Consider the following 121744-nt stretch of genomic DNA (forward strand, 5'->3'; position numbering starts at 1 on the left):
TCAGGCCCGGTAAGCTCCTTGTGATCACGTGGGCTATGCTTTTCTACTTCGCAAATTCTGTTCGGTAATTTTTTTGGTTCCATAAAAAGAATTCAGTGTTCCCAAATAATGTTTCTGAGACATCTGCCGTATTGAGGTATGCAGTGGGGGAAATGTTTTGTAGTAACTTTCCCTTTTTGCGTCAGTTGGATTAGCGCTAGTCCCCTGCTGTTTAAACGTATTCCTTATGGTGTGTTTCCTTCCCAGGGTACTGAAACGGCAAGCTCAGGCACGGCAAGCGTTTAACGGTTGTGAAGGCTGTCCTTCTCCGCACTGAAAACTCTTATCCGTTCCTTTGAAGCCTCTGTGGAGTCAATGCTTGTTTCAAACATTCTATGTCTAATATAATTGACGCTTACGGCTTTGACGATATATTTATGAAAAATATTTTAGCCACTTCTATTGTTCATACATTTTACATTGGAGACTAACATTTACTGATGGCCCTTTCTTATAGGTAACACAAATTTAGTTTAAGCACGGAAGTCTCTCCTGTTCGTAGAGGCTATATTTCGGGATTCCATTCGACGTTTTCTTTCATTACTTCTGAGATCTAAATCTTAGTTTACAATTAGTTTCAACATCAAGCCAACTGTACACTCTCGATACATAATAAATATATTTATTTTTATTTTTTTTCTTTTGGAAATAACGGAAAAGGAAATAAGGAAATAACAAAAGGAAAACGGAAAAGGAAGTAACAAGAAGAATAAGATTAGGATGGAGCGCATTTGGCAAGCACTCGCAGATTATGACTAGCAGGTTACCGGTATCCCTCAAGAGGAAAGTATACAAGTTGCATCTTACCTGTACTCACCTATGGGGCTGAAACGTGGAGGCTAACCAAGAGAGTTCTACTTAAGTTGAGAACAACCCAGAGGGCTATGGAACGAAAAATGGTAGGGGTAACATTAAGAGATAGAAAGCGTGCAGAGTGGGTCAGAGAAATAACTCAAGTTACCGACATTCTAGTAGAAATTAAGAAGAAGAAATGGACATGGGCAGGACATGTAGTGCGAAGAGAGGATAACCGATGGTCGCTGAGGGTAACAAACTGGATTCCAAGGGAAGGAAAGCGTAGCAGGGGGCGGCAGAAAGTTAGGTGGGCGGATGAGATTAAGAAGTTCGCAGGGGTCAAGTGGATGCAGCTTGCACAGAACCGGGTTAAGTGGAGAAATATGGGAGAGGCTTGCGCCCTGCAGTGGGTACAATCAGGCTGATGATGATGATTTATTTTTTACGCATTCTTCCTCGGGCTGCTATGATACTTCAGTTTTCATTTGTTTGTTCTCTACTATACCTCATAGGCAACTGGAACGACAAGCTCAGGCCCGGTAAGATCTTTGTGTAAGCTTCTCTCGCTTACAGACAATATTCAATTACTTCTTAGTTGCTTACAGTGAAGCTATGGTTTGCTTTGATATTGTGGGATTTATCGTCCAAAGCGACTCAGGTTATGAGAGACGCCGTAGTGCAGGGCTCCGGAAGTTTCGACCACCTGTGGTTCTTTAACGTGCACTGACATCGCACAGCACACGGGCGCCTTGCTTTTCGCCTTCATTGTAAAGCGGCCTCCGCGGCCGGGATTCGATCCTGCGTCTTTGGGAACAGTAGCCGTGCGCCGTAACCACTACACCACAACGACGGGCCGCTTACAGTTAAGGCTCTATTAAGAAATTCCAGTTCAAACCAACTTATCCTAGTCGACTGCGAAGAATAAAGTTTCGGAAATGATTTGTTGGCATTTGAATACAGCATTTTTGTCTTCGGTATCTTACTCTGAGATTATTTTGGGGGGCTGTTGATCATAGGACATACTGAAATGACAAGATCAGGGATGGTGATAGTTTTTAGAAGCTGTCGGCTATAATTATCAAGCTTGGGACCTTTTTTTTTTTTGTTTTCTCTCAACCACCCCTCTTAAAAATTCTTCGCAAATTATCTTTCGAAAAACTATTTTACTACTAACGTGCAGGCATTTGCGTTTTCCATGCAGTTTTCAACGGACACTTTGATTTAAATCTCTTTCTGTAGCTTTTATTGAGAGTAACAGTGACGCAATAGCTATGCATTGAAAGCTGCTTGTGTTGGTGGAGACTGTATCTTAGTGGAAGAGATATGTTCATAATCTTTTGCCTGTTCAGCTTCGAGGTTGAACGTGTATAAATTACTTGTCGGCTCTTTCTTTTCCATGCCTTTTTTGGTGTAACTACTGTTCGCATCGTCAATTCACTGCTAGCTTTCCTTTTATAAAATACTGGTACAACAACCTCAGGCTCTTCGTGTTCTTATAATGACACAGGCTATGCTTCACCATTACGGAACTTCCATTCGTTTCTTTTCTTGGTGCAATAAAAGAATGCAGTATTCAAAAAATATTTATCAGCCATTCGTCATTATGTGTGGAATGATAATGTAATGGAGCGAAATGTAATGTGGGAACTTACCTTTTTGCGCCTATTCCCATGGCGTCTCCTCTACTTTTCAAACATATTCCTCGTTTTCGATTTTAGTCATAGGGCACTGAAACACTGAGCTCAGGCACGGCAAGCTTTTTGTGATTGGGTAGGCCGTGCTTCTACAGCTTTCATACCCCCTTCACTTAATTTGAAGATTCTCTACAGAAATTCCTTGATTCGCAAAAATATATTGGTCACCTTTATTCGGCTACGAGAAATGTTTTTTAAGCATTTCTAATTTTTATGTACTTTTGAATAAACCTTTTTGGATCGTTATATTTCCAATATCTATTTGCCGCTTTCTTTACGGAGAACTGAAATATGTCAGGCACGGTAAGCTCTTGTTAGTGTAGAAAGTTTTTGCTTCTATTTGGCATTTTTCTTCTTTGCTTCAGTGGTTTAATTGAAATCCCCACAAACGAATTCTAAGATATATTGCCTACACTGCATTCACGATTAAAAAGGAAGTATATTTCTTGGCAGTCGTCTTTACACCTTTTCCTCGGTGTTACTATGGTACTTTCTTTTTCGTTCGCTTGCTTTCCACTATTCTTCAAAGGCAACTGGAACGACACGCTCAGGACCGGTAAAGTCTTAGCGATGATGTAGGATATATTTCTCCTGCTTGCTAACATTATTCATCTCCTTTTTTGGCTGCGCGCATTGAAACCTGTGTTCAGAATTGATATTTACACGGAAACAGTCCCGTCCAGCTGTTAAAGTGGAGATCGGCAATGATTTTTACACACTGGTTTCCATAATGTCATTTTTTGGGGGAGCTTTTCCGGCATTTTTTGTTGAAAATTCCTTTTATTGGTTGTTCTTCATAGGGCACTGAAACAGCAAGCTCAGGCACGGTAAGCTTTTAGCAAAATTGTTGGCTTTCCTTATCCAGCTTGGACATCCTTGATTTTCCGCTGAATCGATTTGTTTTCACACGTCTTCCCGCGGTGGTACTATGCTACCTTCTCTTCCATTTTCTTGCTCTCCGCTATTTTTCATAGGCTACTGGAACGACAAGCTCAGGCCCGGTAAGCTCTATGTGACAGTGTAGGATAAGGTTCTCCATCTTGCTATAACTATTCCCGTCATTTATTGGTTGCGCAGAGTGAATGTTGTGTTGTATTCAGAAATAACATTTGAAAGGCAATTCTACACTCGGTTGTTAAGGTGCAGCTTGTTGATATGAGTTTGAGGCAATGGTCTTTATAATTTCTTTTTTTTTTCTGTGGTATTCTGCTGCATTTTCTGCTCAATATTCCTTTTTGGGCTTTTTTTCATAGGGTACTGAGACAGCAAGCTCAGGCACGGTAAGCGTTTTGCGAGATGTTGGGTTTTCTAACCTAGATTCAGTCTCTATTAAATTGCACTGAACCGCATTTGAAGAAATTGCTTTGGCGAAAATTATAGTTCAAAGGCATTTGTCATTTTTCAACTACAGAGACCAATTTATGATCAATATGTTGTAGACACCAGCGTTTATGTTATAATTTTCAGTCCTGCTGCGGGACTAAAACTTCATTTAAAACTATTTCTCGCGCTTTTATTCATTGGAGAACTGATAACGAAAGCTCACTCATTATATGCGTTTGGCGATGGTTTAGGCTGCACCTGGATTACAATGGCTCTCTTGATATTTGTCTACTTGGCAGGGATGGTGACAGTACAATAATTACTCGTGGGCATCTTATTTATTCGCTTTTTCATGGTGCATCTTTCCTACTTTCTGTATTACATCATGACTTGCTCTTCTCTCGGTAGGCTACTGGTACGGCAAGCTCAGGCCCGGTAAGCTCCTTGCGATCACGTGGGCTAAGCTTTTCTACTTCGCAAATTCTGTTCGGTAAATTTTTTGGTTCCATAAAAAAGAATTCAGTGTTCCGAAATAATGCTTCTGAGACATCTGCCATATTGAGGTATGCAGTGGGGGAAATGTTTTGTAGTAACTTTCCTTTTTTGCGTCAGTTGGCTCAGCGCTAGTCCTCTGCTGCTTAAACATATTCGTTACTGTGGACTTCCTTCCCAGGGTACTGAAACGGCAAGCTCAGGCACGGTAAGCGTTTAACGGTTGTGAAGGCTGTCCTTCTTCACACTAAAACCTCCTCTCCTTTTCTTTGAATCCTCTGTGGAGTCAATGTTTGATTTAAAAATTGTGTGTCTAATATAATTGACGCTTACGGCTCTGACGATATAATTATGAGAAATATTTTAGGCACTTCTATTGTTCATTCATTTTACATTGGAGCTAGGCGCTTCGTTGCGACTAACATTTTCTGCTGGCTCTTTCTTATAAGTAACAAAAATATTTAGGTTAAGCATGGAACTCTCTCCTGTTCATAGAGGCAATATTTCGGGATTCCATTCGACAGTTTCTTTCTTTTTTTCTGAGATCTAAATTTTAGTTTTCAATTTGTTTCAACATCAAGCCAACTGTACACCCTCGATAAATCCTAAACATATTTGTTTCTATTTATTTTGTTTTTCGCGCATCCTTCCTCGGGGCTAATGTTTTACTTCAGTTTTCATTTGTTTGTTCTGTACTATACTTCATAGGCAACTGGAACAACAAGCTCAGGCCCGGTAAGATATTTGAATAAGGTTCTCTCGCTTACAGACAACATTCGATTTCCTTTTCAGTTGCTTACAGTGAAGGTTTGGTTGGCTTTGTTTTTGTGGCGTTTAGCGCCCAAAGCAACTAAGGCTATGAGAGACGCCGTAGTGGAGGACTCCGGAAATTTGACCACCTGTGGTTCTTTAACATGCACTGACATCGCACAGCAACCGGGCGCCTTGCTTTTCGTCTCCACCGAAAAGCGGCCTCCGCGGCCGGTATTCGGTCCGCGTCCTTGGGAACAGTAATCGAGCGCACTAACCACTACACCACAACGACGGCCCGCTTACAGTGAAATCTCTATTCAGAAATTCCAGTTCAAGCCAACTTATCCTAGTCGACTGCGAAGAATAAAGTTTCGGAAGTGATTTGTTGGCATTTGAATACAGCATTTTTGCCTTCGGTATCTTACTCTGAGATTCTTTTTGGGGGCTGTTGATCATAGGACATACTGAAATGACAAGATCAGGGATGGTGATAGTTTTTAGAAGCTGTCGGCTGTAATTATCAAGTTTGGGACCTTTTTTTTTTTTTTTTTTCTCTCAACCACCCTTCTTAAAAATTCTTCTGCGCAAATCATCTTTCGAAAAACTATTTTACTACTAACATGCAGGCATTTGCGTTTTCCTTGCAGTTTTCAATGGACACTTTGATTTCAATGTCTTTCTGTAGCTTTTATTGAGAGTAACAGTGACGCAATATCTAGGCATTGAAAGCTGCTTGTGTTGGTGGAGACTGTATCTTAGTGGAAGAGATATGTTCATAATCTTTTGCCTGTTCAGCTGCGAGGTTGAAAGTGTATAAATTACTTGTCGGCTCTTTCTTTTTCATGCCTCTTTTGGTGTAACTACGGTCGCATCGTCGTTTCACTGCTAGCAATTCCTTTTATAAAATACTGGTACAACAACCTCAGGCTCTTGGTGTTCTTATAATGACACAGGCTATGCTTCACCATTACGGAACTTCCATTCGTTTCCTTTCTTGGTGCAATGAAAAGAATGCAGTATTCAAAAATTATTTATTAGTCATTCGTCATTATGAGTGGAATGATAACGTAATGGAGCGAAATGTAATGTGGGAACTTACATTTTTGCCCCTCTTGCCATGGCGCCTCCTCTACTTTTCAAACATAATCCTCGTTTTGGATTTTAGTCATAAGGCACAGAAACACTGAGCTCAGGCACGGTATGCTTTTTGTGATTAGGTAGGCCGTGCTTCTGCAGCTTTCATACCCCCTTCACTTAATTTGAAGATTCTGTACAGAAATTCCTTGATTCGCAAAAACATACTGGTCACCTTTATTCGGCTACGAGAAATGTTTGTTAAGCATTTCTAATTTTTATGTACTTTTGAATAAACCTTTTTAGATCGTTATATCTCCAATATCCATTTGCCGCTTTCTTTACGGAGAACTGAAATATGGTAAGGCACGGTAAGCTCTTGTTGGTGTAGAAAGTTTTTGCTTCTATTTGGCATTTTTCTTCTTTGCTTCAGTGGCTTAATTGAAATCCCCACAAACGAATTCTAGGATATATTGCCTACTCTGCATTCACGATTAAAAAGGAAATATATTTCTTCGAAGTCGTTTACACACCTTTTCCTCGGTGTTACTGTGGTACTTTCCTTTTCGTTCGCTTGCTTTCCACTATTCTTCAAAGGCAACTGGAACGACAAGCTCAGGACTGGTAAAGTCCTAACGATGATGTAGGATATATTTCTCCTGCTTGCTAACATTATTCATCTCCTTTTTTGGCTGCGCGCAATAAAACCTGTGTTCAGAATTGATATTTCAACGGAAACAGTCCCGTCGAGCTGTTAAAGTGGAGATCTGCAATGATTTTTACACACTGGTTTCCATAATGTCATTATTTGGGGGGAGCTTTTCCGGCATTTTTTGTTGAAAATTCCTTTCATTGGTTGTTCTTCATAGGGCACTGAAACAGCAAGCTCAGGCACGGTAAGCTTTTAGCAAATTTATTGGTTTTCCTTATCCAGCTTGGACATCCTTGATTTTCCGCTTTATCGATTTGTTTTCGCACGTCTTTCCGCGGTGGTACTATGCTACCTTCTCTTCCATTTTCTTGCTCTCCACTATTTTTCATAGGCTACTGGAACGACAAGCTCAGGCCCGGTAAGCTCTTTGCGACAGTGTAGGATAAGGTTTTCCAGCTTGCTATAACTATTCCCGTCATTTATTGGTTGCGCGGAGTGAATGTTGTATTCAGAAATAACATTTTAAAGGCAACTCTTACACTCGGTTGTTAACGTGCACCGTGTGGAAATGAGTTTGAGGCAATCGTCTTTATAATGTCTTTTTTTTTCTTGGGTATTCTGCGCCATTTTCTGCTCAATATTCCTTTTTGGGCTTTTGTTCATAGGGTACTGAGACAGCAAGCTCAGGCACGGTAAGCGTTTTGCGAGATGTTGGGTTTTCTAACCTAGATTCAGCCTCTATTAAATTGCACTGAACCGCATTTGAAGAAATTGCTTTGGCGAAAATTATAGTTCAAAGGCATTTGTCATTTTTCGACTACAGAGACCAATTTATGATAAATATGTTGTAGACACCAGCGTTTATGTTACACTTTTCAGTCCTGCTGCGGGACTAAAACTTCATTTAAATCCATTTCTCGCGCTTTTATTCATTGGAGAACTGATAACGAAAGCTCACTCATTATATGCGCTTGGCGATGGTTGACGCTGCACCTCGATTACAATGGCTCTCTTGATATTTGTCTACTTGGCAGGGATGGTGACAGTACAATAATTACTCGTGGGCATCTTATTTATTCGTTTTTTCATGGTGCATCTTTCCTACTTTCTGTATTACATCATCGCTTGCTCTTCTCTCGGTAGCCTACTGGTACGACAAGCTCAGGCCCGGTAAGCTCCTTGTGATCACGTGGGCTATGCTTTTCTACTTCGCAAATTCTGTTCGGTAATTTTTTTTGGTTCCATAAAAAGAATTCAGTGTTCCGAAATAATGTTTCGGAGATATCTGCCATATTGAGGTATGCAGTGGGGAAATGTTTTGTAGTACTTTCCTTTTTTGCGTCAGTTGGCTTAGTAGCTCTAGTCCTCTGCTGTTTAAACATATTCCTTACTGTGGGTTTCCTTACCAGGGTACTGAAACGGCAAGCTCAGGCACGGTAAGCGTTTAACGGTTGTGAAGGCTGCTCTTCTCCCCATCGAAAACTCCTATCCTTTCCTTAGAAGCCTCTGTGGAGTCAATGCCTGATTTAAAAATTCTGTCTAATATAATTGACGCTTACGTCTTGGACGATATATTTAGGAGAAATATTTTAGCCCCTTCTAGTATTCATCCATTTTACATCGGAGCTAGGCGCTTCGTTGCGAATAACATTTTCTGCTGGCCCTTTCTTAAAGGTAACACAAATATTTCGTTTAAGCATGGAACTCTCCTGTTCGTAGAGGCAATATTTCGGGATTCCATTCGACATTTTCCTTCTTTATGCCTGAGATCTAAATCTCAGTTTACAGTTAGTTTCAACATCAAGCCAACTGTACACTCTCGATAAATCTTAAATATATTTGTTTTTTCACGCATCCTTCCTCGGGCTGCTATGATAGTTCAGTTTTCATTTGTTTGTTCTCTACTATACCTCATAGGCAACTGGAACGACAAGCTCAGGCCCGGTAAGATCTTTGTGTAAGCTTCTCTCGCTTACAGACATAATTCAATTCCTTTTTAGTTGCTTACAGTGAAGCTATGGTTTGCTTTGATTTTGTGGGATTTAGCGTCCAAAGCGACTCAGGTTATGAGAGACGCCGTAGTGGAGTACTCCGGAAATTGCGACAACCGGGGTTCCTTAACGTGCACTGACATCGCACAGCACACGAGCGCCTTGCTTTTCGCCTCCATCGAAAAGCGGCCGCTGTTACCGGGATTCGATCCGCGTCCATAGATTGACTAGTGGAGCGCTTTAACCGCCACGACGGGCAGCTTACAGCGAAGGCTCTATTCAGAGATTACAATTCCAACCAACTTATCTCAGTCGATTGCCAAGGATAAAGTTTCGGAAATGATTTGTAGGCACTTGAATACCGCATTCGTGTCTTCGATATTTTACGCTGAGATATTAAATTCGGGCTATTGATCATAGGGCATACTGAATGGCAAGATCAGGCACGGTGATAGTTTTGAGAAGCTGTCGACTATAATTATCAAGCTTGGGACCTTTTTTTTCATTTTCTCTGAACCACCTCTCTTACTAATGCTCCGGCATAAACTATCATCCGAACAACTATTTTACTGCTAACGGGCAGGCATGTGCGTTTTCGTTGAGATTTTCAATGTATTTCTATAGTTTTTATTGATAGTCAACGATGACGCAATATCAGACTTCGAAAGCTCCTTGTGTTGGCGGAGACTATCTCAGTGCAAGAAAGATTTTCTTAACATTTTGCCTATTCAGCAGCGAGGTTGAAAGCGTAGAAATTACTTGTCGGATCTTACTTTTCATGCTTTTTTTGGTGCAGCTACTATCGTATGGTCCTTTTGCTTCACTGCTAGCTTTCCTTTTATAAAATACTGGTACAACAGCCTCAGGCTTGTTGATGTTCATATGGTGACACAGGCTATGCTTCACCATTACGGAAGTTCTAGTCGTTTCCTTTCTTGGTTCAATAAAAAGAAAGTATTCAAAATTTATTTATCAGCCATCCGTCATAATGAGTAGAATGATAATGTAATGAAGCGAAATGTAATGTGAGAACTTACATTTTTGTGCCTGTTGCCATGCGGCCTCTTTTACTTTTCGAAAATATTCCTCGCTTTGGGTTTTACTTATAGGGCACTGAAACACCGAGCTCGGGCACGGTAAGCTTTTTGTGATTGTGTAGGCCGTGCATCTCCAACTTCCATATCCCTTTCGTTTAATTTGAAGACTCTGTGCAGTAATTCCTTGATTCAAAAAAAAATATACTTGTCACCTTTTCTCGGCTACGTGAATTGTTTTGTAAGCATTTCTACAGTTTATGGATCTTTGAATGAACCTATGTACATCGTTATATTTCAAACATCCATTTGCCGCTTTATTTACGAAGAACTGAAATATGGTCAGGAGCTGTAAGATATTTTTCTTAGTGTAATACGTTTTGCTTCTATTTTTCCTTGCTTCAGTGGCTTAAATGAAATCCCCAGAAACAAATTCTAAGACATATTGCCTACTCTGCATTCACGATTAAAAAGGAAATATATTTCTTAGCAGTCGTTTACACACCTTTTCCTCGGTGTTACTATGGTACTTTGCTTTTCATTTGCTTGCTCTCCACTATTCTTCAGAGGCAACTGGAACGACACACTCAGGACCGGTAAGGTCCTTGTGATGATGTAGGATATATTTCTCCTGCTTGCGAACATTATTCATCTCCTTTTTTGGCTGCGCGCATTGAAACCTGTGTTCAGAATTGATATTTCAACGGAAACATTCCCGTCCAGCTGTTAAAGTGGAGATCTGCAATGATTTTTACACACTGGTTTCCATAATGTCATTTTTCATTGGGCTTCATCGGCATTTTTCGTTGATAATTCCTTTCATTGGTTGTTCTTCATAGGGCACTGAAACAGCAAGCTCAGGCACGGTAAGCTTTTAGCAAAATTGTTGGTTTTCCTTATCCAGGTTGGACATCCTTGATTTTCCGCTGAATCGATTTGTTTTCGCACCTCTTTCCGCGGTGGTACTATGCTACCTTCTCTTCCATTTCCTTGCTCTCCACTATTTTTCATAGGCTACTGGAACGACAAGCTCAGGCCCGGTAAGCTCTTTGTGACAGTGTAGGATAAGGTTTTCCAGCTTGCTATAACTATTCCCCTCATTTCTTGGTTGCGCGGAGTGAATGTTGTATTCAGAAATAACATTTGAAAGGCAACTCTTACACTCGGTTGTTAAGGTGCAGCGTGTTGAAATAAGTTTGAGCAAATGGTCTTTATAATTTCGTTTTTTCTGTGGTATTCTGTGGCATTTTCTGTTCAATATTCCTTTGTGGGCTTTTCTTCATAGGGTACTGAGACAGTAAGCTCAGGCACGGTAAGCGTCTCGCGAGATTTTGGGTTTTCGAACCTAGATTCAGCCTCTTTTAAATTGCACTTAACCGCATTTGAAGGAATTGCTTTGGCGAAAATTTTAGTTCAAAGGCATTTGTCATTTTTCGACTACAGAGACCAATTTATGATAAATATGTTGTAGACACCAGCGTTTATGTTATAATTTTCAGTCCTGCTGCGGGACTAAAACTTCATTTAAATCTATTTCTCGTGCTTTTGTTCATTGGAGAACTGATAACGAAAGCTCAGTCATTATATGCGTTTGGCGATGGTTTACGCTGCACCTAGATTACAATGGCTCTCTTGATATTTGTCTACTTGGCAGGGATGGTGACAGTACAATAATTACTCGTGGGCATCTTATTTATTCACTTTTTCATGGTGCGTCTTTCCTACTTTCTGTATTGCATCATCGCTTGCTCTTCTCTCGATAGGCTACTGGTACGACAAGCTCAGGCCCGGTAAGCTTCTTGTGATCACGTGGGCTTTGATTTCTGCTTCGCAAATCCTGTTCGGTACTTTTTTTGGTTCCATTAAAAGGACTGTGTTTCCAAATGATGTTTTCGAGACATTTGCCATATTGAGATATGCAGTGTAGGAAATGTTTGGAAGTAACTTTCCTTTCTGCATCAGTTGGCTTAGCGCTAGTCCTCTGCTGTTTAAACATATTGCTTACTGTGGGCTTCCTTCCCAGGGTACTGAAACGGCAAGCTCAGGCACGGTAAGCGTTTAATAGAAGTTTTCATAGGAGTTTTCAGTGAAGGCTGTCTTTCTCCACACTGAAAACTCGTATCCTTTCCTTTGAAGCCTCTGTAAAGTCAATGCTTAATTTAAACATCGTATGTCTGATATAATTGATGCATACGGCTTTGACGATGTATTTATGAGAATATTTTAGGCACTTTTATTGCTCATCAATTTTACATTGGAGCTAGGCGCTTCGTTGCGACTAACATTTTCTGCTGGCCCTTTCTTATAGGTAACACAAATATCTAGTTTAAGCACAAAACTCTCTCCTGTTCGTGATTCCATTCGACATTTTGCTTCTTTATTTCTGAGATCTAAATCTTAGTTTAGAATTAGTTTCAACATCAAGCCAACTGTACACTATCGATAAATCCTAAATATATTTGTTTTTATTTATTTTTTTTCACGCATCCTTCCTCGGGCTGCCATGATATTTCAGTTTTCATTTGTTTGTTCTCTACTATACCTCATAGGCAACTGGAACGACAAGCTCAGGCCCGGTAAGATCTTTGTGTAAGCTTCTCTCGCTTACAGACAATATTCAATTCCTTTTTAGTTGCTTACAGTGAAGCTTTGGTTTGCTTTGATTTTGTGGGATTTAGCGTCCAAAGCGACTCAGGCTATGAGAGACGCCGTAGTGGAGGACTCCGGAAATTTCGACCACCTGGGGTTCCTTAACGTGCACTGACATCGCACAGCACGCGAGCGCCTTGCTTTTCGCCTCCATCGAAAAGCGGCCGCTGTTACCGGGATTCGATCCGCGTCCATAGATTGACTAGTGGAGCGCTTTAACCGCCACGACGGGCAGCTTACAGCGAAGGCTCTATTCAGAGATTACAATTCCAACCAACTTATCTCAGTCGATTGCCAAGGATAAAGTTTCGGAAATGATTTGTAGGCACTTGAATACCGCATTCGTGTCTTCGATATTTTACGCTGAGATATTAAATTCGGGCTATTGATCATAGGGCATACTGAAATGGCAAGATAAGGCACGGTGATAGTTTTGAGAGGCTGTCTGCTATAATTATCAAGCTTGGGACCATTTTTTCATTTTCTCTTAACCATCCCTCTTAATAATGCTCCTTCACAAATTATCTTCCGTAAAACTATTTTACTACTAACACGCAGGCATTTGCGTTTTCGTTGAGGTTTTCAATGTATTTCTATCGTTTTTATTGATATTCAACAGTGACGCAATATCAGACTTCGAAAGCTCCTTGTGTTGGTGGAGACTGTATCTCATTGGAAGAAAGATTTTCTTAACCTTTTGCCTATTCAGCAGCGAGGTTGAAAGCGTAGAAATTACTTGTCAGCTTTTACTTTTTCATGCCTTTTTTGGTGCAGCTGCTATCGTATCGTCCTTTTCCTTCACTGCTAGCTTTCCTTTTATAAAATACTGGTACAACAACCTCAGGCTTATTGAGGTTCATATGGTGACACCAGGCTATGCTTCACCATTATTGATGTTCTATTCGTTTCCTGTCTTGGTTCAATAAAAAGAAAGTATTCAAAATTTATTTATCAGCGATTCGTCATAATGTGTGGAATGATAATGTAATGGAGCGAATTGTAACGTGCGAACTAACATTTTTGCGGCTGTTGCCATGAGGCCTCCTCTACTTTTCAAAAATATTCCTCGCTTTGGGTTTGACTTATAGGGCACTGAAACACCGAGCTCAGGCACGGTAAGCTTTTTGTGATTGGGTAGGCCGTGCTTCTCGAACTTCCGTACCCCTTTCGTTTAATTTGAAGATTCTGTGTAGTAATTTCTGTATTCACAAAAATATACTTGTCACCTTTCCTCAGCTACGAAAATTGTTTTGTAAGCATTTCTACTGGTTATGAATTTTTGAATGAACCTATGTGCATCGTTATATTTCAAATATCCTATTACCGCTTTCTTTACGGAGAACTGAAATATGGTCAGGAGCGGTAAGCTCTTGTTGTTAGTGTAGAAAGTTTTGCTTCTATTTTTCTTTGCTTCAGTAGCTTAAATGAAATTCGCACAAACGAATTCTAAGACATATTCTCAAACTCTGCATTCACGTATAAAAAGCAAACATATTTCTCGGCAGTTGTTTACACACCTTTTCCTCCGTATTACTATGGTACTTTCCATTTCATTTGCTTGCTCTCCACCATTCTTCACAGGCAACTGGAACGACACGCTCAGGACCGGTAAGGTCCTAGCGATGATGTAGGATATATTTCTCCTACTTGCTAACATTATTCATCTCCTTTTTTGGCAGCGCGCAATGAAACCTGTGTTCAGAATTGACATTTCAACAGCAACAGTCACGCCCAGCTGTTACAGTGGAAGTTTGAAATAATTTTTACACACTGGTTTCCATCATGGCTTTTTTCATTGAGCTTCTTCGGCATATTTCGTTGAAAATTCCTTTCATTGGTTGTTCTTCATAGGGCACTGAAACAGCAAGCTCAGGAACGGTAAGCTTTTAGCGCAATTGTTGGTTTTCCTTATCCAGCTTCGACATCCTTAATTTTCCGCTGAATCGCCTATGAGGCGAATGAACTGGCACAAATTTGTAATTGAGAAACATTTGCGATTTTGGAATACGATGGTCAATTTGTGGTAAATTATCTGGACACCTGCGTTTTTGTTAAACTTTTCATCCATGCCACTGCACTACAACTCGCTTTAAATTTCTGTCTACCAACGTTTATTCATAGAAGTGAAACGCCAAGCTCATGCACTGGAAGCTCATTGTGTTTTTGTGCACTGTATATCTATAAAAAAAGGCTCCTTGACATTTGCCTAGATGGTAGTGAGGAACAGAGCATACAATTTACTTGAAGGCGCTTTCTCTTTGTATTCCATTTTTCTCGGAACAACTGTACTACTTCCTTTATTACTCTATGGATTGATCTTCTCTTTTTAGGCTACTGGTACAACAAGCTCACTTCCGGTAAGCTTCACGTGATGACGTAAGCTATGCTTCTACAACTGGAAACTTGGACTGGTTTTCTTTATTGGTCCTAAGCAAAACATACCCTAGTTATAAATCATCTTTCTGGGATATTCGCGTCATTAGGAAATGATAATATAGTGGCGAGAAGTATTTTGTAGTACTTTGCTTTTTTGTGCCGTTTGGCTTAATGCAACTAGGATCCTGTTTAAGAAAATTCCTTGCTTTGGGTTTCAACATAGGGTACTGAAACAGCAAGCTTAGGAACGGTAAGCGTTTTGTCGTTGTCCACCTTGCAACTTACTTTCGTTTAAAGGTTCTGTCTACTTTCTTATTGCTGGGTTACCAAATTATATTTCTGAGGAAACTTCATGCCCAGCTATGGCAATATGTTTACGTGAAAAATTTTGTAAGCGCTTCTATTTCTCGTGTATTTTAGATTGGAGTTGAGCGTTTCTTGTCTTTAGAATTTCCCGCTCCTGCTTTCCTTCATAGGCAACCTATAGTACATGTTTAGGCGTTGTAATTTCCTCCTGTTTGATGAGAACAGTTTGGAAGCGTCCATTTGATGGTTTTCTTTGATTCTGTTGTCTAAACTGTCTAGTCTGCAATGAGCTTGTAATACTTTTTACAAACAGTAAAGTCACGATAAAGTATTAAATATATATTCAGGGCCACATTTTTCACTCATGTTTCCTCTGCCGCTACTATGCTACATATCGTGTCGTTTACATGCTCTACACTATTCTTCTTAGGCTACTGGAACGACAAGCTCAGGCCCGGTAAGAACTTTGAGATGGTGTAGGATGAGCTTCATTTCGTTACTACCAATAATCATTTCCTTTTTAGATTCTCATAGTGAATGCACCATCAATAAATTACGTTTCAAAGACAAATTTCATACTCGGTCGCTACTTATCGTGTTTGTTATTGAATTTGTCATTCTTCTCTCGAATGATCTCAAGAGCGTTCGCTCTCACTACTTTCTATTTCTTAAGTCGTGTGCAGGATGTCAAGGTCGCCCTGACACCAAATGCAATAAAATACATTTCATGTGATCATAGATAAGTGAATCGCAACTAACAGCGCACAGTGCTTCAACTCATAAGCATACCTTCTAATTCTTATATATGTAACCCCGTACATTGGGTATCGATGCGCGACCGTCTCGACCCAAAATATGGATATAATTTGGACGTCGCCCGTTGCACACAGAATATCGAAGTTGGTGTCAAATTATTCTGCAACTTCCGAGGAATATAAAAACTATAATGTAAACAATTAAGTATGTGTTACAGTTGCACCGACGACATTTTTCATGAAACTGTGAACATGACGAATTGTTTTGCGGCCATTATAGCAGATGTTTGCCATTCAGAGTCTCGGATGTTGTTAAACATTTTTTCTCGTTGAGATGTGCATGTTTATGTGATGTAATACCTGACGGGAGTACATTTTCTGTTACTGATATTATAAGTGACCTAACCACATATTGATGTTCTGTATTGAGAAAGGACGTTTCCCGTTTGACGCATAATGATCGGAGTAATGTCAAATTCCCTGGCATGTTGCCCTGTAAAAGATTACCAATTAAGATTAGGGGGATAAAATTTGTGAGATTCGCACAGACGGTCTTTTGGCTCCGAAACCTTGTATTCATAGAGATTCGGAAGTACATTACAACTGAACCGATTGTTGCAGGGGCTTGCCGTTTGTGTCCAACGATTCGTATTTTTATGGTGGACATGTTTTTGAAATTTTATATCTGGTATAGCAAAGACATATAGTGGACATGGTGAGAATGGCTGTAATCGCTTAAGTAGTGCGAAACCTGGGCGTTGGATGGCGCTGCTTAAATTCCCCCGTGTGTGAACCGCTCTTAAGTTGAACACTGCAGTAGTGTTGGCGGAATGTTTCTATTTCTGGCTTGACCAGAATGTACTGCTGACAATTCCATTCTTGGGATTCTCGTCATAGGGCACTGAAACAGCAAGCTCAGGCACGGTAAGCTTTTTTCGTACGAGTTGGCTATACGTTCTGGTTTGGAGATCCTTGAAATTCAGCAAAACCCCCTAATAGAGAGTTATCTGGCTCAAATTATAGTTCAAAGACAATTGTCGCATTGAACCACGGCGATCAATTTGTGCCGCCGTTACTTTGGGAATCGCATTCTTGTTAAGATTGTCAATGGTGCGGCTGCCCAATACCTCAATAAAATTTGTTTCTGGCGCGTTTATTTATAAGAGAACTGAAACGGCAAGATCAGGTATTCCAACCTCATTATTTATTTATAGACTGCATCTCTGTGGAAGAAAGGCTTTCTTGAATATTTGTCTGCCCTGCAGTCAGGATGACCACATACCAATTATTTGCTGGCACCTTCTTTTTGCATCACTTCTTCGATGGTGCTACTGTGCTGCTATCTATATACTTCAGAGCTTGCTCTCCGCTTTATATACTACTGATACTTCAAGCTCACACCCTTTAACCTTCTTGTTATGACGTAGGCTATGCTTCTCGTGTCCATAACATCTGTTTGTTTCCTTAGCTTTTTCTATTAAACGAACACGGTTTTAAGAAATCATGTTCCTAAGAACTGTGCCGTAATCGGGTATAATAGTGTGGACGTAGGAAATATTTTGGAGTAAGTTGCTTTAGGCCAGTTCATTAACGCTACACATCTATTGTTTAAAATAATCCTTTATTTGGGATCCTTTCTTAAATACTGAAACGGCGAGCTGAGGCACGGTAAACTTTTTGTGGTTATGCAGGCATTTCTTTTCCACCATGCAAAATTCTTTCCATTTCATTGAAGCTTGTGTAGAGTTAATATTTGATTCCTGAATTATATTTCTGAAAAATCTGTCGTCCCCGGTTATGAAGATATTGTTTCGGCCATTGGGAAATCAACGTTCTTGCCACTTAGTGAATGCTGCTGGCGTTCGGCCTGATCCCGATAGGATTCGCGCCAATCGTACTTTTCCCACGCCACGTTCATCTAGTGATGTTCGAAGTTTTCTCGGCTTGTGTTCGTATTTCCGTCGTTTCGTCCAGAACTTCGCAGCCCTCGCTCGCTCTCTCACCGCCCTACTGAAAAAAGATGCACCTTTCTCTTGGGGCCCTGAACAAGCTGCAGCTTTCTCCGAACTTATCTCTGCTCTCACCAATCCACCCGTCTTGGCTTATTTCAACCCTTCGGTCTCTATCCAACTCCGCACTGACGCAAGTGGTCACGGCATTTGAGCTATTCTCGCTCAGTGACACCACGGCCGCACTAGAGGAATTACGTATGCCAATCGCCTACTATCCAGGGCAGAACAAAATTGCTCTATCACAGAGAGGGAGTGCCTAGCTCTTTTTTGGGCTATTGCGAAATTCCGCCCTTATTTGTTTGGGCGACCATTTACTGTTACCATGGACCACCATACCTTGTGCTGGCTTTCTTCACTTAAAGACCCTCCTGGACGCTTAGGACGCTCTGCATAAGGGTTGCGAGAATACACCTTTTCCGTGGTTTATAATTATGGTCGGCTTCACTAAGATGCAGGCTGTTTGTCCCGCCACCCTGTCGATCCTCCCAGCTCTGCGGCCTGCAACATTGATGCATGCGTCCTGTCTTTATCGGCATTTCGCCACATATCCGACGACATAGCCATTGTATATTGAGTTTGCTCCCCCCTTATGTAATGCCCTCGGGCCTTTAAGGGAAAAATAAATGAAATGAAACAGCGCTTGAACTATGCGCTCCGGTCTATCATCGCCCATCTGACTACCAGCCATCTCATCCTGCCCTCTCCATGTTCGTACTCCAAGGGGACGCACTATACCGCCGCAATATGCGACCTGATGGCGCTGAGCTCTTGCTAGTCGTTCCGAAGCATCTGCGCTCCGCCATCCTGGAACAATTTCGTGATGCTCCGACAGCTGGACATCTTGGCGTGTCCCGAACGTATGACAGCGTGCGCCGACGTTTTTACTGACCAGGTCTTTATCGCTTAGTTCCGTATTATGTGGACGCATGTGAGCTGTGCCAGCGTCGAAAAAAAAAAACATCCGTATTGTCATCTCGACACCTGCAGCCAATCTCCCGTTGTTCCGCGTTGGTGTTGATTTGCTTGAACCCTTCCCGGTCTCTGCCTCGGGACACAAATAGATCGCTGTAGCCCCCGACTATGCTACGCGTTACGCCATTACGCATGCGATCCCGACTAGCTGCGCTCCAGTTCAGTCCAGTTCAGTCGTTCAGTTTTGTCCGACTCATCGTGACCCTATGGACCATATCACGCCACGCCTTCCTGAATCTCACTATCTTCCTAACATCACACAACTTCATCTGCAGCGCCTCGAGGATGCCATCTAACCATCGCGTTCGCTGCCTACCCCTTCTCCGGTGACCCTCAACCGTTCCCAAAATCAAATCTTTCTCCAGCGACTCCTCTCTTCTCATCTACAGACGTGGCTAATTTCCTCCTTCACGACGTGATACTGCAACACGGTGCCCCTCGTGAACTACTTACGGATCGTGGTCACTGCTTCCTCTCCAGAATGGTTGACGAGCTACTTCGTGTGTGCCCCGTCCGCCACAAAGTTACCCCCGCCAATCATCCTCAGACCAATGGCCTCGCAGAACTTCTCAACCGTAGCTCACAGATATGTTATCAATGTATGTCTCCGGCGACCACCGGGATTGGGACATTAACCTAACCTTTGTAACATTCGCCTATAACCCTTCTCGTCATGATACCGCTGGCTACTCTCCCTTTTATATGCTCTTTGGCCGACACCCATTACTCCCATTTAATAGATCGTTACCCATTACTGACGCGGCGACTAGTACTCACGCTCGTGATGCCATCTGCCGCGCTAATGATGCTCGCCACATTGCTCGCGACAGGCTCTTTGCCTCCCAAAGCTTCCAGCAATCCCATTACAACAGTTGCCACCGCGACGTGCACTACGCCCCGGGCTCTCTCGTTCTACTCTGGCTCCCATCCCGCCGGGTGGGCTCGTGCGAAAACCTTCTACCAAGCTACACAGGCCCCTACCGTATCTTTCGCCGAGTCACCGACGTCACGTACGAAATCGAACCTCTGAACCTGAAGTCTTCGGCACCACGAGCTTTCGACATTGTGCATGAGACACGGCTCAAACCGTATTATTCACGCCCTGCTTCGTTTACCCAGAACGCACCGGGATTGTGCTTCTGCATCAGGGTAATGTTATGTGGTGTGCCATGCTGGCCTTCAGCAAGTGAAGAACGAAATATCTGGGTGTGTGGACGAAGACGACATTTAATGTTGGGTTGTGCGGTTAAGCGGTGCCTATCGACTCCAGAGTGGTGCTGTCCACTGGTGCGTGACTTCCACTCGTAACAATATATTTATGAGAATTATTTTGTAGGAACTTTCATTGTAAGCGATTCGTTGGTTTTAGTATTTTGTGTTTTCATTGTCCTTTATAAGGAAACGGAAATGTGTTCAGGCACATTAAAATCATCCACCTTCTTGTGTAGAAACTTCTTGCAGCTTCCATTCTACATTGCATTCTACATTGCATTCTGCTTCTGCGGTCGGAACTCTCCAGTAACCAATTAGGTTTTAAGACACCAACTGACAGCGAAATCTCAATAAAATTGCGACTATATATCTAGACGATTATTTACATATCCCTCCTCGGCGCTACTATGCTAGTTTCCTTTTCTTTGCCGTGTTCTCTACTATTCATAGGCAACTGGTACGTAGATCTGAGTCCCGTTTTTTCCTTTGATGGAGTAATCTGGTCTACCATAAAACAATATTCATTTCTTTTCATAGTTGCAGACATTGAAAGCTCTGTTGAGAAATTACAATTCAAAGCTATTTATTAAACGCGGATGTGTAGGAACAGTTTTGGATATGATTTTAGGCACTTGTCTTTTCAGTTACTTTTTCCTTGAGGCACCCGCGTCATTTTCTGTGTAGATTATTTTCTAGGTAACTTTTTTCATTTAATACCAAAACGGCAATCCCAGGCACGGTAAGATATTTGCAAAGCTCTCGGCTATGCATATCAAGCATAACCTCTTTTTATTTTGTCTGAGGCACGTATCGTGAGGATTCTCTGGAGCGAATTGTGTTAAAAACCTTTTTCAACAATGACTTAGGCCTATTCTCTTTTGTTACTGATTTCATTGGCACTGCGGCACCACATCGAACTAAATGCCTCGCAGCATTTATATTTACACAAGACGGAAACGACAATCACAGCCGTTGTAAGCTCCTGACAATGGTATGGATTCTGTGTTTGTGGCAAAAAGATTTTGTGGACAATTTGCTTACACGGAAGAGGAAAAGAGCTTAGAAATTACTTGTTGGCGCCCCCTTTTTTTCGTCTCTTCTTCGATGGCACTTCTGTTCTGCTACGATATTTAATTCATTGCTTGTCCTCTATTCACAAACTACTGGTACAGAAAGCTCAGGTCCAAAGAAACCCTTGTGTCGATGTAGGGAATGCTTCACTAGCTTCGAACATCTATTCGTTTCCTTTGTAAATTTAAACAATGCAATATTCTCAAACTTCCTTGGGAGCCGTTTGGCACTCTGGGCTATGAAAGCGTAAGGGGGGGGGGGAGTGGATATGCCATAGGCAATTGCGTTTTGCGTTTCTGCGCCTATTGCCATGGCGCTACTCCGCTGCGTTTTAAAAATATTCCTCGCTTTGGGTTCTCTTCGTAGGGTACTGAAACAGCGAGCTCAGGCACGGTAAGTTTTTTGTCATTGTGAAGACAGTGCTTCTCGAGCTTCCACCTCCCTTTCATTTATATTGAAAGGTTTGGTTCTGTAACTGCTTGAATATGAAATATACATCTAAGACCACTGCCTGCACTGTCTATGGCAATGTGCTTATGAGAACTATTGGTAGGCACTTCTATTGTGCAAGAATTTTTCTTTGCAGCTGTTGGCTTCGTTACAGTTAAACTTTCCTGCTGCCGTTTCCTATAGGTACAGAAAGGTGTTCAGTCACAGTAACCTCGTGCTCTTTGTGAGAACCTTATGGCAGATTCGATCTGACATCTTTCTTCTTTCCTGATGTACTATAAAGAAATCGTCAATAACGAATTATAAGGCACCTTGCCTACTTTGCATTCATGTTTAAAACGTAGATATATGTGTAGGCATTTATTTTCGGATGTGTTTCCTCGGTGGCACTATGTTACTTTCCTTTCCGTGTTTTGTTGTATACTATTCTTCACAGGCTACTGGAACGACAAGCTCAGGACCGGTAAGCTATTTGTGATGGTGTAGGATAACATGGATCACTGCCTTGTCGTGGCGGAGGGGCTTGCGAAACTCGATGAAGTCGTGAGCTCTGCTGTGTAGGGCCACCCAAGATAGACAGGTCACGGCAGAGAGTTCTGACAAAATGTGATTCACTGCAGAAGGTAATGGCAACCCACTCCAGTATTTCCTGCCAAGAAAACCCTATGGCCAGTCACAATACCATTATCGATATGGCGCCGGAAGATGAGCCCCCCAGGTTGGAAGGCGTCCCACATGTTACTGGGGATGAACAAAGGGCGATTCCTAGTAGCTCCAGGACGAATGAAGCGGCTGGGCTAAAGCCAACAGGACGCTCAGTTGTGGATGTGTCGGGAAGCGACCGGAAAGTCCGATGTTGCAAGGAGATATATCACATAGCAACATGGAATGTAAGATCTATGACGCAAGGTAAACTAGATATCGTCAAGCGAGAAATGGACAGATTGAACATTGATATCTTGGGTATCAGCGAGCTCAAGTGGACCGGAATGGGAGAATTTAACTCCGGCGACCATTATGTCTTTTATTGTGGGCACGAATCCAAGAGAAGGAATGGGGTCGCTCTCATAGTAAACAGAAGAATGGGCAAAGCAGTGCTAGGGTACAACCCCAAAAACGACCGAATGATTTCACTTCGGATCCAAGGTCACCCTTTCAACATAACAGTTATTCAAGTCTATGCACCGACCACTGCTGCTGAAGAAGCTGACGCTGAGAGATTTTATGCGGACCTACAATGCCTTTTAGACCACACCCCATCATCAGACGTCGTTTTTCTCATGGGAGACTGGAATGCTAAGGTCGGGAGTGAAGAAATATCCGGAATTACAGGCAAGTTCGGTCTTGGTGAGCCAAATGAAGCTGGGCAGAGGCTAGTAGAGTTCTGTCAAGAAAACAACCTGACCATAGCGAATACTCATTTTCAACAGCACAAGAGGCGCCTGTACACATGGATTTCACCGGCCGGTCTGTACAGGAATCAGATCGATTATATTATTTGCCGGCAGAGATGGAGAAGCGCTATACAAGCAGTAAAAATAAGGCCTGGGGCCGATTGTGGCACCGATCATCAGCTTCTTGTTGCCGAAATTAAGCTTCGATTGAGGAAAGCGCAGAAAACTAGAAGGCCTTTCAGGTATGATCTGGATCAGATTCCATTAGAATATGCTGTGGAAGTGAGGAATCGATTTCAAGAATTAGATCTAGAAGACAAAGAGCCCGAAGAGATGTGGACTGATGTTCGTGATATAATACAAGAAGTTGCTACTAAGGTAGTTCCAAAGCAAAAGAAATGCAAAAAAGCAAACTGGTTATCTGAAGAGGCTTTGCAAATAGCTGAGGAAAGGAGGATGGCAAAAGGTATGGGGGAAAGAGAAAGATACAAGGTGCTCAATGCGGATTTTCAGAAAATAGCAAGGAGAGATAAGAATGCCTTCCTGAACATACAGTGTCAAGCAGTTGAGGACAACAGCCAATTAAGGAACACAAGAGCTCTGTATAAGACAATCAAAGATATCAAAGGAAGCTTCTGTGCTAAGCTGAGCGTGATAAAGGACAAACGAGGCAAGGACCTCACTAAAGCCTCAGAGATAAAGAAGAGGTGGCAGGAATACACAGAAGAACTGTACCAGAAGGATCCGGATGTGCAAACCCAAGATAGGACGGTTGTGATTTCTGATCTCGAGCCGGGCATCCTGAAGAGTGAAGTTGAATGGGCCTTAGCCAGCCTTGCTAAGAACAAAGCTAGCGGAATTGATGGTATTCCAGCTGAGTTGCTTCAAAACCTCAACCACGATGCTGTTAACACACTGCATACATTATGTCAAAAGATTTGGACAACCCTGCAGTGGCCACAGGATTGGAGGAGGTCAGTTTACATCCCCATTCCAAAGAAAGGCAGTGCCAAAGATTGTTCCAACTACCGCACGATCGCGCTTATTTCGCATGCTAGCAAGGTGATGTTAAAAATCCTGCAAGGTAGGCTGCAGCAGTATGTGGATCGGGAGCTTCCGGACGTGCAAGCTGGGTTTCGCAAGGGCAGAGGAACTAGAGACCAAATTGCCAACCTTCGCTGGATCATGGAAAAAGCAAGAGAGTTCCAGAAACCCATTTACTTCTGCTTTATTGATTATGCGAAAGCGTTTGACTGCGTAGATCACAGCAGATTGTGGCAAGCTCTCCAAGAGATGGGAGTTCCAATTCACCTCATCTGTCTCCGCAGGAACCTTTATGAAGGGCAAGAGGCCACAGTCAGAACTGGGCATGGTCTTACTGATTGGTTTCCGATTGAGAAAGGGGTGAGGCAAGGCTGCATACTGTCGCCCTGCCTATTTAACCTATATGCAGAGTGCATCATGAGGAAGGCCGGTCTGGACGAGTCTTCAGCTGGAGTGAAGATTGCTGGAAAACGTATCAACAACCTTAGATATGCGGATGATACCACTTTAATGGCAGAAAGTGAAGTGGAACTCAAGAGACTTCTGATGCGCGTACAAGAAGAGAGTGAGAAGTTTGGGCTTAAACTGAACATTAAAAAGACGAAGATCATGGCGTCTTGCCATATCAAGTCCTGGAGCATCAATGGACAAGAAGTGGAAGCTGTGACAGATTTTCTATTCTTGGGCGCCAAGATTACCTCGGAAGGAGACTGCAGCCATGAAATTAGGAGACGCCTGCTTCTGGGAAAGAGAGCAATGGTTAGCCTTGACCGCCTAGTAAAGAGCAGAGAAATTAGTCTACCAACCAAGATCCGTATAACCCGTGCTATGGTCTTTCCAGTTGTGATGTATGGATGCGAGAGTTGGACTGTGAAAAAGGCTGACCGCCGAAGAATTGACGCGTTTGAATTGTGGTGCTGGCGAAGACTCTTAAGAGTTCCTTGGACTGCCAGACGATCAAATCAGTCGATATTGTCGACCATAAACCCTGACTGCTCATTGGAGGGTCAAATTCTAAAGTTAAAGCTCAGCTACTTTGGTCATCTGATGAGAAGAGAGGAGTCGCTGGAGAAAGATTTGATGTTGGGGAAGGTTGAGGGTCGCCGGAGAAGGGGTAGGCAGCGAACGCGATGGTTAAATGGCATTCTTGAGGCATTGCAGATGAAGCTATGTGATGTTAAGAAGATAGTGAGAGACCGGAAAGCGTGGCGTGACATGGTCCATAGGGTCACGAAGAGTCGGACACGACTGAACGCCTGAACTGAACTGAACTGAGGATAACATTCTCCTGCTTACAAACATTATTCTTTTTTCTGGTTACATGGATTGAAGGTTGTATTCAGAAATAATCTTCTGGTCGCAACTTGCATACTCGCTTGTTACGGTGAAGTGTTTAGCCATGGTGTCTGGCATTGAACTTCACAATGTTTTTTTTTTCTTGACGATCATTTGGTATTTTTTGTTGAATACTCCTTTCTTGGCCTTTCCTTCTTAGGGTACTGAAACTCCAAGCTCAGGCATGGTAAGCTCATTGCAAGGTATTGACTAATCTGTCCCACCTTGGACTTCTTTGAAATTGCGCAGAACCAAGGAGAGAACAGTCAGCGCAAATTATAGTTTATGGACATTTGTCTTTTTCAACTATGGCGATCAACATGTGATATATTGTAGGCACCGGCATTCGTCTTACAATTTGATCAGCACCCATGCTCTCCACCTAGAATCAATTTTCTTTCTGGTGCGTTGATTCATAGGAGAACAGAAACGAAAGATCTGCCATTCTCACCGCTTAGTTTTGGTTTACTCTGTACCTCGGTGCAAAAAGGGTGCTTTGATATTTTCCCACTCAGCAGGGAGGGTGCCAGCGTGGAAAATATTCATGGGCACCTTTATTGCTTTTTCAAGGCGCATCTTTCCAACTTTCTTTATTGCTTCATTGCTTGCTCTTCTGACCATAGGCTACTGGTACAACGAGCTCAGGACCGGTAAGCTCATTATGATGATTTACGCTATGCTTTTCTAGTTCGCAGCATCTATTATTGTATGTTGTTGTTTTTGGTGCCATGAAAAGACCTCAGTATTCCTAAGTCATGTTTCTGAGACCTTTGCCATTTTTGGATACTGGTAGTTTGTGAACTGGTTTATTCCAACTTCCCTTTTTTGCAGTTGAATTAACGCAGTCTTCTGCGGTGTAAAAACCAAGACCGACTGAAATACAGACCTGCACAGATAGCACTGCTCCAGCGCGCACCTTCTAGTTCATAGCCTTCGCCGCTAGGGAACGAACACTACGGTTAACCTAGCGCTACTGTAAACCTGTTAATAAGAAGGGTCTATTAGGTTTGTCATTTTACTTCGTCGTTATAGTTTATTTATCTGTCCACGCTGTAATGCACAAGCACCTGTTCTGCGCATGTGCAGTGAGTAACAGCAGTGCCGTCGCACAAAGCGGAATCGCGGTATGTCTTCTAGCGAGAGAAAAACATCGTAAAAATAAACACTGTCCGCTAAAATACAAAAAGGCAAAATTTTAGAAGTATACCCTGGCCAAAGATCTTTTTTTTTTTTTAATTTGGGTACAGTTTGTTTATATTAATTTGTGATTTGATGATGATGAAAATGACAGACGAACAGGTCAACCGAGCGCCCTCAACGACGAGAAAGGTAACGAAAGTTGGCGCACGAGGTCCCATAGGACCCTGTTTTTTGTGCAGGTCTGTATTTCAGTCGGTCTTGGTAAAAACATTCGTTGATGGGGGTTTCTTTCCTAGGGTACTGAAACGGCGAGCTCAGGGACGGTAAGCTTTTTACAGATCTCAAGTCTGATCTTCTCCGCACTGCAAACTCATTTCCTTTCCTTTCAAGCTTCTGGAGAGTTATTGTTCAAGGTTACAGTTATATATCTAAGGCAATTTCCTTTCCAGGCTATGGCGATATATTTATGAGAAAGTATTTGTAAGCACTTCAACCGTTCCTGTATTTTACGTTGGAGCTATGCGCTCTTTTGCAACGAAATAATTCTGGCGCCGCTTTCCGGCAGGTCACACAATCATGTTTAGGTACTGTAACTCATTCCCCTTTGTATAGACAAATTTTCTGGCTTCCATTGGATAGTTTTCTCCTTTTCTTCTGTGGTCTAAATTCTAGATGCACAAATGAGTTTCTAGACATATACCCAACACTACAATTCAGATAAAATGGTAAAATAGTTTAGATTTTTTTCACGTACCCTTCCTCGGTGCTATTATGCTAGTTAATGTTTTATTTGCTTGTTCTCTACTGTGCTTCATAGGCAACTGGAACTACGAGCTCAGGCCCGGTAAGATATTTGTATTGGTGGAGGATATCCTTCTGTTTGTTTGAAAACAATATTCACTTCCTTTTTAGTTGCTCGCAATGAAGTCTCTATCCGGAAATTACGATTCAAAGTCACTTCGCCTAGTCGGTTGTGCAGAATATTCTTCGGGTATTATTCGTAGGGACTTGAGTGCAGCATTTTTTTTCTTTTCTTCGGCATTTTCCTCTGAGCAGGCACGGTAATCGTGTTGCGAAGTTCTCGGCTATACTTGTGAGACTTTAAACCGTCTTTCATTTATTCTTAAGAACCTATTGTAAGAATGATCTTGCGAAACGTTTGTTCCGAAAAAGGTTTTGTGGTATTAAGGCGTAGGCATCTACATCTTCGTTACACTTCATTGCTACTTCTACACTACATATTTATTTGATTACCTTTGTGGCTCTTTTATTTTTGGAAAAAGGAAGCGACAACGTCAGGCGTTGTAAGCGGCTCATGTTTGTGTACACTGTATCTGGCTGGGAAACGGGTTTTCTTGGCACTTTTCCTGCTACACAGTGAGGACTACAGTGTAGAAATTACTTGTTAGCAGCTTTTTTTCGTGCTTTTTTCAATGCTGCTACATTACTATTCTTTTTGCCTTATCGCTCGCACTTCTCCTCATAAACAAGTTGTATAACAAGCTCAGGTACATTGAGGTCCTTGTGGTGACGCAGGCAATCTTAACGGTCACGTGGTTAGATATGTGCATGCACGGTTCCTTTGTTGGTTCAGTGACAAAATGCAGTATTCAAAAATTGTTTCTGGGCCATTTGATATATAATAATATGGTAATGTAACTTAAATAAAAGTGTGGAGAAACTTGCATTTTTGTGCCTGTTGCCAAGCACTACTCCTCTAGATTTAAAAAAATATATATTCCTCTTTATGGGTTTTCATCATAGGGTACTGAAACGGCGAGCTCAGGCACGGTAAGCTTTGTACGATTGTGTAAACTTCTTCTCCAGCTCGCATACCCCTGTCATTTCCGTAGACGTTTGTGCTCAGTGCCTCCTTGATTCACAAATATATGTCTAAGCCTGTCCTCGGCTATTAGAATTATTTTGCAAGCATTTCCACTGTTGCTGCAGTTTGCAATGACTATATGCGCTTCCTTATGTTTGACATTTTCTGCTCTCGCTTTCCTTAAAGACAAACTCTTGCGTTTCGTAGAAAGCATTCGAAGCTTCCTTATGACATTTTTTATCATGCTGGAGTAGCCCAAATTAAATTCTAGCAAACGAATTCTAAGACACCTCGCCCACTCTGCGATCACGAATAAAATATAAATACATTTGTAGGCACTTGTGTTCACTCTGCTTTCTGCTGTGTGTACTATACTATTTACATTTTCAATCGCTTTCACTCCACTATTCTTCATAGGCAACTGGAACGACAAGCTCAGGACCGGTAAGCTCTTTGCGATGATGCATAATAAGCTTCTCCGGGTAGCAAAAGCGATTCATTTCTCAGAAATAACGTTTCAAAGGGAACAGCGACACTCCTTTTCGGTGTAGTGTTTGGAAATTATTTTTAGGCACTGGACTCCATAATGCAGTTTTTTTAGAGCCTTTGTGGTATTTTCCGCTTAAAATTTCTTTCTTGCGCGGTTCTCCATAGGGTACTGCAACTGCCAGCTCAGGCACGGTAAGCTTTTTGCAAAGGTGTTGGCTATTCGTATCCAGCTCTGACCTCCTGTGAATTCTACTGAACCGCCTATGAAGAGTGCGAACTGCCGCAAAATTGCGCAGTTCAAATGTACTTCGTATTTCCTACTGTAAACTTCTCTTGGCACCTTCTTTTTGGTTACACATTTCTTGGGGGATGCTGCACTTCACAGCCATTTAAATTTCCTATGAGAAGTGAGCCTTTACGCTCCTTGTGTTGTTGCAGACTATATCTCTGTAAAAAAACGAAGATTTTCTTGATATTAGGCTTATCTGTAGGGTATAGTGCTGATGACAGTGTACAAATTATTTGAAAGGATCCTATTTTATGCCTTTCTTTTGTGGCGCAGCTGTCCTACTATCTTTATTACTTCACTGCACGCTCGTCTCTTCATAGGCTACTGGTACTACAAGCTCAGGCCCGGTAAGCTCTTTGTAACGACGTACGGTATATGTCTCCAACTGGCAACTTCAACTGGTGATCTGTGTTGACCTAATAAGGAAGAAAACTAGCTTAAAATGAAGTTTTTGAGATATTTGCCCCAACGGATTGTGGTAGTGCAGGGTCGGAAATATTTGACAGCAGCTTGCTTTTTATTTATTTATTTATTTATTTATTTATTTATTTATTTATTTATTTATTTATTTATTTATTTATTTATTTATTTATTTATTTATTTATTTATTTATACCCCAAATGCCTCTAGTGGGGTATTACATGAGGGGTGGGCTGTTACAGTTCATTGGCGAGTCTTTTGGTTGCAACTCCTCTACTGTTCAAAAGTATTGTCTGCTTTCGATTTTCTTAATTGAGTACTGAAATAGCGAGCTCATGAGCGGGAAGCGTTTTGTGGTTGTCCACTCTACAAACTTCATTCCTTCGAAGCTTCTGTGGAGTTGAGGCTCGTTTCCAAAATTTTATTTCTGACGAAATGTCATATCGGGCTACGCCCATATGTTTATATTTTGTAAGTACTTTTTTTATTCATTGCGCTTCGCTCCATTTCACATTTCCTCCTCCCGCTTTATTTTATATGTTACTACACATATGCTTAGGCAATTTAAAGTCCTCCCGTTGCAAAAGAAAAGTGTTCAAATATTCATTCTGCTTTTGCTTAATTGAAGCTATGATCTAAATACCCTAGTCAAAGATGAGTTTCTATGACACCATGCCAACCGTGCAATCTCGATGGAACCTTAAATATATTTGTAGGCAAATGTTTTCACGCATCTTTCCTCGGCTATACCCTGCTACATATCGGTTCGTTTGATTGCTCTAGTCGATAGGGTAGTGAACAACTAGGACGACGTGCTCTGGCCCTTTACGCGCTTTGTAATGGTGAAGTATAAACTTCTCTTCCTGACCAGTCAGTTCAGTTTAGTCGTTCAGTCGTGTCCGACTCTTCGTGACCCTACGGACCATGTCACGCCACGCTTTCCGGTCTCTCACTATCTTCCTAACATCACATAACTTCATCTGCAGTGCCTCTCTTCCTGACCACCAATATTAATTTCCTTTTTTAGTTGCTCATACGAAATCGCTATTCATAAAATATATTTCAAAGGTGATTTCGATGCTTGGTCGTTAAGTTGCCATGCTTGGAAATGATCTGCTGGAATCCATTTCCTAAATGATTTTAGGTGTATTAGCTCTTACTAATTTCTATTTCTGAAGTCGCGCGCGTGTCATATCGCGGTCGCGAGAAGCCAATCAAATAGATATCAAGCTGCCATACTAAGGTGACTAGACACAGCAAGTTCATAGCGCTTCGCTGATAATCGCAAATTCGATTCCTTGCATATGTGTCCGAATATCGGCCATCGAAATGGGACCACTCTGAGGACCTCAATTTATATACAGTTTGGAAGCCTTCCATTTCATGCAGAATATTAAACTTAATGCAAATGATTTGACACCTTCTAAAGAATAAATCCACTAATCGAAAGAAATTCTTAGATGTGTGTTAGAGTCGCACCGACTACCTTTCCAGTAGAAGCCATCAATATGGCGGAATTTGGGCGGTCATTATGGCAGAGCTATTTGTCATGTAGGATCGCAGAAGATGACGAACGAATTTTTGCGTTTAGATGTTCACGTTTTTGCGATGTAATACCTGGTAGAACGAATAAATGTGCTTTTTAATTAGCAATAATAGTACCCATCTACATTGTAGATGGCGCTGCTTCTCTACTGAAAAGCATTCTCTATTGAAAGCGCGTTTGGAACCACCGCGTATTGCAGGATCTAGGGTACATTTTTGTGCTCCCCCCCCCCCCCCCCCCCCCAATTCAATGGGGAAAGCCACATATCAGCATCATTATCATCATCAAATAATATTTCCCGCTTGTCGCAAAATGTTAAAAGTGTTGAAAATTAAGCTGGCATGTGTCTAAGATAAACTAACTGAGATAAAACAATATATGTTTTTGTGGCGACTGTAGAAGAAAAATGCAGGCGCCTGCTACTGACTCTGTAACCGAGCCGCCTCCGCTGCCTCGTGCGGACAGAAAGGAAATTAGAGAAGACAGAGAGAAAAAGATCAGAGAGAGATAGACGCGCGTCACAACAGCCGTCGTGAACCACCGAAATGATGGCGGGTACAATGCCGTCCTACAACAGATATAAATATGTGGGAGGTTCTCGCCGACGACATTTTTAACCCCAAACCATGCATTAGAGAGGAGCTTTTCAAGTACTTTACATTATGGTGAATCGTTTGGACCAGGGGCTTCCGGTTTGTCTCAAACAATTAGTGATATTGTGGTGCACACGTTTATAAAATCAAATAACTGATAAAACGAAGAAATATACCGGACATAAGGAAAGAGGGAGAGAAACCTTTACTCGTAACTTTAGGCTGCCAGGTGGGGACGACGTCTCGGGCCCAAGAAATGACTGCCAGATCTGTCTTCTTTTCTTATTTTGATAGAAGTTGATTCTACCTCTCCGTGGAAGGAATTGGTAGTAATGTGTTGTTTTTTTTGTTGGTGTTGTTGTTGTTGTTGTTTTTTGTTTTGGGGGGGGGGGGGGGGAAGAGGGTTACGTTTGGATCCCTAGCAGATGTGTGCCTGATTGGCGCGCACAACGTGGTTGCCGTTTTCATAGACGGGGTTGTATTCCCCAAATGGCTGAATAATGAAATGGTTTCCAGCGTGCGTAGCTTGTGACTGGCATTCGAACGAAGTCGGTCAGGGTGGGGAAGCGAGTACACGCGTCTCGTTTCCGAAATTATTGGGGGCACCCGGTGGCACACCACAAGGGACAGCCTTGTCCCCGTAGTTGTCAACATCCCTATGCGAAACCTTCCACCAATTTTGGACACCATGCCGCACATCCAACACTCACTCTACGGACACGACATCACCCTCTGGACCAACTGTTACTCGGACGGGGAGATACAACAACCACTTCAACAGACAACCGACGCTGTACACGTTTTTGAACAAGCAGCCTCGTTTGCTCGCCCAGTAACTCCGAACTCATAAGGAATAGACAGATTCACCGACTCGTCACCGACCACCAAGACCCGGTGACTCTTCACATCGACACCTATTTCCTACCACCGTATAGACCACGCGTGTGCTAGGTATTATGGTACAAAACAACGCGCAAACCTCAGAAGCCATCCAACGCCTCCTGACAACCACCAACCAAAGAAATGGTCTCAACCCCCGCATCACCACTAGCCACTGAGGTATGCGGGAGGCCGCACTCTGCCGCCTCATACAAGCGTTTCTCCTTAGTAGAATTGTGTATTCATTCCCCTATCACCACTTCTGTCGCAAAGACCAAGAGGCGGTAAAGAGCAATATCTGCTCGTCATACAAGGCGGAAATGGGACTGCTCCATTTCGCCAGCACGCAGCACGCAGCGACTCCTGCAGCTCGGAGTTTTCAACGCCATCACTTAGCTCATCGAGGCACACAATACAGCCCAACACCGGAGCCCAGGGTATAGACGTCACTTACTCTGCCGACGAAGACGCCATATAGGTGGATGCGGCAAGATGCGGCTGCAACACATGCATATCCTGTGTGCCACGCAAAACACCGCCCTTCTCAACGCCGTCACAGTGCGCAACCACTCACCCACCGGACATAGTGAAGCTGGTTTTAAGTCGCTCCAGTAGTGTAAACCCCATGAAGCAGATGGCGCTACTTAAATTCTCCCGCAATTTACGCACTTAAGTCGAAAACTATGGCAATGTTTGCGGAATTTATTCCGCCTTGTGCAGCATATTTTGCTCAAAATTCTTTTTTGCGCTTTTCTTTGTAGGGTACAGAAACAGCAAGCTCAGGCACGGTAAGCTTTGTGCAAATGATTTTGCTATTTTTATCCAGATTGGACATCTTTTAAATTCAGCTGAACCCCATATGTAGAGAATAATGTGGCTAAACATTATAGTGCTAAAACATTTGTCATTCTCGAATACGGCGATAAATTTCTGTTAGCGATACTGTGGGAACCTGCATTCTTGTCACGATTCTCATGGATGCTACTGTTCCACATCAAAATTTGAACTTCTTTCTGGCGCGTGTATTCATAGAAGAACTGAAACGACAAGCTCATTCATTGTAGGCTTTTTGTATTGGTGTAGACTGTACCTCTGTCAATTTGCCTACTTTGCAGTCAAGATGATAGTGTAGGAATTACTTGCTGCCACCTTCGCTTTTCAAGACGTCTTGAATGTTGCTACTGTGCTGCTATATCTTTACTTCAGTGATGGATCTGCTCTTCTTATAGTAATATAAGAGCTCAATGGACCTCAGTTTAAAGTGCCAGTAATGGTACTTTAAACTGAGGTCCATTGAGCTCTTTGTCATGGCGGAGGCTTTGCTTCTCCAGGCCTTAAACTTACATTCCTTTTCGTTGTTGGGACTGTGCAACGAGCACGGCACCTAGAATTCCTGTTTGAGATCATTGCCGTGCGTGGTTGATAGCGTAATGGTTGAAAAATATGTTTTGGGAACTTGCCTTTTTTACGTCAGTATATTATCGCTATACACCTGCGGACTTTAAAAATAATTCCTACTTTGGGATTCCTCCTTAGGGTACTGAAACGACGAGCTCAGGCACGGTAAGCTTTTTGTTGTTGTTGGAATTTTTTTTTAATCCTTTATACCTTCTGTGGATTTATGGTACGGTTCTAGAATTATACTTCTTAGGAAACTGCCGTGCCCGGCTATGAAGATATATTTATGATAAATATTTTGTAAGAATTTTAATTGTTTCTGCATTTTACTCTGGAGCTATGATCTTTGTTGGGTTTAATAAATTCTGCGGTCGTCTTTAAAAGCTAAAAAAGCTAACCGAAATATAATTAGGCGCGATAAAATTCACCTACTTTTGCTGTAACGTTTTGTAGCTTACATTCAACATTTTGCTTGCTTGCTTCCTTCCTCAAAAGTATCCATTGAGAAATGAGTTTTTAAGACACCTAACGACCATTAAAATTTCTATAAAACCACACATATATTTGTAGGCATTTTCTTGCATGAGCGCTTGTCCGTGTCCTCTCTCTTGTGAATGTGTCGTTAGCGCTTTGTCCTTTTGTTAAAAAATCTTGCATAGCCTTCGTCGGCGCTAATATGCTACGCTCCTTTCCTTTGATTGCTCTCTGCTATTTTCATAGGCAACTGGAACAACAAGCTCGGGCCCGGTAAGGTCTTTGTGATGATGGAGGATATTCTCCTATTTGATTAAAAACAATATTCATTTCCTTCTTAGTTCCTCACAGTGAATGCTATATACTTAAATTATGCGAAGGTATTGTATTCGTGTAGGATGTGTGGACGCTTGGGTTTTCAATGACACTTTTTCTTAAACCGTGTGCGGCATTTTACGTTAATATTCTATAATTTTCTTTTATTCATAGGCTACTCAAATGATAAGCTCAGGCGCGGTAACCTTTTTGTGAATGGGCCTGTTAAAATTATTAAGATTCGAACCTGTTTCATTTTCGCTCAGCCACCTATTGATTGAATTCTCTGCCGCAAATTACGTTTCGAAAAACTCTACGAATACAAATGAGTAGGCATATGCATTTTCGTTACACTCTTTGTTGCTGCTACTACACAACACTTTCGTATATTTTTCTTGATGGCGCTTTCACTTATACAAAAAGAATGACAAGCTCATCTAGATTGTATAGAGTACATCTCTGTGGAATAAACCATATGTTGACATTCTGCCTACTGGGCAATCATGAAGGCAGGGCAGAAAAGTCGTATTATTTGCTTTTATTTTCATATATTTTCAGTGGCGCTACTGGGCTGCTATCTCCTTACTTCAGTGCTTGCTCTGGTATTTAGTACTTCTAGTCCTTTTAGCTCAGGCCGTTTGAGCTCTTTGATATAACGTAGTATGTGATTCTCCAGCCAACAGCTTCTATTCACTTTCGTGGTTGGTTCTGTGAAGGCTGTTCCTTCTCGAGCTTGAAAAATTGTTTCCTTCCCATTGCAGCTTCTGTGGAATTAATATTCGATTCCAAAATTATGTTTCTATGGCAACATCCACGGCCAGCGTTGTCTTTATTTTTATGAGAATGGTATGAAAGCACTGCCTTGGTTAGTGCATTTTTCATTTGAGCTATGCTCTTTCTTGCGTTTAGTACTTCGTGTGCTGCTTCCATTTATAAGGGAACTGAAACATGTTCATGAATGGTAACCTGTTCCACTTAGTGCAGAAAGGCATTGCAGCTCCATTTCACCGTTTTCTTCTTTGCATCTGTAGCCTAAATTATCTCGTCAGAATCGCATTCTGGCACATTTTCTTCTCTGCAATCTCGATGATAATGTACATATATTTGTTGGCACCTTTTTCACACATCCTTAATAAGTGTTACTTCGCTACTTTATTTTCATTAGCCTGATCCCCTCTATTCTTCATAGACTACAGTAATAACAAGCTCAGGCCCGGTATGCTTTTTGGGATTGTGTAGGATAGGCTTCTTTCGCTCACTAAAATTATTGATTTCTCTTTTTTTGAGGGGAACACAATACATGTTGTATTCAGAAATTATATTCGAAAGGCTATTGTCGTATTCGGTTGTTAAGGCCTAATGCCTGAAAATCGTTTTTAGGCATTGCTCTCCATATCGACGTTCTCTTTTGGCTACTGCGGTATGTTTTGTTGAAAACGTCTTCTTGGTGTATTTTTATAGGGTACTGAAACAGCAAGCTCAGGCACGGTAATCTTTTCGCAAAGGTGGTGGCTATTCTTATATTTGCCTGGGACTGCTTGAATTCCGCTGAACCACCTGCGGAGAGGTTGCTCTGGAGCACATTATAGCTCAAAGATATTTGGCATTTTCAACTGCGGAGAATAGTTTTGTTTGAGCATATATTAGGCTCCTGCATACTTTTGACGCTTTCCATAGGTTTGGTACATTGCACTTAGATTAAAATTTCTATCTCGTCCCTTCATTCATACAAGAACTGAAATTACAAGCTCAGCCATTGTAATCACCTCACGCGCGTTGGTGTAGAGTGTATCTATGTGGAGAAATACTTTCTAGATATTTGTCTGTTCGACCGAGAGGATGAAGGTTCAGATATTACTCGTAGCCATCGTATTTCTGGTGCCTTTTTTTTACGGCTCTACTATTGTACTTTCTTTTTCACTTCATTGTTCGCACTTCTCCTCATAGGCTACCGGTACGACAGGCTCAGGCCCGTTAAACACCTTTTGATGGTCTAGCCTGCGCTTCCCCGCTTCCCCAGCTTGGGACTTCGTTCATTTTCTCTGTTATTACTACAAAACGAGTGCAGTATTCATGCATTATATTCCGTAGACATTCCCAACTCTCTCCTCTGATGGCAGTGTTGAGCATTCTATGCAGAGTACTGTTTTTTATCCATTTTTCTTGGAGCTATGCAGCAAATGTGTATTTAAAATATCTCAAATGGGCTTTTCGTCACAGGGTACTGAAACGGCAAGCTCAGGCACGGTAAGCTCTTTATGAAGGTTTAATTGGCGCCTCCTTTTGCTTCATTGGATTTTCACTAAACTTCTGTATGGAGAGATGACGACTTGCTAGACATTTTGCCTTTTCTGTAATCATGATGAAGGTTTAAATTATACTTCTGGGCACTTTTCTACTCTCACTCTTTTTCCTTTGGTGTCATTGTGCCTCTCTTCTTTTTATATATTTGGTTGCTCTTTTTTCGTAGGCAACTGGAACGACGAGCTCAGGACCGGTAAGCTCCTTGTGATACGTAGGTTATGCTTCTTCAGCTGGAAACTTCGAAACGGTTCCTGTTTTACTTCTGTGAATTGAACGTTATAGCACTTCTTTCTATTTCAAGTGTTTGCTTGGTGTTTCCTTGGTAGGGTACTGAAACGGCAAGCTCTGGCACGGTAAGCTTATTTTGATGGTCCAGGCTGTTGCTCTCCACCTTGCAAACTACCTTCATTTCCGTCAAAACGTTTCCGGAGTGAATAATCGTTTTCAAAATTATATTTCTAAGGTATTTCCAATAGACGTCTATGGAAATATATTTATAAGACATATTTTGTAATCACCTGTATTTTTTATGCATTTTTCAAAGGAGCTCGACGCGTTGTTACATTTAATTTTTGTTTCCTGGCACTTTCCCATAGATGGAACTGAAATAAGCTCAGGCATAGTAACGTCCTTTTTTTTAGTTTTTTATAGCTTCCAGCAGGCATTTTCTTTTTCACGCTTCTATTGTCTAAATGCTCTCCTCACAAAGAAATTCTAAGATGCCTTGCCTACTCTGCAATCCTGATGAAAACGGAAATGAATTCCGAGACATTTCATTTGCATCACTTTCCTCAGAGCAAATATCTTGTATTACATTTCATTTGCTTACTCTCCATTAAACTTCATAGGCTTCTGGAATGACAAGCTCGGGAACGGTTAGCGATTTAGTTTTTTAGGTTGAGTTTATCTTGCTTACCGTGAATATTCATCTCCTTTTCCTTTGTACAGAGTGAATGCTGTATTCAGATATTTCATTTTAGTGACAATCTCATGATGGATTTTGAAAGTGTACTGTTGGCAACTCATTTCTACGCGGCGTCTCAATATTTCCTTTTTCTTGTGCCTTCAGTGAATTTTTTCGCTAAATATTTCTATCTTGGGCTTTTCTTCACACGGTATTCAGACAGCCTCCTCAAGCACGGTACGCTTCTTTCGAAGGTGTCGGCTATCGTTATCTCAGCTCGGAGTCTCCTTCTGTTTATTATGGCAACGTATTCATAGCTTATATTCTGGAGCTATTTCAGAAACTTTTGTCACCTGTTGTTTTGATTAATTTAGGTTGCATATTACTTTGGAACCAGTACATGTACTATAATTTTTTATTATTTCTACTTCATTGCACCTCGATTGAATTTCTTACTGTCGCTGTTTAATAGGAAAGTGAAATGAGAAACTCGGGCATTGTAACCTCTTCGATTCTGTCTAAACTGCACTGTGGCTCCCAGTCGTCATTCAATTGCCTTGGTGGTAAATGGTGTAAATTCTCGGTGGAGAAATTACTGTCCAGTCTTTTCGCCTAGTCGACAATGTAAATATAATCGTAGAAATTACTGTCGGCACCTTCTATTTCCATGCCGTTTCCTTTGGCCCTGATGTGTTGCTTTCTTTATTACTCCATTGCTTTCTCTCCTCTTCATAGGCTACTGGCACGACAAGCTCAGGCCCGGTAAGCTTTTATTGACGCCACAGGCTATGCCTCCCCAACTCGCAACTTCTACTGGTTTTCTTTGTTACTTATACGAAAAAAAAGTTCCATTACTTGACTGATACACTCGCCATACTCGGCTACAATGGCAGTTGGAGATTTAATTGTAGTACTTTCTATTCTTTTTTTCTTCGCGTAATGGTGCAAAATGACTGTTTAAAATGCCTTGCTCGAGCTTTACTTTAATACTTACTGAAATGGCGAGTTCAGGAACGGTAAGCTATATATGAAGGTGGCGGTTGCCCCTTTACAGGTACCGACCTGATTTTATCTGAATTTATTCATCAATGTATGACGAATGAACTGTTCCTAAATTATGTTTGTATGACATTTGTAGTTCTGGACTATCGAAATATATTTACCAAAAATATTTTGCAGGTGCTTTCATACACCTTCGTTTCTATCAAAGCTATGCTCTGGATTTCATTTAAATTATTTTCCAGCACGCTCCTTCACAGGACAAGAATATATGCTCAGGCGTAGTTATTTTTTAATTATGTGTAGCCTGTTACTTGCACCACGAGTGAGCTCTGCTACTCGGGGTGCAAGTACGGATTTGGCCTCACTGGGCCTGAAAGGGGGCCTCCCCACGCTGAGACCATGTGACCATGATCTCCCGAAAAACGAGACAGATACGGCGCCTTCGTTTCCGTGAAAAACAAATTAAATCAACAATATATTATGAAAATTGCGCACTGCGCTAAAGGCACTTTTATCCATACTCTCAAGCGAATCTCGTGCACTTTATATAAAAACCTCAGCTGGAGTACAACCTTGCTATGTAATGCACGACCACGCTTCTCAGAGCTTTCTCTAATGTCAAAGCACCCGTTATTAGCAGCTTCCAGTTGACACAGTGCATTACTGTACCGCACTGTAGTGTACATTATTTTCTCACAAACGAATTTCTAGGTCTCTTCAATTACTGCACGAGGACGATTAATGCATAGAGCAGATACGTTGTCACCTTTCTTTTCCCCTCCTCTTTCATGCGTGCTATCCTAGCTCCCTTTTTATCTGCTGCCTCTGCACTTTCATTGATAGAGAACTGGAACGACAACCACAGACCCGCTCAGTTCCTTCATACTATGTAGACAGCGTTTCTCCAGCTTAATCAGTGTATTCATTTCCTCTGTTTGTTACAAGTAGTGAAGGCTGTATTCAATTATTGCAATTCTGAAACAGATGTTATGCTCGGCTGCGAACGTTTTGCGCTCCGAAGTGATTTGTAGATACCTCGTATTTTCTAATGTCCTTTTGCTTGAAATTTGTTGGTTACTTTCACTCGCTTGGGCTTTTCTCCATAGGCTACTGAAACAGGAAGCTCAGGCACGGTAAGCTTTACGCGAAGACATCAGCTATCCTCCGGTTTCCAATCTCTTTGCATTTCCCTTGAAAAACCTATAAAACGCATGCTGCGCACCAAATAATATTTCAAGGATAGTTTGCTATCAACGACTATAGCAATTACGTTTATGGGACGTATTTTGTATGCGCTTGTATTTTTCATTCATTGGCCCGTTGTCCTACTGCGAAACATCGTCTTTCATATTCCTAGCTGGCACCTTTCTCCATAAGAAACTAAAACCACAAGCTTAGATATATTAAGCTTCTGGCGGCACCGCCTGCTTTCGCAGACGGTATCTGCCATTCATTTCGTTTGATGGTTATGTAGTGTAAATTCTCTGGGAACATACGATCCTCTACACTTTTTTCCTTTTCGGCAATGACTGTGAAAACTCAAAGCTTACTTGCTTGCCCTTTTGTGCGTCACGCCTTTTTCTTGAAGTTACTGTATTAAGGCGAAACATTTTTTAAGGCGAAACATTTTAATGGCTCATGCTATCGTGGACAGAATGTGTCCTGCTTCTCCGGCGTTCTGACTCGTTGAGGCGGAACGACGTCATAGAGGTCTCGACCAAACACAGAGCACCACCCCTGTATGCGTGAATACGTGCCTTATATATGTCCCTATGTCAATCAATGATCAATTACTAATAAATAATTAAATACCAATTGAGTAATTTATTATATTACTTTTTATTGAATAAATAATTACTTAGGTAAATAACGATTTACCCACCTAATTATTATTGATAAATAATAATTGCTAATTAGTGCATATTGCGTAGCAGAGTGCGGCACTCAAGCTTCCTTTCACTACTTTAGTCGCTAAAGTCCCTCGTAATTATTTCCCTTTTTATTGCCTTGTTCCCCTATTTTCATAGGCTACTGGAACGACAAGCTCAGGCCCGGTAAGCTCCTTGTGACAACGTAAGCTGTGTAAGCTGCGTTCTTCGAAATTCGAGCTTTTATTCCGGTTCTTTTCTATCTATGGAAAGTGAAAGCTCTACACATAAATCTAAAAGATATCTCCCATCATCGGCGGCGAAGGCATTGTTGGCAATTATCGGTAGCTATTTTTTTTTCTCTCTCTTGTTTCTACAGCGCTACTTTTCGTTCAAAATTTCAAGCTTGGTATTTTCTTCATAGTTTACTTAAACGCCGAGCTCAGGCACGGTAAGCGTTTAGTAATATTAAAAGTGGTTCTTCCCCTGCTTTAAATGTATCATGTTTAGGCACATAGATCAATTTATCAGAATTTTTTTATAAGCACTTCAATTATTTTCCGATTTTCATTGGTGCTGTGCTCTTCGTCCTCTTCAAAATTTCTTTCTGGGACTTTCCTCTCTAGGGACCTAAAATATATTATGGCACTCCAACGTCCTTGTCGTAATGTAAAATATTTTTGCAAGTTCCAGTTTACGTTTTTTAGTTCAAGGTTTCTGTGATCGAAATTCTCTCGTCACGAACAAATTACTAGGGCCCTTTGCTTTCATTCCGATAACAATTAAAACATGATAACATTTTCTGGCACTTTTATTTACACCTGTTTCCTCGACTCTCCAGTGCTACTCTCCGATTCGTTTCGTTACTATTCACTATTTTTCATTACCTAAGGTCCGGTACACTCTTTATGGTGGTTTAGAATCAGTGTCCTTGCTTTTATTCCTACTTTAGGGTGCACTCAGTGAATGCTCTTTCTAGAAATTACATTTCAAAGGCAACTGCACCGGTCAGTTGCGACATTGTATTGATGGAAAATGATTGTTAGGCATTAGTCTTTTTATTCACTTCTTTCTTGAGGCTTCTGTGGAATTTTTCGTTCAAGATTCTTTTCTTTGCCTTTGTGTCATAGGGTACTGAAACGGCAAGCTCAGGCACGGTAAGGTTTATGCGAAGGTGTTGGCTATACTTATCCAGTTTCGAACCACCTTTTGTTACAGCTAAAACCCCTTTGAAGAGAAATCACTGGCTAAATTATATTTCCAGGATATCTCTCATATTCAATTACAGCGACGACTATGAATTAACAATACTGGAGGCACTTTCAAGTTTGTTACAGTGTACATGATTGTCACTACACACCCTTCGATATAATGTTTTTTTTTTTTCTGTCGAGTTTCTTCATAAGTGAAGGGAAAATGCAACATCAGTCATTTTAAGCTCCTCGCGTTTTTGTATACTGCATAAATTTGTCAAAAATAATTTCCTAGACATTTTGCCGACTCGGCAATGAGTTTCAATACATTTAATTTCTTTCTAGACATCTTCTAGAAGACAGTTCCCTGGGCCCAGCTATCTTGACGTTTTTTTTTTTTACTTCATTCCTTGCCCTTTTTTTCACAGGCTACAGGTACAACAAGCTCAGGCCCGGTAAGCTCCTCGTAATTACGGATGCTGTGATTCTCCATCTCGTAACTTCCAGTCGTTTCCTTTGTTAGCTCAATTGAAAAGTCCAGTATTCAAAAATTATTTTTCTAGACCTTTGCCATACTCGGATAGGATAGTGTAGGTGTGGCAAAATATTAGTGGGCATTTGCTTTATTGCGCCCGCTGCCTTGGCGCTACTCCGCTAATTTTTAAATAGATTTCCTGCTTTCGGTTTCCTTCATAGAGTGCAGAAACGGCGAGCTCAGGCATGGAAAGCGTTTTGTTATTGAGAACGCTCTCGTTCTCCACCTGGCAAACTCCTTTCATTTCCGTTGACACGTCGTTAGAGTTATTGCCCTGTTCAAAATTTACATCACGTGTTTCAGCGAACAAATTCGGAAATTGCTGAAGATAGCTTGCAACCAAAAAACGATTCGCTCAAAGAAACACACAAGCTCAAAAAAGACGCTTTGCAGCACCCTTTAACTATACATCTAAGCATAAAAACACACTAATTGATTTTGTAATTATCGCGTTTCAGTGTGTAATCCTAATGACGTGTTCTAAGCCATGAACAAAGCGATGTTTTGTCAATTTTGCAAACAAAGAAAATAATTTTTAAAAGCCTTGCACCGCAAGGATATCCGTCACTTTTTCAGTATCAAACCATGAATGGGCTTAAGAAATAAGTAAAAAACACTGAAGAGATGTCGTGTCCAGAGATGACTGAAATAGAAGCAATAGAACCACCATGAACCCAATTCCGTGCCCGCGCTCAAAAAATAAAGGACATGGAGTTGCCTATGACTGGTGTTTCCCTTGCGACAATGTGCAAAAGAGTTGAAAACCATGAATACCGCTTGCATTTTGAGCTGAGCCCTTTTCAACTGCACGCATCACCACATGACGTCCCGTCTTGTGCTGTCTGTTTCAGTTACGAAGGTTTGGAAAAGCTTTAGAAAATGACATTTTCTTCGTTTCACAAACGTATGGACATTGCGCAAAAAATGCTGCCATCTACCGGAATAAAGTCGAAACGAGCAAGCAACGCCATTTTGGTGGGTTGCAATCAAGACAGAAAGCTTGGTTAGCTGGTGTGCTATCATTAATTAAACAAACTAGCGCATGTAACTAGGACACATACATAGAAGACAGGACAAGCGCTAAACATTGACTGAGGTTTTACTGCGACAGGAAAGTACATAAATTAACATCGGTGGCGCATCGCACACTTGGTTACAACGATACAAGCAAACACTAGTCAAAATTTGGCAAACTGTTCCTGAGGTACATATCTTCTTTTTTGACAAGGCAAGTGAAGGCGTGCTGACACAGTTACCACGTTCCCGGCCAATGTGACAGGTCTCACTTATCTCGCGGCCTAACCTTGTGCCTCCCCTACCAAGCACACACGTGGTACCAAAGGACGGTACACGCCTGCAACGCTTACCATGTTTGGCCAAATGGCCGCCTCCCGCCAATGAATCCACCAGCGTACGATGCTCTCGTAGCCATTCATTCAGGCAGCGTCCAGACTGCCCCACGTAGAATCTGCCATAAGAGACGGGTATGCGGTAGGCGACGCCAGCATTGCAAGGTACTTGTATTTGCGGTTTATGGTGCATTGTGGGTTCTTTTAATTGACGGCTTACATTGACGGATTTCATATATAGGCGCAAGTTAAAAATGCCTAGGTGCTCAGTGCTTCGCTTAGCAATGTTAAGAATCGCCCCTACCATTTGAATTGGTGCTTGCATTTCTGCTCTGCACGATAGCAGATATTCGGCGGAATAACGGCTGAACCATCAGTGCTGAAGCTGCACTGTCAGTGTTGTCTATCGCTTGAACAATGGCGCCAGGAAAATTCGATATTCGCAAAATACGTGAGATTGAGCAGCAAACCACTATTGGTAGATTGCAGATTTACGTGACCTACTGCGTGCTCTGTGTACTTGTAGTTGGGCTACGTGTTGGTAACTTGCGAATCTTTTCGCAAGCGACACTTCGCAAACGAAACAATGCAAGAAACGCATGAAAACGAATCGAAAGTTAAAGGTAGAATACGGGCACCGAAGCTGAAAGCCAGGCAAATGCTTATTCCGCGTCATAAACTATACTGATAGACGCAATGTGCAGTGCGCAAGCAGGAGTACTGCTGGAGAAGATAAGAAACAGTAAAATTCTGGGCCTTCTTCAGCAATGTAACTTTTGCGATCTAATTATTACCTATCGTAATGAATTAAAAACTCGCAAGTCAATTTCCACGGGGCCAGCATCGGGCTTCGGTGAGAAATAATAACAAAATAATGTACAAATTTACCACGCTTTGTCTTTATGCCCTTTTTATGTCCAGCAAGTTACGGAGGAGTATTTGAGCGCCTTAGATGACCATAAGTGCCAACTTATGGATTATTATCCCCATGCTTCAATATCAGAAATATCTGGAACCTCCAAATATAACTGAAACGATCGCTGAGCGTTAATTTTTCTTTAAAGTGACATCGCTTGTTCTCGAATTCGAACTCCCAGTTGGGAATTGCCACTTCACTCTGTTACTAAAACAATTTGATTTGGTTTGATGTATGGAGTTTAACGTCCCAAAGCAACTAAGGTAAGAGAAATGCTAAAACAGCTAAGAAAGGTGGCATTTAAGGGTAATTAGTGAGCTTTAGTAAACAGGTGGAATAATGGAAGAATTTTGAGAAATAATGGTGTCCTCTGCTGCTGATAGCTCCTGCTTACATTGTTTACCTGTATTTAACTTAGTATTTCCGTGAAGTTTTTGCCGTTTACCTGGAAGTGAACGCTTTCATAAACATTTGCCATCCTCGCCTATGATCATAAATTTGTGATAACGATATTTTGTTAGCACTTCCATTTAATCGTAATTTTAATTGTTGCTACTGCGCTTCGTTCCGCTCAAAACGCCCTGCTCGCGCTTTTATTCATAGGGAACTGAAACGACAAGTTCAGGCTCGGTAAGCTCTTCATCTTCGCGTAGCCTGTGGTTTTACAGGCTCCAGCTGACAATGTTCTCCTTTTATAATAATGTAGAGTGTGCTGCGCAATCCTACGCGTCCTGTCCAATGCTTCTTCCTGCTAAACTGTCGATTCCTTGGAAACCTATTTCTGTATGTAAATGGCATTTCGCCATTACAGTTTTTCTACGGGATTTATTTCGCGTGGTTGTCTGATTCGATCCGAAAAATTCAGATATTCTCATGTTCTACTGCGACAGCGCAGCAAACCTAGCCACAGTCACAGCAATGACACCGGAGGTGCTAGCTCGTTGTTGCAAATATTTAATGCGATGCAATGAAGAAAACCTTACAAATATAGAGCAGTTTTGACCAGACAGCCTTGTTGGGTACGACTTATAAGACAGTTGATTAAGTTGATTAAGACAGTTGATTTGTAAATTTTGTGGTCACATACGACTTCCTAAGACATTTCGTTTACTCGGAATTGGTGAAGAGAATGCCCTTTTTTCTATGAACCTATAGATTGTGCAACGTACTGTTTTATTGGTATTGCTTCCTTTGTCTTCATAGGAAACTGGAACAACAAGCTCAGGAGCGGTAAGCTCATTGTGATGGTGCAGGCTATGCTTCTGTTGTTTTCGCACTTCTACGCATTTATTTTGTCGTTCCTAAAAAGGGAATGCCCGCTTGTATAGCACAATCATATTTCGTATATTTTTATTTATCACAACATTTCTATTTTTTATATTTGCCATAGTTGGTAACAAAAGCATAGCGGCAGCAAATTCTTTGTAGCTTGTTTTCACCGCACCTTTTCTTTGAAACTAGTGCGTATATTCGATTTAAATTCCTTGTTTAGGCTTTACTTCATTGGGTACTGACAGGGCAAGCTCAGGTACTGCCAGCTTTTTGAGACGAGATTGCAACCTGCTTTCATTTGTCTTGAACGTTCTACGAAGCGCAAGCTCTATTCTAGAAGTATATATCCCAGATATTTGTCTTCCTTGGCTAGAGCGGTGCCATAATGAAAGCTATTCGGCATGCTCTTGTAATCTTCATGCATATTTCTTTGATTCCACTGTGATACAACCTCTTTAAAAGTCCCTGTAGACGATTTTCTTCTGAAAGCGCTAAAACGGCCCACTCGGGCAATGTCAGCTCGTTATTGGTGGTGTAGCCTGCATTGCTGCAGCTTCTATCGGCTCTTTATTTCCTCTTTCGGTCGTGTAGTGTTAATCCTTCGTTCACAATGAATTTCTGAGCTATTCTTTGTGCGCGCAATTGAAGATGAAAACATACAAAATATTTTTTGACACTTACCTGGTTTGCACCTTTTTCCTGGCGTTACATTGCCCCTTTCGGTATCATTTCTTTGCTGCTTTTTACTTCATAGGAAACTGGAACAACAAGCTCAGGATCGGTAAGCTCCTTGTGATGGTTTAGGTTATACTTCACCAGCTTTCAACTCGTATAAATTTTTCGTTTTGGTTCTAGAGAAGAAATGCCTATAAGTACATATATATACTTATGCAATACTCTTAGATATTATGATATGAAGGTATGGTGAAGAAACATGCTTTGTAGTCACTTAACTTCATGTTTTCCGAGCCTATTTGCTTCGCCACGCTCCAATAAGTTAAAGTTATATGCCCTTGCTTTTCTTCATAGCGCAAAGAAACATCAAGCTTAGGCGCAGCAGACTTTTGGGATCGTGTCAGCTATCCTACTCGAGCTTCCCAGCTCCTTTTAATATCGATTTAATGTCTGTGGAATGAATGCTAGGTTCATGAAATTTAATTTCAAGACACCTGGCAAGTTCAACTTGCTTCCTTTGCTGTTTATATGTTGTGTATTCTCTTTTAGACAATGATTTTTATACATATGTTTCATGTTTCGCAATTACAACGGAACTGTAGAAGCTTTTCGCAGGCAGTTGTCTTTTTACAAGCCATTTTTCTTGGCTCTACACTGGTACGTTCGGTTTTGTTTCCTCCTTTTCCTTTCCTTCTCAGGGCACTGGAACAACAAGCTCAGTCCCGGTAAGCTCCTTGTGATGGCGCAGGATATGTTTATCTTGGAACTTCTGTTCGTTTTCATTTATGCTTATATTGAGCGAAAGCTCTTTCCACAAATTATACATGATTATGTCGGTATAATGGTGGGAAAAGATCTCTGTACAGTAATCTTCTTTCACGCCTTTTACTTCGGGGGCAACTGCGCTACTTTCATTTCAATATTCCTTGCTTGCACTTTTTTCATAGGGTACAGAAACGGCAACCTCAGGCACGGTAAGCTTTTTGTGATAGTGAGCCTGTCCATCATCATACTGCAGCCTCATTTCTTCTTCATTAAAACTGTTATGGGATGAATTCTTTTTTTTTTTTCGCAAATGTTATTGCAGAAGTATTTTCATCCTCTGCTATACAGACAACGTTATGAGGAATATTTTGTGGCCACTAGCAGTTTTTCTGCATTTTTAAATACCCCAATGGCACTACAATGAGTTTAAAAGATCCTTTTTGGACTACAGTTTAAGGGCACCGAAACGAGCCCAGGCATGGTATGCTCATGGCTCTAGTTAGGGATAATGTTTTCCAGCTTTGAACATCTTCCAGTGGTGGTTGTAAGCAATGAATGGTTAGTTCACGTATTACATATTAATATGTTCGCCACACTCAAATTTTGGATGATATCATGGAAACATTTGGCATCCGCGTATTTTGTATCCTTTCATTTCAAGCTGCCGCGCTGATTTCCGTTACATATTCCCTTTTCAAATATTCCTCATACTGCAATAATTGACAATCGCAGCCATGGTTCTAGTGATTGCGTATGATATGCTTGTACAATTATGTTATTTTTATTGATTTGCGTTGATTTCAGGCGCATGTCTTTTTTGTTCCTTTTTTTTCTTGTTGCTGCGGCGCTGTTTACTATTTACCTTCCTTGCGGTCTTTTAATTCGCAGGGCACTGGAACAACGAGCTCAGGCACGGTAAGCTCCTTGTGATGGTTAGGTTTAACTTTTCCACCTTGAAAGTTCCAGTCATTTCCCTTGATAATATACGAGTTCCATGCTTTCTTCACAGATTATATTTCTGAGATTTTCACCCCCTCGCCTATTGTTAAAACTGATGGGACATTATCTGTAGCATTTAGGATTTTTTTTAGAATTGCCTCAAGGGTTCCCCTTTTGTTCACTTTGACGCTTGCCTTTATCTTACTATGCTACTGCAACGAGAAACTCAGGCACGCTAAGCTGCTTGAGATAATGTAGGCAATGCTACTCCAGCTTCAGAGTTTCATTACTTTCCTTTGTTCTATGAAGAAAGTTCCCTGTTTAAAAAATTTCAGTTTGAAGACAATCTCCACAGCTGGCTTCGATAATCTTTCTAGAGAAATTTTGTTAGCCACATGCTGCTTTTCCGCGCCTTTTTCTATAGTTTACAGGGATAAGTTCCACTAAAATTTCGTGCTTGCCTTTTTATTCGTAATAATCTGTAAGAAGAATTCCTGTCACACTTGGCGCCAAGCGGTGGTACTGGCTATGTTTGCTGGCTTCAAGCTTATTTTCATTTTCGTTTACGGCTCTATTTGGGTATTGGTCTACAGGCAAATTATTTTCAGGCATTTGCTATATTCCAATATAAGGAATACTCTGCGAGAAGTGTTTTTGTTAGCACTTATATTCCTTGCTTTTTTTTTTTCATTTCTCATTACTGTGGTACCGTCTAACTTCTATTTTGCATATCATTTTCATAGGACACCCACAAAACACCCTCAGGCTCTGACTCTCTTCACTCTCTTCGGCAATACATTTTCAGCTCGTCACTTCATTCATTCTCGTTTTTTATTCTCAGTAGTAGGCCCTGTGATCACTAATAATATATTTAGGACATTTCCCTTGTTTGGATAGAAGGCTAAAGTAGTTTACAAACTTTATTATGCATTGCATTCTTCCCTTACTTTTCGCGCTTCCTCACATCATTTTTATTAAACCTGCCTATTTTATGGCTTCTTCAAAAAATATAATGAAAAAACTCCCCAAACTTAAACACAGGGCAGAGACGAGAAGCCAACACTACAAGCGCTGACTCTCAACTGAAGTTCTAATGAAGGAGAAGAACAAATATAAAATCTCACCTGCACACGTCATACCCACGTGTGCGCAAGGTGATACATGGCAAATATTACTATTCAAGAGCGGGATGCACCCTGTAATCCAAGTAGCGAAATTCCCTATTTAGCAGAACCCCAGAAGGGGCACTAACGCACCGATCGGAGGTTTTTCTAATACAATAGGCTTCCATAGCCTCTCGGGTGACCTAGTTATGCTTGTAGAAAAGAACATCATTTCTTGAAAACAAGAGCGAAAGCGAGAGAGAGAGAGACCCTTTAATGAAAAACAGAGATTTTAGCCTGCGTTTAGATTTTGCTGTCATGTTACTCTGTGTAGGAAGGGGAATTGTGGAGGTAAATACTGAAAAAGAATCGTCAGGAAAGTAAAAGAAATGAAGGGGGAGATAAAATGCAAGCATTAAATACGTTGTAAGGTGCGTTGTGGAGTAATGATATAAAATGAAAGGATGAAATGCACAATCCAATTATAGAGTTCAGCGCCTAAAAATGCCTGAGGGTAACATGCATGGTGAATCTGGAGTTTGTCATGGAGTCCAACATTTTTCAAATACGTAAATAAAACGTTCATTGTGAGTATCTCTTCCCTAGGGCAGGCTAAGTGACCTAAAACACTGTTGCTTATTAAAAGCACAGGAATGAGCTTCTCCATGCTATGTTCACAGTACGCACGCCCGTCAGCGTACGCAGGGCACTCAAGTAGGATATGTTCCACAATTTCAATCGAGCCACAGTTGTCACAATGTGGACTGTTCGTTTCACCGAAACGGTAGCGCAAGCCATTCGTATATGCACAGTTCAAGCGAACTCGGTGATAAAGTGTTTATAGTTGGCGAGGAAATTACGGAAGGAGTCTTGATCTTAGAGGTTGGTCAATTGAGTAAAGAAATTGGTAGTGATGTGTCGGCAAGCTGCGAAGTCGATACTTTGTTTCGGAAGCAAATTTCTTAGCCAATTGAGATGCATCAGATTTCGTGAAGGCCCGAATATATTGTTACGGACGACAAGGAAGAAGAAGCAGGCAGTGGCGCGGGCAGGAGCGCTCGCGCTAGGCCCGCGAACATTCATTAAACGTCATCTACCATCGTCATCGGTCATGTTCTGTCTGCTGTCTTCATCGGCTTGCCGCTTCGTAACATTTGGTTGGAGGTGCGGCGTACGACATCCCCATCCTCGCCTTGGAGCATCAACGCCATCTTCAAGCCCGGACAATCACCGAGGGCCCAGGGACATCGCCGAGCAGCTTCGCCCCAGCCCTTCAAGCCCAGACCTGAACAACTACCACCGCCCAGCCCCCAGCCCGGACCTGAAGACAAGGAGTACAGACATACTAATCAGAACCGAGATGAAGGACCCGAAAGACCCGAATGACCCAAAGGAATCGATGGACACGAACACGCAACCCCCGCCCAAGCTGCCCGACGTGACCTCGAGCCATCGGTCTCATGGACTCTGGTGACGGATGGTTGACAGCTCCAAGGGAGGCGGATCACCCACGCATCAGACATTGTACCGGCAAGCCGTTCTATTCTTCCTTTTTCCTCTTCTTCTTCAAGCATCCAGACACGCCCATCATCATGCCATCAAATCATTAACATCGCTAAACTTCCTCGTCCACGATCGGGACGATCGCTCGGTGGCCCCGGGTCATGTTACGGACGACAAGGAAGAAGAAGCAGGCAGTGGCGCGGGCAGGAGCGCTCGCGCTAGGCCCGCGAACATTCATTAAACGTCATCTACCATCGTCATCGGTCATGTTCTGTCTGCTGTCTTCATCGGCTTGCCGCTTCGTAACAATATCTTTGATTTTGGTGGCATTTACGAGCCGCTTCATCTGCTTTTTCATTGGCTTTAAGGTCGCAATGAGCTGATATCCACCTAGAAACAGGAGCGAGCATTCGCAAATCAGACAGTGGGGAAGCAGGTTCTCCTGCGAGTCACTGCCGATTAACTTACAGTGCTCGCAGAGCCCCAAATACACACAGCGCCCTGTGTGGCCTATGTACATTTTACAGCATGCCAGCGGCAATCGGTACACAATACCCTTCTTGCACGTGGTGAAGGGCGACATGTGTTTTGTTGTGGACGACGACCCTACTGTCGTACCGCTTTGCGATGCTCTTCATACCTTGGCAAAATCTGTACGCGTAAGTAATAAGAGCCGGCCTAGGGCGCTCACTGCCACCTCGTCCTGATCTGTTAGTCCCTACCTTGATCTCCTGCCCTTAAGATAACATGGCCGGGAAAACCACTACTTCTAAATCGGGTCACCTGCTCCAAGACACTTTCCAGCCCACAGTGGTGACAAGACATATAATTTGTGGTTTTGAGGCAACAAAACAGCAATGCAATCTTTAATAAATTTCTAGTTGCCGGACTCGTACCCAAAGAAGAGGTTGAACAGTGTGCGGGCGATGCATCCAGCAGAGATAGTCTGACGTGGCCTCAAGGACATGTCAATGAAACCGTAGTTAAACCGCTGTTTGTGTACAAGTCTGGCTTCTCTGTTTTAATATTTCGAACCTATTAAAGTACTACGCAATCAGTCCAGACAATTTCCGGCCTTCTTAGTGGCGCGGAATGCCGGTGCTTACTATTTTCATTACTTTATTTTGCTTTTCTTCACACGGCACTGAAACGATAATGCTCACAGAACGGCCAGTGATGCAAAACGGAATACCGGGGTTGTCACAGCGAATGCGCTGAATACTCAGGAGGCGAACGGATTTTGGGGTGCTGTTTCCTCCGCTTAAAATTTGATCATTTCTACAGAATGCGCCCAGCGAGCGAGCGTCGTCATAGCCTAACATTGCAGACTCCAGCCCTAACTTTGGCTCATCGGCTTTATCAAGCACGGGCGCTGTGCAAGCATGCCTGCAGGCGAAGAATACCCACAAATGCATGTTCGTTTTGCCTTCTGCGGGACGTCGGTGTGACAAAGCCGTTCGGGGGTTCGGGCACGAGTTGAAGTGGCTGATAGTTCTCGATACCGTTAGCCAGGTCGAAATTTCACGTTTCGCGCTATAATATCATTTTAGGCTTTCTAAAATTATTAAAAAAATAAATAAATAAATATCAATATTATTAGTCTAACAAAATTATCCTTAATTCATATTCTTTAACCGTAATTTCACTTCTGGCTAATAGATGGGCAACGCTTTAGACTTATTGCACTATAGTAAGTCTACAATTGATCAATAAAAAAAAAAAAGGTTGCGACATCTGTGGCCTCCTACGGTGGGGCTCCTCCTCTCGGCAAGTCCCTGGAAACGACGGCGGAGCCACCATGGCCGAAGCTACCAAGTAGATGATACCCTTTTGGCACGTAGTAGGTCGCGCGCTCGAATATATTTTTCATTGTATTTTGCGTGTCATCTTTCGCTTAAAGCAGGACATAGCTTAGAAGATTGAAATATCACTTGCTTCAGTAACTGCCTCAATACGCGCTAACTTGTCTATTGAAGCATTTTGCTCGCGGTGGCGCCGATAGTAATGTACACTTTAGATTGGGGCACACGATTATCATTTTTTAAAGGCATCCTGTTGTGATATCAACAGGAATTCAACGCTGCCAATAGGAGGTTGTAGTGGGTGTACTCGAGCGTGAATATTTAGCTTTGTCCGAGATACGTGCAGTTTGCTTTTATGTGAGCAGGTGACAGTGTATCTGTTTTAAAATTGTCTTTCAATGGCGCGTCCGCAGTTATTGCTCTGTAAATTATATTTCCATACACATATTTTGGTATATATTCTTAAAGCGCTTTAATCTATCGTGAATTTCCTTGATGCTAATTGAGAAGTCAATATTTTCTCCGTTTATAGTCGCCCTAGACTTGGCTTTATAGAATTTAGATTATATGAAATATTTTTTGCAAGTATTTCCTGTAATTTCGCTTTCCTACACCCTGCGCGTCCATGTGTGTTTAGGTAGCAGTCTTTATTACTGCAGGTAACTACGCTCCTAAAGTTCGGTGTCTTACAGTGTTCAGTGTACATCGGTTTTCGCTATGCAGAAGTGATGATATACGTTTTCACGCGCTGTGAGTGCAGAGTTGAAAAGTCTTTTTCTGTTTCTGTCAGTATTCTTTACTAATGCGTTTCTTGACTGACAAACGCGTTGTAGCATAAACTCATTTAGAAAACAAGCTACTTAATATTTAGCTCTGTTTTCGCGAATGCATTTAGAACCATAGGAAAACCAAGTTTTGTTGTTTATCTTAACCCTCATTTTCGCCTTCTTTTTCCATGGTGACTCACATTTATTTTCAGTCCCTAAACGTAATTGCCTTCGGAAGTTCCTGAGTTCCGTTTCTTGCTGTAGACCGATGCCTTGCTTCTGTTTCTGACTTTAGCCCTGCGTATTTTTTATAGGGATCTGAAACGACAAGTTCAGGAGGGGTGAGCGTTTCGACTAGATATATAGAATTTTTATTATCTGAATTTTGACATGAAACGTATCTGAGCTCGTTCTTGAACGTTTATATCTGATAACAACTTCGCTCAGGTATTATGTACCGGATAAAAGCTGTCCTCGAAAGCTTCGAATGATAATGAGGCGACGTGGTTTTAGAATGGAATAAGTGACATTTATTCGACGTTTGTATTCCCTGTGGTTTACGAGACGGTTTTCAAGATGAAGAGGAAAGCCTTGCTTGAACTCGTGCTTTACTCGCTTCTCAACAAAAAACAAACTGTGCACTTAATCTTTATATGATTGCGTATAGCCCCGCTAAATAGAGTCGTTAAACAAGAAATTCTGGCACAATAAGGCTCGCCGTTCGAGGTATGATATATTCATGCTTGCGAGCGACAACGCTACTTCAACTTTTCTTTGCCACTAAATTTCACAACAGAATGAAATAAATAAATAATTTAGGGCAGCGATTTTTTGTTTCGCACCAGAATATTCAAGAAAGCAGGAAAACGGTTGCCTTCATTCAATAATTTCACAGAACTTGAAGCAGTTATTTTGAGGCTTCAAAGCTTCATTCACTTCCATTCAATTGTGACCTTCTCAGTCTTAGTGCAACGAAGTCATTCGTTGTAATTTTGCTAATTAGTTCGCTTTCGTGGAAAACTGAAGGGGTAACTTTTTTGGAACCAGGTACTTTCCGATACTTTTTTTGTAAGGGGGGGGGGGGGGGGGGGAGGGATTTGAGATTTGAAAGGAGCAGCTAAGGAATGCAAAATTGAACTAACGGAATTGATATTAGCACCGCTTAATGGGGTGGTGTAATACCGCAGTCTGATATTCGCTTATATGCATGGCATTATGCACTCCTTCGCACTGTGTTTTAATACCTCATGCTAAATTCTCGGAAAAAAAGACTTCGTTCACTCAAAGTTATGTGTAATGTTGGCGTATGTGTTAATCCTGTCTTTTCTATTCTTTATAATGTCATTCTATAAAGAACAGTTCAAGAGTGTCGGTTTTTTTTTTTTTGCGACACATGTGCCCACCTGCTGTTTTCTTAACCAATTCAAAGAACGTCGCATTTTATTCCAGTTGTTCTGCGATGCTAAGCCCTACAGGAAGCAGCTTTCCCACATTCTCGTCAAGCCTTGTTGCTCTCGTGCATTCGCGAACACCGGACAACAGCACCAGTGTTGTGTTAGGACTCTTGTGACGAGGAAAAAGGGACCAGGTGTTATTTACTTTTTTTTAAAGACGGCAGCAGCTTGAACAAAAGACAAGTTAAAATCTTTAACTCAGGCACTGAAAAGGGATAAAGGGCTAGCACAGATCGGCAACAAGCCCGATTTCAGTGGTGCAGGCACCTGATCGCAAACTTGCCGAAGAACGAATACGGTGCGCCGTAACAGAGAGTAACAGACAGCTATGTAGATAATTGTGCCCCAGCGGAAGCAGCGGAGCCAGTAATATAAGGGCGCTGCCCAGGTTTAGAGTGCCTAGCTTGCGTGGCCGTATTTAATCCTTTACACGGTATAGATTTCTGGAAACTCCAGGACCTTCTGGACATGGCGTAAAGTCGACGATCACTCACCTCTTATCAGAATGCTGGCCCTCTCTACTAAATAATGAAGCTCTCACTCAAAATGGTGCACCGCAACGAGTTTGTCACAAGAGCCAGAGGGAGAAGTAAAGCCAGAAGGAGCTTCTCCTGTTGATACAATCAATAAGTGGTCAGCTTTAGTTAAAGTAATAATGCTAAATCGAACTTGCAATGCACTGTGGAATTGAGCGGCCCCATGTGGCACAAACTGAGCTATGCCTGTGGGCCCTAATTGGGGAACCTTATTTGGTGAAAATGAGAAGCATGTCGGTTGGTAATAAGTGCCATTGGGTGCTACCCACAGATCGAGCCTACTGGTGACAATGTAACGGGCTATTTCCTGGTCTATCTTCTTTTGCTTTTCTAACAGCTTCCAGAATCATTTCTTTTACAGACGTCTTTCTTCATAGTGCCAATATCCAAAATGGGTGTCACATACAAGCGAAAATGAACACTAAACACCACCTACTAAACACCACAGTGAATTATAAAAAAAAATGCCGATAGATCTGTACACAGCCTTTAAAATAATAAAACCCCCGCACACATATTCAGTGCATGACTTCTGCAGTACTGCAAAAAAATCCAGTTTACACTTTATGACGTGATTACACTCCAGTTTACATTCCATTAAAGGTCCCATTCTGCCAAAATTGGGCGTTGTCGGCTTTCTCGGCACTGTAAACGAAACCTCAAGGACATATCTAAAGCAGCTGGCATCCGCCAGGGGACATGACCGAGCACTGTTGCCCTATGGGTTCTGTAACGTAAGGGGAACAAGTGATATTACAAAGCTGAGAGGAGCTGCCATCTCGGGATGTTCATTTGAAGAGGAACGATGTAAAAGCAGTCAACCGTTCGGGAGGCTCATGGCCGTCCAGTGAGATACGCTAGTCCTACGCCGCATATGCACTTTCGTACAGCTTAGTTGTATATATATGTCCGCTGGTCGCTTACGACCACTGGTTTCGCATTCTAGGATAATGAGATTTAGTAAGGTTTATGAGTCGGAAGGTTTTCCCAAGTACGTCAATAGCAACGTACATCTACGCACCTCAGGAGAGCAAGGACAGTAGCTGACGGAAGCCATTAGCGCTATCTCGTCATACCTTAGAGCATAGCTTATGTGAGTAAGAAATAGCGTACACCTATTTCTCTAATATTTGCAAGGGCCTCCTAAATGTTTCTGTAACCTTATGTTTGGTTGCAGATTCACGGTGATCTGCGGTTTCTACGTTTTGAAATGTATCAGAGTTTACTTTATTTTACACGCGTGTATGAAGACTCCTCCTTGTTCTTTAAATTAGGCCTTGCTATGCTTTCTGGTACACGTCAAGCAAAGCTTACATTGTAGTATCGGTAGCGGACATTCAGTGGTCTTGGTTCGCAGCCCAGAACAATCAAAATGTTTAAACATTTCAGTGAAGGCTCATTATCAGTCCTTTTATCAAGATTTCACTAAAATTTACTGCAATAACTTATTTGCCACCAGTACGTAGCAGAGCAGAGAAAATCTGTTTGCTTGTTCCAGTTCTCGGTGCAGTTGTTTCCTTTTCTTTTAGCTATAGTATAGTGACAGACAACTTAGCTCAAATATTTAGATTCGGTTCACATGAAACTGTTTTCAAGACCTCGGAAATCTGTTAGCCATTCGTCAATGTTTTCTTAAGAAGAATGTGAAGATTCCACATCGCGGCAGGTAATCAGATTTCATCATGAAGTACTCGTGTCAACGAGTCACTCTTCCTGCAGCCAGTGCACTGTAGATGCAATGCTTTACAATTTTATATTTAGGCCTCTTTTGTACACACCTCTGTATGATGAGGACTCGCAGCTTTTCGAGGGAGCTATATCAAGCATATATCTTTTCCAGCTCAACATCTAATTCTTATGTAAAAATTAGGACTCTCTTTATTATATAGTCTTAGACGGCTGAAATCAGCCATATCTAAAAAAATTTCAGATATTGTCAGGCACAAATTCTAATAATAAATTTATCGAATCTATTATAAAATAGCGTGTGTCTATCTGCAAAGCAATGTCGTTCTAGTGCTCCGTTACAGGCCATCAAGCAACTCCTTAGCCTTTATGGTAAAACTTCAATTGCTACAGATATTCTGCAGATACCTCTACCTTTGAAATTGAGCCTATTTTCTTGGTAAAATTGAAAAGTTTGCCTTTTTCTAACCAGAGGTACTGCTATTCGCTTGCACTAAATGAACAACCGAGCCTCCGATGGTTAAAATGAAACAATGAACATTTTATGGCTGAATGTTAGTTTTCTCTTAGTTGTCCATGAAACAAATTCTCAGTTCAAAGCAGGAAGCGTATCAGCCAGGCTTAATAAGAACGAGTCGTTTGTTTTTTTCTTTTTATATTGCAGTCCACAGCGCCCACAAGCCCTCACTCGGTAAGTTATTAAAACCACTGAAACTGAACATTGCAGCTTCATCGCATGTATGGATCTGTGTTGCTGCTTAATAACAGTATGCAAATTTTTGATGCAGTGACAAAATTTCTCATTCTTCTTTTTAATTGGAGTATGCTAGCAATAATACGCTAAATTCTCCTATTCACTACGTTCATCTGAAATTGGCATGTTTTGGGCTAGAAAACAGTAATATCTGATAGCACAGAAGGTGTTGCGGAAAACATGAAAAACTACTATAAATTACTTTCTTAGTTGTCTAATGCTACTATTTTGCTATATGCTTTTAGGTGGGCTAAAACGAACAGTAGAGATAATGACTGCTTAAAATAATTACAAAATTATTTTAATCCCAGCATTTTCAAATAACGCGCTCTCGTCAGCTGTTAGGATCAGCGGGCAACTCCCTCAAATTCGTGTAATAAAAATCATCCTATTATTCTTTCGACTGCGTTAAACTTTTTACTGCGTCAAAGTGTGTGTCAAAAGGTGTAGCGTAACTTAGTGTATAGGCGTCCAGTGTAGCCAAAACAGCTGTGAACACAAAAGCCATTACGCGGAGTACGACTCTTATGCAACCAACTGAACCAGCTGAACAGCTTTGGAAATGCACTGTGGTTTAGGGTAGACAGCAATGAGCTACAAATGTGAGAAATTATTACTCCTTGTGTGCCATATTCGGCATGTACTGTCAGATCATGCATGGCAGTTTACCATGATCTGTCATTACAAATGGTCATAACTGTCGTATCTTATCAATGGTTATCCAAGGGGGCCGAAGCTGGGAGGCAATTGAAAGGGTTGCCTTTAATTTAAAAGGCAATGCAGGGAACTCTGGAAATTAACTTGACTAGTATGACATTAGGTGTATGAAGCGAGCACAGTGGGCCTAGAAACGGACGCAATTGAATGACATTTTAGCGAAAAGGAAGAAGAAATGGTCATAGGCAGGGCGATTATTGCCAAGGCAAGATATCCGTCGACGGCTTAGGGTGACTGAGCGTAATGCCAGAGAATGCGAGCGCAGAAGGGACGCAATATCATAATGCAGGCCTATCAGATTACATTGCTTGCTGGAATCAGTTGGCGGTATCTTGCACACGAATGGGTTAATAAGAGTCGTTAAGGAGAGGTATTGGCCTCGCTGTGGATATAGTTAGAATGGTAACGATGATTGATTTACTCAACAACTATAGGGCGGCATTTTCATGAAGGGTAAGTTGTAACATTGCGAAGCTCTAGCGCCTACAAAATATTCGCAGCTCATTCAAGGCCCGAAACATAAATACCACATGCAGAAAAGCAGCTACTGTTTCTTCGCTACAAAGCACGTTTTTTTCATCAATAGAAGCTTTCGCGATCACCTCGATGCCACCGCCTCTTTTAATGAATATCGCGCGCCACAAACGGGACAAGTAGCAGACGACACGCGCAGATAAACACTGCGCTAACTAGCAGCTGATGATTGTATTGCATCTTCTTCCACCTCAAATAGAAGAATAGAAATAGAAGGAATACCCCACAAAAAAACACACAAAAAAAACAAAGAAATACCGGGGGAAAGTGACGAATAACGCGATATGGCTGTATGCTGGCGAAACATGTTTTGGCCTGCACATGCATTCCCCATGTTGCTCAGTGTCGGGTTTTAGAGGCGGTACAATCAGCTGCACAATCGGGAGCTATATGCAGCCTTGGCTAGGAACAAGAAAGATGCGACGTGCTAGGCTTTCCGTGGATGGTGCTGACAAGAAAAGAAATTGGATTTCTGGACACTCATGACGGCAAGCGGTGACATCGAGAAATTTCGCTGTCGTTTCCTTGTTCATGTGGTATGGTTGGTTTCGTTTCACGTGTTTCCTCTTTTTCGCTCTTTTAAGCGATATCTTATACAGCTCGTCCGGTCGAGAAACCGTCCGCTGAGTCGGCAACGTGTGTCCGATATAACCGGTAGCTACGCAGAAAAAACCATGGCGATTAGTGTGTGATAAGATATTGCTGAGTTAATGGAATAAATGTAATAATTGAATAATTGGCTTTTTATGATAATAAAAATAGGAAACTGCAAAAAAGAGGTTGAAAGATAGTAAAATGTTCAGAATGAAGAGCTAATGCTTGGTGTTGGAAAGGAAGAAAATGTAGAGTATTTGATCCATTTATAACTTGAAATACATTGAAAACAATAAGTTCAAATGCATCAAATGTGTCCTAACGCAAAGCCAGTGCTTTGTGAAAAATATTTAGTGTGTAATTGATGAATTATTTTAGAAAAATATTTGAAAAAAAGAAATAAAAATGCGTCAAAGTGCCAAACTGCTAAGAATGAAAAGGCTGTGGCTCCCCATGCCAAATATCGGCGTATTAAAATTGCATAATTTAAAAAAAAAAGAGCTCTTCAGAATTTGCATTGGAGTAATGCGAAAGCACGGATGCTACTGTTTGTTGCTTCTTCTTACTTCTAGTTGCTTAATTCACTTCCTCTTTACCCAGTTTAGTCATTGCTACTTTCCAATTGCTCGTCAAACCTTTCCTATGCCCTTTTTCGGCTCTACTTTCGATTGGGTGACGTCACATCCTTGACGTCACATTATTTCACTTCTTGTTTACCCATTTTAGTCTTTGCTACTTTCAAGTTATGCGCCAATCCCTTCCTATGCCCTTTTTTGGCTCGACGTCAGGTTGCGTGACGTCGCATCCTTGACGTCACCTTAATTGACTGATTTAAATAACTATTTTAGCATAAGATCATTTTCGCCTTTACTTTTACATTTTTTGCGTCTAGTTAATTATCTGATTAACTTATTGGCCTAATTATTTTTCGGGCACAGTACGTCACCCTCTATCGATGGACACCAGTTAATTAACTTCTACCACTTCTTAATTACTGGCAACTGCTGCGAACACAATTTTGCGTGCTTCGCTTCTAATTGATTACCTAATTAACTTATTGGTCTATATATTTTTTCAGACCCAACATTCCGTCACCCTCTATCAATTGCCACCATTCAAAAACCTCTGCCACTTCTCAGTTACTCACAACTTCTGAGGACAACTTTTACATTTTTTAATAATTACCTAATAAACAAATAATTAGGTTAACAAATAATTACCTAATAAGCCTATTTGCCTAATTATTTTTTCGAACACAACGTTACTCATCTTCTATCGATTGACACCACTCATTAACCTCTACCACTTCTCAATTACTCACAACTGCTGCGGACACGATTTTGTGACGCGGCCTGCAGACAGAAATCTGTGAACATAGCGAAGTAATGCTTTCGCATTAATAAAGAACTAGAAAATTGAAAAGTGAGAAACATCACTCGTGCGTGCAAAAAAGCTATGACTTCATGCCCGTAACGGCAGAGTTTAAGCGTCTCCTTAATATTTCTTTGTTTTCGCTCCTCTTTATTTCTGGTTTTCTGTCTTTATATTGGCTTTTCTGCTTTTCTTTAAAAGTTTCTTCTGGTGTCATTCTTCTGATTTTGTAGGAAGAAGATGCAATAATACCATGAGCTGCTAGGCAGCGAGTGTTTTTGTGTGCATATAATTTGTTCTTTGTCCCTATCGTTGGGCGCTGTTTTCGTTATCTTATGTACCAACTGGCCCGGTATCTTTCCGTAATGCATCCCCTCTCCCCCGCACTCATTCTTTACAGGCAGCATGCCGCACTCAATGACATGAAATATGCCATGATATTTGGTAACTTGCAGATTTCATGCAGAAAAAGCTCAATTTAGAGCTTGCAGACATACATAGGCCGTTTTGTGCGTCTGCGAGCCTTGTGATTCTGGCTGTCCAGATCTTGGTCACGCTGCCGAGACGAGTTTCTGGAGTATGGGTCACGAGCATATGCTCCAGATGGAGCACTGAACTCAAAACTTATATCTGTTTCTCGTTTGGCACCTACCTATAGCCTTTGTGAGATTATTTTTAACAAAAAAAGCTTGTAGCTGCAATTGGTAAAACACAGTCGCGGTGCCGTACGCAACACTCTAGCTTCCTTTCCCCTTTTCTCCTGCTTTTATGTGAACCCGGGCCCATCACCGGCCAAAACGGCACCGTTAGTAAAACGCTTGTGTTGTGCATTAATTTTGTCGATAGTAACGTTTGCTCACCAATTTTCTTCCACTTCTTTTTGATTTTTTATATACGTAAGATTACTGATTATTATGAAAGTCTAAATGAAGGCATGCTCATAAGATGGGATCTTCTCATTCAAACATTATTCACACGTGTCACATTCACACGTATCGGCATACGAGAGCCTTACTGTTTATTGGAAAGCATTCTCGAGTCGTTACAGAATCCTAAACACTCGAAAAAGGGATGTAGCTGTCAATGACCATAGGGGAAAAAAACGAACATATCGTAGTATCGAAAGGTCCTTTTCAATGTCTACTGCGGTCAGTACACATTGAAAAAATTAAACAAATTCTGTCAAATTCACCCTTTCTCTAACCCATTACGAGGACCGGTAGGATTCATCCCAGCCTCGGCAACAATGTAATTTATTTCATTAAGTACTTCCACAGTAAAGCTTAAGCTTCATCAAAGCAAGTAAATTTATACATTTTCTGCACCCATGTGTTAGATGTGCTCCATTAAAAACCTATTTTCCAATTTTATATAGAATTATATGTGTCAGTCACAATTTCTGCAAGCATGGCAATATATATATATATTGTCACTAGCTAACCTGAGGAATGTATAGGGTGTATACAGGCTGTTTCTTGCCACTTCAATTCATGATTTAAAAAAGCAGAACAATCCACATGGCTGAAACCAACTGCATATTGTTGGCCTTCATGTAGCATCCCTAGGAGCATTTTTCATTTTTTATGTATTGGTTCATTATCTATGATGAATTATGCAAATTCTTTAATATTGTGTTTAGGACCAAGCATCTTTCATTAAGAAACAGGGGAGGTATAAAAACAATCGACAGTACCAACGTATGCCTGTTGCGTAGTCATTTTTTCTGGAATTTGCGGGTGCTATAGGCTGCAGAAAACCAGCTGGTCTGAAAGGAGGAGATTTGCATAATACTATCGCATTAATAAGACGTGATTACGGTTTTCCGCTACCGTATTGTGACGCTACCAGATGTGCGCATTGAATCAACGAAGCGGGTACGTTCGCCGCCTCAATATGAGCGGCCGGCGCTACTTCCTCTAAAGTGCGCATCCACATTCCGCAGGAGAATGTGAAGCGTGGGCTTCGATTATCACTATGTTATAGACAGGCCAGTGACAACAATATTGGACATGGGTTTGATCAGGCTATCACTTAAAAAAAAGAAACAGAATGAAAGTAATGAAGTTGCGTATTTAAAGGCAGGCTCAGTTTTCTTTTTTGTGTGTCATTGCGCAGCCTGTCAAAATATGCCATGGCCGCTCAATTGGTCAAGGTCAGCGCGCACGTTTCGTTCGACTAAAAGGTGTTGCGAATTTGTCAGCGCATGATAGCAGTCACGTGGAATTGATTTCTTTCATATTGCACCGACTTTCTTGAAATTCCATAAAAACTTACCATGTAGAAGGTAGTGGTTTGGTTTGGTTATGGCGTTTAACTTTCTGAACCGGCTCAGGCTATCAGAGGCCTTAGTGAAGGGCTTCCGAAATTCCGACCCCTCGCGGCGCTTTAACGAGCACTGACATCGCACAGCACACTGAGCCTTGCTTTTGGTCTCCCTCTAAAAGCGGCGCCGCAGCCAGAACTTAATCGCGCATCCTTGACTACAGCAACTACACGCCCTAAACATTGTGCCACCGCGGCCTGTCTTGTCAGAGGAACATTGGCCGAAAAAACACGATAGGTTCTTTCCGCAACTGTTCCGCAAAATGATTAAACCCACTTCGCCCCAAGCTGAATATTAAAAATATTGATTATTTCGTCTTAATAATTAAATAGCTGATAAGCAAGTAAAAACACTCTGAGGAGGACTACATGGCTGAAAACGATATGGCGTTGGCTTCTCTAAAGCTTTACTACACCGCTTTTTTTAATTAGTGGGCCCAAGTTGCGCAAAACACATATATAAAACGTATATGAATATGCATAACCAATTTGTCCACACTTTGTCCACAATTAGCCTCTGCTATTTCGAAGAAGCAAATTGTGCTTCATTTCAATTCAACATAAGCTATGAGCGTACTGAAGATGGCAGTGCATATGTTTATATTTTATAAACAATCGTGTTTTTCTTTGCCTTGCCTCAACACAGCCTACAGAGACAGGACCCACAGGCACAACAGAGGTGAGAGTTATAGCGCTTCATCTGATTTTGATTTTTCGCCTCTGAACAAATGAAAAAGAAGACTACTATACTTGCAAATCGCTTCTGCTTAACATGCCAGTGGAAAAATTACCTGATAGCTCCAAACATTTCCAATATATTCTCGAAAGCTGCCTCGCTCTGCGTAAGGGTATACGTCTGCATCGGGTGCTCGTTTGGTATAGTTGGCCTTTGCCTTAATTTCCCTGAGAATGTTTTTTATGAAATAAACATTTGTGTGGGTTAACACTAAACATCTAATCTCAGATTTTCCCTGTTTTGTCGGAAGCGACTGTGCACATTAAAATAAAGTGACATAAAGCAATACAAAAAGTGGGCGTATAACCCACGGTGGCGCGAAGGTATAAGTTTTGCTGGTGATTTTATTAGGCCGATAGGCATCACCTTGGCTGACGGTCCCGCTTGTTTTTGTTTTGTTTTGTTTTTCGAAGATACAATGCTGTGATGTGTATTCCTTGTCGTTGTGGTACTCATATTCGATCCTTGCGCAGCAGATTTTAAAGACACAGCTATCGCATTTCGCTGTTAAAATTATTCAAGTTTCCCCAAACTTTTATCGTAGCTACCACTACGCGATTCTTTCTCTGAAGCCTGTTTCAGCTTGTAAACCGAGCCGCAGTCCGAAACCGAAGTGAAAACCAGCATGCAAGCGCGTCTAATTTGTATTAGGGCGAAGTGTGCTACGTCATACGTGATTTTTGTTTCGAACGTATCAAATGAATTCTCAACAAAACGAAATGGTGACAATGCTAGTTCTGATAATAGTCGACTCTGTAATGACCTGCTGAAAATGCGCTCATATCAATCAATATAAAAAAACAAAAGGACACTGCGAGATTGGCAACGAACACCTTAAACCTTTAGTCCTGTGTTCTAGGTTCCCTGTGTTATCACTTGGGTATGTGATTTGGGCCGCAAACTACTCCTGGCACCCAAGTTTCACGTTTTATTCTCGTGATGCTGCATCACATGTTTACAAACAATTTAGCGCAAGACCTAGACTCATAAAGGTCTGAACAATGCCCAAGGTGTTCTCTAACTATTACAACCTTATGACTTGTGATATAAACTAAAATTTTATCATGAACTTTTCGTTTAACATGAGATCGCCATTTGTGTTTCAAATGTTGCTGCCGTGGAGCCTCTATCTGCACTAATGCATATAAGTAGCCAATTATCAAAACCCTACAAGTATCTTGATCTTAAATACTGCAGTACGCCTTCGTATAAGTTTTTTTGGGCACTTGTTAAAGGGGCTGCCTTGACGGATACTCACTCGCTTCCCAGTGCTGCGTTTGTTGTTCCTCGCTATTATAAACTTTCTTAGCGAGACTTGTCTAAATATCCAACGCCACAGTTACAAGTTATTTCATTATACTATGTGCTTAATGAAAAACTGGAAAACGCTTTATAGTCGCTTTACAAGCCAATCGAACACATGAATCAGAGCAGGATATTGCTTATGCTAATAAAGGGTGCTCGCGCATCGCTAAGCAATACAATCGCATACCTGAAAGTATGTCACAAAATGGCATAGTACCAATTTTATAGTTCCTTTCTAAGATAGTATTTTGTGCCCGTCACAGCACCAATCTAATTCCTTTGTGGAGCAATAGTTCTACTCTAGGTACAGACACGAGGACCACTCTAGGAGGGCCACTCGTTTATAGCCCTTCCTCGACTATGAGGATCTATAAATAATATTTGTGGTGTCCTGACTAGCGCCTTGCAGGTGCGGGTTATGTTCGCACCGAGGCTCCTCCTCTACATAACAACGACCACATTTTATCAACGCCAGCCCTTTCTAAGACCACATTCGATAGATAGACGCGTAACCCGTAACGCGGTTACGCCAGAAACCATGAGCAAGCTCCGTATACAATGCACGCAGGGTTGTCAAGAACCAGACAGATGGCACTGCAGGCGCTCACTTTGGAGACGACAATGAATTCTGCTTGTGGCTTACGTCGCAAAATCATCCACGCAAACCCTTGTGTTGGGAATCAAAGCGAGTGGCATTCATAATGCGAGGGATGGAATAGGGATGTGGAAATATGTGACTAGGGTAGGACATAACAGTTTCTTCGTCTGTTGTTTCCTCTCCAGTTTCGCCATGAGTAAGGCGCGCGCCGGACGCAGTACGTCAGCTCTTCGGTGGCACAGCCGCCGCTTCCGATCATCCGGCAGAGATTTTCGCAATTTTTACATTTGCGAGAGTTAAACCTTACCCTTGTTTCCTCCATTCTGAAGAAGCTGCGGAAACGGGCGAGTTCGGATTGGCAATTCTGTTAGCAACGTGACCAGAGACAGCCTGCACGGGGTGGCACTCAGAGCACTTTCATCTGATTGGCGGTTTAATAGGAGATTTCACGGAAGAATTTAATTTAGCAACAATCAAACAGCCTGCATCATGTTGTGAAGAAATGTAAGAAGCGAAACTAAAAGTAAAGGCAGATGCTCCAGAAATCCTTCGAGCTTGAGCAAGCAGCACATAATCATTTCAAATTTTTCTAATCTGGCAAAACAAGATTTCACGCATGCTAAAAAAATTCTGAACGAGCAAGAACAGTAATTGTATACGAGGATACAAAGTTACAATAATTATGTTTTCTGTTGATTTATCAACCGGCATGAGCTCTCAAATACAAAACATTTGTTCTGCCTTACAGTCGGCAGAAACATCTTCAAGTAAATGGGTAAGTAACTACACTTTCCCCTGTATTCTTTCATTTAGTATGATTAATATATGTGGTATAATATACGAACTGCGCATGTAAATTTCAAACATTTTATAGCTCAGCTTTATATTCCTCACACTGGAAAATATTCACTTTTCTACTTCAATGACCAAACCAGTGGATCCTACAAGGCATCACCAACTTTCTAAGATCGTGGCCATCATGTATGAGGACATATATTCGGCATAAGTCATCTAAACAGCCCAATATTACAATATTCACAAACGATCGTATACAGTCTTCCTTACTACTCTACTTTCGCGGACAGAACCCAAGGATTTCACACGGGCCAGTTACATTAGCGCACTAAGAATGCTTTCCTTGCGGCATTGCACACGGTGGCCCGTGAAAATGAAGCCTTGACTGCAGATGAGAGCTATAACTTGTACATTTATTTATTTATTTGACCAGACTGCAATACCAGTAATGGGCGCTGGCAAGAGGGGCAACAATCGCAAAACAAAGTTAGACACGTACAAAGCAAGATTCAGAAAAACAGCAAGTCAGTGAATGGCCTTTTCTGGAGTATCGTTTGTATTGCATTAGTTGTATTGAACTTTATTGCGCATCGGCATTTAAGGCCATCCAGCGCCAAACACAAGGTTAATCTAAATAAAAGGCAAATATTAGGAAGAACACAGTACATATGTATCCAGTCGAACCACTTGCTTAGGGTGTCTAGAAGGGGAGGTGTGAAAACCGGACGGGAGAATTGGCCGCCCCGTCAGCGCTCGCGGTGTGCCTGTTTGCTCGCGCATTGACGAGGTTGTAGTGCAAATGCGCCTTGCTGAATGTTCGAAGTTTTAGCAGATAGAGCAGTTCTTCAGACACACCGAAGATTGTATTAAGCTATGGTTGTCATGAGAACTACAAACACGGAAAAGTATAGCAGCAGTTTGGTGCACACTTGCGAGCCATACGCGAGTTACTGGTGACTGAAAGGAAGCACGCGTTTCATTAACGTTCTTTGAACGGGTAAATTTTGGTGGACCTTTTTTAGGCAATGATATTCTATGTTGCCAAATTGTTCACGTTTCCTATAGTAGGTCAAAGTTATAGGTATCCCACGCATGCAGAAGTTTATTTTTTCGCCTGTTTCTTTTCTACGGGCGTAATCACGTTAGAAAGTGATTCAATGCACTTCTACCTACCGCTGCAACACTAGATTTCAATGGGAATGCACTCAGTTCGCACTTTTTTCTCATCAAACGTTGTCAGTACGATTGTGTCATTCAGTAAAAATTGAGGACAAAAAAGATCGTGTTTGAAGAAGAGGATAAAAAGTCTTGCTAGATACAAATTTCGTTATTGTGGAGGGGTTAGTTATTAGATAGTGGCCAAAAGGTGAAAAAACATCGAAGTAGCACGGACGTGTTTATAGGAAGTGCAGACCGGTAATGACCTCACACCAAGACAGAAATCGTCAAACTTGTGACTATAAAAGCCCAAAACGGACAAATAAAGGGTTCAAACTAATTAGAAGCTAATTAATTATTTTCAGTGAAGCAAGAAACATAAGCGTTTTGATATAAAAAGTGTCACAAAAGAGATGCGCTCGTCGCGACTTCGCAACAATGCGGTTGCCCTAAGGATCGCCCCTTGTGACGTCAAGGCGCATCCTAGCAATGCGTGACGTCATGGGAGAGAGCGGTGGTGCATTGGGAGAGAGTGATGCCCTGGAAGAAAGTACATCGCCGCCGGTGGTACCATGACGTGCCATAGTAAAATGCTGCGCCATGAATGAGAAGGCGGCGTGGGTATCGCCTCCGCTTCCGCATTGATTGCGCCAGTCGTTTCCCTGTTCGAGGTGCCTGTTACGTCATTATGCATACGCGACACGTCACAGTATAAAATAGCGTCAATGCTTTTGCATTATTTCAACGCGCACAAGCCCAGTGATCTCCAAGGTTTTAACACAAGTTGTCGACAAGAAGTTGATAGAAAATCCGCCATTACCAATGCCGGGCCTTCGTAAATGAGAGGCAGTTTTAGCAACGCCGTGCGGTAAAGTAAACATAATATCAATATACGGCCACTGCTACCGTACGGCAAATGTGGCTATGGGAGGCTGGGTTGCAATATGTTGCCGCATTAAATGGTCGTACGGCTACCAATCGGCGCTCAGTCTTTAATTGCCTAGTTGGTCCTAGGTAAGACCAGTGGGGTCAAGTTAATCGCTGACTGGATTTTTCAGCTGCAACCAAGTGGGAATTATTTGTTTAGTTAACCCTCAGTACTGCTCAATATTTTCTGCTGGGTAAATTTAGAGCAGTACACACAAGAGACCAAGTGATATGCTCTTGTGTTTCCTTCAAGTTGGTTGCCCTTCCTCGACCATTTATGGCTCTCCTCGCGCTTTACTCAAATTAACATAGCTCTGTCATTAATTGTACATGGCTCTAGGACATTTCGCGAAACATCGTATGAAAAAACGCAGAAGGCAAGAAAAGGAAGATTTCATTAAGGCGACAATACGGGACATCCCCGACAGGTAACATTGGTAGAAAACACAATTAGCATACTTGAATCAGACGCGCGTAATTGTTGGCAGGATTCACTCGTCTCGTCGATGTAGGTGAACTGTATACTAAGAAAAAAATTTATTTCCTGTACCGCCTCGTGTTGTCGCGTTGCTCTCTCCTGTCTTTTTTGCTCTTTGTTTTCCATTGAAAATGGAAGTTTAGGAAACAGCACCAGCTTATGATACTTGAGCGTCACGAGCGACTGCCTCTTTCTTGTTCACAATGTGCTCAAGTTAGGCTATGGATATCACTGTAGATAGAGAAGCGGAGATATATATATATATATTAATGGCAACAGGAGATGTCTGCCTGGTGGTAAGCCTAGCATGCTACTCCTGATGAGGGTTGAGGGATGAGGGTGCCAGAGTGTGGGAGGGGAAGGGGAAATAAATGAGAAAAAAAGATAATCGGTGTCGCACACTTTCACACGCACATAATCACACACAGATGAGTTTTAAAGGGTATTGATCAACCCTGTGTCTTTGGAAGGTTGCTTGTTTTAACCAGTTTTAACAGCAAAACTATATGCAAAATTTGCATCAAAATGTCTTTCGCAAACAGCTGAAATATCCTGCACCAGTATGTCGGCCCTCGGATTGGCACGCGCCAACATTTTGAACTCAGCACGGCAAATCGGGACACGAACCCTGTTACCGATTAGTTTATCTCCGGATCGAGTATCATCCGAAACACCATCTCTGATACTTTTTTTACACTGAGTGCATATTTGTAAGCACGCAGTGAGCGCAAGCAAATAAAATACGAAAAAAATGGAGAAAAACAGGCAAAGATTGACCACGTCGAACCAAGACCTGGCCAGTCGCCGCCATTTTCTCCGAGATGGTTACGGCACCCCTGACCGCAGCGCTCCACAAGTGTACCGCGTTCTTCACACCTCGTCTTCTGGACACCCTAAAATTGGCTCAGTTCTTCTCTTCTTCACGTCCATGATGAACGTAGAGGATAAACTTGAGCATGCGTAGAGCCTTCTCGTCAGCATGCAGTAACTCAACATAATGCCTTGTCATCACGCTGTGTCTTCCTACAAAGTTTCATAAAAACAACAATAAGGACACGTCTCTTCACTTACCTACCGGAGCGGAACACAGAAATAACACACACCAAAATCGTGCCTGCCAACGCTTTTATTCTAGAATGTCCCACCTCCTGGTCCTGTTATACCTGCGGACAGAACGGTAAGGTACCACGAAACATGTCCATAACACAACATCAATATTTTTCTTTTCTTCGATGCTTCATCGGAGATAGATTAGAACTGTTATACGTACCTGCTCTCACAACTACATTTGGACATATTCGCCAAAGAAAACATTTCACCTCAACTAGTCGGTCCCCACACTATAGGTCAAACACAAGCTTGATGCAGACTGTAACAAACGGGGCCAAGTGAAGACCCCTGTCTCTCGGTGTCTCTAAGCACGCACCAAAAACCTGGTGCGCACCCTTCTTAATCATGAGTGTCCAGTATAGGGCACGTTTAATCACGCAGAAAGATGCTTTATGTACCAATGCCGGCACTTTAGTACAGTCACGTACTACACAGACAGATATGTACATGCCTCGACTTTCCAGGAGATAAGAATTGTATATTGCGCAGAAAGTTACTATTGCCTTTGTGATCGTAACTTAGTTACCTTAAGCAGTGGTATTCACAGAAATACCACAGCCCTATAGACACTGAAATATGAATAAGGAGCTTCATGCTAAGTCTGTCACTTAGTAACATGTCAAACGGAAACCATATATCGGCCGTATGGATACGATCGCTCCATGGTTTTCAAACGTATTGTCAGGAAAACATGAGTAGAAAAGCACTGCATAGGTAGCACCGTGAACGCATTGTCACGCGAATCTCTTTCACCAAACGTAAATACTGTTGCGGACAAGGAAAAAGAAGCTAGCAGTGGCGAAGGCAGGAGCGCTCAGCTAGACCAGCGGCATTCATTGAAATCTTCATCTGTCATCACCGTCGGTCATGTTCTCTTTCCTGCACTCATTTGATTCCCACCTTGCAACAATATTTTACATTGACTCGCAGCGATACTTACTACGACGATGAGATACCAACTCTACAATTAGGATAACTAAAGCATGGCGCTCACAGACGAGGGCTGTGAAACAGCATATTCACGAAAGGTACACCTCACAACGTCAGAGTTTTAGTTCCAAACTCCTTGCCCTTTAGCCCGGCGTTGGTCTTGTCACAGACAGCGAAGTGAAAGCAAATTATAATATTGAGTCTGAAAGATGAAGCACAAATGAAGCTGAAGCAAGGTATCACAATATAATTCTACTTCCTGTTTCAACACTGGGGGTCAACTAGGCTCCTTTACTGGCTTCATTTGCATGAGACGCTTTGAGAGGAGCTCAAATCATAGTGCACGATCATCGATGCTGTCTTTCACAGAAATGCGTTTGCTTATGCTTAATCAGGGAAAACCTACGATGTCTTTCAGAAGCAGAATCCGAAAGTCACTAACAAACTGGGGCTGATTATTCACCCGGCTAACATAGCATGCTGGAAAGAATGGTCGTTGCTTTAGGCCGATACTTTCATTTAGGGTTGTGTTACACGGCTGCAACTTAATCTCATATGAATTGCGACAATCTCTGACGTCCCAAACAGCAATTACTAATTCGCTTTTCACTACAGACTAAAACTCGAATCTGGGAGACCTGCGTACAATCCCGGCAACTATGGCAGAGGTTCGATCGAGACTTAACGCCAGGCACCCTTCTACGTTAAGGGCCTCAAGGAGGTTAAACCTTCACGGAATGATATGTAACGGCGTCCCGTATGGCCTCCGTCGCTATGAAGAGTTAAATATCTTAAGCCAAACCAAGCAGTATGTCATTTAAACTGCATGTAAAAGCGTCTGCCGCTTTCATGAAATAGTGTGCCATTTGACGAAAAGAAATCAGTTTGTATCGTTTGCTTCGCTGTCTTTTACTGCTCCATTTTTGCTAATATTTAGTTCTGCATCCCTGAAAAAAGCAAAGACACCTCGTCGACTCGTTTCGGGGAATTCTGATTGTACTAGAGTACGCTCGTGCTCCGGTGCACGAATCAGGAGGGAACCACGCAGTCTGGTTACCTGTCTGGCGGAAATATGCACGACGTCTGCTTCAATGTCACTGTAGTTGTTTTGACCACTAGAAATGCACATAATAAAGACTACACTCAAACAACAATATGCGCTTTCCCTTATATCAATGCTATCTCGTGTCACCTAGGCTACATCGGAAATGCACGCAACTGCGAATTTAGGGAGGTGATTGTTTCATACCGACCAGCCCTCTGCTTTAATTTTGTTTCCTAGTTGAGCCTTGGTGTCACCATGTTAGCCACAGAAAACTGAATATGGTGTTTCGGCTTGTCTTTGGTGCAGTGATATCAATGCGTGTCTTTGAACGCACTCCGCTTTACTCAGCTAAATGATTATATCAGCACAGTTATAAGACATTTTGAAATAGATATCATGTTAACATTGGCCGAACGGAATACCAAGGGCGCAACTCTTGGATGTGGCACATAAACCCAAGATGTCACTTTTAAAGATGATAGCCTATGCTATACATGGAGTTGGTTTCAGGGGCTCGACAGAATTGAAGGAGCCCGTGGTTTTTCGTGTCCAACGTTTTCACTTTGCGATGCTCATTTCGTAGATGATTTCACGTTTTTAATGATTGGTTACCTTAGCGCACTTTCACTACCCCCGTTTTTATACAGTGCATAATGATCAGCATTACTAATTACCTACCTATTTGGTTGTTCCTTACCAGTCGATCAATTTTACTCAATTGACCCGGTTTTACTTTCCCGACATTCTGCGGTAATTTTCTCTACATTGAACAACTTTGAAGAAAACCGTAGAAGTCAGCATTCTTTTACTGTGAAAATCATGGTTATTATAGCCTTCTTATAAATGTACTTTTTCCTGTATTTTTTTAGACGACAGGACTTTCAACGATAGGAACGGTAAGCTTTTTAAAGTTTTACTCAATACGTTAGGTATGAGAGGGCTGCCACCGTCATGGCAACACATTTTGTTTGAGGAAACACCACGAGGACATGACGAAATTAAACATCGAATAGTTATGTCCTTCTGTCCTTCTACTCAATTATTTTAGTCCTCATGCGCTTCCTAGAATCACATTTTTAAATGGCGCTCCGTAGTGCACTGGGAGTGATTCCTGAACATTGTACATTCTAGCTTAGTTTGCGGGAGGGCGAAAAATAATATCGAGCTGAAGTTGTCTAGTCTGAAGGCTCAGTCTTCGTAAACGTTCCGTACGTTTAGAAGCTTGGAATTTTTTTTCAATAAACGCCCTCATTTAAAAATACAACAGGCTTTTGTAAGGTAGTATTTTTTAACTGGTTTGTCTGAGTGCATCACTTAGCACATTTATAACGCTACACCACAACAGAGAAATAGAACTGGATTTTGTGTAAGGCCTCCATGTGTACGAATTCGTGGGTGCGATGCCTGTTGTCGCCGACTATCGGCCTGATTTTTAAAGGCTACAGAATTTCCACAACTAGTTAGACTTCGTCTTGGCCTAAATACCTGGTAAACGAAATTTGACCGAGTCATTGCTAAATCTTCATGAAGTCAGTGCATTCCCCGTTTTAGACAGAGGCTTCAGTAAATAAAGGCGAATTTAGTCGTATGTAAATGTTCATATTTTAGGCAGAGCAATAGTGCCTTTAGGGATAAAAAGGTTTTAAGCGCTACGACTTTAAATCTGCAAAGTTCTAGCAGCTTTCAATACCAGAAAAAGGGTAAATAGAATTAATACTTTTCTGGTAAAGAACAGTTGGTTTGTCCGTGTGTGTTTCTTTACCCGCCTTTGTTTTTCGTGCTGTGTAAAATGCTTAACTCCCACCAACTCGCCCAGTATTCAGTCTTTTTAAAATCAACTTCCTACGATTTAGACCCATACCAAGAAATTGCAGCACCTCACCAAGAAACCAGTCATTTTGACGTTCTAGTTTATTAATTCCCCTAAACTTTGAAACGAATGGTGCCCCTAATCAAGAAATATAGGCTAGAAAAATCAGTTTGGTTCAGCACGAAAACCTATTTGGTCCTGAAAGTAAACTCAATAATAATGCACGTTATTTTGCAGCTAAATGTTTTCTAAGAACGAAGCATTGAATGCAGCGAAAAACGCACTTCTAGGTAACGTTTTGGCTTTCTGTTCACAAAGAACCTCTTGTGCATTCATTAGCGTCTCGGTCCGTACCTAGTTTTTCTTGATTGTAGGCATGCTTGTGAAGATAACGGCGCGCAAAGTATAAAACACCTAATATATTTTAATTTCTTTCCAGTCGCCGCCATCTCCTTCGCAGATGACCGTGAGTAAAAGGCCCTAAAGCAACCTGTATGGCTTCGCGCTTTTGTTTTAATTTTACCCGCGTGACTGTAAAGAGCCGACAGAGAGTGGATAAGTAGCTAGCTCTTCTTGGTAGATCTGCTAATACCTTCGTAAACCTCTGGTTTTAGCGCGCTCCACAAGAAACCGTACACTTGAGCCTCAGAAGCTAATTTCATTGAACAAAGGAAAGATGTAAGTGAGCAACCCATTGCCAGTGTGATCTAAACACCAGCGCGTCTGACCTGCAGCCCTAATGCCTGCGTCGTTATCAAAACGTCATCTAAGGAGATAATTTCTTATAATATTAATTGCACCGCACTGCGGACAGGAGATTAACCTGTCTTTCTGCTCCGTCCACGATCAGGATGGGATCATTTCCTGACCGAAATTTTCGGTAATGAGTGAAAAAGGGCACTATGCAGGTCGTCACGCGGGCGCTACGTATCCAAACACCCTCATCGTGTCCCTTGATTTGGTGACATGCTTAGTGCTAGGGCTGATCATCAACGCATTTTTTCTTAGTGTCTAGTCAAACGGACGCTGTTTTTTGGCGACATTAGCCGACCAATTATTGATTGCAATCGCACAACGCGCGGAGCATAATTTTGGCAATTTTCGAATTGCAGTTGATTGTAATTTCTTTTATTGCGAAAACAATACTTCTCGCACTTTCAAGCCTTCGCGTGACCCGGCCGCAGTTACGTCTTACCCACGTGACGCGGTGACGTCACACCCCACATAACACACGGGCTGGCAGGAGCTGCCAATCTCTTGTTTCACATGGGACGGTTATGTCAGAATCAACCAGATAGGACCCTGGCATTACCGTTACCCCTATAGGCCACTAAGGCACGTTCTTATGGTTTGGTAAAAACGGGGCTTTATGTGTGGGCTGAGGAAGAAGAAAAAGAACGCTCGGTCACCCGCAGCTAATGCTTTCGCTCAATATTTGGTTCAGCAGCGTTGAACCCTTGTAATGTTTTATTTATTTAATGGCGCAAACAGTAAAACCCTTGACTCTAGCATTTTTCTTGGCATTGGTCGATCCGCGGCAGCGGTTTACGTTATTCACGTGGACTCGATACGGTGGAATTTATGAGGTTTTTTATGTTCTTGTGGTTCTTCCAAAGGCTAGCGGACCATCATAACATCGCGGAGGTATTGTCTATTTCGCGAGACGAAAGTTCCTCTTTCGAGCCCTTCGCTAGCGCCTTCACTTGGTTCGGCATTGCAAGCTCGCAATTCTTCACATAGCTGAACAGTTATTGAACAGGCAGTAGCATTGTAAATGGCATTTTGTGGTTTTAATGACAGACATAGATAAAATATTTGCAAGTTTATGTTCAAATATAAAATGCTGCTAACTGCTTTCGCCTCGATATATTCCTTGACCCCCATTTATTAGCCACTTTAAACTTTGGAAACAGCGAGGACGGCTTCGATTTCGTTTCTTGCGAAATATCTTCTCGTCATACTTAACTCTGGGCTGTGTTTGATATGAATCAACCTGAGTAATTCATTTTCAATTTCAATTAAATTGACGTTATTGTCGCAGCATCATCGCACATAACTAGCACGGTGCCACTCACGGAATTCTCAAGGTAGCATGTCCTCCGCGTTGACAATAGCCTTAATCCTCCGCCGTACGCATAGGTTACTCATTGGCTGCTATCTGCGATCAATGATGTGGCCCTGTTCTAAATGGCTGATGGTCCGTTTGCATCCAGCGATGCTTTAAAGTGGCAGCTACATTCCAGAAAAGCAGGGAGTAATGACCGAGAACCAAACGGTGTTTGTTTATTTATTTATTTATTTATTTATTTATTTATTTATTTATTTATTTATTTATTTATTTATTTATTTATTTATTTATTTATTTATTTATTTATTTATTTGTTCCCTCAAAGGTCTCGGTTGAGACATTACATGAGGGAGTGGACGGTATCTGGCAAACAATGGTAAAAAATGTTAAGATGAAAGGTTGGCGACGCTCCGCTTGAATTCTAGTGGGTTGATGATAATGGCGACTTCGGTGGGCAGGTCATTCCAATCTCGTGCAGTACGCTGAAAAAATGACTGCTGAAATGTCACAGTATGGGCTTGTAGGGGATACACTGCGTTACTGTGGCTGAACCGGGCGATGCGGTGGGCTCTTTTTATGTAGGGGTTATCAAGAGGCAAAAAATGGAAAAATTTATGAAAAAGGCTAAGACGTGCTATCTTGTGGCGCGAGACTAGGGAGCGCAAGTTGATTCGAGCTTTTAGTGCTGAGATTCTTGAGTGGTAGGAATAATTTGATAGAATGAATCGTGTTGCGCGGTTCCGAACCAATTCGAGGGTGTTAAAAAAAAAACGGAGGCGGCATTGTTGTAGAATACGCCCACCGACTACTGATACTCTAAAGCAATTTTCTAAATGGTATGATGATGTAGGGTACCGTAATCTATACCTCCTGCATGTGGTAGCTTTCTCGCATTCGCGTCATATGTTTCTGAATATACCCAAATGTTTCAACTTCGACACTGTCACGTATTGCTATGTGCATAAACGTGTGTTTATTCAGGTTCTACAGAAAGCTCTAGTGGAGTGCCATGCTCTGGGCTAAGCCCATTATCTCCCGCATACTGTTTTTTATGTTTGTGTGAGCACCTTCCAGCAATGTGCATGTGCGCTGTGCATACCTGTGATACCCAGCACCTGACCACTTCTTTACAATCTATAAAATATTCTCTTCTACTGAGGCCTCCTTACTAAGACAATTCAGTGCGCCTTTACAAGTGCATATTTTTCTTCGGACGCAAGATGGTGACATCTTAAGAGTTCTTTCCCCATGTTAACACTCACCAAAAGGGCAGCCTATTCACTACTCTATGCAGTACGTGGAGAAAGGCCCAGGGCAAAACTTTGACCTCTATTCTTACCTTTCAGTGCAAGCCAACGACGTGTCCACCATGCCCAGTAATACCACGTAAGTAGACTTCGTCCATTTATTCCAGGGTATAGAAAATAAATAACAAAGCTAAAAATACGCCATTATTGTCAAATAATCACCTTAATTCGTGCTCAAATTTCTTGTGTACAAACAAACTGCAGTTCAGGGTGGCAAGATACATGGACATCAAAATTGTGGTTCTTTATAGAATTTTCACCTTCATTAATCTGCATACGTGTATAAAATAAGTCTACAAACTCGAAAACATTATTTTATATCATGGTCTAACTAATATGCGTTCTTAGTACTAGCATCTCGCTATGGGAGTTACTGACGTCTACCTAAAACTTAGACGCTAGTCATTAGGAGCAAGTAAAAGGCACATCCTTTGTTAAATATTTTAAACCGCGATTTAGTTTTGCGGTGTTATCTCAGGCTTTCACACGGTCGCAGAAAACTTGTGCACGAACATGCCCACAAGCTGAAGCCACAATGCGGAAGACATATCGCATGGCTTTCTCGGTCGCAGCGTGCTAGTCCGACACAGTTAAAAACAAAAGCAACAAACGCCTCTAAAAGTGGTCTTCCATCCAGCTGCTTCAAACGATTTCCTTGAAGTCACGATAAATTTCCTTGAAACTACAGGTATTTTTGTGCTGTGGTGTTAGGTGCAGGGGATAAACCAAAGATTAATAGCATCAACATCGCCGCAGTGACGATTGATGCACATCTCTGGCTAGGTAGTCAGGTTCGAAGGCCATTTCACTCTCTTTGCTTTGTTTCTGTCCTGTTGTAGAAGCAGCAAACGGCTGTATAAGACAACGTGGCATGTGACGTGCCGAATTACACCTGTATGTAGAGCGCGGCGAAAATTCAACTGTCAGAGGTGGCAATTGGATGCTCCCAGAAGCTTCTTCTCACATTGCCGCTAAAGGCGACAGAATCGCATTCTCAAAACTTCAAAAATTGAGGGTGATACAAGTGACGATCTCTCAAAGCCTTCTGCTTGTTAGCACCAACTTGCCCTCCCCCTCTACCTGACCAACTTTTACCAACTTGCCCCCAGTTTATGTTGTAAACTAGGGAGTGCTTGTTGAACATTGTTACTTCGACATAACACATACACGCTGATGCAAAAGTGCGGTGCTTCATGCCACCCGCTTCCGTTTATAGTCATTACGCTGGTGCGCTATGGTAGAAGCTAGAATTCCCGTCCAGTGGCTACCTAGGGTAAGACCAGAGTGGATAGGCAAGGAAAGTTGTGAGCCGAACGTTTTCGTGAGGCCGCGCTATTGCGCTGCCGCAGTGGCGCAGGGATTAGGGTGCTTGTGTACTGTGCCCAAGCATTCGGGATAGAATCCCGGCTTTGGCGTCAGCTTTTAGAAGGCGGCGAAATGCAAGGCGCCCGTGTGCTGTGCGATGTCAGCCCACGGTAAAGAACCCAAGGTGGTTGAAATTTCCGGAGCCCTCCACTACGGAGTCCCTAATAGCTTTCGTCGCTTTTAGATGTTAAAACTGACAAACCAACCTGAGCTCGCGCTATTGTAGCGGCCCAACTTACTTACGACCGCAGTAATTAGTTACTCATTGGAACAGTTCTTGCACCGCCTTGGGTGAGCAAGTTCCTTATGGCGAAGAAGCGCATCTTTGTATTTTATTAAGCTGCCGCAGGAGCTTCCATTCAGCCTTACGTGGGGTAATTGAAGCCTGGAGGGTCATGCAGCACAGACGCTCGTGTGACACGCTTCAATAAGTGTCGATGCTTGTGTGAGGTCTCAATAGCACATGAGGTGGCAATTCTGTTTTTGTGAGGATTCAATAGCACATTAGTTGACAATCCTTTTTTATTGAGGTCTAAATAGCACATGAGATGACAGTCATATTTGTGTAAGGTCTCAATCGCACATGAGCTGGCAATCGGACTCCTCAGGTCACTTGCATCGCCAGTCTGATAGGCTGTTACTAGGTCCAAACGCCACTTTTGTGCAGCTTGCTCCTACGGGCGTTATGTTCCATTATGCTGCTATTGGGCATAATACGGTGGCGTACGAAGGCATTCCAATATGTATGTGTGAAGTAAAAACTGAAGTTCTGGCTCCACGAATCAGCGTTTTGTCTAACTGTGCTAACTAGCCCGTCATTTTTGTCTGATATGTATCAGTTTTGTACCGGTGGGCATTGGCCCACTGACAGTCTATACGGTCGTCTAAGCGTGCCGTCCGGTGGAGTTACCTTAAGCGAGGAGTAATTACTGAGATCATCACGCACGATATGTCTTTCATTGCTAAACATTCGCAGTTCATGTAGTGGATGGAGTCCTCGCGCTACGGCTATGGTTAAACTCTTGAATTAATCCCAGCATCAGCGCCTTCAGACCGAGAGAGCAGACTGTTTACCAGCGAGGTTCATACATGTTCTAAAAATTGCGAATCATTAAAAGATGCATGAATCTGTATAACAGAGTGGCGTCTCAGCCTGAGTCGCTTTGGGACGTAAAACCCCTCAAATCAAACCAGATTGTGAATCTGCGTATCAACTTTCAATATTTGGGTCTTACATCCCCTCAATCAGTCCAGCCTAGTTCTGGGTAGGTAACAAGAACCTTCATACAGAAACCCCTTTGCTTTCTTGCCTCCGCTTGTTCTATAGAGCGACCCGGCCCGACGAGACTTAGAGCTTGTACGTTAGTGGTAATGTTCCAAGGTTTTCACGCGTCCTTGTTATTCTGAAATTTTCCCGCTAGCATAATTGGGACGCAGTTGAATTTTTGGGTTCTGCTTTAGTGCTTTATAACAAGTAAACTGCAAACAGGCTGCCTTAGTAAGGCCTTTAAATTCGTTTTGTTCCGGAACTTCTACCTACTCATCACAAACTTAATTCCGGCTGCCTGAGCATTTTTAATCTGATGCTCGCCCATATTTCGTGGCTTTTTTTTTTAATTTGTTCCTCGTCTTGTTAAAGTGAACTTTGTTTACTTATTTTATTTAAAATTGCAATAATTGATCTGTTCATCCTTTGTTTTCAGCGGAGTGCGGGCAGCTTCTGCAAGTAAGTAACGAAACTTCTTATCGCCGCGTGCTAAAATGCATTAAGATATTAAATAGGCGTCGTTTAAAAGCTTGGTTTTGTCTAAGCCGACTGTAGCAAATATTTCGGTCTAATCTATAAAGGTATTCTACTCGATTGTGGAGCAAATTATGTTTTGTATTGCAATGCACGCGCGTGGAGCTAAACAAAATAAGAATTTATATGTCTCCGAAAATTACGGGCTGAAATTCTCCAATAACGTAACAACCCCTAAGATTTAATATTTGACATAGGCTTCCAATCTTCAATGGGGTACATGTATCTCGTTACGCTATCTACCCCTACACCAAACTCAAAACAACAATGCCAGTTCATTCCCCATGGAATCATTAAGAGAAGTCGACGAAAAGTGTGCATCACTTCATAAATTCAGGGCTTTAGAATCGGACACGAAGTTTGTATGAAAATCACCCAGCATTTGAAGGGACCGCATAAGCATTACGTGGATTTTGTTGTTACCGCCCTCACTTTGTAAGAATGAATGATTTTGGACTATTATCTTTCATTTACTTGGGTGCTGTCAATTTTCTAGAGACTAAACTACAGGTAAACATTCAGGACCTATCTCCTTAGATATTCAGTACTCACTGTTCTGTGCGTCCATAATCGCGGCGAAGTTTTTGCGGCTATGCAGCCAAGGCCACGAGAGCGAAGCTTTCGTCACGATTTTACAACACCATGTAGTTCCGACATATCTCGCTTCACTTATGGTTTCGATTTCAGTTCCGCCTTTATTTGCAATAGCAGTTTTCCAGCCGCCAAAGACGCAGAAATCTGCACCTTTACACTAATGAAGGCACAATAGAACCTAAATTTGTTTTAATGATTATTCCACGTTCTGTCGCTCCAGGTTTTCAAAACAAGTGCATTGCGAAAGCGTACTGCGACCCGTACGTTGACGCAGCAGAAGCAACCTATGTGTTTAGATGATGCAACCATTAGGTTTGTGTGGCGGAGTGTGTGATTTCGCTAGCGTTCTACTAGCTTCTATTCTAGAACAATGTTCATGTATTAACAACATGGATAGTTTAGTATTGCTATCTTGTACCCGAGCTCGACTCGCGAAATTTATGGAGATACTATATATACGGCGCAGTGAGCTGATGCGTTTCAGCTCTGCATCTCTGGATGCTGAGCCGCAAAATGTTGTCCGGGAGTGTAGTGTAATATGCAGGGACATAAGGAGTCTAACCAGTTTACCTAAGAGCAACATGAATAAGTTGTACAGTTTCACCTAGCGTTCCCATATCATGAGAAACCATGCCAAGGTTGGTCACACAGGCTTCTGCCGTGATCTGTTTTTCTCTAGAAATACAGGGGCTCCAGTTCACCTCCCATGGTGCAGCTGCGACATCAATGTAACCGGCGCACAACTTACAATTACTGCCTTTTATAATTGTACTCACCTTTAAATAATAGTTACAGATTGGAGTGAAAGCTGTGGCACTAGGGTCTAGAGTATTTCCCACTAACATTTTGTGCGCTATGGTTTTTTGACAAGCTCGAATCAACGTCAGTAATATTTAAGGTTAAAAACTACAACAATAAAGGAATGATATTCGTACTGGTTAAGCTTTATTGAACGAAAAAGGCAAGAAGACACAAAAAAACTAAGCTTTCAAAGGTTTCATCTTACTATCCTTGATATGCAAGAGCTCCTTTCCTTCCGAAAGGGTATTCGGAACACCATTAACATTCACAAGCATTTCGGTTTCTTCCACAATTATGGCTTCAATCATTATCACCTTAACTATTTCTGAAGTTTCATACCAATATGGAGCTTTAAGTGTATACAATAACATTATACTGCTGTAATGCAGTCGTTTCTTGTAGCTAACATGTTCTTCATTCTGAGTGTTGTTTGGTAGGGCTTAGCAAAGTCTGCATAATAGGAACCCTAACAATATGTAACCAAGTGTATTTAAAAGGAAACCGTGGTTAAAGATTGTTGTTTCCTGGTGCGCAGACGTACGTTTCTAAAACAAAGAACAGAGTGCGCTAGCGGGGTTAGTGAGAGCTATCTGGAGCACCTTGTCCTTGTCTATAGGGTTTTGTGCTAATCAAAGGTGTCTAATTGGTAGTGGCCAACAACGTATTGCCTTCGGGAACAAAACTTCTATTCACAGTAGGTTAATTTTAGCTGAGACACACAGTGTACATTACGTCATAGCTTTGTGGCGCGCTTTCATGTAGCAGGGCAGAATAGACGGAGACGGGCTTGTCTAAAATATGCAATCAGTAACTGTGCACAAAGCTGCGCGTCCGATAATTCGTTAAAACCTAACGGAAAGCACGCATGAACAGGTAATTCAATTTGCGTAGCGTTTGCTCTTTCTGGCTTAGTTTATGTGGGGGGAATCATTTGTATAGCTTAAGATAAACAAATTTTCTAAAGCATTAAAAGTACTTGCTGGGTCAACACGCCTTTTTCTCGACATACATCGGCCAAGAGACTCATTCTGTCCATTTGCGTGCTCTACACTTCTGCAGCAACAGCAGCAGCAGCAGCAGCTGGAGCAAGTCCAACTGGACTTACCCCCGGATTCCTACTCCGATCGTTGGTACAAAAAGCGAAAGTAGAAGGACTGCACCGCCAAAGCGGCCACTGCAGCATATCGTTTTCGTTAATAAAATTGTTTTTGTGTTATGTATGCGCCCATGACTCTGCCGCTTACACTATTTGCGCGGAACAGCCTCTGATGTTCTCTTTTATAAAGCAGGGGGTCGCATTGCTGTCGAGCAAAGTGGAGCCTTCTCAAAACGTCAGACATTAATTCTTGCCGCTTAAGGCCCATCTTTTCTATTGTCTCTCTTGCAAACTTTGCAGTCGCTGTGAATTATAATAATAATAATAATAATTAGTTTAGAGGAAAGGAAATACGCTTTATCTGTCACGATGTTATGTACATGTGAATTGACGTAAGAGAATGGTGGAGAGTAGGCGTGAAAACAGAGAGATAGAGGCGCCGCAGTGGAGGGCTAAGGAGTAATTTCGACCAACTTGAGGGCCTTAACCATGGAGGAAGAAAAAGACTAGGAGGAAGCGCGCGCAGCCTCCACAAGCCAACCTCCTCTGACGCCGCTCCCTTCTCTCTCTTGCGCGCAATGATTCTTGAGAAAGCAGCAGGGTGCATGGTATTTTTTAGTGACTTTGGATGTCCCCGCGGAAAGTCTACCGGAGTGGACTGCCGAAAGTTGTGCGTCTCGTCGTAACACATAAGTTACCTTGTTTACAATTGTTGCATTGTACTCCGTGTTTATAGAGGCACACCAGTGAAAACTGCAGGTGGCCTTTTCATCTTTGGTTTCGTCAGGGAGACTACGAATTCGACATAACCTTGCATGCCTGGGGAACGGGCTTCAGCGTAACAATGTGTATTTGAGGTCTGCATTTCCTAAATGAATCAAACGATTTTCGTCTCGAACAATACATGCACATGCCCTGACAAACAAACGTTTCGTTTCTCGAGGAGTGCGCATAACAGGATACTCACCGTTGGAGCGACAGCCCCGAGAGGTATATCCGTGTAGTTCTTCCATCCCGGCACGCAGCATTTCATATGGCAGTACGTTTTGTTGGGCTAGTTGGTTTGATCCCATGCTTGCGGGACTCAGCGCACAAAGACAGAGCACAAGAACACAGCGGACGACAGGACGAAGCGATGATCAGCGCTTCGTCTCCTCGCCCTTCTTGTTCTCGCGTGTTTCGTCTTTGTGCGCCGAGCCCCGCAAGCATTTCATATGGCGCAGCTGAGGGGACCCAGCCATACTTCGCAAAATACACAGGCGCACTGCGCGGCGGCGGCAGCCCCCACGGGATCAGCCCGTCTAAAAGTCCAAAGTTCCATCCATCGGCTGCTCGCAGCGCGCGCCTCAGGTTTCTAGTGCAGGCGTCGCGTAGCGAAGGCCACGCGAAGGCATTCCTTCAGAGCGAAGCGTGCGAAATCGCAACCGAAACCAGATACCGGCTACCGCTTGTTGTATCAGGTGGCGGCTAATTTCCCATGATTCTTCCCATTATATTTTTTATGACTAGGCTTCACTTTCCCGCCGCGGCGCTCCCTCCTAGTTTTTTTTCTTCCTCCATGGCCTTAACGTTCAGGAGGGAGGGGGGGGGGGCGTTTTTTGCTCAGCCCCCCACCACCACTGTTGGCGGACGACGGCTTATCTGACGTGCGCCTTTCTCTCTCTTCTCTTTCTCCCCTCCCTTCCTCCCTTTGCTCACCTTTATTTCTTTAGCTTCTCCTCTGTTCGCACGAGGCGGCGATGCCGGCTCAGCATTCGAGCCAGTTATCAGGCCCGTGAATTTTTTTTCATTCTTCCTACAACCGCTTAACACCTTCTAATTAAAGCAAGTTCCGCCTCGAGAACCTGTAATACGCCTGGCGATTATTCCGAAACTTTGCACTGTGAGCTGCTGCCAATAGTGCTAATAAAGTAGTCGCTTACCTTACCATCATCTTTTCTCCTTTTTCCTGCCCCTGCACTGAAGCCGCTCTGAGTGGACGCACTCTCAGGTACACCACCGTACTCATCTCAGCCTTGCAACAGTGAGGACTACATTAGGATACTCACAATACCATAAGTTTCATAACAAGGCTAGTTCAGGCTATTTCAAATAACCATATTGTGATGCCTGTTTAAGGCACCCAAGGATCATGCATCGTTGTCACCGTCTTTTTTACAAGATACGCCGTCAGATTATTCACCGTTGTCAGTACCTGGTGAGTACATTTCTTAAATACACAATTCAACTACATTTAAACTCATAACCCGAGTTCGTGTTGCATACAATCCCCGTCATAAGCGAAAAAAACAAGTAAAAAAAATTGTCTAGGGAGAAGAGTCACGGGACTCGAATTGCGTCTTTTAGGGAATATTTTCTCTAGACGGGGAAAGTGCCTCGCGTCATCCATCCAAATTCTCACTATGGCAAGTGGTAGATAGCTCCACTCAAGAGTTTAGAAGCAAACGCATTCCCTGTGCAACCTCGATGGGGCTGCATACACTACCGAAGACTAGTGTTGCCCTATAGCTACATATATAGACAATTACAGAATTGCATTCCCCTTCGCTCAATAGCTTAACGGCAAGCGCCTTTCCTTATTCTTCTTTTGTTCCTCTTCTGTCTACTTCTTCCTTTTTCCCTCTATCTTGCGTGCTTGTGTACGCATTATAATTTCGTCGCTTTCTATTCTTTGGCTTCCTGGTCAGAACATATTGCGACGAGGGGAAATTATGTTGACGTCAGAACCTATTGCGACGTCTCGCTGTCGCATCTCGCGGAATCTCGCAGAATATCACTGGCACATGTCTTACCAACAGATCACGCAGATGCGAGATACGAAGGCTTTCGCCTTAAACGTTATAGCACCGTACACAAGCGCCACATGTGTACCATGTCTGCTTCGTGTTTTTGTTTCTTTTTGTGCGAGTATTCGCGCAAGTAGGAAAAAGAATGAAGATATTACTTTTCGCTCGTTCAACCAATAAGCCGCAACCGTAAGCCAAATTGAGAAAAATGGTCTCATAAAAAATACGCGCATGATTTCGTGTAAACACTGCAACCAATGGCATCAGCCACACTTTTTTTCATTTATTTGACCACACCCTTCATCCATCATAACATTCCTTTTATGACCTGAGGCAATAAACTTCGCAAAAAAAAAAATAAACCGTGCATCGTTCAGCGTTCACATTGGTGGTATACCAATTCGCTTCCCATTCTGGATAGACGTTTTTGACATTTAAATTAGAGGAAAGTTTGGGGAAGGTTTTCGAAATGACGACCTAAGTACATCTGACAAGTGCAGGTGTCCACTCAGGAGTTACTGCGCTTTGCTCCTCGAAAAAAAAAAACTAAAAAATATATTCATATTCACGGAACAGATAGGTGGCGTTGAGGGCGCTTCTCCTCTGCTCTGAAGAGCTTGAGTGCCCTCTAACCTTTTTTTATCAGACCATCTCTGTTGCTCATTTGTGGAAGTGTGACGCTGACAGCGGCGGAGGAAATCGTGTCGATTCAATCTGTTGAATCATACGTGGGACCATTTCTGCCGCACTTCAATTCATACTTACATTTCAGTTCTACACGACAGACCACACAGCTCATCCGGTCGCAAAGTCTCCTTCACCTTAACCCCGAATTACGAACAACGTGTCGGAAAACGTATGCTCCCCATTTTATCCTGCCCCGCCGGGGTGGTGCAGTGGTAAGACGCCCGACTACTGGGCCGGAGTACCCGTGTTCAGTTCCAACTGCGGCGGCTGCATTTCGATGGAGGCGAAACGAAGGCTGCGCGATATCAGCGCTGTTATGGCTGATAGAAGAAGGAAACGAAAATGCGCGGACCTGCTACTGGCTCTGTAGCTGAGCCACCACCGCTGCCTAATTGGTTCACAGGAAGGGAAAAGCGCAGTATCTGTCGCACTTGCTCTGTAGACACCTCAACCGCACCGCAAGGGAAGCACTGATTTATTTATAGGAAGGGAAAGGCGCGGTAACTGTCTCACTTGATTTCTGTGGGCACCGCAACCGCGCCGTAAGGGAAGGGAGGAAAATGGGAGTGAAAGTGGAAAGATACAAAGAGGAGCCGTAGTTGAGGACTACGGAGTTCGACCACCTGGGGATCTTTAACGTGCGCTGACATCGCACAGCACACGACGCTTCTTCATTTCGCCTCCATCGAAACGCAGCCGCCGAGGTCGGGTTCGAACCCGGGTACTCCGGCACAGTAGTCAGGCGTCTTACCACTCCACCACCCCGGCGGGGCCTGCAAGGGACCCGCCGGGGTGGTGCAGTGGTAAGACGCCTGACTAGATGAAGCTGTAAGTGAAAGTAGAAAGAAAGGGGAGCCGTACTGGAGGACTGCAGATTAATTTCGACCACCTGGGGATCTTTAACGTGCGATGACATCGCACAGCACACGGATGTCCCTTCGCCTCCATCGAAAAGCAGCCGCTGTGGTCGGGTTCGAACCCGGGAACTCCGGCACAGTAGTCGAACGTCTTACCACTGCACCTCTCCGGCGGGGCCCAAATTTGTCCGAAGTAATGTTCATCATGCTGGTGTGCTACCTTGCCAAGGTGGTGCCTACCCCAATCTTCTAGAGCACTATACCCCCATCGTGGGAATGGCTGCTGCTGGCCCTACAGGGTATGAACAGGTATACACCGCCGCTTGCGGCGGGTGCTAGCCTGCCAGCGAATTTTTATCTTTTGTAGGCCGTCATTGCACCCGCCACCGTTTCGGTGGTGGACGACGGCTGTTCTGCAGTGCGCGTCTTTCTCTCCCTCTTCCTTTTCTTTCTTCTCTATTTTTCTCTTCTGTCTGCACGAGGCAGCGGAGGGCCCCACCGGGGTGGTGCAGTGGTAAGACGCCCGACTACTGTGCCGGAGTACCCGGGTTCGAACCCGACCTCGGCGGCTGCGTTTCGATGGAGGCGAAACGAAGAGGCGTCGTGTGCTGTGCGATGTCAGCGCACGTTAAAGATCCCCAGGTGGTCGAAATTACTCCGTAGCCCTCCACTAGGGCTCCTCTTTATTTCTTTCCACTTTCACTCCCGCCTTCCTCCCTTCCTTTACGGCGTGGTTGAGGTGTCCACAGAAGACAAGTGAGACAGTTTCCGCGCCTTTCCCTGCCTGTAAATCAATCAGGCAGCGGAGGTGGCTCAGCTACAGAGCCAGTAGCAAGCCCATGCATTTTCTTTTCCTTCTTCCTACAGCCACAGCCACACCAACTACAACCCTCTGCTGCCTCGTGTGGACAGAAGGGAGAAAGTAGAGAAGAAAGAAAAAGAAGAGGGAAAGAAAGAGGTGCACCGCAACAGCCGTCGTTCACGATATTACTCCGTAGCCCTCCACTACGGTTCCTCTCTCCATCCAGTTTCACTCCACCCTTCATTCCATCCCTTACGGCGTGGGTCAGGTGTCCACAGAAAGAAGTGTGACAGATATTGCGCCTTTCCCTTTATTATTATTATTTTATCCAATGTTTAACACGAGCCTGCTTTCTGCAGTATTGAGCTTGGGGAAATATTATTTCTATTCCCATTTAGAACACACCTGGTAATAATATAGGGTGCCTGTTTGCGAAACGAATTCGAACGAACGACATATGCACTGCCAACGGTATACCAGTAATTATAATTGTAGGTCTCTACCGTGAAGGTTCCCCAAAAACCAAACCGAAAATCTGTAAACGTTACAAAATTTTGCTCTCACCTTCCTTCCCTTCTTCCTTCTCACTTCCTCCCATCACAAATCGCACAGTACAGGTGTCCACCGAGAGGTGTGGGAGAGACAGTACCTTTCAAATTTGTATAAAAATATAAACAATTGATTCACAGGATGAGAAATGCGCGGTATCTGCCACAGCTGTTTCTGGGAAGCCTCAACCGCGCCGTAAAAGAACGGAACAAGGTGGGAGTGAAAAAGATTTAGAAATGCGGAATTTATCGAAAACATTTAACACATCGCTGAACTTGATGCCAGCCTCTTAATGCCAAAATTCGAGCAATGAAAAGGTTGTGTTAAGGGCGTTACCGCATCTAATCTGAAGGCGTACCTTAAATATATATCCTCATTGTTTCAGACTGCGCAGTCACTTGAGCCCTCGCATACAAAAAGGGCATGGTTACATTACCGGCGGTGATGCATTGAGTACAAGTGTTCCCTCTGGAACACCGGAGCAACTTGGAAAGTGGCAAGGAGAAAACATTTCTGGTCTCACATTGCCATTCCTGTGAAACAAGGAAGAAAGAAAAGAAGAAGTGTACTCCCATGTTTGATCATGTTAGGATTTTGTAACGCCACAAAGAAAGATGACAAGAGAGATAGTTGAATCGTATTTTATTTCAAGGGACAATAAGTGGGTCAGCAAGACGTATCTCGCTCTTTCAAGCAAAGAGATGTCTTATTTTAGTTACTTTTTGTGCAGTAGGTGAACCCGGTGGTTGTTTCCCGTGACTGTTTCGTTTTCGTCATATTTGTTCGTGTCTGGGCCTTGGAGTAAAGGCTTAGGCTGAGTTGTGAGTCAGCGCTTGTTTTGTGGCTTCCTTTTATCATGTCCTGTGTCTTTTTGTTCGCGCTGTTTAAATTAACAATGCACCTCCGCTGCACCGTACAGACAGAAGAGAAAATAGAGATGAAAGACAAAGAAGAGGGAGAGAAAGACGCGTGTCGCAACAGCCGGCATCCACCACCGAAGGCGCTGATGACATTGCCTTGTTAAGTAACTAAGGGAACCAAGTGCAACTAATAATAAATAGTCAAATAATCTAGACAGCAGAGGCAGAAATGTAGGCCTAAAGATTATCATGCAGAAGAGTAGGATGATGCTGAGCAGCCTGGAAATAAAACAGCAGTTTACTATAGCTAGCGAAGCATTGGAAATGGTAACAGATAATGTCTACTTAGGCCAGGCAGTGACCAAAGAACCGGAGCACGAAAGGGAACTAACAAGGAGAAAAAGTTTGGGATGAAGTGCACTTGGAAGGTACTCAAACACTATGACTAGCAGCTTCCCGGTATCACTCAAGAGAATAGTGTTTAGCAGTTGCATCCTCTCGGTACTGACCTATGGAGATAAAAAGTGGAGGTTAACGAAAAGGGTTGTGCTTAAGTTGAGGACAACGCAGAGGGCCGTGGTACGGATTATGGTAGGTGTAAAGTCAAGGGATAGAAAGCGTGCAGAATGGGTCACAGAAATAACTCAAGTTACTGATATTCTACTTGAATTTAAGAAGAAGAAAAAATGGGCGTTGGCAGGACATGTAGTTCGAAGAGAAAATAACAGATGGTCTCTAAGAATATCCAATTGGATTCCAAGGGAAGGTAAGAGTAGCAGAAAGGAACAGAAAATTAGGTGGATGGATGAGAATAATATTCGCAGGTGCAAGAGGATGCAGCTAGCAGAGGACTGGATCAATCGGAAGAAATCGGGAGAGGCCTTCACCTTGTAGTGGGTATAATCCGGCTGATGATGATGATGATGATTATGATGATGATGATGATGATGATGATGAACCCAACCAATCGTTTAACGCCGGTCCGAACCTCGGGTTACAAGTGATTAAATTGCAATTTTCCACCACATGGTTCCCACATGGCCTGCATGTTTTGCTCACGACAGCGACAAGACAATTTCCTTGCACGGTAGAGGTACACAGCTTTGCTGTAAAAGCGCGCTCTCTCTCGAGACCTGCCACGCGAAGACGGACGCAGGAAACGCATTATGAACCGTAATGCTTCATAATTATAAATATGAAGTATCACTGTTCATAATTACTGTCTGGGAACTCAGCCACCCTGCTGGAGGTTTTTGTCTTTCGCGCAGGACTATTTTTACGTCATGGCAAATCTTTCTCTTCCTTTACTATGAACTGGCACTGTTCGTCCTTTCACTGGGCAATACACATGAAACGACAAGAACGAAGCTTTCAGCCACACTCAAGCCGTAGTGACTCCGCCGTGAATTCGCTGCATTATGCGTAAGCCTTACCTCTCTTTCTCTGCATTTTAAATCCAAGAACATTTTCTGTAGAGCGGCACTCTTTTTGCAACGCTTCCCCAGCTGCCTCCTAAGAACGTATGGCGCCGCTGCAAATGACCACGTCACTCTTCAGCATGGAATCTGTACTACTGAACAGGCTCTGTTGTGGTTGCTCCGCGATTAGGGCGCGTAACTGGTGTTCCTGACAGCCCAAATTCAACTCGGCCGTAGTGAGCGCGCGCTGATGGAGACTAAAATCATGGTTCTCATGTGTTTCGCAGTGCAAGGGCAAGAGAAAAAACCCTGGACGACTGTAACTTCCAAATTCACTTCCTACGACTTCCCTCGTGTCTTGAGTTATATTTGGACGCTAAACTATATAATATGCAACCATATACATTGCTGGAACAAGAATGTGCTAAAATTATGTAATGATAATAATAACAATAGACCAGGCTTTTCTTCCCTGAAGAAGATCGGTGGCTACTAAGTCAAAAAAACGGAAGCATGAGAGGATAGTTTCATATAAACATGAATAATTTACGCCACCGATTGCATGGCACTCAATCTCAGTGGATTGCCCTCATATTCTTAGTCGGGATCTTCATCGTCACTAGCAGTGCAAACAAAATGACGCATCCGCTGGCGGATATGTACCACAATATCTTAGTTGCGTTAATGACAACAGGCGAGAATAAGGTCGACAATTTCACAGGCCGTCTTAGGCAAAAGCAAAGTTTCTGGATAGTAGCTTCTGTGCTATCATGCTATGAAAAGCCACGAACCTTTCTGTGCTATTTCCTTGAATCAGCTGCAGCCTATCTTGTCGTCTTATACTTTTTCCTTGCCTGCTCAGGCCGAGAAAAGACTTCAGACGAGAGCTTCCCACAACCAGGTGAGGCTTCGGAGATGAACTCACGCCCCCATCTTGACAGCAGTCATGTTTTCCCAGCGTGCGTCATAGATATATTTACTATTCAGAAGCTTAAATATTCTAGCACTTCGGAGAAGCAGCGGATACCGAATTATCAGTTTCCTCCGGCACTATCAGCGAGCAGCCATTTTAAACAGGTCATAAAATTGTATACCGGCCATTTTTGCAACCCTGGCATATAAAAAATCGCGTTAAGAAACATAGCAAAAAAAGTTAATCATACTTAAAATCTTCCAACATAATTTCTTTTGAGCATCCATGAAGACATGTTTTATCATCGGGAAAGTATCAAACAACAAAAAAGCCTTTCTTAATTATATATATCTTAAGAACTGTCACAATGAACCCAAAATTTCAGATTTCGGCCTTCGCTCAGTGGGCAGGTATTTGATACTATTGCAACGAATATATTGAGCCAAGTGTGGGCTATTATTGTGTCGTTAAAAAAAAATACAAGGGCAGCAAGTGGTAGGACCCAAGTATCTATACGGTGACCAACTTTTGGATAACAAAACTAAACTTTATGCGGTTGTTTTCAGAAATAATACTAGCTTACTCGCACTCAAAGTTGCCTTTTCTAAGCCCACCTTTCAATCCGCGTGCACTTTTATTACACAAGATGTTTTACGAACGGTCTGCGCTGATTCCGTCACAATTGGCGCCGTTTTTATCATAGTATGAACGTCCTCCCACCTTCTCTGCCATCGCCAAGACCGCTGCCTTCCAGGAGGCATCAGCCGCAATCTATATATGGGGCACACAATGAGGACATTAGAAAATACGCCTTATCTGATCACGTCATCGAGGTTATCGTACTAATGGCGCCATATGGGGCACATGAGGACATTAGCATAAAAGTCCTGTGTGATCACCTGATCAAGGTGAACTTTTGGAAATAGGTTTTTTCGTTTTACATCGTTACACGATACAAAACTGCTGTCCAGTAATTTGCCACAACGGCTAGAGAAAACTCAAAAGTAATTTATTTTGGAACAAAATATCAAATGTGGACTGCTTCCAGCGGGAATTTTGACGTCATTCGCTTAGTGTGGCAATTGCACTGATTTTCTATCCTCATGGCTTTTAGTTATGCTACAGGCGTGTTCACCACCCTGTAAAAAGTTCTATTAAGATTAAGACGGCGTTCTTACCATCTCACTTTAGTGCCGTCAAGATCATTAATTGGTATAACATTTCTTCTAGAAATGAACGTCAATGTTTGCCGGTGCTCCTGAAATTTCAAGAAAGCAGAAAAACAAATACATATCAAACGCAGTGTGTCTTCCTGTCAGCCGTAGTCGGAGGGCGCCTTACACAGCGTTTATATGATTTGGACAAGGCCTCGTTTGTATTTTCGCTAAAACGTAGCTTAGAGCGGTTCTTGCGATTTGAAAGCTCCAATACGTATACAGTTTCTGCATAGTGCACTATACCATGCGCTTTTAACTAACTGAAGACTGCCTGATAAAAACGCAAAGGGACATAAGTTTATGAATTGGGCATTCATGTTCCAACGTTTTCCTTATGACAGAGAGGAAAATTTGACATAACAATCCATAATTACTCAGTAATCCTATTGGCATCAATTTTGGGAGTCTAGTGCCTGCATATACTCACCCAATGAAAAGCGTTTTTGTCCCAAGTATGCGGTATATAGTACAGGGTATGCTGCCCTCTTACTTTTACGGGTCATGTTTACATTGACTTTTTTTTTTTTTTCAGATGTCATAAGGCTTGAAGTGCAACAGGTGCCAACAGGTAGTAATAAAAATCACTAAAACATTGGACTCGTTCAGAATACATAAAAGAGATAGTTTTTCTTTTCAATTTCCTTATCATGCCAGTAGCATGAATTCCGTTCACTTCCTGCTTCAGCAATGCCAGGGCCGTAAGTATTTCTATGCTTCTTAAAAGCGCGTCTCAAATTAAAAATTATGCATTATTGCAAAAAGCTTGCATTTCCCAGAGTTCTAAGGGACCAGTTTAATGGCAAATCGCTTTTCTTGAAAGTGCAGGACGACACTACGTTGAGCAATACAAATTCAGCACGGATGTTGAAGCTCCTTCAGAATTTCATAAACCTTCCTTCTTGAACTATCAGAACATTGCCGTGGTTCTAGTTTCATTATCTACAGATTGCTTTCATTTCATTCTGTGCTAAGGTCAGCAGAAGCGATCGCAACAAAACAAAGAGTAAAGAATAGCCTTTAAGGCTCCGGTGGCAGTGAAGCCGCCCTACTGCGGCTGCATCTATACTCTCTTTCATGAGCTGCTTTCATCAGTCCAAACGGTAAGCGAAACTTGGGCCGCTTAAATTTAAGCGAAATGTTAGGCAGCTTTACAAGATGCCCATGACCACGCTATATAGATTTCATGCGAAGACAAAGGTTTTTTTCACGTCATCATGATTTGCCTTAAGCCCCCTCTCCCTTCATAGTGCAGCTACACTTCGTGGTACGGAGTATAGTCTCCCCGCCGGGGTGGCGCAGTGGTTACGGCGCTCGACGACTACTGTTCCCAAAGACGCGGGATCGAATCCCGGCCTCGGCGGCAGCTTTTCGATGGAGGCGAAAAGCAAGGCGCCCGTGTGCTGTGCGATGTCAGTGCACGTCAAAGAACCCCAGGTGGTCGAAATTTCCGGAGTCCTCCACTACGGCGTCTCTCATAGCCTGAGCTGCTTGGGACGTTAAACCCCACAAACCAACCAACGGAGTATAGTCTTCCGATCGTCAAGGGTATCATGCTGTGCTTGTTCGTATAGCCTTCAGTGCGCAAATTATTTTCTTGAATGGTATTATAGCCGGTATGTTCTGCAGCCGTGTAAAACTTGAACCTTGCAGCCGTCTCCAACAGTCATTCTTCGCCGTGTGCCCCCCAAGTTAGGCTTCAGCATAAAGTGCGTTTATGCAATTAAGTTCCGCGAAAAGCTGTTGTAAAGTAGCCTTCCTTCATGGCCATCAGTAACCAGTCTCCAGCAAAGTCGATGGCGCCCCATGATGGGCACCATAGTAGTGCGCACTATTTTATTCACTTGCCAGTTAAGGGTGATCAGATCAATATAGCGTGACTAAAGGCTGTGCATGCTTCTCTTTCTCTTGATTACAAAGAGCTCATTCGCAAAAGCCTTCAAAAGGACGTCCTCAGTTACAGCAGGAATGACGTGGGAACTACACGCTATATATCCAAGAGCAAGCAGGTATTGTAAAAAAACGTAAATTAAAGTAAAACTGAAGTGAAATTTACGAAAAGTGCAGGAAATTCAATGCGTTTAAAAACACGATGATATATGTGGAAGAAAAAAAAAACGAAAACAACATATGACAAGAAACACAGGAGACGTGTCACCAGCACGCCTTTTCTATTGAATATCTTAAACATGAGTATATCATGGCTAAGCCGTTTTCTGTTGCCCAATTTTGTTCATACATTTTTTTATCTGTCGATAGTCTTCACTTCCAATAAAGAGCCTACATCGTTTCAAAAGACCTCCAGCTAGTCATGGCAAAAAATGCCAACAATCCTGTACGTAGTAAATTTCAGAAATTTCAGCGTACAGCGCATGCGCTGTACATGTTTGAATGCTTGAATTTCAGTTTTTAAAGACTTTGTTGCTTCGAGCGGTGCAGTATATTTTCTAATTTTGTCTCACATCTCTCAGATACTGAATGAAAATGAGAGTTTGTCTCTGCAGAACAGCCGAAACACATTTAAACGCAAAAAGAAATATTTTAAATATGAAGTGTTGCGGGTATGAATAATTTATGAAACACATTTTCTGCCAGGTAGTTTCGAGCTCATAATGAAGGCGCACCACGGCCATGTTTGATTTGCAGGCCGTAGAAGATGACGACAACAAATAGAGCACGACAAGAAGCCTTTCACAGCTTTGTATATTTGGCGTAATGAAGAATTCGGAACGTATGTACGCTGGGCTGCACATCTGAGCCAAATCGACGCGGCTTGTTTCGTGCGTCTCATCGGGAGTAAAAGCGACAACTGCAGGGTGGTTAGATGGACCATAGGTCCGGTGGCAGCGATTGGTCATTGCCTTCCCCACCTTCGGTTTTCCAGCACGCCTTTTGTGTAAGCTAAAATTAGTATTTTTGCTATGACCAACGTACCGTCATCTCGCCAGCCTACGCCACCGCAAGAGTACCTAATCAGAAAAGACAACATGAAACTAAGTCTAAATTAGGGTGCTGAGAATACTGCCTGTGCAAGATACAGTTTGCATACTGTGTTCTAAGTCTTTAATTCACCTACGAGAAAACCAACCTCCGCATTTGTTAAAACACATGTACTACCTTCCGGCATCAGAGATGCTGAGGACTGCTCTCGATTTCCATTAATACTGCTCTCACTACGGTAGTCAGTTTCGTAAATACATTGATACTGTAATGTGTTTTCAGTATTCATTCATTTTGCCGCAAATGGATGGAGAGTGCTGTTTACATACAACGTGGTACGTTGGCTGACTCACCAGATTGTTGAAAACTATGGTCAATGTTTCAGTTTACTGGGAACAAGGTTGGCAATTCAATGAAAAGAGGCAGATATTGAAAAGGCACCATGACAAAACTTTGCGTTCTTCATGGCTTGTCACTTGACTTCTTACGTTTCATTCATTGTTCCCGATGCTTCGCTCAGTGATTCTCATTTTTGAGGTCAAATGTTCACTGGGATAGCTGCGCGCGTTTCGCGTATGCCGCAGTGTGACATTCAGCTGGCCTGCAGGAGACCTCCAGCTGCATGCCTAGCGGCGCGTAGCATGCTCGCCGCCCGCCGCTTCCTCGCACGTGCAGTGCACGGAGCGGGTGGCGCTCCATTTGTGTCTTCTTCTTCTCTACACATATCAAACTTCATTCGTGTGTGTACATATTCCCGATCTGCGGTCTCACCCGCGCAGAGGGGGTTGCGCTAGGGAGGATCCGGGTCAGGGTTGGCCTCACACCCGCTGTGACTCGAGCATAGCCTGTTTCGATATTTATACCCACGTCCAAGATGTCCTGTCTGTAACTGCCAGAATAGTGAGCCAGATAGCCACCACTTGCGGGTTGGCTCGGCATTGAAGCCGACGAGAATTTGGCACCTGACATCATTGGGTCTTTCGCCAAACACCCCATTATCTTACATTACTTGGACGCAGGGGCCTCATCACTGTTCTCTCTTGGACTTCACAAAACTGCCAGCCTTTTTGTTTTCATATAATACCCATTTTATTTTATTTTTACATATTTCTTTATGTCCTGAGGCAACAAAAATGTTGCGAAGAATATCACCGGTCTATGCAGTGCTCTGCGCGTGACGTCATCATTTAACTATGCACCTTACTGCCCGTCCGCGGTGTTCTTCAGCTGCAGCGTATATAAGCCGGGGATCAGCCACTCGCTGGTGAAGTCACATTGAGAATTCCGATGAATTCTTTATCCTATTGCATAGATGAGGCAACAAAGGTCATTGCCAGCGCTTGCTACGCTTGCCTACAAGCCGAATCTACTCATCCTACCAACAGCGGTAGCCGTGAAGAAGCCGCACATAGAAAACAATTATGCTTAGAGATCTTAACGAGCGATGGAAACTTCCAAAGAGCGAGAAAAGAGAATTGCAAAGTGACGGCGCGAGGCGGCAGAGGAGGTACGCCAAGATCAAACATAAAAGAATCGATCTCATCAAAGACCTTCACTGTTTTCGCTATGTATATCCTGGCTTAGTTGAGTTAAGCCACTGTCAATGTTCCTAAATGTAACTCCAATGCGTCATCAGAACGTCTGAAACACTTAAGCAAGGAGAAAAGAATATTCTACGCTAGTCCACCGTGGGCATGGAAAGGAATTGTTAATCTTGACCTCCTTCAAACTGCTTTTATACAATCAAAATTGCGGCAAGGTCCTGGGAATGGAAGCTAAGCATGAATTTTATCTATGCGACTGCGTTCGGAACAAGCCCAGATCGACTGGCTGGACGGAGTGCACACAGGGGCCAGGACTGAATCGAACAAGGATGAGGTGACAAAAAGGCGCACCAGTTTTTAAATGACATTCTATGTTCGGCACTAATTCTGGATGAATTCTGGCTACAAATTAGAACCCCTGATAAAAATAATAAAACTCTTTCGGCAAATACATTGAAACTTGTCGACTTTAGCTAAGTATTAGAGCACGCAAAGATGAAAATGGACGTTTGTACAATTGTTGTACAGTTCCAAGAAGAACCGACTTGTCTCCTTTTAAACATAAATAGTGTGACCCTGTTAACTGCTCGGCATGTACACGGACGTAGAAGGCATTCTACTATATCCATTTCCTGTCTAAAGTTTCCTTTCGAGAATAAAATACTTGTCAAAAGACACACATGCTTGTTATTTATTTGTGCTGTTATGTTACTCCTCTGCCGGTAACGTATTACAGCATTGTATTTTCCACATTATTCACAGCCAAAACCATATGATGTCAGCTGTGCATTCAAGTTCCAGTTTTTATGATTAATCTTATTACAGACGCGCCGATGAATTTATCATCGTGTCGGCTATCTTCCTGTTCCTGTTCATCGCTGGATTCACCTACTACAACGTTACAGCAGGTAAACACAATTCTCACTCAACTCTAGCTTTCAAAACGTACCAGCACTGGAAGTAACAGATCTGCACATATAAACAGTACAATTCAATCACAATAAATTTGTAGCGTGTGGCGGTAAGTGCCAGATATGTAGATTTTTGTTCGCTTTGTGACAATGTGTACCGACACTTTCGTTCCACCGTAGTCTCTAGCCACCGATGGCGAGGAATTTGGATCCTAAATTCGCTTTACCGCATCATAGCACAAAAATTAAACGGAATAAAATATAATGCGTTGCTAATTTTTAATATTATCGGCTCCAATTTAATGGTTGGAAGGAGGAGGGTATGTCAGAGAAAGAAGAGCGTTGCATTTGCTCCTGCATAACTTTTCAAGCAAATACTTTGCGTTAGGCCTTTCAAAATATCTCACCATTGTAGTTCGAAAGAACCTTTATGAACTTGACACATGCAACTAATGAGTTGCACAAAAATATGTTCAAAAATATTCCTTTCAATGAATTCCTTAGCCTAGGCATTGGATAGTTCACTATGGCGTAATTTCTCGATGTAAGGTAAATAATGTCTCACGCCAACTGAAGTGGACCGGCTGTGATCTCTGTGCAACTTATGTTTCATAGAAGTGCTCTGAAAAACGTTTTTAATGCGATGACCAAATATTCCTCTTCAATAATTCCTTGCGCTTGCGCTTCACGTTGGCTTCACGTCGCAGAAAACAGCAAAGTTTGCATTCGTACACTCAATGAAGCACCGCAAAAAAAGACAAGCACACACAGACACGGAGACGAAATGCGATGCATGCGCTGACAGCACGCAACACAAGTGCAATTATGTAAGTCGTTCATGATCTGCTGGACTGTTTGAGAATCCGGGTATCAGCACGTGATCTTGTCTACCAATATGGAATCTGGGAAACTAGGTGATTTGTCGCAGGAGGCTTACAGTAAACAATTTCATAACGTATTTTTCTCGACGCAGGCTTCATTTCAAAACAACTGAAAATAATAGTCGTCGTATACCTTATATTTATGCAGCCCCAGACGCCTATAGAGCGACTATTGTGGCGCCAGTTCCCCGCTCTGCTTGGACAAAGAAGACCGCGGACAAGCACGCTCAACCAAGACGCTTTGCCGAAGATTCGAAGACCCGAAATTCAACAAAAGAGCCCCACGGACGCACCCAGGGTAAGCTTCAGCTATTTAAAGCAGCCTAGCAAAAAAAGCACGCACACTGATCCCGACACCCCTGGTCCCAAGAGCAACTCTGTTCGTTGTGGCTCCGTAGTTTGACGAACACAAGGCACTGACGAGCACAAGGACTTTGCTCCTTCGGCGAAGCCGCATTTCAATCACGTTTAAAGGACCAGTTGAACGGCGCCGCTTCCACCAGGACTATCCGAAGGCGTATTCGCATCTGTCGGGCACCTGACAGATGGACTCCTCGCGCAGAGGAATCTTATTCAGGTGATTCAATGACCGCTTATCTTTCATAGGTTGTGTTGCAGCTTGAATCATTTCTGCTACAGAAACGACCAAACTGGTTGTTTCGTTTCTTCGTCGCTCTATTGGAAACATGACAGGCTGCGCTTCGAGAGCTCACTGACATATGAAGTGCTATCTAGCAGTATGATAAGATATAATAGCTCAAGTTAGATTCAACCTGGCGAAAATCGAAAACAAATTTGGAGTTATTATGCAATAAAATATGCCAACAAATAATTATGCAAGAACAAATGTAATAATAACGAGCTACAGACCGGCCTAAGAGAGAATGGCACAGGAGATATTACTTCGCAAGCCGAACCAACGTTTGCACACCTTGGCGTGGCTTGCGATTTGAGGCTTCCCTCTACCCTTATTTAGTGCTATTTCATACTGTGCAGCTGTCTGCGTGCTCTCATTCTACCGGGTACCAATAGCAGCAGTTAAACACACGCTATCCCACCTAATAGGTCGCGCATACTTCACTTAGAAGTGATGCAGCCTTATGTTTTAGCGCCCAATATTTAACATTTTGCCGAATAGGGCCAGTGCAGTGCCTATGAGAGTAGCTGACTTGCTTTAAAACATCACCACGATAAGGGAGATGAGGCGGACTGCACCCTGTATAGCGGGGTTAATTACCTTTAACGCCTTCAAGCGTAGCTCACCCCATTTCATGTATAAATAGTCCACGTTCCCAATAGTTAAGAATACAAAAAAACAATTTCAATAATTCTCTCTTTCCGCTTTACTCCCACCTTCTCCCTTCCTTTAAGGGGAGGGTTCGTGTCCACAGAAACAAATGTGACAGATATGCGCCTTTCTCTCCTGTGAACTAATTATATGTTAAGGCGAGAGCCTTTAATCGCTCCTCGTTGTCCTCAGAAAACGTGTCACGCTTTTTCAGCGGTTCTGACACTTAAAACCTAAATAATTAAACCTTGTCTCCTAACGGGGAATCGAACCCAGCGCTTTACCACTGCGCCACTCTCCGGATATTGAAACGCTCGTCATAATTCCCCTTGTCTACAGGGAGAATGATAGCGAGGTTCCGCAATCAATGACATTAACGTAATATTTCACTTCCTAAGTATTTTGTTGCTTTTTTTATTCAGTTTTTTATATAACCGGTACCTACTATTCTCCGCAAAACGAAGGGCCGTTGACTGATACCTTCACACAAAAATGCAACAAACGAATATGGTAGTTTCTGTCGCATAATTAAACCTGTTTCAGAAAGACATTTGATGGAGTTATATACATTCGTCCGAATGTTCCAGCTTCGATCCGCTGTGGTCACTTTTTACGTTCCCAGTTGAGAACTTAGCGGCCATCATTCCTTACGTCGTTAGCAACGTCTTAAGCACGCGAGCAAAATAGGGAATGATTTGCCCTCTATCGAACAATTTACACTGTGGCTACTTTCTATCTTATATTCGCACTGTTGTGTTTTGTCTAAAAATGTCCCCCGATCTTTCTTGAAAGCTTGGAGAAAGATTTCTTGTTTTTCGTGTCTTCATTGTGGCGTTCGTCTCGCATGTGGGGAATTCTGTCTGAAAGTAGAATCCGTGACCACCTTTCACTCGATAAATGACAAAAGATGGCCACACGATGCCAAGCTGTGCATGTACATGTTGCGAAAAAGGTCTTTCTGGAAAATATATATGTTGCATCTTCACCCTCTTTTTTTTCAAAAGAGTGTATAGGAAGTGTAGAATAACTGGTTCTATAAGGCATTCGTATCTCTCCGCATACCGGTATAGATAGCAAGATAGCAGATGAGGGAGTTCTGTATTCTAGCATTAACGATCCCATTTCTTCTGTGTTTTTTTTTTTTTGTTTAGCCTGCTTTGCGAGGCAACGATTAGAAATTTCTCTACTGCGTTGCATCATTTTACGTGAACGGCTACTATGATATATTAAAAACAGAGGAAAGAGTTTCAGTGTATCAGCAGGCACTAGAAAAACATTCATTCTGAGCGACGTCAGCTGCCTATACATTGTCTATTAATACAAGTGCGCTGTTTTGTAGCTTGCTCATGAAACATATCTGGTAACCATACCACCTTCTTCAAGTCTGCTTTTTCCACGCAACACATTTCTCGAACTAGTGTGAGGCTACTACCCATGTGTTAATAATTTTTAGATGTGTCCATGCTGAACGTACATTGTTATAGCGAAAGCATAGGGCGTTTCATGAGTCCCGAACCTCGCTCGCGTTTTAGATGCAATTGGCACCAAATCCTTCTGACGTCACATCCGCGCAGCCTCGTCCTTAACGTTTGCACAACAGATAGCTCATAGTTTAAACGTGATCCCATGCATGCTATAGAAGTGAATAAATATATGAAATGCGAATTAAGCACTGCCACATCTTTCATGTCATATAATTATAATAGGCAATCGATTCTCTTAAAGAAAAGGTTTGGGATATAGCCTGAATTTGAACCGTCGACCCATGGGCCGCGACTCAGATACGCTGACGACTAGGCCAGAAAAGGATGGCTTTTACGACTTCCAAACAAGTGAGTTTCATATGTATATCTTTTATTCAGTGAACCTCGCCACGCATTCACAGCGGCCAGGTCGCCTTAATGGTGATACTTAATTTTATGGCCCTAGATATGGCACATTCTTCACCTCCTTGGTTTTTTACACCACTGCTAACGTGCCTTGTCAGCGAACCTGGAGTTGAGGTTCAAATTAGTGGTAACAGGATACGGCACACGGCACTGCAGATCCAGTGCTAATATGTGGCCTGGTTTCTCCTGGTCGGCTGCCGAGCGGGGCCAATGATCCCGCCTGGGTGTCGTGGAAGCAGCTCCCCCACGTAAGCGTATGCGACTACATCCTCCTAGACATCCAAGCCAACGAGGATGGATCCTACAACAGTAAGCGGCATCATGCCCGTTCCTGTCTATTTTAACCATTCCAACGAACAAATGTGTTCTTTATCTCATATTTCTTACCTTTCGGAGCGTCCTTTCATTTTAAAGATTATTCTGAGTTTATTACAATGTGGCAAGCAAAATGAGTCATGAGACCAAAGAAAAAGCAATCGGCCAGTACATAGAGGCATAGTGTTGCTACCCTTTTTATTCACCAAAACCACAATTTACACAGCTGCAGCCATCAAACAATATTCTCCTTAACCGCAGACATTTGCTGCGAGAAAACACACTGTGTTCGTCATCGTTTGGGAATAAATGTTATGTTAAAAGTTCGCGCCGCGCTAGTCTTAATTCTAGGTACTCCTGTTTTTACGGCATAAGACCTGCTCGATGCAAGCTTTTTTTCAACCAAGCTGTCTAATGAGCTGCATGGGAGAAAACAAATCAAATGCTACATTTAAAGCTCCCGATTCAAGCTCTTAGCAGCAAAGCAAACCCTTTTTTTTTAGTAAGAGAGCGTCATCATAGCTTTTGTAATTTGCCGTATCGGAAATGTCCTCGCTGTTCTGCTTGCCAACTATTGTATATGCAGCCGTACATTGCAGTTGAAGTCTACACGATTGTGATGTTATTCTATGTTGGAATACGGGGTCTACCGGAAACGACTCCAGTCGGTAATATTCACGTCTAAATAATATCTGAATAGTTGTGAGCGAGCCCAGCAAAGGGGACAAATTTTATATATATTAAGATGGTCGTGGATCCCAACTTTTCCGTGGCACTGGTCGTGATACTTTTTGAAGTTACCTGGTCAGTATGCATTGTTATTTAAACTGGCGATGTAGTGAAAGTGCAGCTTTCAAAGTATGCTCCAAATGGTTTAAGGCGAATGCCTTCAGAGGCTCATAGTCGCGGCCATGACCCTGCCCGCCCTGCAACAATAAGCATCACACTTCACGAGATTCCGCGAGATACCAAGAAATTGTCACGTCATCACCTGGCGACGCCATCAGCCAGTCTACCTTGAGGAAGATATTTAGGAATAAACAAATCCTTTCTCCACAATCAATCGAACCTTCATCCCTTGATCCCCCAACTGAGCGCTTTAACCAACTGCTCCACGCCTGGGATTAAGACGCGCACATCAAATTCCTTCTTGTCTACCGTCAGGATTATAGCAACGATGGCAATTACGCTGCAATTATAGATAATGACAATGATGACGTTAGCAATGATACTAATGGTGCATTTCGTTGATAATGATAATAAGAGCTAACGCAATGCACCGTGTGTACAGAACGCTTAGGCTTTCGCATTTCTGCACTGAATATATGACAGTGCTCTTAGATTTTATTTCAGATATGGTTTAGACGAAGTTCCACAAAATGGGTCAGGCTCGTTACTATTCTCATGACGACCGGAGTGCGCATGTTAACATCCATTCATGCCTCAGGGCAGTCAGCACTAAAAATGCGAACGCCTGAGTGTTGCTGCTTCATACCGTACATAGAGCACCCCCTGCCGAACATAACCAGCGTTCTGTTGAACACATCAAAGTTCACCGGCGTTCTGTAATTGCCTTACAGGAAAGGAAAGGCGCAGTATCTGTTACATTGCGGAATCTCTCTGACAATCTCGCGGACAACACAGAGCAACGCTCAGGTCTCCTGTGTAGCTCCTGTGTAGCTTCTGTAGTGCTCTAGGAATTTGTTGATTAATTTATACTCCTTACACACTTCCGATCACTACCACGCATTTATATGGCTCATTAGGTCAGCAATGCATTCACTTCCTGTTGGCGTGACATCACATCCCTTTGATGTTGATGCTAGTCGTGTGGCCATATTGACGTCTGATTGATCTTACTTTAACATTCTTGGTTCTAATTGATTAACCAATAATTCTATTGACATATTTGTCTTCAGCATCCTCACACCATCCCTATCGATCTGAGTCATACGTGTAATGTTAACTCTTCTGAGAACGACACAACGGCTGCGGGCGCACACGTTGTGCGCACAGAACCCCCCCCCCCCCCCCCCCCCTACATTGCCTAGTCATTCGTTCGAATTTAAAAAATGGCACCAAGAAAACACATGTTAAAAAGCCTCCATTTGGCCAGCTGCAAATAATATTTGGTTTGGTTTGTGCACTTTAACGATCCAAAGCGGCTCAGGCTATGAGAGACACCGTAGTGGAGGACTTCGGAAGTTTTGACCACCTGGGGTTCTTTAACGTATACCGACATCGCACAGCACACGGGCGTCTTGCTTTTCGCCTCCATCGAAAAGCGGCCGCCGCGACCGCTTTTTGATGGAGGCGAAAAGCAGTCTCAGTTACCGATGAGCTCGTAAACGACATCCACCACAATACATTCACCAAATCGGACGTGATTCCATCAATGTCGTCGACAGCATTTCGCAGCATGTTCATTGAATTCCTATTAAGCAGGCAATGAAGTGCGATCCTAAATAGTAATTACTTCTCTATTACGCCTCTTAGGCAACGATGTCTACGACCGCAAACAAGACGCACATTTCAGGCGCATAAAAGATAAAGCAGCTAAAAATGGAGAAGCTTTAGGGCTAAAACAAACAATATGAACTCTTGTCACTAGTCCTTTAACCATGAGCCGCTAATGAACAGCAAAAACAAACATTTCCTAGGTTCCGAAATATTCAAGAAGCCATTATATACATGTATTTTGGTTTCAATTTGTCAGCTGGTAATTAGGTTTATAATTGCTCGCAGCAATGGTTTATATAGCCATGAATGCAACGGGACCATTACATCATTGGTAACAGTTCTGGGCGGTTGGCTGTGTCAGTGCGGTGAGTGGCGAAACCTTTCATCAGCTAGGGGACAGACTAGATAGCTGCCTTGCGATATCTAAGGCTGGCTGCTTGCATGCCTTCTCATGTCGCTGTCGTGACTCCATATTTAACCTGGATATTCATTATAAGGTTATATGCGTAGAATATGATTTGAGTCACTGTTTCATCAATCCTTTCGGAATTCAGCTAGAGCCAACCACACGCGACCGGTTAATTTCTAGTTATATTTTTTTCCATTCTTTCTTGAACACGTGGCATATTCGGTCCGTCTTGCAGAATCGCAGTACCATTTCCTGCTCGAAGCGAAGGTGAAGTCCCGATTCCTTTTCACGCTGGCGTCGGGACGGCCTTTCCGCGAACTTCAAGCCCAGTTCCGCCAGGCGCCTTTCAAAAACAGCGCCGCTCTTGTGCGGCAATCGCTGGGTGTGTGTGGGTTCGGTCTGCTAGACAACGACAGCGGAACAAGAGGCCGCGCAGTCACTGATGAGGCAATCCTCAGCACGGCCCAATTGTTCTTGGTGAGATTCGCGCGAACTGCGCCTGACGCTGGGTGTCTAGATGAAGTATGCGCCAATGCCTCATACGACGACTCTCAGGACTGCTCGATGATTACGCATGATAGTGAGACTGTCATTGAATATTTAGGCCTTAATGGTATTGATTTCTGTCATGCTTATCCCAGAAGCTTAGTGGCTACGATAGTCAACTGATATGCCCCAGGATGCAAGTTGAAATATTCCCCCTGTGGTAGTAGGTTGATGAATGTTAAATGCATAAATGTTTGTGTCCTTTGCTTATCGCAAGTTATCGAGTGGTAAAATAATTGCTTACCTTACAGTGCAGCTTCTTTCATAGCAATGTTACTCCCTCCCCTTCAGCGTCATAAAAATGTGACCTCATCTCCTTGAGCGTCAAGATTGTATCACAACACTATTTTTCTACCACGTCTGGTGGAGATTGATGCTTAAAGTCTTTGCTGAACCGTACTAAAATGCAAAATATCTAATTTCATTGTTTATGCGGGAACATCCAGTTCACTTAGTCCTAACATAACCTAAACCTACCTAACCTAACATTACGTAAATATTGACAGCAGTGGAGTGACCAGCCAAGATTCTGAAGCAATTTCGCCCTCATGCCAGGGTAACGAACAATGGGGAGTGTGCGGGCTGCGCAGTGAACATCTCACAACGCCGGTGGCCTTGTACACGTAAACCTATATTATTTATTGCAACAAATAAGCGACAGCTATTCTAAAATCCTTTGTACTGTCCATTGATAAAAGCCCTTACCTTCAACATTTGCGAGAGGTTATACAATTCTAGTATAACCTGGGAACAACGCTGCGATCTGTCTCGCTTTATTTTTCGTTTTAATAACTAACTGCGCTATGGTTAGATGAACAATACTTTGTAAACGCAATAGTCCTGAAACGAGCTACATATTGTCGCCTTATTGGCTTCCAGGAACTCAAGTCAAGCTTAATAGCTGCCGGCTACGAGAAGCGAAATATAACAAATTTTCTAGCCGTGCGGCCGGTGGGCCTTCGCGCACACTTCGTGAACTTCTCTAAGCTCCTACAGACATTGGACGGGTAAGCTGCAATGTACGAAATGCTCACGCAGTCTGCAAAGTAACTTGCAAGATTGCACGAGCTTTATGGTTTCTACATGTCCTTACCTAAGCTCACAGTTATGAAATAAGCGCTGTGGCTAATATAGATCCAAAATTATTGTTACAACGTACACCCAAAGAAAAAACCTATAAACTAAAAGTTTTCCGCATTGCCTAATTACACACCGTTCGCTTTGCTCCAAGATAGCAAACACCTCTGTATCTTACTTTTGTGTGCTCGGACAGCCAAGAATAAACTCACAACATTAAGCCATCCATATACGACGCAAATAAATTATTTTTCCCGGAGTCATGGTACATAAATCAGCAGCGACGGCAAGTTTGCACTATGCCAAGATTCATCTTTGGGACGTAAGTTGAATTAAAGTCATGCGGAGAATTCTCTCAGCTTAACTTGATAATGTAGTTGGGTCAACCTTCGTAAGTCATCCATGTTTGATTGCAAAACGAAAGGAATAAAAGCAGAAAGTGGCCTATTATTTCTCTATTTCGCTCGCTGTTATTCACTCCATCGTATCAACACCGCAATTGAGTTGGTCATACACGCAGGTCATACACAACAATAATAAAAATGGCAATAGAAGGCATTATTTCTGTGATACTAAGATATGTTTATTCTGTCACGCCTTTAGTTTCTCTATACTAAGGAAGTGAGAGACTCTCAGCTGATTTATTTCTTAAAATATACCAATCTGCATGACGAATATTAGCTCAAAAAGCAGGCTTTTCGAACTTATCATTGAATAGACGTTTATTCCATATCCATACACCTGAGAATACATGCTCATATACACACAATATACACTATATACACTGTCCAACACTATAGGAAACAATTACATACAAGCTGCAGGTCCGTCCTGCACAACAACCATTGCACTAATGCCAAGCTAGAAAGCACACAACATGCACGTGTTAAGGCTTCAACATCCCTCCCTCCCCCCCCCCCCCAAAAAAAGGGGGAGGGGAACGGAAGGGAGAGGGGGGAGGTTCAGAAGAAACACCACACGACACTTTATAACACTAAATACAGCAATGCCGACATGGCGAGACCATCCGGACGAACAACAAAGAAACGTGTATGCCAGCGCTGCAGGAACCGCTCCTCCCCATCTGTATCCAGACGCTGTGTCAGGTACTTCCAGAAGAGGAGACCAGGATTTTAAAGCGCTGGATACATTATCCGTGCCGGTTGCCTGCGTGCTTCCGCCAGGCAGCGGCGACACCACAAAATTAATATGACACAACACTCAACCGGGCGCGCAAACACTCCGCGCGGGCGACGAACGCCTGGCCCGTAGTGTACAGAAAACATACGTCTCACGAGGTGCCACATGACTCGCGCCACTGAGCAGTCAAACACTACATGGTGGATTGTTTCCGGCGCTCCGCAGTTGGGACAGCTGTCGTTAGGCACGACACCCCATGAAGCTAGGCGCTGACACGTGGCAGAACTCCCCAGCGCCGCCGCCACTCAGTCTCTGACCTCGGGGGGCCAGGCGGCTGACTGCCCAAGGCCTCCATCTATTATTTGAGGTGCGCCGCTGATCGTCCGCGCTGAGTCGCAAGGTGGCGACCATATCACCGACTACCGTCGGAGGAACCCGTCAGCAGGCCACCTGGCCCTGGCGAACTGGAACTGTTCATGGCGCTTAATGCAGTCCGACCCTTCTCCATAGGGAATTTCGCAAGCGAAATTCCCTATTCGAGTCAGCAGGAAGCTGACTCTAATAGAAAGGCCCACAGAAAGGCCCACAAAGGCCCACAGAAAGACCCTACAGCTTCCTCAAGACCTTGGGATGTAAAAAGACGTGAAAAATCCGTGCTGAAAGTAATTCTGATCTCGGCAGGATCGGAGGACGTGGAGCCATCCTCACGAGTGGCAGATTTTACTTGAGTGCGACGGTCGCTTCGTTGACTTAGCGCTATCGCGTGTCCGAGATCGGAGCTACCTTCGAGTGACAGACTGTACGCTCCTGCGGTGAGTGACGCGTGCAAGTTATTCTCCAAAATTAGATTGTACCGAACGCTCAGCGTGTCGAGGTACTCGCGCATAGCGAAAGTAAGCTGTCCTCCGTCGCGAACTATGCGCATGCGCCGGAGGATTTTATTTAGCGCTGTGGTGATGCGAACGCCCCGTGCTTTCGCCGCGCGCGCAAGGATCTGTCGGCAGTGTATCATAAATCCCTCCCACGCCACAAGTGTCACCGAAGTCATATGCGCGCTTTCAGGATATAGGTCTGCGCGGATTTCTCTCTGACACTCTTCATCGTACAGTACTGATGCGTCTATCCGCCACATCAGGGGTCTGTTGGAGCGGCCAGGCGCTGCTTTCAGCGCTACAAGGACAGGCAAATTATCGCTTATATTGCGAGAACCTGCACAACATGGCAGCACGTCACACGTGAGAAGGGAGGGTGTCAGAGCGGAGGCGATGTACACCCGGTCAAGACGGGTCGCGCGGTGGCCCCTAACACGTGTTGCAATGAATAGGTCACCGTGGGAATTGACCCAGGCATCTTGCAGCTGCAATGACTGAACAAGCTTGCTTAATTCTTTGGCACTGTAATTTGAAGCGGCCTGTCCAGGCCCCCTGACGTCGCGGGAGGAATCTAACATGCAATTAAAATCGCCGAAGGGCACATAAGGTACATTTACTCGGAAGTGTAACCTAATGGACCGGGGGAACTCGTTCATCAAACTGCGAGTGACCGGCGCATAGAAGTTGACAAAATGAGTCCTCCGGCTATCAATGAAAACTTCCACTCCTATGGCACGGCCATCCATCCCAAATGTACAATGAGAACTCGCTTTAAACTCGCGGTTAAGAAAAATCACGCCCACACCGCAACACCGAGTGCGTACAGAAATCTGTGAATATAGCAAAGTAACCCTTTCGCGTTAAAAAAAAAAACAGGCACGTTAATTGGCACGTGTCACTTGAGAGAAAGAGGGATCAAAACAAGAGCAGTGGTATTTCTGGGAGATGGAGAAGCCGAAACGAGGCGGAGGTAGAAGAAAATGAAGAACAAATTTTTCTTAAGGGATGTCGGATACGTATTAACGCGGACATCAATGCAGCAGATATATCGACATTACCGATGGTACAGCACTGCGTATATTTATTTTCGTTTACTGCAGATGCAGGCATGGAAATTTACAAGATTTTCTGATTTATTACAGTATACACATGTTGTTGAAATAAACATATTTTCTATTAAGAGAGATGGGACCTTTATATATTTCCACATTTCTATATCTCTTTGCTGCTGTAACTTTGTAAGCTAGTAGGGGAAAACTTATTGATTTATAGGAAGGAAGTGAGTGAGTGAGTGAACTTTATTAACTGCTCGGAGATCTTTTTCTTCGCCTCTTCAACCGAAGCGGAAGAGCGGTTGGCGCCCCCAGTCCAGGGCACCACTGGCTTTCGCCAGTTTGCGAGCTCTTGTGACCAGGTAGAGCTGAGCTTCCGGGTCAGAGCTGGCCAGCAAAGCCTCCCACTGTCTTTCATTTGGGTTTTCAATTTTTTTTGTAGTTGATATGAGCTGCATTCCCATGTTATGTGGTACAGGGTAGGGGTCTTCCCGCACCACGGGCACTCGTCTCTGAATGTCGTGGGATGCATCATGTGTAATATGTGTAAATTAAAGAAGGTGCTCGTCTGTAGCCGCCTCAAATCTATGGCCTCCTCGTTGCTGAGCTTTTTATGCGGCTCCGGATATACTTTCCGCAAGCCTCTGTAGTGTTGAAAAGGCGCGGTAACTGTCTGACTTGTTTTTTGTGGACATCTCAACCGCGCCGTACAGATAAAAATTTGATGGCAGGATGGGGCTGGGGCAGGTAGGTGACCGCCGCTTGCGGCGGGGGCTAGCCTGCCACCAAATTTTTATCTGTTGTAGGCCGTCATTGCACCCGCCACCGCTTCGGTGGTGGACGACGGCTGTTTTTGCGGCGCGCGTCTTTCTTTCCCTCTTCCTTTTCTTTCTTTCTATTTTCTCTTCTGTCTGCACGAGGCAGCGGATGTGGCTCAGCTACAGAGCCAGTAGCAGGCCCGTGCATTTTCTTTTTCTTCTTCCTACAGCCACACCAACAACAAGGGAAGGGAGGAAGGTGGGAGTGAGAATGGAAAGAGAGTACCGTCTTACTCGAAGCTATTCAGGGGAAGGAAAACTGTCTCTAAAATGTGCCCTCCACGTGTAAGTGGGCCAGACACCCACATACACAGACACGTGTATGTGTGCCACACAGGTCGCTGCGTCAATGAACGCGCAGGAGAGCATCAGCGTTCAATTAGAAATAAAGAAGGAGCAAATTTGCCTGCTCGTTCCATTGCATGCGTCGGTTGTCAACCAGTGTTTACAAGAGTTAGAATTCTAGGCAGGAGCAAAGACAAAGTAGCCCGTGAAATTCTAGAAGCGTGTTATATCAAGAAAAAAAGGCGATAATTGAGTGACACTTCTCTTTCCTTGCATAAATTCGAAAGGAATTTTTTGAGCAGCTTTGGTGACTGTCGCGCAGGTGATGACTTGTCCTCATTCTTTCTGCACCTCCCTTTTTGTAGGCATGTGTGCACACTACCTATAAATGCAGGCTGAAACGAATTAATGATCCAGTTATTAGCTTGCGCTCTTTCTGCCTACCTGTGTTTAATATTTTCGCGATGTGTGTCTTTCTGTGCGCAACTTCTTCCTACAATAGTATACACCAACTCGCTCAACAAGACTTTCTAAACTATTGGGGGAGGAGGAGAAAAAAACTTTATTTGCAGAAGAATTCGAGTACCACTCTGCCAAATTTGTAAGCAGAAGCAGGAACAGAGTAGAGATGAATTTTTGAACGCACGTGCTGCGAGAATGTTTTGTGCGAGAGCCGCATTGTTATTGTCATCCTTGAAACAAGATCTAGGTACATTTGTATGAAGCCAGACAGCCTGTACCCTCTGTCCTAGGCTTGCCAATATATGCCGCGGGGCAGTGGTAGGCGTCTTACGAAATGGGAAGGTGGCGTCATCCCGATAGTGTCGCCCTATAAAAGTCCGATATCCTTTTTGAAGTGCGCAATCTTTCGATATCCATGAAAAGTTGTTAACGACCATTTCCGCACGATGGGCTATCGCCGCAAATCCAGGTTGGTGGGCTTTCTCGTCATACTTTCCATATCAGCTCCCCGGCCCATATGCATCGTGGAAGCGACCTCCGCGTGGGACTCACATGGCTGCTTTGTCAAGGACGACGTGCAGCCCTCTGTGGTGAGTTATTATGGGCTTGTAAATGTTATGACGAATGCAATATATTGTAGAAGAACGGCTGATTGGGCGAGTTGGTGAACCATGATGGACAGTAATATAAGTGTATAAGAGGAGAAGTGGACAACGACGAATGTAATAATTGGAATCAAGCATGTGCAGGGGTTATCTCCATTACTTAGGGGAGAATGTATGCACTAAGCTTATGGTAAAGGGTAACTTAGAAGTGGTGCTGGAACCCAATAATTTAAATTCTCCTGTGATAGGAGTTTGCACAAGTCGGGCTGAGGCTGTAAAAATTCAGGCTTGTTAATGTGGCGAAACAGCTGCAATATCGGCAGCTCTACAGCGCTAGTGTTTTATAAAATAACGAGCTTGCCGAATCTAACAAAAGCCTTTTCCTATTGATTATTTGATTCGTGTTAATATTCATTCAAGCATTTTTAACATACAAGTATCCTAACCTCTCCAGTAAACAATTTCTATACTAAACTTGTTTCATGACTTCCACTTCTGACCATGGACCGTTGTATTGGGCGGTTCCTGGCCTTACGGGGCTGGGACGGTAGGTCAATGCCGCTTGCGGCGGGGGGTAGCCAGCCAGCAAATATTTATCTATTGTAGGCCGTCATTGCACCCGTCACCACTTAGGTGGTGGACGACAGCTGTTTCGGAGCGCGTCTTTCTCTCCATCTTTTTTCTCTTCTATACTTTCTCTCCTCTGTCTGCACGAGACAGCGGAGGTGGCTCAGCTACAGAGCCAGTAGTAGGCCTGAGCATTTCCTTTCCTTCTTCATATAGTCCCAACCACAACAACGTTCTATTGCTGACATTTCGGCGCTTGAGTTGCGTCATGAAACAATCAGGCTTTGAGAACTTCAGGATTGTTTTCTGTCAGCGTAAGTTACTCAGTCAAAATGTTTGTATGGGGGAGCTTCCCTTTGTGTCTATGGGTCGACTGTAGTTATGTGGTAAATAATATATTGAAGTGTTGTTCTTGTTTTTACTAATTATGCACATGAAATTATTTCTTTTCGTTCAATAATTACTCAGAAAATCGGGGCTGGCGATAAGAAAACAGATTGCTCGCTACTTTTATTGACAAAAATATATTGTTCCATGCCAAAGACAAAACTGAAACCTTCATGAGATATCTGATAAGTTACCTGAAGTATGGCACTAATTTACTTTTTGGAAATCCGATTTGTTTCTACAAATGCACTGGAGTTCGAATCAACGGTAACCTGTTCATAGCATGTAACTACATGACAACCTAGTTCTCCAACTGTGCAATCGCTATTACATAATACGGATAGCGCCCATGAAATAAAAGAAAAACATCCAAATTCCATGCGTACGAAATTGTAGCTTCTAAAAAAGTTCAATAGCTGCCCGTGTCTTGCAAACATATAAAATGTTCGCCTGGAAGCTATTCAGTAGACACGCAACTTGCCCAAATTCAGCTTGCCACGTTCCTACCAAATTTTGCTACAGACCACCATAATGTCGAAAAGAAAACTGAGGTTTAATGATGGAGTTCATATCAGTTTAGATGAAAAATTATACGCGCAGCATCATCGTACTGTACATAAGGCGCGTTGTCATAATATGCATGTAGCTTACTCCTGTGCAGCTTTATGCATAGCAAACCATCCATCTGCATCATAATATTTCCCGTCAAAATTATTGAGTTCATTCCCTATATCGAAGCGGGCGACATTGCATGGTGGTAAAATAAAGAAAACACCGAAGAAGTAAACATATTTAAGCACCCTTGTAAATACGAATAAACATGCTACTGGTAGTATTAATTGGGAAATAATGGCCTAAGCGCTCACTGACAAATGAATATCCTCGCAGGAAGACAGCCTGGAACTTATTGCGACCGTGGACAGACCGAGGTCGCGCTTAGCGCTGACACTGAGCCTGAGGATCGACGTCTTCGCGAGCGTCGACTACTCCCACCGAGCTCTCCAAGGAGGGCGACCTAAGATCAGTGTCGTCGGCAAGAGCTGCTACAGCCAGAAGCACCACTTCGTGCGGCGTGGGGTAAGAAAAATTTAGGATCCTTTAACAACATTTCACCGACTTCACAAAGCTTCGTACTATGGCAAACAAAGAGCGTTAGGCCATTTATAAAGCTTAGGTACTACAAATGTATTCCCAGCTTAGCTTATTTTATTTTCTAACTACAATTTTACTATCGTCTTAGTCTGCTATGCACTAAGCTCGCCCCTAGGCTAAAGCATGGTGAAAATGCCCGCCTATATTACGGTGTAAGGACGAGCTTTATCCTGGTATACTTTATGTAACATGTCTCCGCCTGAACTTTTACTACATTTCTTATACTAATTGGCACTTAACGCATCTACTATGCGAATAAATGGACAATATAGAAAAATTTTATCAAGGCGAAAGTCTTTAATGACTCATACTGTCGTCCATTTGCCAGAAGTGTCACGCTTCGTTGCGAGATTCCGCGGGATATGGCGAGGTTATACCATGACGGTGATAGTTAAAAATGAATAAAAAATCTTGTCTCCATCGGAAATCAAACAAACATCCCTTGGGTACGCAACCTAGTGCTTTAACGAATTGCGCCACGACCCAGATTTTTTTCTTTATTGCCTGGCTTTGGCATACGACATAACTCGAAACTCCGATCAAACCATGAAAAAGACACACAAGGCAATATACATGAATGAATGCCGTGATCAGCCCGCATCAACGTTCATTAGATAACGTTGGCCAGCATTAGTCTGGCCTCGCCACATTAAAACTCACTCAGCGACAACAAAGGCTCTACCCCAGGTTGTAAAACGCTCATCATAATTACCCTTGTCTACCATGAGTATGATAGCGGGATTCCGCGAGTGACAGATACTGCGCCTTTTCTTTCCTGCAAACGAATTATAGAACTCCGCTGAACTTTGATTCGTTCAATGAAATGCTGGTTCTGTTCGACAAGAGGCGTGCGATGTACTTTCACGAGAGGTCATGACGTCACCAGCTGATTCATGCGAAGCTGACGTCCTTAGTCGCGGAGGTTCCAGCCCCCGTTCCTCAGGCCTGCGTGCCAGGAGCGGGGAGTAGGGGGCCTCCTAAATCGGTGGAAATTAAAGTTTTAATCAATCAATCAATCATGCGAAGCTGACCCCGCCGGACTTCCGATTCAGGCGTCCATGCGGTGTCTTTCATTTACCGCTTCCTGGAACGCCGCACCACTCAGCAAACAGATGCAGAGCCAGATGTCTAGTAGGCGTTAGCACAGCAGGCATCAGCGGCGTTTGAAATTGACATACAGGATAGAAAAGGCGCAGTACCTGTCACAATTGATTTGATTTGATTTATTTATAGGAAGGGAAAGGCGCGGTAACTGTCTGACTTGTTTTTTGTGGACACCGCAACCGCGCCGTAAGTGAAGGGAGAAAGATGGGAGTGAAAGTGGAAAGAAAGAAAGAAAGAAAGAAAGAAAGAAAGAAAGAAAGAAAGAAAGAAAGAAAGAAAGAAAGAAAGAAAGAAAGAAAGAAAGAAAGAAAGAAAGAAAGAAAGAAAGAAAGAAAGAAAGAAAGAAAGAAAGAAAGAAAGAAAGAAAGAAAGAAAGAAAGAAAGAAAGAGGAGCCGTAGTGGAGGGCTGCGGAGTAATTTCGACCACCTGGGGATCTTTAACGTGCGCTCACAATTCTCCCCTGACAGATGTACCACACCGTAAAGAAAGGGAGGAAGGTGGGAGTGAAGGAAGAGAGGGACATAGAGGTGCAGTAGTGAAGGGCTACGATCCCCCGTGCTATAATGACTTTCGTGCTATAATGATTTTAGTGGTCCAAAATGCCCTCTGGAAGTTTTGCTCGTAAACTAATTTATTTTGCCCTGTGAGTTTCGTGATGGTCTCAGGACTTTCAGTTCAGTTCCATTTATTACCTTAAAAGATGGAAGATTTTTCTCACTGGCTCCAGGTTGCCTCGCGGAAATCTTGTCAGACTAGATCATCCTGTGTTCAGTCCTCGTCTGAACATTTTCACTGTAAAGACATTTCCAGTTTGTTTTGCTCTTATACGTAACAGTTAAAGATTTGGTACACTTATACAATCACAGTTTGCGTTATGATTTTTCAAATTTTTGAGATTTTTCTGTATTTCTGTTTAGGCATATGCGTGCAATATGTGTACCTCCATGTCATATCTAGTAAAAGGCGTTCTTTGCAGCTACCCCTTGAAAGGTCCTCTGCGACTGTCCACTCATTTAAAGATCCTAAATTTTGGGAAAAATAGAAATTCTAGACCACGCTGTTGGCAGACAAATAAAAGTGTCAAATACTTGAGCCTGACTTCCGGCAAAGCCAAAAATGCATATCCACACCGACATCTAAGGGTTGTAAAGAATAGAGGCGACCACCACGTGCTCTTAGCCTCACTCCGGAAATCGCAATGTGAGATTAATTCACTACAGCGTTAGCATTGCAAATTTGCTAATAGATGTTGTTTTTGCCCCACCAGGGTGGTGCAGTGGTACACCGCCCAAATACTGTGCCGGAGTACCCGGGTTCGAACCCGACTTCGGCGGCTGCGTTTCGATCGAGGCGAAACGAAGTGGCATCCGTGTACCGTGCGATGTCAGCGCATGTTAAAGATCCCCAGGTGGTCGAAATTACTCCGTAGCCCCTCCACTACGGCTCCTCTTTCTCTCTTTCCACTTTCATTCCCATCTTGATCCCTTCCCCTCCCCAACCTTCCCCTAATCCCAACTTCCCCTTCCCCCTGGTCACCAAGAGTGATGCCACAAAGATGGCTAACATAAGACGTGACCAGTACCCCTCCCCAAAAAATAAATCATAGTCACCACCACCTTTACGGCATGGTTCAGGCGTCCGCAGAGAAAGTGTGACAGATACTGTGTCTTTCCCTTCCTGTGAATCAATTAAAAAAAAGTTTTTCTTCCTCTCATAGGAGTGCCCTGTGGCTGAAGCGCCCAGCAGCACGCATCACTCAGCTCACAGTTCTGGAGAGTGCAACTTCGTCGCCCACGCTTGGCAGAGCGAGTGGCAAGTGCACAGCTTTGACACAGCTGCCAGCATTGAAAGAACGGTATGTAAAGAAGGTGCAACGCGCACGTCTGCAAAGCACTGGCAAGCGTCAGGCTATGATCGTTTTGCATACCTTTGTTTACCAAGTAATAGCTTTCCAGCTTTCAGAACTACAGATACCTCCTCTTTGTTGTCGAGCATAGGAAAATTAATGAAAAGCAGCGAACTACTACCAGGCATCATAAAAACACCTATACAATGGTTTCCCCTATACTCTGATTTTCAAATAGTACTTTACAAAGCTATTCGTTCCTATAATTTGCTCAACACACTCGATACACGCTTCGAGAATCATTGAGGCCGAATTCAGAAACCATCAGTAATTTATTCTCTAAAAGCACCGAGCTGAAGTCAGTAAAATAAAGTCACAAGTAAACCTAATGTGAGAGCACAATTTATCCTGTCGCTTAACTCACCTTTCAACGCAGATGCTACGGGCCTACCGGAGCTTGGGACAGTCCAGGCACGGAATCCTAAGCTGGCTTCTCTACAACATCACCTCATATGCAGACGTCAGCTTCTGCCCCAGTGGCCACTCCCGAATCGGCAAGGTCCGGGAAATCCTGGACCGCTACCGACAGCCGAAGGAAACCTCCTAGAACGGCATTTCATAGATTTTGACCGGCATGAAAAAAGCCTGACATGCCGGTTCTACCTTCCTTTTAATTCAAATTCGCAGCTGTTTGTAGTAAGAAGGAATGTGTATTCATTAATATACTGTTTTATGGACACATACCTGTATATATGCGTGATTTCTTTACGTATAAAAGCAGAAACACGTCAAGGCTGCTGCGATATTTTCGCGTGTGGCGAGAAACTATGGTGCGTTTGTTCGCAACATTTCGCAACACATGCAGGGGCACTTTTCGATGCGCTGAGGAGCCGATTCATACGCATGAGAATCACCGTGAACTGCTCTTGCTGGTAGTCGGCCGTGAAGATCCTCGCGGATCTTAGAAACCCTTGTGATAATCACAAACACTTCGTAACATCGGTGCCACGTACACTTCGTCGGTTGGAAGATAACTCTTTTCAGCTCTGCGCAGATACCACTGGCGCCGATGACCCCACTTGAACGGAAATATTTACAGTCGATAGTAACACTAGTATTAACAATGCGCGCTAAGTATTATTGATTAATGCGGCAAAGCAACAACCACCATCTACACTCCGCTTGTCACTTCGCTTCGCACCGCTGGCGGCCATGTTGCAGGGCAACCAATAGCTGCAATCCGGTCGCCTTGCTGATCAGCATATGCAGGCGAAAAGTTGAGAATGAGTCAACTTTTCTGCGGGCAAGGGATGCGGATGAGCGCTATTGTTTGACTCCTCGGGACCGGTCGTCTCGGTACGACCAAACACGCACATCAGAGCGTGGTGGCTTTGCATCGCCAGTACTAATTTCTAATGATGTAGTACATTGAGTGTTTCTTCACCCCGGAAGTCAATTTCGCCGTGCACGTCATCAAAATGTTACTTTTTAGATTCAGCCACCACTCGGCTTCCGGGGCTGAAGACAGATGCAGCTTTCGCCAAGAGTTTACAGAAAAGAAAATTAAATGGCGCTCGAACATCTCGTGTAGCGTACAAGCGATTGCATCTTTAATACCGCCGTTACATGCGCGATTTTTTCTTATTGTGTAAGTAATATTACGCCAGGTTTCAGCACGTCGCGTAAACCTGGCAGAAGAAGAAAAAGTAGAAAGAACAGAAAGAAAAGCTACGTCAGCTTTGTTTTGCTAATGTTTTTATTTTCACATTTCAGTTGCTTCGATATTAACTTTATTACTACTATAAGGTCAGCACACATCCAAAACACACATTAGCACGCTATACGCACTACAGCGCAACCATTAGGTGCCCTTATAAGATAATCGGTTCCAACAACTCTTTCCCAAAGCATTTAGAAAATTCTATTCTACAGATAATTATTGTTTTGAAACCTGATTCACGTGTTCTTGAGCTTATCACTGTATTAGAAAAAGTCATCATTTTGAACGTTCTGTAAATAGAAGTAAATGGCTCAAATTTGAAAAATTACCAATTTGAGGTTTGAGAAATAAGAAGAATAGGGACAAAAAAAAACATCTGTGGCCAATTCTTCGCATGCCCGTCTGGCATGAAGGCGACATGGCTTTCAACTCAAGTGACAAATTTATTTCACTGAATTAGTTTTGATTTCTTAAATTGTTCAGTCAGACGAACCTCCTTGTCAGTTTTGGCTTCATTTCCACTTTTTTCCAATTCCTCACATAGCTTTATTTTGAAAGTGGTGATGTTTGAAATGCCCGCATGATGTCATGATGTTGTACGTGATAACACTGTCAATCATTTACAAATATTTAGCATGATTATTTTATGGCATGCGTTGAAGACGGCTTTTCAACCCAATGAGCTATTTTTGTTGCCAAAGCAACATTACCCCCGGTTTCGATCGTTACGTAGCCGGCGGCCGGTGGGCACGAATGGCCTTGAACAGCCGTTGCCTAGCAAGCGTTTCAGGTGAGCTCCGCCAGATGGCGCACAGTCGGCGCCACCCGCTCAGGAGGAAATCGACCAAAAATAGGAATCATATCGACAAAAGAAACTTCAGGTGCAGGCCCTCGTCCAAAGAAAAATAAGGCAGTCCACCGATCGCTGGATGGCTGACATACACGATGCCTCTAGAGGCGGAGCAAGAAAATTCTGGAACCATATAAGCTGGCTAGGGAAGAAGAATCAAAGAAAGCAGGATCGGATTCGAGATAACGAGGGAACTTGTTTAAAGGGAGACAACGCAGTGAACTACATTACATCAGTTATAGCGGAGTCATTTAAGAGCGATTATAAGGTAATCTCCGCAAATCAGGAAGCAACACAAGGTAGCAGAATACAAAGCAGCTTAGAACTTACCAATCTAAACTGGAAAAAGGCAGAAACAATTAGTCCCAAGAACACACCTTCAGGAATAGATGGAATTCCGATCAAGCTGATTAGTGAACTCGGTTCAAAACGTAAGGAAACGTTGTTAAAAGCTCTGGAAACAGTCATAACGAATAAGCGAATTCCGGACAGCTGGCGGCAGAGTAAAATGAATTTGATTTATAAAGGGAAAGGAGAAAGGATGCACATAAAATCCTACAGGCCGATTACCATAACATCTGTTATGTACAGGTTAGCCGTGCAGGCGGTGAAATTAAAGGTGCAAGCATGGGTAGGAAGTAAAAAGATACTCGGAGAACTTCAGAACGGCTTTAGAAATGGTAGGCGCTTAGATGATAGCCTGTGCATGCTTACCCAATGCATCGAAATATCTAGAGTGGAAAATAGACCTTTGTATTTGGCCTTCCTTGACATGCACGGGGCGTACGACAACGTAAGCAGGGAACTCCTGTGGATCGTATTAAAAGAAGAAGGTATCGGTTATGAGATAATAGAGTTCCTACACGAAATATACCGGGATAACAAAGTAGAAATTACGTGGGAAGGGATAAGAAGTACGGAAGATGTCAAAGTATGCAAAGGATTAAGACAAGGCTG

General features: G+C 42.8%; 1 protein-coding gene across 1 annotated transcript; it reads left to right on the plus strand.

Moving 5' to 3' along the window:
* Window positions 1-14031: 14031 nt before the first annotated feature.
* LOC146181258 (uncharacterized) lies at window positions 14032-118824 on the plus strand. The gene is made up of 19 exons (XM_084575741.1): window positions 14032-14104; window positions 14827-14853; window positions 33366-33392; window positions 34723-34749; window positions 37262-37288; window positions 41029-41055; window positions 42491-42517; window positions 80992-81014; window positions 83544-83610; window positions 88140-88209; window positions 98976-99058; window positions 100035-100240; window positions 103254-103428; window positions 106539-106780; window positions 107729-107856; window positions 113025-113145; window positions 115003-115191; window positions 118089-118226; window positions 118654-118824. The coding sequence occupies exons 1-19, from the start codon at window positions 14032-14034 to the stop codon at window positions 118822-118824; spliced, it is 1848 nt and encodes a 615-aa protein (XP_084431867.1).
* The last annotated feature ends 2920 nt before the right edge of the window (window positions 118825-121744 follow it).

This window comes from Amblyomma maculatum, chromosome 8 (assembly GCF_055883805.1).
Source record: "Amblyomma maculatum isolate TAMU_Amacu chromosome 8, ASM5588380v1, whole genome shotgun sequence".
NCBI classification, from domain to species: Eukaryota; Metazoa; Arthropoda; class Arachnida; order Ixodida; family Ixodidae; genus Amblyomma; species Amblyomma maculatum.

Coding starts and splice junctions, on each gene's coding strand:
- LOC146181258 (XM_084575741.1), top strand. CDS start 14,032: ATGGTACTTTCCATTTCATTTGCTTGCTCTCCACCATTCTTCACAGGC. Junction 33,393..34,722: donor AAACAGCAAGCTCAGGCACG/GTAAGCTTTGTG, acceptor CTATTTTCATAG/GCAACTGGAACAACAAGCTC. Junction 100,241..103,253: donor GCCCCACGGACGCACCCAGG/GTAAGCTTCAGC, acceptor TAGTGGTAACAG/GATACGGCACACGGCACTGC.